This window comes from Abramis brama (genome assembly GCF_963993115.1).
Source record: "Abramis brama genome assembly, chromosome: 23".
NCBI lineage: Eukaryota > Metazoa > Chordata > Actinopteri > Cypriniformes > Leuciscidae > Abramis > Abramis brama.
Window position 1 is genome coordinate 14,077,034 of NC_139985.1, and position 127,443 is coordinate 14,204,476.

The 127,443-nt window shown below is 37.5% G+C and overlaps 7 protein-coding genes across 9 annotated transcripts; 3 read left to right on the plus strand and 4 right to left on the minus strand.

The window, feature by feature from the left end:
- Positions 1-15,016: 15,016 nt before the first annotated feature.
- il10 (interleukin 10) lies at positions 15,017-17,056 on the minus strand. Its single transcript, XM_084101474.1, has 5 exons — positions 16,793-17,056; positions 16,606-16,662; positions 16,218-16,373; positions 15,691-15,753; positions 15,017-15,562 (listed from the first exon to the last, which is right to left on the minus strand). Exons 1-5 carry the CDS (start codon positions 16,958-16,960, stop codon positions 15,464-15,466), a joined length of 543 nt encoding a protein of 180 aa, XP_083957600.1. The 5' UTR covers positions 16,961-17,056; the 3' UTR covers positions 15,017-15,463.
- A 2,464-nt stretch (positions 17,057-19,520) lies between these two features.
- On the plus strand, positions 19,521-68,001 carry fmoda (fibromodulin a). 2 transcript variants are annotated; one of them, XM_084101101.1, is made up of 4 exons: positions 19,521-19,651; positions 20,664-20,744; positions 64,661-65,569; positions 66,984-68,001. In XM_084101101.1, the coding sequence occupies exons 2-4, from the start codon at positions 20,720-20,722 to the stop codon at positions 67,133-67,135; spliced, it is 1,086 nt and encodes a 361-aa protein (XP_083957227.1). In that variant the 5' UTR covers positions 19,521-19,651; positions 20,664-20,719; the 3' UTR covers positions 67,136-68,001. The 2 variants fall into 2 exon arrangements, with proteins under 2 accessions (XP_083957227.1, XP_083957228.1); XM_084101102.1 differs by lacking the exons at positions 19,521-19,651; positions 20,664-20,744 and adding an exon at positions 63,391-63,461.
- il19l (interleukin 19 like) lies at positions 29,492-31,907 on the minus strand. Its single transcript, XM_084101709.1, has 6 exons — positions 31,850-31,907; positions 31,550-31,728; positions 30,937-30,999; positions 30,651-30,803; positions 30,095-30,169; positions 29,492-29,895 (listed from the first exon to the last, which is right to left on the minus strand). The coding sequence occupies exons 1-6, from the start codon at positions 31,899-31,901 to the stop codon at positions 29,812-29,814; spliced, it is 606 nt and encodes a 201-aa protein (XP_083957835.1). The 5' UTR covers positions 31,902-31,907; the 3' UTR covers positions 29,492-29,811.
- Positions 35,648-42,356, minus strand: prelp (proline/arginine-rich end leucine-rich repeat protein). Its single transcript, XM_084101352.1, has 3 exons — positions 41,961-42,356; positions 37,972-38,954; positions 35,648-37,894 (listed from the first exon to the last, which is right to left on the minus strand). The coding sequence occupies exons 2-3, from the start codon at positions 38,948-38,950 to the stop codon at positions 37,731-37,733; spliced, it is 1,143 nt and encodes a 380-aa protein (XP_083957478.1). The 5' UTR covers positions 38,951-38,954; positions 41,961-42,356; the 3' UTR covers positions 35,648-37,730.
- LOC311074391 (lumican) lies at positions 48,880-55,553 on the minus strand. Its single transcript, XM_084100957.1, has 4 exons — positions 55,426-55,553; positions 54,421-55,054; positions 51,804-52,121; positions 48,880-49,074 (listed from the first exon to the last, which is right to left on the minus strand). The coding sequence occupies exons 2-4, from the start codon at positions 55,040-55,042 to the stop codon at positions 48,923-48,925; spliced, it is 1,092 nt and encodes a 363-aa protein (XP_083957083.1). The 5' UTR covers positions 55,043-55,054; positions 55,426-55,553; the 3' UTR covers positions 48,880-48,922.
- A 2,157-nt stretch (positions 68,002-70,158) lies between the features above and the next one.
- slc6a14 (solute carrier family 6 member 14) lies at positions 70,159-79,958 on the plus strand. The gene is made up of 14 exons (XM_084100309.1): positions 70,159-70,321; positions 70,454-70,616; positions 70,909-71,040; positions 75,093-75,230; positions 75,584-75,662; positions 76,728-76,860; positions 76,965-77,105; positions 77,195-77,423; positions 77,918-78,043; positions 78,128-78,246; positions 78,358-78,457; positions 78,538-78,647; positions 78,752-78,919; positions 79,046-79,958. Exons 1-14 carry the CDS (start codon positions 70,256-70,258, stop codon positions 79,181-79,183), a joined length of 1,842 nt encoding a protein of 613 aa, XP_083956435.1. The 5' UTR covers positions 70,159-70,255; the 3' UTR covers positions 79,184-79,958.
- A 7,649-nt stretch (positions 79,959-87,607) lies between these two features.
- Positions 87,608-107,094, plus strand: taf4a (TAF4A RNA polymerase II, TATA box binding protein (TBP)-associated factor). 2 transcript variants are annotated; one of them, XM_084101098.1, is made up of 15 exons: positions 87,608-89,149; positions 91,059-91,198; positions 96,983-97,096; positions 97,240-97,335; positions 97,673-97,795; positions 98,746-98,835; positions 99,288-99,467; positions 101,207-101,351; positions 101,431-101,539; positions 102,449-102,618; positions 102,709-102,839; positions 103,103-103,228; positions 105,298-105,354; positions 105,457-105,576; positions 106,483-107,094. In XM_084101098.1, exons 1-15 carry the CDS (start codon positions 88,474-88,476, stop codon positions 106,648-106,650), a joined length of 2,445 nt encoding a protein of 814 aa, XP_083957224.1. In that variant the 5' UTR covers positions 87,608-88,473; the 3' UTR covers positions 106,651-107,094. The 2 variants fall into 2 exon arrangements, with proteins under 2 accessions (XP_083957224.1, XP_083957223.1); XM_084101097.1 differs by having other exon boundaries at positions 87,951-89,149; positions 97,243-97,335.
- Positions 107,095-127,443: the final 20,349 nt, after the last annotated feature.

Here is a 127,443-nt window from a genome sequence, read left to right on the forward strand (position 1 = left end):
CATCTTAGAGAGAGTTCTATCGTGTTGACTGTCGTAACTGAACGCGACACACAGTTTGAATGCTGAATGGAGAATGACTGACAGTCGCATCAGAGGGAAGCATTTACGTGAACTTGAATTTAACAACTCAAATATTCATCTGTACCTCACATTAAACTCTGGAATGGCTTCAGAACGCTTGGAATATAGTGCATCAAAGCTTTATGGTGCTTTATAATGTTTTAGTGCTTTTTGTGGGGCTTAACAGTAACACAGAATAGTATCGGATTTGGATCGGTCTCGTCTGACCGATACAGTATGGCAGTATCGTAGCCGATACCGAGAATCGGATCGTCGCATCCCTAGTTTTAATACATGGTACAGCCTTAGAAAACGGTCTAAAATGCGGTTAATGGATTCTCATTCGTGGAATGAAACCTAGTTTATAGTAGTTAATGTTAAATCTGTGGTAAAATCTTAATTTGCACATTTGGCAGATGCTTTTCTCCAAATGAACATGCAGTACTTACATATTGCCAGTATGTTCATTCTTTGGGAATTGAACCCACAACCTTTTGTTAGCTCAACACTCTACCAGTGAGTAACAGGTAGGGCTGGGTGATATGGCCAAAAAAATCATATCTCTGTATATTTTGGTTAAATGGCGATATACGATATATATCTCTGTACTTTCTACATTTTTCTATTTGGATAAAGAAAATCTGTAGCTATTTATTTAAAAAAACTTTATTTCACATCCTGCCCAATGATATCCTACAAACAATGTTGATATTGAAGGATATGGAAACAAATATGGTGAATGTAATGTAGGCTATGCAATATATTATGTATAATATAATAATATATTATTATATAATATATATATTGCACACTGTACAGTTTGTAACACTGACTTCAGCATTGCCCATGGTGGGTTAAATTATTGTAAAAGACATGCTGAGGTGAGTTCAACAAGTTTCATTTCATTCATGTGCATATTATTCAGGCCGGCAAGTTCCCAAGGCTACATGAAAACAACAAACTCCTTAGACCTGTTTAAAGCTGCAATGGAAAATAAATAAAAACAGTTTACATAAATAGTATTTGCAGCTTATATAAATAGTAAAAGTAATCTACATATTTTAACATAATTAACAAATAATTGCATAGGCCTATAGCCTAAATGTCATATCCTTGTGGGATATCCTTGTGTTCGGGATACCTCCCTGAAATGACTTTTTGCAGGTTGGGATGTCTTTTGGGAGAGCATGACTGCATCTAAACCTGAGAAATTCTTGACTTTGCAGGCAGTATACAGAAATAAAAAGGGATCAAGGCATGTCAAAGGAAGCTAAATGCCTATGACATCCCACAATCCTGTGTGTGCACTGTGCATTTAAAAAACAAGACTTATTCAGTTTGCAATTCCAGAATTGAGAAATAAGCATTGCATTTGCAGTCACTACATATTTGCTTTGTTATCACTAAATCTCACTGAATATGTTCTAAATTCGAAGACCTGATGTTTTGGGGTTTTGGAAGATTTTGCAATCAGTTTCCTTAGGAGGTACCTTCACTCAAAAACCCTGCAAGGTTTCATACACAGACTATGATAGTTTGGTGTTGGTAAATGCACAAGTGTATCAGTGTACTCTATTGTTTCAATTTCAAATGCAACACCACCCAGGCTAACCACCCCAAGCGTTGCTTAGCGCTCTGATTTGCCCATCAGCCTGGGCAAACTGCATTTTAAACCATTGTGTCTTAAATGTAGTTTCATTGTTGGTAAACTAACTCAAAATGTTTTTTTCATGTGCGTCAAACATTCTTACAGAGAGCAGGCATACGGCCAATTGAGAGGAAATGACTGCCAGCCTACCAAACAGAAACTTGAACAAGATCAAGCTGCTGTTTTAGAATATTATTTAAGTCTCACACGTTTGTGATTTCCATCATGATTTCTCTGTGTTCGGTACTTGCACTAAATTGTCCAAGGCAAGGCAAGGCAAGGCAAGTTTATTTATATAGCACATTTCATACACAATGGCAATTCAAAGTGCTTTACATAAAAGAAATTAAAATAATAAAAAGAAATAAGAATAATTAAAACAGTTAAGAAAAAATAAAAAAAATAAAATACAGTACAGTACAAACAGTCGGACGAACATTGGCACAGTGCTCATTCAGTAAATGCATAGCTAAAAAGATGTGTTTTGAGTCTAGATTTGAATGTGACTACAGTAGGAGCACATCTGATCTCCTCTGGAAGCTGGTTCCAGCTGCGGCTGGCATAATAGCTAAAAGCAGACTCGCCATGCTTTGAGTGAACCCTTGGTATTTCTAGCTGATATGATCCTAGTGATCTGAGTGATCTGTTGGGTTTATATTCAGTGAGCATATCTGCAATGTATTGAGGTCCTAGGCCATTGAATGATTTATATACCAGTAATAATACTTTAAAATCAATCCTAAATTTAACTGGGAGCCAGTGTAAAGACCTGAGGACTGGTGTGATATGTTCATATTTTCTGGCTCTGCTCAGAATCCTGGCGGCAGCGTTCTGTATGAGCTGCAACTGTCTTATGGTCTTTTTGGGAAGGCCAGTGAGGAGTCCATTACAATAATCCACCCTGCTGGTGATGAAAGCATGCACAAGTTTCTCTAAGTCTTGTCTGGAAACAAAGCATCTAATTCTTGCAATATTTTTCAGATGATAGTATGCTGATTTAGTTATTGCTTTGACATGACTACTGAAACTAAGGTCTGACTCTAGTGTCACACCAAGATTCCTGACTTGATTTTTAGTTGTTTGACCCCTAGAGTGAAGGTATGCGTTCACCTTGAGAACTTCATCTTTGTTTCCAAATGCAATGACTTCAGTTTTGTCTATGTTTAACTGAAGAAAGTTTTGACACATCCAACTTTTGACTTCATCAATGCATTGGCACAGGGAGTCAATGGGGCTGTAATCGTTAGGCGATAGGGCTAAGTAGAGCTGTGTGTCGTCTGCATAGCTGTGGTAAGCAATTTGGTTCTTTCTCATTATTTGGCTCATTGGGAGCATATACAGGTTGAACAGGAGTGGCGCAAGAATTGAGCCTTGAGGGACTCCGCATGTCATGGATGTCCACTCAGACTTATGGTCTCCTATACTCACATAATAACCTCTCCCATCTAAGTATGACCTGAACCATTTTAGGACTATCCCAGAAAGCCCCACCCAGTTTTCCAGCCTGTCAAGAAGTATGTTATGATCGACAGTGTCAAATGCAGCACTGAGGTCGAGTAGCACCAGCACTGATAGTTTGCCTGAATCAGTATTTAAGCGAATATCGTTTATTATCTTTATGAGCGCTGTCTCTGTGCTGTGGTGCGGTCGGAAACCAGATTGAAAATTGTCAAAGGATCCATTCGAGCTTAAGAATTTGTTCAGCTGATTGAAGACAACTTTTTCAATGATCTTGCCTATGAAAGGAAGATTTGAAATCGGCCTATAGTTGCTTAATATGGTCTTATCCAGATTGCTCTTTTTCAGGAGGGGCTTGACAACTGCAGTTTTCAGGGAGTTTGGAAAACTCCCAGAGAGAACTGAGACATTTACCACTTCTAGAAGATCTGCTTCTAAACTGTTTAACACACTTTTGAAAAATGATGTGGGAAGTGTGTCAAGAGCACAGGTTGATGTTTTAAGGTGCTGTACGGTTTCTTCCAAAATTTTGCCATCAATTTCTTTGAAGTCAGACATAGTAACAACTTTCTCAGGTGGTCTGATCTGTCTGACCTCAGTGCAACTCAAGGATGTGCTGATCACCTTTCTGATATTATTGATTTTCTCAGAGAAGAAAGAAGCAAACTCACTGCACTTGTTCTCTGACAGCATTTCACTGGGAATCTGGCTTGGGGGGTTTGTCAGTCTCTCTACAGTAGCAAAAAGAGTGCGTGTGTTGTTTAAATTACTGTTTATAATATTTGAGAAGAAAGTCTGTCTAGCTTTGCCTAGTTCCATATTGAAAGCATGAAGGCTGTCTTTGTAGATGTTATAATGGACTACAAGTTTTGTCTTCCGCCACATGCGCTCTGCTTTTCTGCATTGTCTTTTCATATTTTGCACTGCTGTTGAGTTTCTCCAAGGTGCTTTTTGTCTGCCACTCTTCTTCCTGACTTTAACAGGAGCAATATCATCAATTACACCTTTAACTTTTGAGTTAAAAGAATCAAGGAGAAAATCAACAGAGTCTGCAGATATGCTTGGTGTTAAGGATATAGCCTTCATAAATAGTACACTAGTGTTCTCATTTAAGCATCTCTTCTTGACAGACACAGATCTAGCTTCAGTGGCAGGAGAGATCAATATATCAAAGAAAATACAGAAATGATCAGACAGTGCTACATCCTTAATAACAATCGATGAAATGTTTAGACCCTTACTGATAAGTAAATCTAGAGTGTGTCCACGATTGTGTGTGGGTCCATGAACATGCTGAGTCAGATCAAAAGTTTTTAAAACACTTTTGATTTCTTTTGCCATATTGTTTTCTGCACTATGTGGATGTTAAAATCTCCAGCAATGGCAAAACAGTCAAACTCTGAGGTAATTGCTGATAACATTTCTGTAAAGTCCTCAGCAAAGGCTGGAGAGTATTTTGGAGGCCTGTAAATAATGATAAGTAAAATGCGTGGAGCACCTTTTAACACAATACCCAGATATTCGAAAGAAGGGTAATTCCCAAATGATATTTGCTTACATTGATAGATATCTTTAAAAAGAGCAGCTAGACCCCCACCTCTCTTAACAGCTCTGCAGACACTCATAAAAGTAAAGTTAGGAGGGACTGCTTCATTGAGGATTGTTGCACTAAAGCTGTCTTCTAGCCAGGTTTCATTTAGAAGCATAAAATCCAGGTTGTTTGTGGTTATTAAATCGTTGACTAGAAGTGATTTATTTTTAAGTGAACGAATGTTTAAAAGTGCTAACTTAACAGTCTTACTTTTTGTCCCCACATCAATCTTACTTTGACGTGTAATAGGCACCAGATTAGTTAGGTTTGCTGCACGGCTATTGAAGGCCTTAGATTTTCTATCTTGTAATAAAACAGCAATAGAGAAAGATACCGGCTGTTACGAACTGCTCCGAGACACGAAGGTTGAGGATCCAAATGCAGTTTATTTAAAGTGTTATTCAGAATCGCAGTCAAAATCCAGGCAAAGGTCATACACAGGCAGGCAATCCAACAAACAGACAAATCCAGAGGGTGAGGCAAAAACAGGAAAACCAAGACACGGGCAGAGATCAAGAACCAGGAATAGCGACAACAAAGGAAATGCTCAGAAATGCAGAGGAATAACGTACAAGACTTCGCAGGGAATAATGATGTGAACCAGGCTTATATAGGGTGAACTAAACAATATAATGAGACACAGGTGAATGTGATAATCAGGGATGATGAGTCCGGGCAGTGAATTATGGGAAATGTAGTTGTGAGTGAATCATGATAGTCTGGTGTGGAGTGCCCTCTTGTGGCTCTCAAGGGCACTCCAGCTGGTGACCGTTACATAGCCCCCCCTTTAAGGAGCGGATTCCAGACGCTCCTAAAACTGTCCAGGAGGGAGGTGAAGCAGAGTCGGACCCGGGGGCGGGATGGAGGGCCAGGCCCGTGCAGCGGAAGAGGACCTGAAGACTCCGGCAGAGCGGAAGGCCAGGGCGGAGCAGGCTGTGCAGGCGACCAGGGCGGAGCAGGCTGTGCCTGCGACCAGGGCGGATCAGGCTGTGCAGGCGACCAGGGCGGATCAGGCTGTGCAGGCGACCAGGGATGAGACGACCCTTCAGGCGGCCAGGGAGGAGACGACCCTTCAGGCGGCCAGGGCGGAGACGACCCTTCAGGCGGCCAGGGAGGCGACCATGGCACAGGAACAGACACCGGTTCAGGAACAGGAACAGACACCGGCTCAGGGACAGGAACAGACACCGGCTCAGGGACAGGAACAGACACCGGCTCAGGGACAGGAACAGACACCGGCTCAGGGACAGGAACAGACACCGGCTCAGGGACAGGAACAGACACCGGCTCAGGGACAGGAACGGGCTCAGGGACAGGAACGGGCTCAGAGGATGCGGCGGCCATCTTGTCCGAAGACACAGGCGTGGAGTCGGCCATCTTGTCCGAAGACACAGGCGTGGAGTCGGCCATCTTGTCCGAAGACACAGGCGTGGAGTCGGCCATCTTGTCCGAAGACACAGGCGTGGAGTCGGCCATCTTGTCCGAAGACACAGGCGTGGAGTCGGCCATCTTGTCCGAAGACACAGGCGTGGAGTCGGCCATCTTGTCCGAAGACACAGGCGTGGAGTCGGCCATCTTGTCCGAAGACACAGGCGTGGAGTCGGCCATCTTGTCCGAAGACACAGGCGTGGAGTCGGCCATCTTGTCCGAAGACACAGGCGTGGAGTCGGCCATCTTGTCCGAAGACACAGGCGTGGAGTCGGCCATCTTGTCCGAAGACACAGGCGTGGAGTTGGCCATCTTGTCCGAAGACACAGGCGTGGAGTCGGCCATCTTGTCCGAAGACACAGGCGTGGAGAGAGGAACAGATTCAGGCTCAGTATCAGGATCAGATTCAGGCTCAGGAACAGATTCAGTCTCGGCGGGATGAGACTCTTGACGGGCGGACATGACGTGAAGCTCAGTCTCTGGATCGGCTGACGTGACGTGAAGCTCAGTCTCTGGATCAGGATCAGGGCACTCTGAGCTTGACGGGACCAGCGGCGGCGAGGGCTTTGGGCTGGGTAGGACCAGCGGCGAAGAGGACTCTGAGCTGGTTAGGACCAGCGATGAAGAGGGCTCTGAACTGGACGGAACCAGCAGCGAAGAGGGCTCTGAGCTGGGCGGGACCAGCTGCGAAGAGGGCTCTGAGCTGGACGGGACCAGCGGTGAAGAGGGCTCTGTGCTGGACGGGACCAGCGGTGAAGGCTCTAGCTTGGCGGGCATGTCGCTTGCTGTCTCAGGCGCGGCGGGCATGACGCTCTCACTCTCAGGGGCGGCGGGCATGACGCATACTGCCTTGGCTTCGGCAGATTTGGCGTGAAGTGCAGGCTCGGCTGGACTGGCGTGAAGTGCAGGCTCGGCTGGACTGGCGTGAAGTGCAGGCTCGGCTGGACTGGCGTGAAGTGCAGGCTCGGCTGGACTGGCGTGAAGTGCAGGCTCGGCTGGACTGGCGTGAAGTGCAGGCTCGGCTGGACTGGCGTGAAGTGCAGGCTCGGCTGGACTGGCGTGAAGTGCAGGCTCGGCTGGACTGGCGTGAAGTGCAGGCTCGGCTGGACTGGCGTGAAGTGCAGGCTCGGCTGGACTGGCGTGAAGTGCATTCTTGGCAGACGTGACGTGATGTGTAGTCTCGGCAGGACGAAACCCTAGAACGATGGCCCTCTTGGCAGCGCGTGCAGACATAAGCGGGGGATCGGCCACGCTGGAAACCGGTCCTGTACGTCCATAGACCGATCCAGTGGCTGGCAAGACGTGATGATTCCCAGGTCGGGCGGGCAAGACGTGAACTGACTCTGGCTGGGCAGACTGGACGTGGAGCTGTGAAGACCCTGGACTGGACGCGGCCAGCGGTGAGGGCTCTTGGGGTACTGTGAACTTGCAGGGTGTTTCATCAGCCAAGCCCACAGTAAATGTCGTACCGCTCAAGGAGAGGGCCAGGTCGACATACCCTTCTAGGGTCCAGCCGGTATAGTCCTCCGGCATCAATTGAGCAACATCATCATCCAGCCCGCTCAAAAACAGGTCCATGAGCTGGGTGTCATTTAACGTTCCCAGATGACAGCAAGACAAAAAGTCCCTCGCATACCTCTCAATAGGCTGGCCATCTTGGAACACAGAACAAAGGAACTTCCTCAGGGCCTGGTTGCTGACAACTGCTGGATCCATATGTGGCGAAGTCTTCTGTTACGAACTGCTCCGAGACACGAAGGTTGAGGATCCAAATGCAGTTTATTTAAAGTGTTATTCAGAATCGCAGTCAAAATCCAGGCAAAGGTCATACACAGGCAGGCAATCCAACAAACAGACAAATCCAGAGGGTGAGGCAAAAACAGGAAAACCAAGACACGGGCAGAGATCAAGAACCAGGAATAGCGACAACAAAGGAAATGCTCAGAAATGCAGAGGAATAACGTACAAGACTTCGCAGGGAATAATGATGTGAACCAGGCTTATATAGGGTGAACTAAACAATATAATGAGACACAGGTGAATGTGATAATCAGGGATGATGAGTCCGGGCAGTGAATTATGGGAAATGTAGTTGTGAGTGAATCATGATAGTCTGGTGTGGAGTGCCCTCTTGTGGCTCTCAAGGGCACTCCAGCTGGTGACCGTTACACCGGCACACTGGGTTCCTGCTTGTTCTGTAAACATTTGAGAAAGTTACTGTTATCAGAGCGGGGACCCAAAACACATCACTGAGAGCTGGTATCAGTTGTTTTAATAAATATAGTTACACATTTTCTTAGACTTTTTACTTTCTTCTGTTTAGTGTGAAGCATTCAATTTCTCTGAATATACAGTGTGTGGACAATGATTTGACATAAAGAAAATCTGTAGCTATTTATTTAAAAAAAACTTTTTCACATCCTGCCCAATGATATCCTACAAACAATGTTGATATTGAAGGATATGGAAACAAATATGGTGAATGTAATGTAGGCTATGCAATATATTATGTATAATATAATAATATATTATTATATAATATATATATTGCACACTGTACAGTTTGTAACACTGACTTCAGCATTGCCCATGGTGGGTTAAATTATTGTAAAAGACATGCTGAGGTGAGTTCAACAAGTTTCATTTCATTCATGTGCATATTATTCAGGCCGGCAAGTTCCCAAGGCTACATGAAAACAACAAACTCCTTAGACCTGTTTAAAGCTGCAATGGAAAATAAATAAAAGCAGTTTACATAAATAGTATTTGCAGCTTATATAAATAGTAAAAGTAATCTACATATTTTAACATAATTAACAAATAATTGCATAGGCCTATAGCCTAAATGTCATATCCTTGTGGGATATCCTTGTGTTCGGGATACCTCCCTGAAATGACTTTTTGCAGGTTGGGATGTCTTTTGGGAGAGCATGACTGCATCTAAACCTGAGAAATTCTTGACTTTGCAGGCAGTATACAGAAATAAAAAGGGATCAAGGCATGTCAAAGGAAGCTAAATGCCTATGACATCCCACAATCCTGTGTGTGCACTGTGCATTTAAAAAACAAGACTTATTCAGTTTGCAATTCCAGAATTGAGAAATAAGCATTGCATTTGCAGTCACTACATATTTGCTTTGTTATCACTAAATCTCACTGAATATGTTCTAAATTCGAAGACCTGATGTTTTGGGGTTTTGGAAGATTTTGCAATCAGTTTCCTTAGGAGGTACCTTCACTCAAAAACCCTGCAAGGTTTCATACACAGACTATGATAGTTTGGTGTTGGTAAATGCACAAGTGTATCAGTGTACTCTATTGTTTCAATTTCAAATGCAACACCACCCAGGCTAACCACCCCAAGCGTTGCTTAGCGCTCTGATTTGCCCATCAGCCTGGGCAAACTGCATTTTAAACCATTGTGTCTTAAATGTAGTTTCATTGTTGGTAAACTAACTCAAAATGTTTTTTTCATGTGCGTCAAACATTCTTACAGAGAGCAGGCATACGGCCAATTGAGAGGAAATGACTGCCAGCCTACCAAACAGAAACTTGAACAAGATCAAGCTGCTGTTTTAGAATATTATTTAAGTCTCACACGTTTGTGATTTCCATCATGATTTCTCTGTGTTCGGTACTTGCACTAAATTGTCCAGATAAATATAGTTACACATTTTCTTAGACTTTTTACTTTCTTCTGTTTAGTGTGAAGCATTCAATTTCTCTGAATATACAGTGTGTGGACAATGATTTGACATAAAGAAAATCTGTAGCTATTTATTTAAAAAAAACTTTTTCACATCCTGCCCAATGATATCCTACAAACAATGTTGATATTGAAGGATATGGAAACAAATATGGTGAATGTAATGTAAGCTATGCAATATATTATGTGCAAAAAAGTAGTTAAAATCACATTACATTCTAACATTGTAACATTACAATCTAAAAACAAAAATAATGCTTTTGTTTTTAAATTGACTAAAGGCTAAACTAAAAAAAAAAAAAAAACTATATTATATTAGCCTGCATTTGATTACCCCATTATAATGGTCACTTTCATAAAAATATACTGTAGGTTTAAAATTCCACATATGGCACATTTATTGTCTCTAACAACAAAGCTTGAATTTTAGCGGAGATTTACTTTCAGAAGGCTCGTCCTCTCCTGACAGTGAAATGGACATATTTGTTTGACTTTCTAACATTTACAGATGGAGAATATTCCTGTGAAATGTAAGTTAAGCACTAAGAAAAGCACCACATGTCAAACGCATTAAACAGCGTGGCGGTTCTAGAGGGGGGCCAGGGGGGGCCAGTGCCCCTGTGACAACAAGCTTGGACCCCCTTGTGGCCCCCCAAAATGTGGAGTGTGAAATAATTTTTACAAAACTATTTTTTTGCTATCGTTGTTTTTCACATCCGTTATTAGACAGTGGCAACACGGAACACAAATGTAACCCTAGAGGGACTGCTTAAATCGGATCTGCAGGTTTTTTTCTATTCAGAAGTTGGTGGACGTTATGCGCGAATATTATAGTTAAAGCAAAGAAGGAAATATAGAGGTGAGTAAAGTTGTTAATATGTTGTATTTGTATTAAATGCATTACAGAAGTGTAACGTTAGATCAGCTAATCTTAAACTGGCCGTTTGTTAGTTTGTGGCAGTTTGAAAAAGGATAAAAATGATCAACAAACTCATGGTGCTGAGTATTTTTACTTAAACAGGGATGCAAACAGCGCGCTTTTCTGCGCCTCTTTTTCACGTCAGTTTGGGTGACGAGGGTCTGATTATAATTTCACAAAGTCATCTGAAGCCATTCCATAGCTTAATGTGAGGGACAGAAGTCTATTTACATCATTAAATTAAAGTTTATGGAAACTCGTTTTCCCTCATCTGTCAATCATTCTCCATTCAGTATTCAAACAGCGCGCGCGCCTCGTCCGGTTACAGCAGGATGCACGGTAAAACTCTCAGTCTCCAATATGATATAATCACATTATAATGCTTGATCTGTAGATAAAAGGCTGTGGATTTGCATAAAATGACTTTATTTTGTGTATTTGTATTTTATGTTTGTTGCTGTTTTAAAACGACTCGCTACCGTGTGCCTGTTCACACCACAAGGACTAATCGGCATCAAACGCACAATAACTGGAATTTAAAACTTCACTATGTGAAGAAACAAATTATCAATAAACTGTTGGACAGATAGCCTATAGGCTACACTAGGATTTGTGCGCTCGACATTTCTTCGCTTTGTGCCGTGAACTTTTAAATGCGCACTTGTGCAGCGCAGAACACTGTGACTCCACGTTGCTTTGAGCACATCATGCTGCACCCGCGATGCGCATACGCGCTTTGTGCGCTCTGTTTTGAAGCGTTTCATATTATCATGGTTTTTCCTATATTTTTTATACCTAGCCTGCACAATACATTTAAAATAAGCATAATTTAATTGTATATTATATTGTATGCACTAAAGCTGGTGAAAACCTATCTCAGGTCCACAATGTCAGATGACAGATTAAGCAATTTAGGCGTTCTAAGTATTGAGTCAAGGAGGGCAAAGGCCTTAAATCTAGATGAATTTGCTGAATTTTTTTGCAAAAAAACACAAAAATCGTAGAATACAGTTGTGACTGATTCTGAATATGTAATGCAAATCTAAAAAATATAATGGAAATGCAAATACATTGTTGAATGATTGTAAACATGGTATTTTGCCTGTTAATGCCTACAGTGCAGTGCAGAAAATGATATGACAACAATAAGGTCTAAATGTAACTGGCCCCTCTAACAGTACAACTGGCCCCAGCTTGGCCCCCCCAGTTGAAATGGTCTAGAACCGCCACTGGTATTTATCTGTCAGTCAGCAACAGTATCTTTCAGAGCATCTGACAGGGCATTACTTCCCAATTCAGAGAGTGCACCTGCTTTCAGTAGAACGGTTTAAGATGTGGGTGATAGTGTCGATCGTTATCAGCCTGGGCAAACTGCATTTGAAACCATTGTGTCTTAAATGTAGTTTCATTGTTGGTAAACTAACTCAAAATGTTTTTTTCATGTGCGTCAAACATTCTTACAGAGAGCAGGCATACGGCCAATTGAGAGGAAATGACTGCCAGCCTACCAAACAGAAACTTGAACAAGATCAAGCTGCTGTTTCATAATATTATTTAAGTCTCACACGTTTGTGATTTCCATCATGATTTCTCTGTGTTCGGTACTTGCACTAAATTGTCCAGATCAATATAGTTACACATTTTCTTAGACTTTTTACTTTCTTCTGTTTAGTGTGAAGCATTCAATTTCTCTGAATATACAGTGTGTGGACAATGATTTGACACTTTAAGCGCTCTATCCTCAAGTAGCATTTCTAAGGATTTGAAATGTGTAATGCTGCTTCAAGACTGTTTCCGAATGGTTTAACTGTCAAACAGAAAAATTGGGTGTACTGCACAAAAGGGACTTACTCTCCTTTATGAATCAATGGTAACATGACCATCCCTCCCTATCCTCAATAACTTGGTAAGATCACACTGTGGTTTGGTGGCTGATTGTTGCGGAAACAGCAGTTTTGGTTCTCCCATGTTACGGATAGAAACAATGTGGTGCAGAATGAAAAGCAAAATCTCTCATTACGGCATTCGCCCATTTCATCATGAGTATGTGGGAAAATTTCAAAGGCATCAGTTTGAAGATAGCAAGACTTAACTTAGTCACACAGATTTTTTTTGTTGCGCTTCCTGCTACAAGTGTTTCCGAGACAATGATAGTATAGTGTGTGTACGATGTTGCAAGAACTGACCCGTTAAGATTATTCCTTTGGTTGTTAACCCTGTTTCCATTTGCATCTTAACTTGAGTATGCACGTTTTACTGTGCATATATTGGCTGTCTAATGTCAGTGGAGACTTTTTGCCATATCAGCTTTTTCTTGGGCTGAAAATGACTTCAGTAGTTAAAATTCAGTAGAACATTGGTCAACTAACTTTAATTGTGTTTTTTTTAAATGTAGGCAATCAATACAGTGTTGTATTTGTCTAAATGCCTGTTTTATTTTCTGCACAGTGGCTCCTGGACAAACTGCATTTAATCACCTAACATGTAGCAATGTTGTGCATGTTATTGGGACAGACATCCCAAGTCTCCCGGAAGTTCCGGGAGTCTCCCGCATATCGATAGCGGCTCCCTGATACCCGCAAATGAGTTAAAATCTCCCGGAATCTAGAGCGAGCGCGCATGTGAGACAGAGACTGTGCTCCAAACCGTGTAGCGCGCGCACGGCAGTGAGGGAGAGGGAGCGAGATACCTTGCGTGTGTGCCTCATGAAGCTTAAGACAGAGAGCATCCTGATTGGCCTGTTTCGGTAAGTCAACCAATCAATTGTCAGCGTGGGCGGGCTTTTATCTCTTCTCTAGAACCGAATTAATTAGTTCAGTGTATCTAAAAAACAGGAGCGCCATGGCAGAGGGAGAGTGACACAAAAAACTAAAGTATAAGACACATTTTACGCCAGACTACACGAAAGTGTACCCCTGTCTTCTAAGAGTAAAACATAATGACAGTCTTGCACACTGTACAGTTTGTAACACTGACTTCAGCATTGCCCATGGTGGGTTAAATTATTGTAAAAGACATGTTGAGGTGAGTTCAACAAGTTTCATTTCATTCATGTGCATATTATTCAGGCCGGCAAGTTCCCAAGGCTACATGAAAACAACAAACTCCTTAGACCTGTTTAAAGCTGCAATGGAAAATAAATAAAAGCATTTTACATAAATAGTATATGCAGCTTATATAAATAGTAAAAGTAATCTACATATTTTATCATAATTAACAAATAATTGCATAGGCCTATAGCCTAAATGTCATATCCTTGTGGGGGAGGGGGTTCGGGATACCTCCCTGAAATGACTTTTTGCAGGTTGGGATGTCTTTTGGGAGAGCATGACTGCATCTAAACCTGAGAAATTCTTGACTTTGCAGGCAGTATAAAGAAATAAAAAGGGATCAAGGCATGTCAAAGTAAGCTAAATGCCTATGACATCCCACAATCCTGTGTGTGCACTGTGCATTTAAAAAACAAGACTTATTCAGTTTGCAATTCCAGAATTGAGAAATAAGCATTGCATTTGCAGTCACTACATATTTGCTTTGTTATCACTAAATCTCACTGAATATGTTCTAGATTCGAAGACCTGATGTTTTGGGGTTTTGGAAGATTTTGCAACCAGTTTCCTTAGGAGGTACCTTCACTCAAAAACCCTGCAAGGTTTCATACACAGACTATGATAGTTTGGTGTTGGTAAATGCATAAGTGTATCAATGTACTTTGTTGTTTCAATTTCAAATGCAACACCACCCAGGCTAACCACCCCAAGCGTTGCTTAGCGCTCTGTCACAACCGAAACTCTCGTCTTGTTCCCATACTGTTTTGCTTACTCAGTAGCTCACAGCACGGCTAGTTTAAAGCTTCATGTTAGCTGTTACATAGTTAATCTCATTAGGGTGAGACATGCATCACTGCAATTACAGTAAAGGGCTGATGCTGTGCTGCTGGTAACTGCTCTATTTAGGTCAGTTCTGAGGTTAGCACAGTCATGTTTTAAGCCTTACTCGCTCATTTTGACACACCCTGTATATGATAGTGTTAAATGGTAAGGAGCACTATTTTAATGCTTTGTCATTTTAGAACGTAGATACTGCTTGTCCCCCCCCCCCCAAAAAAAATTACATATAGTCTTGGAAGTAAACAGATCAGTATGAACTCATTTCAGTGTGAGGAAGACAACTAAACCACATTAACCAGAAAAGGAAATGTTTGCATTATTCAGTTGCAATAATTTATTGACAACACATTTTTAACAAATTAAATATAGGCATTAGAAATATGAACAATACAGTTAACTTATATGCTCATAAATTATAAAATAATAAATAAACAAAAAGACATAAATATCAGTATATATATACTTTCAAGATACTTCAGCAAGTTGGCAAAATTCAACTAATTTCATTTTAATTACATTCAAAAAACCCTGGTCAATGTGACTTAAACGTCAGAACTTAAGAACTTCAGAGACTGAAGGTAAAGAGGCTGGCATTGCAGTGCATCAGAAAGTAGTGTGATGGAATGGTGATGTGCAAGCGATAAGTTAAAGTCCATTTGTGCCATATCCTACAGTATGGTTGATCTGTCCATTGTCCTTTCTTTGTTTTCAGAGAATTCTTGACTCAGTTCATCATGGCCACCATCCAATCCACAGTGACATCCTATATGTGCTTGTCTTTCTTTGATGCCAGATACTGTTCTATGTACTTAAAGAGAATATCAAGCTCTCCCATTGCTTTATAAACGCCTTTTTCCTTCATCTAAAGTGAAAAAGATGTTGTCATTTAAAAACATAATTTGATCATTTCGAGCAATTTTAGAGTAGAAGTTAGTTTTGATCATTTAACATGTTACTCTTATTAGCATTAAATTGCAGTATAAGACTTACCTTTTCATATGAGTTCTTTATGCTGGCAAACTCAAAGGGATTTTGGCAAGATAAGTAGTTCCTCTGTAAAAGAGACATGTGTGTTATTTCATGTAGTTTGCAATGTTAAAGACACCTTGTTTGCCTCACCATAACATTTCGCAACAAGCTTTAAAAAAACGCCAATAAAAATGCTTTCATCATATGTGCACTATTACGACATCCTGAATATGCCTAAACTGCGTTGTTCAAAAAACAATGGTCACCATCCTAATATTCACCTCAGCTCACATCCTAACTTTAGCAACATAATTTTAATGAGGTATTGACCATCATTAGCAGAGTTCCATGCCTAAAAACAACTTCAAATCAGCCTAATATGATTTTCTGGTCAACCAGTTGGTTTTAGGGGTTGTGGTTGGTTTTAGCTGTGTTTGTCACCAGGATGGACAGATTTACTCTGAATGTACAAGTAATTACATCAATAAGATCAAATCTATCATCCTTTAAACTAATTAAATATGTTAATGACCAAAAGATGGACTTACACATTTCACCATATCCCGCTTGAGATTTTCAAATATACTTCCAATGGAGTCTATGGGCGTTTTGGAGTGCAAGTGGTTCTTCTGGATAGCCTTTGGCAGAATGGTGTCCAAGTAGAAGCGCAGGATCTCGTTCATGACGTGACATCCATAAGGACTCTATGAACAAAATATATGAGGTTTATCCTTTATGAGCTGTTTCAGACACCCACAGTTATCACACTTTGTTACTGCCGTAGCAAAGTGCAGATGCAAGATTTTACATTGGTTTGCACACATCTTGCACATAACCTTCAGTTTCAGTATGATTCTGCTGTTGCTAATTCTAAGTTTGAATAATTGCTAGTATGGTGCTGTGGGAGTATATGTATGGAGCTTGGTTGGCACTTACATTGATGTTCTGTTGCACGTTCTCGGTTAATAATGGTTCTAAGTCGTCATTGGACTCCTAAGCAGAACAAATGTAAACAAATGAATTAGAGAGAACCTCAAATCTCAGTATAGCACAAAGCAGAAATGCCTTGCAGATTGGTATTTGTAAAGCTCAGACTTAATGCAATGAGTCTAAATATACTTACATAAAACCTCTGTATTTCTCTGTATGCAGAACGGAGCTCCTTTAGCCTCACAGGAAAGCCCTCCACGAATGAGCAACACTCAGACTTGCAGTCGACTCTTCTGCACTGAGCACTTTCAGAAAGCAGAAGCATGACCAGAGCAGAAAAGATGACTCCAGAGAAAATCATTCTTCAGTTCTCTTTCTTTGTTTTTGCCACTTTCTTGATATTCAGCCAACAAAAGAGGAGATGTAAAGATGTGCTTTGGGGTGCCGTTATTTTATACCAGAAATTCCTACCTAGCTTCCTGTGGGGTGGGGGGGGGGGGGGTGGAGTTGACTTACTGGCAATCATATTTCTCTTTGTCATCACCTTGTACACACAGCAGCTTTTTCTGTTTTTGGATTGCAGAAGTTATAAAGGAAATTGAACTTTGATGGAAGTCATAAATGTTTGTTTTCTAGAAACTTGTTTTCTCATTATCATGAGTTTTCTATCCACAATTTAGATCTATCTATCTATCTATCTATCTATCTATCTATCTATCTATCTATCTATCTATCGTTCTATCTATCTATCTATCTATCGTTCTATCTATCTATCTATCTATCGTTCTATCTATCTATCTATCTATCGTTCTATCTATCTATCTATCTATCTATCTATCTATCTATCTATCTATCTATCTATCGTTCTATCTATCGTTCTATCTATCTATCGTTCTATCCATCTATCGTTATATCTATCTATCGTTCTATTGTTCTAACGTTCTATCGTTCTGTCTATTGATCTGTCATTCTATCATTCTCTCTATCGTTCTATCATTCTATCTACCTAAATATATAAAACGATGGATACAAATCATTGTTTTCTAACCACAATTTAGATCTATCTATCGTTCGTCCATTAGTTTTTTCGTTCTGTCTGTCTTATTGTTCAATCTGTCTATTGTTTGATCTATTTCTATCTACCTAAATATATAAAACAATGGATACATTTCTAGTTAATCTGTAAATGAATTAAAAAAAAAAAAAAAAAAAAAAGTAATTACATTTTTAATTGGCCTTATATGTTTTAACCTTATCCTTTTTTCCCCCAGCAGTTGCGGGAATCTTCTGTAAGCTTCTCAGATAAAAGCAGTGAACTGAATAGACGTCTCATCTCTGACATTTCTTTTTACGCAGATGGTGGAATCGCTATATGTGCATTGAGCCAACTCTCACAGGTGAGCGTAAACTCACACATACAGAGATGACTGTAAGGGGTCCTGTGTGGTTTTTAGGTGGCAATTAACTACTTTATGTTCTAAACCGCAGACGTCTTTCACATTTACCAATGGCTCCATTAATTCTAAAATAATGCATGCAAGCCTTTCTCCTGAAATAATAATAATAATAATATAATAATAATAATAATAATTTGTTACATTTATATAGCGCTTTTCAGGGTCCTCAAAGCGCTTCACATATGGAAGGGGGGAATCTCCTCAACCACCACCAATGTGCAGCATCCACCTGGATGATGCGACGGTAGCCATATTGCGCCATATTCACTACACTGGGCAATAGGACCCACAGAGACCACAGGGTGAGCACCCCCTACTGGCCTCACTAACATTTGACTCTTTCTTAGAATGGTTTAACTTGAAGTGCTGTAAAAAAAAGAAAATTGGACAAAATATTATTTTAAGGTACTTTATGATATGTTGCCATCCGGCAACAACGTACAATAGTGGACAAAAAAACCCCAAAAAGCCATTTAAATTAGATTTTTTTTCCATAATACAAATGCCTTGGCAGTCCTTAACATATGACTAATCAACATTATATCACTAGCATTAATGTTGTTATTGTTAATTTTGTTACAGCCTAAGAGATTGCAGCTGACCTTTCTAGCTAGCTAAAGTATTGCAGTAATGTCATTCCACTATTGCACAGACATTTGATCGATTTACCAAAAACTAATTTCATAAAAACTTTTTTGAGTGGTGAATATGTCATCTTAACTTACCTGAGGTGATGTTTCTGATTTTTTTGTGGATGTGATATGGGCTGGTCCTTGTTTGTTACTGATGTTTTAGTTTGCTTTCAGCAACTACTGACAATAGACGGCAGTCTGTCAGAAATCATGTCATGTGACTTAACCAAAGCACATCATTGGCTAAACTAAGGTCTTCTCATTCCAACAAAAAACACGAGAATGTTTTCTTCAGAGACAGTGGCAAGGAAATTAACACAAAGAGTATGTTGCCATATGGCCACACCATGCAGTAGAGGGTTAAATTTGAATAATAAATATAAACTATTGTTGCAATTATCATCTTACCTGTATATTATCTTAAACTTTCACTAAGAAATCAGCCTATCAACAAGACAAACACTGCAGCAGTGTAAAAAGTCCTTTCAAAATGCGATTTTAACCGAAGGGGACCCCCCAAAACATAGGATGTAGCCATGTAACACATTCCAGCACTCTTTAAATATGATGATATGATGTGCACAATTTGTAAAAGCCAAGTGTGAAAGTCAATATTTGCTGCAATATTATATATTTACAATCAAAATCAAGCTGACTAAGCAAGTACTTGACCATTAAACTGGGCACATGGGGCCCATTTTCCATATGCTATATTTTTGGCGTATAAATGCTATATTAGGTCACGCTGCTTCCTCCCTGAAATAGATCTCATGAAATTAAGTGTCACTTAAAAGTTATTTCACCAAAATACTTTTTTTCTGCTTCTTTCACAGCTGACCACAGGCTGGCCACATTAAGATGAAAATGTCGCAAACACCCACAATCAGTGAAACTACATTTTGAGCTTGTTGTTTCATAGACATTGCACAATCAATTCTTTCCCATTGAGATATACAATATGAGGTAAGCAATGGCTTAAACAATGGCTGCTTCTTATTTTGCTAATGCAATACAACAGTAATTGATGAAATTGTTGATGAAAAATGATGAAAAATGCTTCTTTACATTGACTTCCTTTGTTGAATTTTACCTCAGTGCTGGTTATTACAAGAAACAAGTGAGCACTATGGAATTTCATTAGTTAGGTCATTAACTGAGTAATGTAAGCATGATTAAGCTAACCTGTTCCATGACTTGCTATTATACCGTCTGTGCAAGCATTTCTGGATGTACCTCACATGATGCTTTAGAGTGAAGACTAGTGGGGTAAACCAAACCCGTGATGCAAAACTGGTGGTTTTTTTCTCTCTGCGTCTAACAGATAGGCACAGATTACTGAACGTTAGTGAACGTAATGGAGGGCCTTTGCCTAAAAATACAAAGGAACTTATAATGTGCTGCTTGTACACATTTGAGCAGTAAAGCTTGTGGAAATCTTGTGGAAAGCCTGAAACCCTGAGATATTTGACCATCATGACCTCAGATCACCTATCCTTATAGATTTTGTGTGTGTTTGTGTACTGGTTTTGACCTACATTATGAGGAACCAAGAACTGTATTTTTAATTAGGCTAAATGCAGCTATATTGCATAAAGGAAAAAAAAGAAAACATTATTAAAGGGATAGTTCAATGAAAATGTTGTCATTTACTTTCTTTTTTTTCTGTGGAACAAAAATAGTTTTTTTGTCAATGGTCACCAAAAATGTTAGGTTACCAACATTCTTCTTTTGTGTTCATATGTTCTTCAAAATATAATCTTTTGTGTTCTGCAGAAAAGAAAAATAATTACAGTTATGGAATTTTTAGGTGAACTATCCTTTCAAGAATTAACAGCTGAATGAATCCTGTTTTAGTAGACTGATAACAATCACAGCTTATGATGTTTGTTATGGATGTTTCAAGGTAGATATTTTTCAAATATTTCCCAATTTTTTTTATATTTATTGATGGGCTTTTTAAAAAAATGTTTTACAGGAAAGTCAAGAGAAACAAGGAGTTGAAGATCTAGCTGCAGTCATTATTACTTTCCCATGAGCACGACTGCGCTTACGTGTTGTGAGTACACATACTACCCATCGCCCCAGAACTATTACAGTTCTACATGTTTGAATTGGTGATGAATTGGGAGCTGAGGTTATAAGCTAAAAAAGCTAAAAAGGGACTTGTGAGGTAAACATCCCAAAATGCCCCTCATTGAGAACATATATTATTCATACAGGTGTTATTTCTTCTTTTCCTTTTTCACAGTTGAAAATATTTGCATATGGAAAGATTAATTTTTTTTTTTTAAATCTGAAGGTTATTAAGACATGCATCGCCTTACATATTATTGAACCTTTTCTTTCATTTCCGTATATATTTTACATTAGTTACATAAGTTTTAGGTAAATGTAGCATTTCCTTTTGAAGTCCCAAATTGCAAAGAGAGTTTCTGTCAGTTTCTGTTAAGCAATTGGCAGTTTCGGTGGTCATTGCTGTCTGAGCCCAATTCAGCTAAAATCACACACCACATATCGACTCATTGACCATTTCATGGACTTGTAATATTGGGAAGTTATGAAGACTGTTCATTTAAGGGATGTCATTTATATTTATTCACATGATTTTATTGATCATACGATTGTGTTAATGTACTGATTCCATACTTCCTTATTAATCAGCCATCTTGCATCATGAAAACATGAATAATTTCTCTTTCTGGCCTTTTCGTTACTACAAATATCTGTTTTAGACCAAGTTTTAATCTGTTTTTGAACAGATCAGAATGGTTGCAAATAAAACTTGTGTGAAGTAGCCTACTGTAGTTCTTTGTTCGCAGGGGGTCACTGCCAAACCCTTGCCCCACTAAGACCGAACGCAGCGTCTTGTCTTTAGAGGAAATCCTTTTCTCAAACAGTAAGGGCTCACCACAAAATCCTGCAGCAGTTTCAGTTTCACAATTTTTTCTTTAGTTTAACTGTTTAAGTTAAGGTGTCAAAGCCGCTGTTCTCATGGGCGTTCTGAAGTGACGCATATGAGAGCGCGGCGACAGCGTGCTGGATGGAGATGTATGGCTCGTGCCTTGCGGGCTCTGGTACCCACATGACAGGCTTGGTTTCAAAACAAAACAGTATGCATCTGCTGAAGCGTACCTATGGATGTTTTGCTGCATAAAAGCTCCTCCCTTCCTGTCGCTGGAACACTGCGAGCATAAGTTGTTTTCAAGGGCCAACATCTATTATCTAGTATGAAATCTTAGTATGCTTGGTCGCATGTTTGTTCTGATTTCTGGTTCAAAATGGAAAAGGGTGTTAAATGCAAATAACCACATAAATCACCGGTTAAGTTTGGTAAGATCTTTTCAAATGTTTTTGAAAGAAGTCTCTTATGATCAATATGGCTTTATTGGATAAAAAAATACATAAAAAACAAATGTTGAGAAATAAGTACCCTTTCCAAAAAATTTGAATATCATGGAAAGTTTATTTATTTCCATAATTCCATTCAAAACGTTAAACTTCCATCGATTATAGATTCAGGGCCTACAACTAAAGCTATTTCAAGTATTTAGTTGTTTATTTGTACATAATTTGGGCTTCCAGCTCATAAAACCCACGAAAACAGGATTTCAAAAAATTAGAATACTGTGAAGAAATCAGCCCAAATTTTACAGGGCATGAATGTTTTAAACTGAGTGTCACACACTACTCATCTACTAAACTCAAAGCACCTGCACAGGTTTTCCCAGGTGTCATTAAATTGCTTCACTTTGGTTCAATTGTCTCAGTTAGGATCAATATGTGGAAGACTGCAGACTTGACAACTGGCCAGAAGACCATCATTGATACCCTCCATAGGATGGGTAAGCCACAAAAGTTCATAGCTAAGGAGGCTGGCTGTTCACAGAGTGCTGTGTCCAAGCATATCAATGGAAAGTCTAGTGGAAGGGCAAAATGTGGCAGGAGAAGATGCACCAGCAGAAGAGCTGACCGTGGGCTTCAGCGGATTATCAAACAGAGAAGATTCATGAATCTGGCAGAGATCCAGAAAGAGTGAAATGAGGCGTGAGTCACAGCTTCAAAAACCACCACATTAAAGGCGGGTATACACTGTGCGATTTTCGTCCGATTTTGAGCCGAATTCTGACTCGTGCGACTCTTTTTCGGGTCGGGTCGATTTTCAGCTTTGTCGTGCGTCGTTTGTCGTGCAGTGTTCGTACAGTGTACAGGGGGAAAAGAGAGGCGATTAACCTCTCACGACCGGCAATCGTATGGTCGGATGAATTTCTGGCATGTTAGAAATTTTGGTCGCTCCTCGTGACTATATCGCACAGTTGAAGCAGTGATAAGAACCGATTGCTCTAAACTCTGTGTTTTTCCCTCACTGCGCCTGCGCGAAAACATTTCATTGCAGCAAAAAAAAAAAAAAAACGAAAAAAACGAAAAAAGGGAGATCTTTAAGTTCTGTAGTTCAAAGCTACAAATTACTGTTGCTTACCTCCAGTTCGTGTTGCAAAATGGATTAACCATTACCCACTTCTTCCAAGCCACTTGCCTCTTTTATTGTTAAAAAATGTTTTTGAAATAAAGCTGTTTTTAATTTTCATTGATGAATTATTGCAGTGTTCGGACATATTATAGACTGTTAATAATTAATTATATGTATATAATTAATTGTAATCGACCTAAATGTTTTAGACAATTTTTAATGATTAGTAAGCTTCTAGCCTATGTAATATTTTATTATCCTCACAGCGCGTTGGTTATGCGGTGATGCGCTATGAAATTGTTGCGTGGCAATTTAATTATAGCCTAGCACTTTAATAGCCTAGGCCTTCCCTAATAATAATAATAATAATAATACAACAATACTAGCCTACTAATAATTTAATATATAAATTGGAAATGCTAAATCTTCTTGATATTGATAGCTGATGCTTGTTTCGACAATATCTCTGGATAGGCTACATATGATATCATCCATAGGCACAACCCGGCACGAGGATTTATCGCGCTGATTCGCGCATATTTCACACGCATAGTGTGAGCAGTCAAGTCGCAGCTCGACGTTCGGACCGTACAGTGTGAGTACATAAATCCTGAGCTTTGGCTTTACATCGCATGCGATCTACTCGTTCAGTGTGAGTAGGTTCCTTGCTGAAATCGCACAGACATCGCACAGTGTATGCCCGCCTTAAGACGCATCCGGGAGATGGGCTACAACTGTCGGGTTCCTCGGGTCAAACCGCTTCTGAGCCTGAGCCAACGTAGGAAGTGTCTCAACTGGGCCAAGGAGAAGAAGGACTGGACTGTTGGCCAGTGGTCCAAGGTCCTCTTTTCCGATGAAAGTAAAGTGTGCCTTTCATTCGTGAATCAAGGTCCAAGGGTTTGGAGGAAGACAGGTGAGGAACAGAACCCAAGCTACTTGAGGTCCAGTGTGAAATATCCACAGTCAGTCATGATTTGGGGTGCAATGTCCAGTGCAGGTGTTGGTAAACTCCGCTTTCTTAAATCCCAGGTCTGAGAAGTAAATGGTGATTTCTTCACATTATTCTATTTTTTTGAAATCCTGTTTTCGTGGGTTTTATGAGCTGGAAGCCCAAATTATGTACAAATAAACAACTAAACCCTTTTGGAAAGGGTCTGTATTAATTTCTTTCCAAAGAAAGAAAAAGCGTACTGACCCCAAACTTTTCAACACTAGTGGAATTTAGTTATGTGGTGGCTTCACATAACTTTGTTGTCGAAGTCAAATACTGTGTAGTCAAGCTGATATTTTGGCCCAAATTCAACAGTTGTGATAAAAAGGCAATTGTGATGGGTAGGGAAAAAATTATAACCCAGAATACATTAAATACACTCCCAATGAGGACAAATATATGTGGATGGGTTTGTCCACAAAGAGCTTTGTGAGGCATTTGTTGGCTGTGGAACACAGGAAACCATTAAAATAGAGGTCTTTAGAAACTAAATTCTCAATAATTTTACATATTGTGGGGTTCTAGGTGTAGCTTGACATTTGAGCTGGGGGGCATATAACTCATATAATCTATACCAGAAGACAGTAACAGAGACATCATTTCTTTTTAAAGAAATATAAAGTAAGTAACATGTGGGAATATATAATTTCTCCAAATCTCACAAATAAACATCAGGCGACGTGATTGAATATGTGCGTGTCATTATTTCATTATAAATATGAATAACCGGTTTTATTAATTTGTGGGTGGGATGGCACTTTTTGAAAGCCACTGAAAATTAGCTTGTGCTATGCTTATAACGCACAGAAAAGCATGCAGCGCCAACACACTCTGGACCTCTTATACTGTGTGATCGAAGAGATGAAAACGGATAAAAACACAGCATCAAGCTGTGTATATGTATGCATAAATATGTATGCATCACATAGTAAATATACATATACAAATATACGGTAACAAAACAGCAGAACACTAAACAGTAGGGTTATAAATGCTGTGAAAGAGTTGATGGTATTGTTTAATTTTATGTTTTATTTCAAGGATATTTTTGTTCAATAAACAATTTTGGAACTGTTGGGTTGCAGTTTGAAGTCTTATGTAAAATATGGGTCCTGAAGAACCGCTGCTATAACAGACCATGTATTAAAATAATCACACAGTTGTGCACCCTGTGCATTTCATTATGTAAATATGTATAAATTAATATGTAAAACAGTGAATGGCTCAACAGCTGCTCTGCTAGTTTCATGAGCTTGATTTTAAGGAAGTGGTATAATCAAGCATCAGAGACGTTTACCATATAATGTGTACAGTTGCTGGTATAACAGCATGACATAAGTCTCATTGACAAATAGTATAGCAGAGTGTGTACTATTCTGGGTTTGAAAGGTCGTTAGATTTAGTGCTGCAGTGCAATCGTGAGCTACCACAAGTGCTTAGCATACAACTTTGCTCATAGTCTTGGGAAGTTTTAGAGGAAGTGTACTGTGTATGTTCTTTCCCATTTGGTTAAGAGTGACCTACTGTATTGAACATTTAGTTTTGACCATGCAAATCAGAAGGTTTTGAAACTGTAGAAATTTTAAACCATGTTGAGTATTTTTACATTGTGTGTTTTGGATGACCCTGGCTGTGTTTTTAATCCTGTAAATGACATGCTGGTCATACTGTCTGCAGTGCTTTTCCCGTGCTTTGCATGCCTTCTTTCTTTTTTTTTTTTGTATAATTTTAAGTGTTAATTGATCAGCAAGAACTAAAACGCAAGAAATTTCCTGTTATGCTGAGGTGGTTTCAGTAAATTCACTAATTTTTTTTTAGCTGTTATGAAAGTGAATCATGAAATTCAAGCCAAGTCAGCTATGTATCGCACGTTTCTAGTACCGTCATCAGAATGGAATCATTTATCTGTTTCACTGTCACTGGAAGACTTTGAAATATTTGAATGTTGTGCATGTATTAATGTTTCTCCATGACGTTAAGATGCCTCCTCTACTACAAAGCACATCTCTTAATTTGGCAAGACTTTATATCATTTACTCTAACATTGTATAATTTACTTACCTTAGCACAGGAGATTACAGTATCAACATTAACAGGTTATGAATGAGGTATTTTTTAATGTTGCTCTATGAATAGTAAATCTACCAAATCATATTACAATGCAAAGTTGTTGACTTTATAGCAACTAAACTACTTTTGGTTTGTTGTTTTGTTTTAGTGTTTGTTACACAGATAGACTATTCTAACAATTACATTTCATATCTGAAGGTCACAAAGAAGTCTACAGACCTTATTGGCACTTCCTGTTAGATTAATCAAAGATTTATTTAAATATTTAATTTATTCAGTATTGTTGTATTTAAGTTGTAACGCCCTTTTTAAAGCAGAATTTTGACTTGTGATTGATCACTTCACATTTTGGTGGAATATTGTATTATCATCATTAGTACTCAGTTTGCACAAGTAAATATAGAAGTGCTATATTAAATTGGCTTTTCTCCATCCTCATCCTCTCATGTAAAGATATTCATTAATCTAAATATCTCATATCCTATACCAGCAAAACTGCTCCGGTTTTGGAAACTTTAACACCATCATTGGCCAATAGAGGTCACTAATGAGGCTTGTTGAAAGTATTTAAAATGCTAGACTGAATTAGGAATAGCATAGTAAGGGGTGTGCAGCAGAGTAAATATCTGTAACAATCTCAAAATTATTCATATCTGTATTTGTATTCGGATAAAAATGGAAGTGCGCCCTGGAAGTTTAATACAATTAATTGGAAGTTCATAAAATTACATGAGAAGCCAGTTTTAAATGTAATTTTTTCCCCTTCATAGTTTAACATGCCTTGTATAACTCAAAATAATTATTTATTATAATTGTAACATTTCTTTAAATATTTTATTTATTTTAATTTTATTCATTTAATCAGGGACAATACACATTAATAATACATAATGTCAAATGCGGCAGATTTAGCCAACACTGTCTAATTTTCATTCGTAGTCACTTACCTTCTAATTGTTGGAGCCGATAGCCTCCTATGCAGTGCTCCAACATAGCGTGCTTTGAGGATGTTAAAGTTTGTAATGTGTGCCCTCATGTTGCTCATGTCAGGTGTATGTGACCTGCTATCCATAAATGGAGATATGCTAAGAGGTTCCGGTCCAGTGATGTCTGTGTTTTTCCTCCGTATAGTTTATTAAAATAACCGGTTATAATTCACGAAAATGGCTGCGCCAACAGAGGACCTTTCCCGATCCTGATCAATAAATATTTAAACTTCTAATTAATACAATAATATTAAATGTTAATAAAAAGGGGGGAATGTTTTCATAGAGAAACAGTTATGCCTGGACAATCATCCACAACCTCAAATAAGAGGGGACAGAGAAACACATACTGTAGGCCTATCACGTACCCTATCACATCGTACAAGTTTTAAAACATTTAAATTTAAATATCAGGTAGTAGAAAATGTGTATGATTTTGTATCTTATTAGTTGATTTTAGCACTCAGGAAATTTCTGGGATTTGGTAATATTTCAGTCCCCTAGACTTTCTGAAGTGGTGGTTCACTAAAATGTGTATGTTGTTGATATTACTCTTGGCAAGATCTGATTTCTGAGATGCGTGCAGAGACGGCACGCTATTTGCGATTGCACTGCTCTCATTTTATTCATAGTTTACACTCATTTATGGCTGTCAGTAGTTAACGATCATTTTGGTAATCAAGTAATTGGTTGATTATTTTGATGTTTAATCGAGTAATCTGACATTTTTTGGGGGTGATAAAAAATAAACCTAAGCAAAGACCTAAGCCTTTAAAATGGCTTATAATACATATAGCCTATATAATAACAATGAGGCAATAATATTTGGTTGAGGCAATAATATTTGGTTCAAATCAAAAGCAAATAATATGGTTTTATAGAACAACACTATTAAAATACATAATATACATAATATCATAATAACAATTATCTTATGTATATTATGTACTATAAATGCCTGCAAAGGGTGCCAATAGCCTGTTCTTGTTACACTTTAAAGCAGATCAAATCCTTGTTTAATATTGGCCAAATTACATTTAATTCCAATGTTTACTTAATCTTTTATAGGCCACTTCTTTGTGACAGAAATACTATAGCCACTGTATTTTCTTAAACAAGAATATGTGGACATCAAAACATGTAACCAGAGCTAGGTTTAAACTTTTATTTTGAAATTGCGATGAACAGTTTGCATATTTAGAAACATGTTGATGTATTCTGCTGTGTTGGTGTAGGTATTACCTTACAAATCTGATGAACTTTATGAGCAACCCAAACCCAAAGCGTATGTAGAGGTGGAATTTGAGAGAAACACATAACCAACATGCATGCAAATAATTAAAGCACATATATATTAAACCCACAGCCAGGGCATATATAAATTTGATTGAATTGCAGCAATACAGCACAATAGCACTATGTCATAGTATGTTTTTAAATGGTTTTAATACATCGTTCAGCCTTAGAAAATTGTCTAATAAAGTGATTCATGGATTTAATTTTGTCCATGGAATGTCCCACTTCTGGTATTTTGCCAGTAATTTGAGACGGGTCAAATGCAAGGAATCATGACAGCCCTAGACTCATACCCATCACACACTCATTATAGCATTATTGATTTTAGAGGTTTATGTAGGTTATAATATTGTTCTATGCTATCCCCTGGCTCACCTGTTATCCAGCAAACATGAGGAGTGACTGTGTCTGCCGAATATTTTTCCTATTATTTGGTAGAATTCGTTATTTGTTTATTCACGCTTTTTTATTATTTAGCCATGCATATCCCTAATAGTAAGCACACTAGCATAATAGCCGTACCCTACTATTTTCTTCTGCTACTTCTTATTATGGTCGAATGCTATTCTGAATTCAGCCATACGGCAACATTTAATAGAAGTGTTGTGTGATTCACTTTTTCCCCCTTTCTTGCACTGTTTGTGCTGTGAGGTCTCTCTATTAAGAATTATGTCAGAATTTGACGTGGTATGACATTAATATCTTCTTGTCTGATATGAGTAGTTGTGAACTTGGTAGCTAAATTGAAAGTCAGTGATAAATGCTGTTTGTGTTTTGTAGACACTTGCTAAAGAGGTCTGTCTGAAAACACTGAGTGATGACGTGCTAAAACTTTTGACTGCAGCGTTTTAGCATAAACATGACAAGATTATGGTTACTTATGTTTACTCTGACATGGGGAAACTCCACATATGAAACAAGTTTTAGAGCGATTTCTTATAATGTGTCTCAGTTAATCTGAATAGATTTTGTGGTATAACAGGAGATGCACAATAGTTTAAATATATCTTTATTTTATACATTATTTTTATAAGACATAAATACAATAAAAACAAATATATTCAAAATGCAGATCACAAACGGACCTTAAAGGTCTACTTTGCAGCATGACATTTATGCATCATGCAAATATGCTTAGAAATATGGCCCATAAACAAATACTGAAAAGGCATATATTTTCCAGAATGGAATTCCATGTTTTTAAAATCAAGTACAGTAGTAAAGATTCTTTATTCTTGAATCTATGCAGCTGTTTATGCTTTAGAAATATAATAAATATTGAGCTTCACTTAAGTTTGGTCTTGGTCTATCATCATTGGTGTTGGAAACTTTCTAGCCATTCAAGTAGCGAATCCAGCTCTCCGATAGCCTTCATGGCTCCTGCTGCCTGATCAAGCTGAGAGACAAAAATAAAGTTTAATTTTCTGTGCTGATTGTGGGGGGAAAGTTAGTAGAATTATTGTCAGATTAAAAAAATATATTTTAGAATCATAATTAAAGAGTGTTAAAAGTCTGAAGAAATCTGTGAAGCTTTTTATTGTCTGTGTTTGCAGGCCTAGTTATTATGTCTCCTGTTGGTGAATAATGTCTCTTACCTTGTCATACGTGGTTTGAATGCCTGTGAATTTTAGTCTGGCATCTACACTGCACTCACAGTGTGCATTAGCATGCTTTTGGATAGACAGAAAAACATGGTCAAGTTAATCTGCTAAAAGCTTTCTAAGAACATCTCTATCTGTATTCTTGTGCTTACAGTTGCCCCACCAATATTCTACAGTACACTTGTATTCATTTTAAATTGCTTATTTATTTGTTTATTTATTTGTAACCAACCCCTGCACTTTCGATTTTCGCAGACAGGTATGTAGGTCACAGTCGGTACAAGGGAAAAATAGGAAAAGTCTCACAAAATATTGTAGTTTACAAGTTTTTAATACAAAACAATGTTTTAGTCAAAGACCTTATTTTGGAATTTCCGATGCCATTCAAATGCCCAAAAAAGGTCTTTGGCCTTGACCTTTGTAAAAATATTTGCAAGTTACGACAGTTATGCGGGACTTTTCCCATTTTTTTCCATTCTTACAATTTGCTTCAGTTTGAAAAACATATTTTAACTTTAAGTAGTGTCTCTGTCTAGTATCTTGTACTTACACACACTCGCAGGTCCTTGGTGATACTGAGGAAGGAGTTGGCCAGGACGCTGGTGGTTCTGCGATGTAGGGAATGACTGCTAGTGTAGCTGATAAAGACCTTATCCATGTAAAAGTCTAAGAGCTGCCTGAGGAAACAGCAGCTTTCTGTAGCCTTATAACGGGGAAGACACATAAATCACAGATTTTTTGACAGTCTTAGTAATATATGGCACATTTTAATTGATCAATTGATTCTACAAAGGTTATGATGCTACAGGCGCTGCAAAAAAACTTCAAAATGTTACCTGTACACTGTTCATTACGTCTTTTCTAAGTAATCTGATTCCCTTGTGATCATCTCCAGAAATCTGTCAAAACAAAAGATATTATCAGATTGCATTTCCATTGTAATCACTACATAACCTCTAACCACAGACGCAATAAAAATGAGGCCACTTTAAAAACAGCTTTGTTTGATGTTGCTTGCATGTCAATTTTTTTGCTCTGTTTGTGCCAGGGATATGATTCGTCACCCTGACAAAGTGCTGAACACATTGCCAGGAGTTTCCACTTAGGTATTCCTTTTGTTAATTTTCCTTTGTCATGCTAAAGTCATTGGCATGTTAAACTCAGAACCGGAACAAAAAAGCATGTCTTGCCACGTGCTGTTCTTTTGATTTAGACATGCAGAGTCAAGAAGAATGAAATAGCTCAAATAAATCAATAACCTGTTGGTTGACATGCCAAACCTGTCGAGAAAGCCCATTGACATCACCAGTGACGTCATTGTTATGGTGGGAAATTGACATGGCGCTATTTATACATGTTTAGATTGCATCAAACCACTACCAGCTATTTTAACAGAAGGACATGCTGAAACTAACACATGACTAAGCTTAAGACTGTAAGTGTGCTTACCATGCCTTGACGGATGTGCTGGAAGTGGTGCCTGAGTTCGTGGGTGTGAATGTTCACTTTACAACTGCCCAAGTGAAGCCTCCGACCCTGGGCCGAGTCCCATAGACCACACAGCATGATGCATACAAACATACTATATATTATAAACAAGTCCTTCATTATGCTTCTGACAATTCTGCCTGGGAAATGAAGAAAAGACAGTCAAACACAACCTTGTATGTGTTACATAAAATTATACTTGTATTAGTTTTATCAGTCTGTTCTAGGATAAAATATATGCTATATGTTATGTTTTGTTACCTAGTGATGTCCGAGGAGTGTTTTCTTCATAGAATGATGTGCACCTCTTCATGGTGATGGCAAGTGCTCTTATAGTGGGACGAGAGGGGAATTTCGACAGGTGTTCCTTGATTATCTTCTACCTCCCATTACAGTAAGAGGAAGTGAATGTCTTTGCAACATTTTTTATTTCATCACTATGGGAATTGACATGAAAGGATGAAGGACTTCCGTTCAAACAATTACTCACATACGTAATGTTACAATACCTGTAGTAGCATGTTATACTATGTAGTTTAGCAATTATGTATCTTGGTAATATTGGGGTTGGTAAGATTTTTTAATGTTTTTGAAAGAAGTTTACTAATGCTCACCAAGGCTGTATTTATTTTTGATCAAAAATACAGTAATGTGATGGCAAAGCTTACAGTTTGTGATGGCAAAGCTGAATATTTAGCCAGTTTTCAGCGTCACATGATCCTCCATTTATATTTATTATAAACTATTTGATTACTAATGAGGAAGAAAGATCAAACTACTTTTATCCCATCATTTGGTTATTCTTTTTTACCAGATCTTTTAAGGCAGCTGAGCTTACTGTACACTTGCCACTGTGACAGTCCCTCTGCAGCCGCCTTAGGGGCTAACATAATTGTCACTTTACCATCATGTCTACATCCTTGCATGTGTACATTTCATCTGATAAGAGCTGACAGAAACGTCAGAGTTTCATTTCCAATCAACTGTCATATTTTTTTTTTTTACACCTTCAAGTGCATCTTACTTTAAACCACATTTTCTCTTGTGACCAAAAATGAATTACGGTAGTATTCTTTTTTTTTTTTTGGAACGTGACAGCAAATTTCTTCCCGACATTGTTGTGTTATATGACAATGTTTTTTTTTTCCAGATAATTTCATAATCAAGTGACCAGCATTGCTTGCCTTTTGAAAGTATGCAACCCATGGCCTAGAAGAAAACTTTTCTTTAATCATTTCTGGCACTGTTAGACGGCATTGGTAGGAAATAAGTTCAGATCTTCCTTGCTCTGTTTCCTGATGCTGCAAGCAGTTTGTTTTATTTTTGTCCTTTTCTTTAAGGGTTTGTTTGCTTATCAAACCTGTCTGTGAAATACGGGGAACTGTCAGTCGTATGAGTTCTTTGCACAGCAAGGAAATGAATACGTGAAATACTTGTTTAATTCATTGTTTAAAATATGAAGATGTTGTAACATTTGCAACCAGTGAGCAGGAAGAGAACTAAAATATTTGTAATAATTTATTGTTACTGGATGAAACAATACAACCAAGAACTTTTTTTTATGTCACTCATCACTAACATGTGGGGACCTGAAACATGATTTCAGTGGTTCACTTTGTGATATATCTCCCTGGGGTTGGCAAAGTCACGGTGCCTTCACTTGCGTCCTGATAACTGCAAAAGAGACTCAAAATACTCTGTCAATTTTGGTCATACAGATAAGTGTTATACATCGAAACTGTTAAGTGTGTACTTTTATTTGTGTTATTATCTCAAAAATAAATATGTACATACAGTGCTGGTCAGAATTATTTGCCCCCTTGGTAAATATGATCAAAGATGGCTGTAAAAAATAAATCTGCATTGTTAATCCTTTTGATATTTGATTAAAAAAAATAGCAAAAATCTAACCTTTATTTGAAATAAATTAATTGAAAGTGGGGGGGAAATCACTTGCCCCATTTTATTAAATACTTTTTGCAAACTCCTTTTTCCAAGATAACAGCTCTGAGTCTTCTCCTATAATGCTTGATGAGTTTGGAGAACACCTGACAAAAGATCAGAGACCATTCCTCCATACATAATCTTTCCAGATCCTTCCGATTCCCAGATCTATGTTGGCACTTCTTCTCTTCAGTTCAGCCCACTCATTTTCTATTGGGTTCAGGTCTGGGGACTGGGATGGCCATTGCAGATGCTTGGTTTTGTGATCAGTGACCCATTTTTGTTTTAATTTTGATGTTTGTTTTTGGATCACTGTCCTGTTGGAAGATCCAAACATGGCCCGTTATAAGATTTCTAGCAGAGGCTTTCAGGTTTTGATTTTTTATCTGTTGGTATTTGATCAAATCCATGATGCCATGTATCTGAACAAGATGTCCAGGACCTCTGGCAGAAAATTAGGCCCACAGCATTAAAGATAAAGCAGAGTATTTAATTTTACACATAGGGTACTTTTTTATCCCTGTGTGCACCAAACCCATCTTAAGTGTTTGCTGCCAAAAAAGCTAATTTTATTGTTTCATCTGACCATAGAACCCGTCCCGTTTGAAGTTCCAGTAGTGTCAGTTACTTTTCAAATGTTCTATGGACAGACGAAACAAAAAAAAAGAGCTTTTTGGCAGCAAACACTTAATATGGGTTTGGTTCATACAGGGATAAAAAAGTGCCGCATGTGTAAAATGAAAAACTCTGCTGTATCTTTAATGCTAATATAGGCCTAATTTTCTGCCAGAGGTCCTGGACATCTTGTTCACATACATGGCATCATGGATTCGATCAAATACCAACAGATAAAAAAATCTAAACCTGACAGCCTGTGCTAGAAATCTTATAATGGTTTGGATCTTCCAACAGGACAGTGATCCAAAAACAAATCTGGAATCTGAATCTGAAGGATCTGGAGAGATTCTGTATGGAGGAATGGTCTCTGATCTCTTGTCAGGTGTTCTCCAAACTCATCAGCCATTATAGGAAAAGACTCAGAGCTGTTATCTTGCAAAAAGTATTTAATAAAAGGGGGCAAATAATTGTTCCCAATGTGTTTTGGAGAAAAACATTTATTTCATAATGTGATCTTTTTATGTGTCAATTCTTTTACTTCAATGAAAATTAGATTTTTGCATTTTTAAAAATAAAATAAAATATCTAAAGGATAAACAATGCATATTTATTTTTACAGCCATCTTTGATCCTATTTACCAAGGGGGCAAATAATTCTGACAAGCACTGTACATGTTGCTCACATATTATGGTAGCCCAGTTCGTGCTGAATACAGTGTAATGACACTTTTGCCATTAATATATTTATAAGCAACTGAAAAAACCCCCACAAATGTCAGGGCATGTCAAAACCTCTCCAGGTCCTCAAAAACACCTCAGTAGAGTTCTCAACGGGCCTGAAAATTACAACCCGACCCGACCCGGCCCGTGGCTTTTAAAGCCCGGACCCGATCTAACCCGACACATCAACATAATTATCTGCCCGAACCCGGCCCGCGGCCCGACGCGCGTCGGATTTTTTTTTTCTCATACACGTATTATCATGACCAGCAGACGGGAATTCAAACCAACCTTTAATGTTCACGCCTTTTAATAATACAAACAATACAAACAACTAAAACAATAAACTTTAAAATATCTAAATAGGCTGTAGTAGCGACGGTGAATTCACCTGCGGCAAATTTACTTTTCACCAACTCCATCTTCTTCTCTCCAGGCTAAAGGCGTGCACGCAGCGGCGTCAGGTCTGCCCCCGCCCCTCTCCATAATGCACGTTGCAGGCAGCAGCCAGACTTTCTTTACGGTGAACAGCAGCGATGATTAATAAATGTTTTTTTTTTTCACTGAGCGGAAAAGATTAAGCCCGAGGTCCGACCCGACCCGAGTCATTTGATTATATTTTCGACCCGAACCCGGCCCGAACCCGCGGGTCCCGTCGGGTTTGTCGGGCCGACCCGAACCGTTGAGAACTCTACACCTCAGGCCCCAGAGGGATATTTTGAGTTCCACATGTTTCCACTTTGTTGCTGTACTTAAATACATTTTTCAAGTATCTGTACTTTATATGAGTATTTTTATTTTGGGAAACTTTTACTTTTCACTTCACTCCAAAGCATAATATCATACAGTTTACTCCTACATTTCATAAAAACATGTCATTCCTTGTTACCTGAAAAAAAAATCGAGACGTGGATAGCGGTGTCCGATTCGAACAAGCTGATTCTTTTTAATGAACCTGCTACATTGGTTCGCAAATCACACTGAACAATTCATTCGTGAATTGGATCTATCCAATTGCATCTGTTCTCGAGTCAACATTTCACTTATTCAATCTTTGATCAGGTCAGAGAGAGTCTCCAGTTATCAATTCACAAGTTTGATTAAAAATGAGCAAAGAACGGGATCCTCTGAGTTTGAGTTTGTGCGTCTGACTGGTAAGTTACTAATGCCGAATTTTAGGATTCATTATTGTAAATGAAAATCATATTCAGGTTGCAACTAGTTGTTCTTGTAATAAATATGCTGTAAAAGGGCAATTGACATAATTCATAATAATGCTTTTTCCTATGAGCTTTTTGATTTTCTATGGATTTTCTTTGCATAGTAAAATAAATCCTGTAGCTGTATTTTTAGTCCCCCTGTAGTCAATAATTGTATCCTTTAAAACTCATCTTTGATCACAAAAATTACATATTTAAAAGTTTTTTTTTTTCAGTGACAAATATTTCTTCATGCCTTAAAATAACTTGAATGTAACTCTACACCCTTGCTTCATTTATACGTGGATGATGAAAATGCAAATTAGCCCCGCCTCCACTCTCTCATATACATTTACTATATTCACTCACTATATTTTGATGGTTTAAACAAACTTACAGGGTCATTAAAAACAAAAATCCCCTTTCAGACATCACTTTTGGCCAATATTGTATAACATGATTAAACAATAAAACATTAGTACAGTCTGAAAACATTCCATATCATATTTGTAAACAGTTAGCAAGTATTCTTAATGTTGTGAAAATGAAAAAGTTCATTTCTAGAGATGCAATATGATTTATGCAATATGTGTTTTCTTGATCTAAATGAAAGTGTTTGAATCTTGAATCTTATCACAAAAGCATTTAGAGATGAATTTACTACTGTACATGACAATAGATCCCACAAGATGTCGCTATAGACACAATTTTCTTTTGTGCTTGGTACATTTGGCTTTGGAAAAGTTTGTGAATTTGTACTAAATTATTCACTAAATCTGTCTTCTTCTCTGGTTTTATTAGGGCCCAAGCACAGATGGTGCATTCCTATTGGAATTGCTCCATTTATTATTGTTATATTGTATTTTTATGTTATGTGAAGTGTGGAACATAGAAGGTGCATTATTCCTTTGCAGTGACAGAGTCTACTTTCAGATAGCATATGTCAAACTACAATGTGCATATGACTGATATAAAAACCATATAAATGGAATGATTAAATTAGCCTATTATTAATTTTTGAAAAATCCTTTGAGAAATCCTTTTAGGTCTACAATATTATGTTGTTGTTTCTTTTCTTTATTTTAAAACAAGTTTTTAAACAAAAAATGTATACATATTTATTTATACAGAGATATTGACAAGATGAAGGCAAGACTACACACAGTACTCTAAAAACACAGGCACATTAAGGACATTTTCAACTACACAGTAGTTACATTATTCCCCTGTTTATCATTCTTTTCATCGTATCTCTAGTCTACCCCTATAGACAATATACTTCTTCCAGTTTATTCATTGTAACTACACTTGTTGTCTGTAGCACAGTACGTCAGTTAATGTACCTTTATTTTTAGGGTTTAATTAATTCCACTCACAGACATTGCGGCTGCTTCTGCTCTGTATAATCACATAGAAACGTTTAATGCAGAATACTCATGCTTGGTTGTATTCAAGACAGAAAGTTCAATAAATATGATGCATTGAAGGTTTTTAGGTTACACACTGAAACATTCCTGAACATTAAAAAAATGCATTGCCATTTGTTCTTAATTACTTACTTGTTTTGTCTGGTACTGTTTGATTCAATCAGTACTGTCAAGTAGACAGGAAGGCCTGTTTGTGCGCAGGCATGCATAAATCGGTTCATCATTCATGACATCTTATATTACTATAGCATGGAGGTGTGTGAAGCACATTATGACATCAAAGGGCACAGGGGGACTCAAGTGATTGCCATCCAGACGCAGGTATCTCAGTTTGGGTGCTCCGTTTTCATCGTGCATGTTGTGAAAGTTAGCGGGGCAGATCTCGGTGCCATTTATACCTGCAAAGACAAGTAAATGTGTTATTTTGTTGAAAGTTTTCTGTGGCACAATACAAAATTTTTAATTAAGTACATACTCTCAATGACATTGTTGTTGAGGTGAAGTTGCTCCAGTTCGGAGTTGAACAGGGGAACAGTGCTCAGCTTGTTATGGGCCAAATGCAAATCCAACAGTGAGCTCACGTTGAACACCATCTTTGGAAGACCTTTGTCACTAAGCTGGTTGTAGTTAAGTCTCACAAAGGCCAGGTGTGCAAAATCCTTGAAGTAGTCCTGTGGAATCTCCTCGATGTTATTTCTGTCCAAGAACAGTTGGAGGAGGCTGTTGGGTATATTCGCAGGCATCTTCCGTAGGATGTTGTGGGCCAAATTCAGCTGAATCAAGTTCTTCAGATCTTTGAAGATGTTCTTACCCAAGCTGCTGTCACTGATCCTATTGTGATGCAGATCTAGAAGCGCAAGATGTTCCATCTTTCTGAACGCTCCAGGAGGGATCTTTGAGATCTGGTTGCGGCTGAGTCGAAGCTGCTCCAAGCCGACCGGCAGGTCCTCAGGCACCTCCTTTAGCTCGTTCCTCTGCATATAAAGGTAAAGGAGGTTTGGCAGCTTCTCAAACACTTGTTTCTCCACCGAACGGATGCGGTTGTTTCCCAGATTGATCCACTTAAGCTCAGTGCAGTTGTTAAAGGAGTCCGCGTTTACTTGATTAATGTAGTTGTTCTGTAGGTACAGGTAGTGGGTTCGGAATGGGATGATCGGGACCTTTCGGAGATTGCGGTTTTCACAGTACAGGGCATTTGGGTAAGATGGTGGGCAAAAACACTCTCTGGGGCAGTCTGAGAATTCAGAGGGAGGGCCTAGGATCGGAGGGGGAAAATCTGTGGGTTCCTGGGGTTCGGGCTCCGATTTTGGGGCAGGAGAGGATGGTTTCTTGGGGGCAGGAGGTTTCTTGGTGGTAGGTGGGCGGACAGGCTTTGGTTTTGGTTTTCGTTGCCCACAGACATCCGTGATTAGAAGAAGGACAAGAAGAGAGCAGTATGCAAGCCCAGCTTTCATGGTCCTGAACAGAGAAGCAGCAAGTTATTGAATTTTTTTTGTCATATTGACTTTACTTGATTGCATACTTTGCTATCTTAGAAAATCAAGAGCACAGTTTGAAACGCTGAGGTTAAAAGAGACTTGTGTGAGGTTTCTGGGATCTTTGGGGTCTTTTTGGGGTAAAGAAACATAAGAAGATGAGAAGAAACAACTGAAATATTAAAGGTACATCTTCTGTGTTTTGTTTCTTGATACCTTGATCAGGGTCTGGCATGACTCAGCCACAGACTGTAAAGTGTTTTTTTTTTTTTTTTTTTTTTGCTGTCGTCTTTGACAAAGCATCCAGTCATGTAACCTTCCAGTTTGGCTGGATTATTATGACTTCTACAGACTCTGGAGAAAAAAAAAACGCTCTGGATTTACAGGTTTTCTGCACAGGGCTGCGATAAAGACTCTATTGTGCAATGCAAGGCCTAGGAAAGAGTGAGTCTTAATGAGGGAAACAGGCTAAACACCCCAGGGAGCTTGGAGGAAACCAATGCTAGAGCAGTCATAGTGTTGCTATGCTATCTTCACCACTTAGAGTTGAATTGTTGATTGATGGAACACCAAAAAACATGACATCATTTCTTGGAGGATTAAATAAATCTAGATCTAACAGAGTAGCCAACCCGCTCTACTCCGCCAAAAGGTTTTTTTTTAAAGATGTTTGTCTTTAGTTTATAATTCACTTGGAGTTCACAAACAAAAGAGTATAGAGATGATGAGCAATGTTACAAAAATGTTTTTCACATAATATGAAAGACAATTTTTTTTAATGGAAGATAATAAAACGGTATTAATATAAATATTATTATATTTCTGTCCAATTGGATGCCAAAATTCAAAATTAGGTCAAGAGAACCAACATTTTATGCTTATTACATTAAATCAATATTACATTTTAAAATGTTTAGCAAAATTATATATTATGTTATATAATTTATTAATAAAGCACCTTCATCAGGCCAAACTCTCTCTTTTGGGGTTATGTCTGAACTTTGACAACATCAAAATATGTTAATTTAGCTTTTTTGGCCTTTCTACTGTGAAGTGCTGTGTCTTTTAGATCACTATCTTGCTGTGTTACCTAACTGTGCTTCAGCTTCCATTTTCTCATCAAGTGTCCAGATGTTCTCTTTAGGAATGTTCTGATACAAAGTAGAAAGTTGTAGCTGCAGTTCAGCCATTTGGATGTTTTTCAGGGTCCTTGTGATTTCATAAATGATTTGAAACCACTCATAGAAATATTTTGGCCGGTTGGCTGCTGGGAAGTGATCTCAAGTTGAAGATTATTTTTCCTACTACGGTTCAGTGGAAAAAAATTGCTTTACAAAATAAACAGACTGATAAATTTCAACATCTTATTTCTACTTTGAGCTCCCTTCAGGGATTTTCTTTGATTAGCTTTGATTATTTTCTTTATACTGCTCTTGGGAAAAACTTTGTGCTGGAAACTTAATGGTAAAAATGTGTGAAATTATATTGAGCAGTGTTGATAATTGGGTTAATAAACCTATTAAAATAGATAAACATTATAATATTTGTTTACACTTGGTTACTATTATCTAATTTTACATTTGAGTTGATCCGATCGGTCAAGCCCTAAAAACTTGTCAGTTCAACTCCATTTTTTTAGCCTAGAGGAATCGTTTCACTAGAGAAATTAATGTTTTGTGAATCCTATGCAGAGACTCACACCCATACAGGCACAAAACAAGGAGCAGTGCAGCGGGTCTGATGGATGATCGCAATCAGATGTTTGGCTTAAAGTGTCTGGCTGGGTGTCAGCTGCATGGTCATGGAGGCCAGGCAGCAGGACTCGGGCCTTGGTAGAAAGGAAACCTGGGAAAATGTTGATTTGTTTAGTTCTCTTCTGCATGCCTGCTTTAAGTGGGGGTGCAAATGTGATTGTCCTTCTATCTGGCCTTTGAGGGAAACTTAGAAAAGCAAAATACTATTTGTGACCATATAAGGAGATTTGGGTCATTACTAGGCTTAACACAAACTCATAATAACAAAAACATGTTATGAGTCAGTGCTGGCTGGACTCAAAATGGGAGGGAACTGATGTGTTTTAAATTTGGTTAGAAGTCAAAAAAGACAAAAGAGGTCTCTAGGATATATAATTTCTGAATCAAGAGAATAATAGTTTTGCCTAGAAATGGATTAAACTAAAAGCATTACAGGGTCTGCATCCCAAGCAGTTAATATGATTGATGAAAATGTAGGAATAAATCAATGAAAAAGCTTCCCCAGACATATCATGTGTAGGATGGTTCAGTTTGATGGATGTAACATATGCTAATGGGATCACTAGCCAGAATCTGCTTTATACTGTTGGGTATTTTTATCAATTTGACTTGTTTCTGACATCTTAAAAAAAAACACAGTAACAAGAGTTTGATAGATCAGGTGAAGAATAGACCTGGACAGGTCAAAAGACAGCTGAACCATGTATATTTGGTAGAATGTTTTTTTTTTTTTTTTTTTTTTTAAATGGGTAAATATTTTCTTAATTATATTTCTATGTTTTATTATCTTGTTTTATATGTAATATCTTGTCTTATATTTTACTATTTTTATTATATTATTTATATAGCCTACTATACATTTTACAGTCAAGGAAACTTTAACATTTAAAGAAGTATTAACATTGAGAACAAAAAGCTTGCAAGGAAACATCTACCTGTTTTAGCACTGTGCTCAGAGGTGTTCATGTAAAAAATCTGGACATTAAATAAGCCCTAAGAAATATTTGCAAGAGTACTGAAAGGTAATGAATGAACAGCCAAAGTAATCATGCCATTATTTCATAAACTTTAAAGAAAAAAATTATATTTGGCTAAATACTTTAGGACTAATTTAATGGCTACATTTAATGTTCCATTTCTTGCCAATATTCACAGATTTTCTGCTCAGTATATATGTTGCTTGTCTCCTTTGAGAATGATTTATGGCTATTTTGAAGAAACAAAGCATTTCTTACCTGTTGCTGGTTCCTGCCCTCGTTTGATGAATCCTCGAGCTGTCACTTCACTCTCACAGAGTTTTGCTCTCCCACCTAGCTTTCTCCCCCTCTCTCACTTAGTTTCTTCCTCCCTCTTTCCTCCGTACTTCCCCTGTTCTCCTCTGCTAAGCAGGCTGCCTATTGGATCGTTCCCTCTTTTCCTTCTGAAGGTCAACAATTCTGTCTCCCTGCCCCGCCTTCAGGGAAAGTGCCTCAAATTAAATCAAAACGTCCATCCCTTAACACCAGGATCTGCATACCCTGCTGTATGAGTGTGAATGAGAATGAGTGTTTATCAAGGACTACAGGGCTGGGGGGACAGGGTGGAGATCGATGCAGAGAGCGTGTGGTCAACATTCTTTCCCATGCTTGGGATACTTCATCAAAATCATGTTCTTTTTATTTAGTTTAGAACTACAGAGTACTTGACAGCTTATTAATCTTTTTTTTTTTTTTAAGTAAAGAAAAATATTGTGTAAGCTCACTTATTTGGGATTGTCTGACTTTAAGTGCTTTAGGTTTTTAGCCAATTTCTCTCACACTTTCTTTTTCTCTCTTTCCTGTGCTTTTAGGCCCATGAGTGTGTGTGCCTTATGCAGTGAGCTGCAGCTGCAAAGCAGTGGTGACGAGATGTGCAATACATAGTTCTTAATCCCAGAGAAACCTGTTTCTTCCTCTATCGTCACACACATTTGCTCATTCCATTAAGTCAGACCCACCCTTATATTATAAACCTAGAGAGAACTTCAACATCTGGAGGAACAACATCTGTGATATATGGCGTTTCGGAATTGTAAGTCTGAAGAGATCCAACATTTAGCCAGTTACATATTTTAAAGGGACTGTTCAGTGTTGTCTTCCTCTGAGATCTCTGCCGATGTCCTAGATTTGCACGTGTGCTAAATGAGAATCATGCAATTGTGGGATGTAATTGTGGTCAGCCTCATTCAGGAAAATATTGGAGTTCTAAATCAGCCTAGGACATATACTGGCTCATCACAACCCACCAGAAATACCTTGCTTAATTTATCCATGAATATGCAAATTAGCCCCACCTCTACTCACACCAGGTCAGAACTTTACTGTAGTAAATGCTGCACAATGGCAAGTGGAAATACTGGTTTAATTCAGCCATACATGTTTGAACCAGAAACTGATTCAGAAGAAGTAGCAGAGGCTCGTCTGCAAGTCGATGTATCAGAATGGTAATGCGTTTTATGTATCGCTCTTTACAACGTCGGACACATAACGGTAATTAATATGATTAGCCTTTTGCTTGTCTCTGTTATCCAACCACTAAAAATGTGTTGCTAATCTTACACAAACCATGTTCCTGTTCGCCACCCTTTCTCAGTCAGACAGCTGCCTTCTAAAAATCAGTATCCTTAGAAACACTTTGAACCGCCTAGAACGTCAGTGGAGAAAGGCATATACTGTAGTTTATCATAACTTAGTAATATACATCATATACATAATTCACCTGCTATATTGCTAAATGCACATGATTTTTCATATCAACAGAAAAATATGCCGCGATAAAGTCTCCCCGGCTTCACAGCAGTAATGAAATGCTGAAGCCCACCCGCACTTTGATGTGATTGGTTACAAGGTAGTTTGTGATGTAAGAAACACTGGCAGTTTCAAACAGCGTTTTTGAGATGGTATTTGGTTAACTGCAGTTTTAAGGAGAAAATACTCAGCAATGGTGTTGACTTATGAATTTGCACATGGTTTGTCTTTGCATTGGCTTGCTTTGATTTTGCTTTGATTTTGTGGTTTTCTTTGTCCACATTGTTGATAATCTGTGACGTGAAGAAGTGTTTTTGGTGCTGGTCCAGTTCTGTTTTTAGGAAGATCACTTTTGTATGCAGTGAGATCCTTTGTAAGAGACTCCACTTTTCATTTCAATCTTGAAACTCGCTCACTCAAAGTGAGTCCTTGAAATTATGAATACTGTTTAGATTGATCTCACTATTCAGGTGCAGGCAGGCTGGTCTCTGGAGTTATAGTGGGTGTGATTTTGGATGTGTGTTGTAATGGGTCTTGCTCTGTACTATACGCGAGTCATTGTGACATTTACTCTAATACCTTGTGAGATCATTTAGGTCAAATATTCTTTTTGGCACGACAATGCATCTTTGCCAAGACTATCATTGTCATCTGAGACACATCTAAATTTTGTTTTAATTAAAAGTAAAAGGCTGGAAAGTATGTAACTGGAGTGCCCTTCTGGCAAGGAAATGTCTTTCCTTCCTCTTACAACTTACATTTATTTGCATATCAAGCTTAATTACATGCTTTAAGATTTATTGTCAAGAGCTTAATGGTTTGGCACAGAGTGAAAACAACCAAGGTTAGTCATATGTATGATACAGGGTTGAACTGACCCTGAGCATCTGAAGGCAGATTTACTTTATTGTTCTTCTAGTATTGCTAAGGTGTGATGGATTTATTTCGGCATGTGCTTAACAGATGATTATGTGTCTGATGTGTGCAGTCTTGCCATATGGGTTGATTTTATTGTTTGCTTACACACATCCACAGACAGACACAAATGATTGACAGATGTGCATTTTCAGACGCACATGTGTGAACATCACAATCATTGGCGTGCAGTTTATGCTCCTGTATTGACATTAAATTTGCATAGAATTAATAATTCTATTTCATCATGCTCAACAAACCATCAAGCCTTGCAACTTGTAATTCTGGCACCTAGAACAAAATTGTGAGTTTTGGATCAGAAGCAGATGTGTCAGAAGTAATGTGTCATTTTCACCACACAGCTTTCCCTCTGTGTTTGAATTAATGAAGCGCCAGACATGTGATGCAGTTGTGGTTACCATAAGCATTTTGATGAAGTCTATGGTGGAGGTCTGGTTGATGTACTGTAATCAGACTGAGATTCATTAAGATCTTTGCTTACCAAGCTGTTTCTCCCACCCAGAGGATCTAACACCGATACCACAACTTGCCAAACCCTAAGGGTAGAGTATGTGAACTCAGCAAAATATCAGAGAAATTTTTCTGGGAAGTGGTCCAAGTAAATAAAGCTAGAGCTCACTACCTGCTTCATTTATAGCAGAGTGTGTGAAAACGCAGCAGGGTCAATGCATGTAGATTTGGTGTATGCTATAACAGGGAAATTGAATGTATGCTATTATGCAGTAATTGTTCGTCAAAGCAGTTTGTAATGAGAAGCAGCTTTTTTTGTAAGTCTTCCTAACATGTATAATACATAATATTGATCTGCCAATGTAAGGCAGAAAATCTGGCTCTTTTATAATAATAATAATATTATTATATATTTTTTTTAAGATTATCTATGTTTGTTCTGTATCTCAGTGACTCTTTCTGTAGGTTATATCATTGCATCAGTAGGTGGCACTAAAACACTTTATGAGTGAGTTACTGAATCATTCATTTAACTGATTCGTTCAGACACATTGGATGCTTCTCAAACGGAAGGCTGTGTCCTTCCTAGTCCAGTCCTTCAGAGGCTTGTAGGCTGGAGTCCTCCTCAGCATTAAAAGCAAGAAAGAAACGCTCTAGTAAGTGCGCATAGCTACATCATAAACGTTTCCACCCCCATGGTCACAATGTAAAAATAATATTAAAATAATATTTTGAAAAAAACGTAATGCTACAAACCTTCTTTTCTATTAATGCAGTACAGGTAATGACAACCATCTGTGGTCTCCCAGTGGTTTACATTACGCACAGTTTAGCATTATGTGACAAAAAAAAAGAAAACATAATGAAAGAAAAAGAAAACCTTTATCTCCAAAATCTTTTTTTTTTCTGCAAATTCTTTTTTTGTGATTTGGAATGTGTGCAAAGGATTGTGAGGGATTTATGCGTCCTTCAAAACAAGGATGTGAAACAAATGATGCCTTCAAAGGATCCTTTAAAATGAGACATCCTTTGATGGAGCTCAATGACATGGCAGTCAAGAAATGCAGCCTTATAAGACACAGCCTTCTGATTGAGAATAAGCCATTAATTCATACAGGAATGAAATGATGATGAGCGAGCCAATGAATAATGCACTTAATTGATTTTTTTTTTTTCAAACACTGATGTATTCAGGAACAAAACATGTGACTGTCTTAATGAGAGAGTCATTTAGTAATTCACTCAACCGATTCGTAAAAAAAAAAAAAAAAAAGATTCATTCAGGAATATCACTACCATGTCTTGCTTGGAGAAACATCCAGCGTTTGAGTCTACTGTGGCTTTGTTTGGAACTATTATCTTTGCGGAGCAAATACAGACAAAATAGTGTGTCTTAAATGTAAGTTACTCTATTTACTTGTTTATTGAACTGTTGCATAAAATAGAAAAACACTTGTAATTGTCAAACAAAATGAATCTAGGTGGAGAACAATGAGCAAACAAAGCTAAAATATCTAGGGGTATCTTGAGGAGTGGCTTTTTGTTTTGTTATACGTTTGGTCCTGGGACTTTTCTGGGGCTTATTTCCATTGAATATTGAAGGACACTTCAATATCTCTAAGTGTTGTGAATGCATTGCCTACAACTGTCTTTGTCTCAACTCCCTAACAATCAAACAAACACATCCAAACATTATGAATAGTTCATTTGAAACTCTGGTCTGTGTTTGTTTGTTGGGGTAATTGAATATTGACTTTGGACTGGTTTTGTTGATGTATCCTTTTCTTGATATTCTTTGGGCCAGATGAACTTTAGAATCGACTTAATGGATATTTATGCCAAATCTTTTAGACTCTTTTGTGCTTGCATTTATTTTAATACATTGTGAGTGACATTTATACATGTTTGAAGTATATTTGCTATATTAATGCCTTGTTTAGTAAGTGGATTTCTTGTTTATTGGCTAACTAAAGAAAGCATTTTTAACAGGTCTGTATAGCACCCAGTACAATTTAATTGCTATCAAAGTTCTATACAACCACTGCCACAATATGCACCAGTAGGACCCCTGTTTCTGAGGTCTGTTATGGGACCACCTCTTCCCTCAGAGGTGATATCAATCTGTCTTTTACCTCACTAATGACTTTACCACAACACAGCTATATATTATTACATTATTCTCTAAAGAAAACTGTCTCACTTTGTTTAGGCTGGTTTATGTATTTTCTCAACCATCCAGCTATTTGAAAAAATGCTGTACATTTTATAATTATGTGTTATTTACCTCAAACCAAACTTGGTAATGGCTTTAGTTTGAGGTTAATAAACATTATCTGACTGTAGTCCTCCTGGTTCATCCATCTTTTATTCAAGAAATAAAATTGTCAGGTTCTTTCTGTTGTTATGGCTCTGCTAATGGGAAATGTGAAGTCCAAACCAGTCTGCTCTGCAGTTGCGGAAAAAAAAGAAAGAAGAAAAGTGAAATCCCAGAGAGAGTTATGGTATCTTGAACACATGGTCCATTAACTCACATCTATATGGAATATGGTGGAGTCATTTCTTTGGACTTATTGATTAAACATTATTTTTTTGGGGAAATGTTTTTTGATCCAACAGGACTGGGCTTTTGTGCTAAATGAGAGTTCAGGTTGAGCATGATGTGTTATTTACTCTTCATTCAATTGGACTGGTGAGAATGAGCTCTTCTCTTGTATTTGCTGTGATTGACTTCACTCTCTTATATGTCTACTGTGTCTTTAGTCTTTGGTCTGTCCACACTGAAAGCAAAAATGCTGCCTCGAATATACCCAAACATAAAAGTGGATTTGTTTGCACTCTCTTGAACTTGCAACACATCGAAAAACCCTTAACTTGTATAGCAGCTGTGCTTCTACAGATAGCATGCTTTTTTGTGGTTTTCCTTGTTGAAGTTGAGTGATTTGTCATCATATATCAGTCTCTTAGGTTTTAACAGGTTTTTAGTTTAGTGAGTTTACAGTGAGCAACTTAAAAATATAGTAGGACAGAAAGTAGGATTAACATGGAAGAGATTTATTGCTTGTCACCATGTGTTTACAAGTGTTTAAAGGGAAATGCATTGTAATCTTACAGAGAGGAATGGAATATTAATTTTCCAGACTATAGGTAACAAAAAGCCTTCAAAAGTTTGGGGTTGGTAAGATTTTCTCTTAAGAAGTCTCTTATGCTCATAAGGCTGCATTTATTTAAAAAAACAAAAACAAAAACCTGTAAAACAATAATATTGTGAAATATTGTTACAATTTAAAATTAAAGTGTTCTATTAACATATTTAAAAAATGTTATTTATTCCTTTGATGGAAAAGCAGACTTTTCAGCATTATTACTCCAGTCTTCAATGTCACATTCTTCAGAAATCATTCTAATACGTATACTGATTTCAAGCTGAAGAATCATTTCTTATTATTATCAGTGTTGAACAGTTGTGCTGCTTAATATTTTTGAGGAAACCAATAAACATTTTTTCAGGATTATGTGATGAATAAAACGTTAAAAAGAACAGTGTATATATTTTAAATAGTTTTTTTTTTCTGTAACATCGTGAAAACCTTCATTGTCACTTTTGATCAATGTAATGCGTCCTATTCCTTGCTAAATAAAAGTATTGAAAAAACTTCCTGACCCCAAACTTTTGCACGCAAGTGTATTTTCACATGTTTAACAGTTAGACTAGTTCTCATTATGTCCTTAAAACATTTGAAGTGAAGACTAGGACAAGGCACAAGACTTGCACTGTACATCAAAACAAAGTATGGCTGCCCATATACAGTAAATCCAGAGTAAAATCATATTAAAACATTATAAGATCATTTACAACATGCTTATTCAAAACAGTAGCACCTTGAATACTGAGCAGTTCATTCTGCTGTCATGCTTTCTAATGCAGATTAAATATACATATTATGTTATAATATAATATAATATAATATATTATTGCATGCTATTTTAAAGCCTATTAAAAGCATGAAAATGTAGAGCTACTCGAGGCAATGCCTGTTTTTATTAGATCAAATATAAATGTTATGGAGGACTCGTAGGCAGAACACCCAATCAGGAGGCAGCTTGTGGTACTCCAGTTTATTACCGTCCAGCCTCAGGATCTTCATACGTGAATATGATGTGGGTCCTACTGTCCTGCAGAGACTGCTCACGTTGAACGCTGGACAACACAACAGGAAATATATAGCAGAACAGATTGATTGTTGTAATTTAGCCAAGTAGTCTTTTTTAATGTTCATGTCACATGATTAAACATAAATAGGTTTGTTTGATATTATCTTATGGTTAACCAGTATGGAAGTAGTAGTGTTGTCATTAGTAGCATTATCATCACTGCCAGAAGGGTATTTATTGATTTATTGATTTGTACATATTTTCACATTTGTCTTAACTTTCACACTCAACTTTCATAGTAAGCTACTTTATCTAGCAGGCTGTTTTGCAAAAAAATGGTACTGTTGCCTCTTCCACTGTTTACTGTTGACCGAAATAGCAAGACAATGAGGTCAACATATTTGGCGATTAATGTGACGTGCCGTTTCAGAGAATTGCCAGCAGACATCAATCCTTCTTTAGGTCACACACAACAGTCAAACTACAGCCCTCGTAAACAGGAGCTGCTTCTCAATACCGTGTAAATAATTTAGGTGTGTAAACAGGTGCGTTGGCATTGGCACATCTACAGTGATCTGTTTCATCCTGGTTTTAGATACTCATTGTGATGGTAGAATAATAGTTATGTATCTAAGCTCTAGCTGCTAATGCTAAGGGAGAATCCAAGAACTGAAAGACCATGAGGTATGTCTGGTGGCATTGAGACTATTCTCAGAACAGAGAATTGATATGCATTTATAAAGCACTTAAGGTGTGTAACTATTTTTTTTATCTGTTTTTCCAGTCCTCTAGCCTGCAATCCAGCAATAATAATGTTATCATATTTTCTGGAAATCTATGTGCAAAACCTGTCCATCCTCAGACTGGAGCCTTTTGAATAGGGCTTGTCAATGCATTTTCTATTACATTCTTTCCATTTGTTTTCTAAAGGATAAATCTGACAGGTTGACAGGTTGTTTAACCTTTTCCTAACCTCCACTTCTAGGTTTTAATATAGCAATTGGCTATTATCTACAGTGGTTTGTTAATAATTTGAATATTATACTTTACTTTGAGCTGGTAAACCACTGCTAATGGCATGAGATTTCGTTATATGGTTCAAAACAGTAAATATGACCACTGCCTGAAAAAAAAGAATGTCTGCTTAAGTCTTTGCAGTTGAACAGTGGCACAGCCCTTGTAACTGAGCTCGGCGTGCTGCTGAGGAGGAGGGGAGAGAACAGAGCGTGCTTTTAGCACATGTGGATTCCTTTTGGAGTATTCACAGATGTTCCCAGACAAACCTTCCTTCTTTCCTTTCTCCCTCCTTCTCTTTCAGCTAACCTACTTTTTCTAGTCACCTTGTGTCTCTCCAGGATGTTTCTGTCTGCAAACACGTTGTGACAAACACATTAGAGAATGAGAAAGGGGGAAAAGGAAACCAAGAGAGGAGGGAAAGTTTGTTATTTCTCTTCTAAAATCCTCATCACATTTTCCGTCATTTTCCCAAGACAAGTCTGATTCTGAATGTTGATTCTCTTGTGCCAGAGATTATTTCATCGGGCCTGAGAACATAGCCTCATACCGTAAGACAGGACAAACATTTGAGCAGTTCTCAGTCAAGCTTACAGATTTGTGTTTAGAATAATTTCTGCACTTGGCTGATATTTAACTCTTTCCCTGCTATTGACTGAGTTGTCTCGTCTTTCATGAGAATATGCTTCCCCATCCCAAGACCAGTTTTTTACAGCTTTTCGTATTTTTCACTGTTATAAGGTTATTACACCTCTTCTGAAAGAGTACTGAATCCCCTGATCAAAACACAGGTGAAGAAGATGCAGAAACAAGCGATAACATGTAATCATATGCATATGTAAAACAATGCGATCATCAACATTAAACAGCATATAAATCAAAACTGCCTAATGTTACTGAATGAAATGTTGACCCAGGACGAGCTATAGGACTGTGAAGCTTTGGGGGTGTTGATGGACTTGATCTACTCCATCTGTTTTTATCATCATTCTGAATCCGATCTGGATGTAGTCTTTGACAAAACCGCAATTTTTCTCAGCTTTGCAATCCATTGTTTCCTGAAGTCTGTGTCACGTTAACTAAAGAAAACTAAGAGAGGACTCAAGTGCAAAGGAAAATAATATTTATTGGAAAAAGAAACACTTAAACACAAAACAAAACCCACGAGGGGGAAAACATTACTAAATACCAAAACAACAACAACTTCAAAAGTGAACATACCAAACGGGTCACGGGGAAACGGGAGACGTGTACAAGACAACGAACCAGCACAAGACTACAAACACAAGGAGGCTAAATAGGGGAACAAACAAAGGAGGGTAACGAACACAACAGGTGGGGCAAATTAACCAATAACTGGATAACAAGATGGGAGGGGCTAAACGGCAGACATGAGCACATGGCTCAAAACAATAAAACACCCATGTGCATGACAAGACAGGACAGGCATGTGACAGTCTGTCAGCACTGCTTTATTTCCACTATTAACATCTTGTCTCTTGAAAATGTGCAGTAAGATTTAAGTGTCATGCTCTCTCTTCTTTTGGTGCAATTTATTGAATCTTTTTTTAATGTAACATTAGCTTAGAAAATAAGGTTCTCTGTTTTGTGTCTTGACACAATTATTCTGTCGATGAACTTGGCATGAACATTTCCTCTGTCACATTGAAATTAAACAGTGCTGATTTTTCTCAGTGCAGTGCTAAAGAATAAACCTCAGTGTTTTTGTTTGTGTAAAACGAGAGCCTTACATCAACTCACCTTGGATTTGGTTAACCTCAAGGTAGAGGTACTGAAGAGTGGTGGGAACGGTTGGGATTTCTGTCAGCTGGTTATATGAAAGGTCCAGCTCTACAAGAGATGTGAGGTTAAAGGCTCCAGGGTCAAGCCCTTCATTCCTCAATTTGTTGTGTCCGAGCCGTAGGTAACGGAGTCCATTAAAACCATGAAGGCTGTTCTCGGTCAGGCCTGTAAGAGAGTTGTTGGAGAGGTAAAGCTGCTGGACAGATGAAGGCAGATGTTTGGGGAAAGTATCCAGGAGGTTGTGACTGAGATCCAAGAGGTTGAGGCCTCCAAGACCTGGTAAAGTACAGGAAAGATAGTTAACGCTGAGTTTACAGAATGATCAACTTTAATATCAAAGTTTCCTGATGATTTATGTAGGGATGCACAATATATTGGTCTCATATCAGTTATTAGATATTAGAGATTTATTTTTTAATTAATACATTGTGATCAATATCTGTTGTTAGATATTTAATAAATTAGTATTTTTTACATTTAGATTACATTTGCCATCATCAAACATTTAGGGCCCTATGTGAAATAAACCAATCAGAGCGTCATCTCACATTCCCTTTAAAAGCAGGCACGCTTGTTCCATGGCGGATTGCTATTATAACGGCGGATTTGCCAGGCACACGCCAGGAGCGGTTCACAGCCGAGGAGACCGACCTTCTCGTCAAGGCCGTAAAAGACATATAATAAAGACGTATAATAATTTGGGTAAATGTGGAAGCTAGATTTATGCCTATTTTTTCACATCTTCATGGACACCACAATGATTTCCCTCGTGTGGAATATTTTTCCTTGTAATTATGTATGGTTTGCAAAAATGGCAACTGCTGCGTCTGTGTAGATGAGAGAAGCAAAGTGTATGCGCTAGGGCTGGGTATCGTTCAAAAAATGTCGATACCAATACCGATACCTTGATTTCGATACCGGTTCCTGAACGATACTTTTTTCTATACCAATTTTATGAAATCCATTTTAACAATATTACATAACACATTACCTCAGAAAAACTTTGGTTTTATTTTTTCAGTTTGACTCATGCTCCTTAGCCAGTGCACAAAGGAACAACATTTTTTTATAAAGAGCTCATGCTCACCAAAGCTGAATTTGTTTGATCAAAATTACAGTAGAACTTGTAACATTGTGAAATAGTATAAATCTTATTTGAATATATTTCAGAATGTAATTTATTTCTGTGACGTCAAAGCTGAATTTTCAAAATCATTACTTCAGTGTCAAATGATCCTTCAGAAATATGAAAACAGTTTGCTGCTTAATATTTTGGAAACTATGATACAGTTTTTCATGATTCTTTGATGAATACAAATTTCAAAAGAACAGCATTTATTTGAAACAGAAATCTTTTGTAACATTACACATGTTTTAAGGTAATTTTTTATCACTTTAATGCATCATTACTGAAAAAAAATTCTGACTAACCAACACATTTTTGAACGGCAGTGTACATTAAGTAGGTCATTATTGCAATATAAACACAGTCAGAGTGATCAACAAGGTATCTCTTCATTTACCAGTCGAAGACGGAGCAACTTTCTGCTATTATGTTTACTCCGTGCACTGTCAAGGTCTTCATCATATCTGTCGTGGTACCGGTCTTTGCAGCAATTATTTTACCACAAATACTGCATCGCGCACTGTTGGCATCGAGCCTGGAGAAATGTAGCCACATGATCGACTTATCCACATCTTTAGGGTATTGTGTGTGTGTGTGTGTGTGTTCGCGTCTCATATGAGTATGTGCGTGGACGGTTTGTGCGCGCACGCGTCATATGAGTAGGTTATGTGCGCGGAGAGTTCCACGCGTCTCATGTGTGTAGAGTTTGCGTGTATGTGCGTAAGCGACTTTAGATGTGTCGTTCTGCATTTCATATGTATTTGTTTGAGCACTGACGTTGACGAGTTAACCCCTTAGGTATCGAAATCTGGTACCGAAAAACAAGTAATTTTTCGATACTCGATAGTATCGAGGCAATTCGGTTGGTACCTAAAAAGTATCGAACTCGGTACCCAGCCCTAGTATGCGCGTTGTGCACACGCTACATTATGGCCAAGCATGCGCCCTTAAAATAGCATCTGAATAACGCGCCACTGACTTTAGACTAGGTTTTTCCTGGTCATTCCGTAATTTACCGACGTGCGTTTGTGGAGGGAAAAGTCTGCTGTGCGTCGGGTGCAAAATAGGAATGATATATGCGTTGGTGTACAAAGTCAATTGCGCTGGGTGCAAGATAGGGCCCTTAAAGTTAATCTTTAAAACTAATAATTTATTAACGCTCTTAAATATAATTTTTAGCAAATCTCAAAATGAATATCCATTTTTATAATGTACATTTATGTTGTGATGCCTACATTCACTTGTAGCATTTATAATAATTGATTTTAGCGGTTAATAAAAATGTTTTAGACAAATTGGATATCATTTTAATATATCGGCCATATATCAGTTATCAGCCATAACATTACAATAAATTGTATATTACTTATTTGTACCAGCTTATTTAAACAGTGCATCTCTACATTAAGCATTTGAAAGATGTGTTCAAATATAAATACCAATAAATACCTTTTAAGTCGCTCCCTTCAATAATCTTCAGACGGTTGCCTTGTAACAGAAGTACCGTTAAATTGGCCAGATTTTGGAATGCGCCTGCAGAAATCTTTTCGATGTGATTATATGCGAGTCGCAGTTGCTTGAGTCCGCTAGGCAGTCTGGCTGGCACCTTTGTCAGGTTATTATTGTTTATGAAAAGATTTACTAAGCGGGTCAGATTGGAGAACAACACATTATCGAGTTGCTCACTCAGTAGTTGATTGTGATCCAAGATCAACCAACGCAAGTTGGTGGCATTGGCAAACGCCCCGGATCCAAGGAAAGTAATATCATTCCCTTGGAGGAACAGGTACTGTATGCGGGATGGAAGGCTAGAGGGAAGCTGGTTAAGGCCCCTGTGGTCACAATAAAGGGCTGTTGGCCACTGGATCGGGCAGTCACACTCCAAGGGACAACTTTGTGCGTTCACAGCACGAAACCAGCCCGGATCCATCCGATCTTTCAAAGTCAAAACACTCGGCTCTCCCAAAAAACGGTTGATCCAGAGTGGTACACCTCCATAGTCCAAGTCCAATGTGAAGGCCCAAGTCGGCCCACACACAGAGAGTAACAAAAAAATTGATCTGATATCCATTTGTCCGCCTGCCTAAATGAAACACAAACAGCCTATAAAAACCCTTAATGGAGTTTATTATTCAAACTAATCAGGAAGCTTCTTCTTGCAGCAATAAATAAAACCTTACACACATACTGTTTAGAGAAAATAGCTTTTTGTGTAAGTTATAGCAGCAATTCCCAGCAAAGCTTTTGCATTCTTGCTTAATAATAATATGTTGAATATAACTTAACATCTATATAATCTCTATTTCATTATCAGCTACAGTTAATAAACTACTTTCATGAACGTCAATGAATATGCAAGTGACTAAACTGGTTAAAAATGCTACTTCCCAATAAATTTCTTCCATTCTCTTTCGTCACATGCATCATCTACATATGTGAGAGGAATGTGCATACCTTTCGCCTCTCTTCCGCGGCCAATTTTAGTCAGGAAAGCCTCTGAAAAGGTAGATTTGTCGAGACTATCCCTGTAGATGTTTACGCTGGACACTGAATGGCAACCTGGAGAATTTTTCCCAGCTACTGAAACATTCTTCCATACAGCGTATTCTCACTCCTTTTTTTCCCTAACCTGTTTCGGAAGCCTATGGTTGGAGTCTAACCACTGCACAACATTTGTTAGAAACATGTGTGCTGGCAGTGTAGAAAGGGCAATCTTTACAGACAATGCTGTTGTGATTTAAGATCTTTTGGAATTAATACACATCACATAATGTGTGGATATAAATCCTGTTTTTGATTTATTGTGACTTGTTTCTTCAAAGCTTGATTGAAAGCTTGAACAACTGATGTTGAACCATATGTCAATGCTTATGCAAACCATATACTGTTACATAAACAGCCTGCAGCCCGCTGACTGATGAACTGTAATATCACGTCATTGAGCCTGTGAGAAAGAGGAGTATGTTTGAAGGCAGTATATTTTCTCTTTGCAGCTCTGGAACATCTAGCGCAGAGAGCAATGGTTACTGTCAGACAGCTGGAGGGGGCCTGGGGAGCCAAACAGACCCTGTTCGTCTATGAGAGAGCAGGAGAAAAGAAAAGAGGGAGAGAGAGAGTGTGGTTTAGTTGAGATAGCTTTAGTCCAACACTTCAAAGCCCTTCCATAGGGATGAGACAATGTTTTGGTCTATGAACGTCTGAAAAGTCAGAGTGCCCCCTAGCACTCAAATCAACCATAACAATCACAAAAGAAGGGTTCCTGCATGAAGCAATGTTCTTGCAAAGCATGACCTCCTGTCCTATAGAAATATTGTTATGAATATAGTGGAAGATTTTTAGATGATACTATTATGAAATATTACTATTTTATATTTATATGTATTAATATAATTTATTTACTTATTGCATATATTTAAATTACATCATATTATTGTTCTGTATGGTTTTGAAATATAAATTTTACTGCAACCCCCCCACCCTCCCCATATGTTACAGTTTTTCTCGATTGCTTAAACACATTTCTTGAAACTATGCCTCGTATTCTCAAAACTATAAACACAAATCCATAACGTCTCACCCAATTCCCCAAACATCCTATTTTCAGGTCAAAATGAAGCTCTACACTCAAAACCATTCACTCTTGCTGAAAAACCAAACTTTGCCCTCAGACAGGACACACAAGCCCTCAAAATCACACACACTACAACATAGTCTAAGACACCGGTGCAATAAATTCAAAACAACATTTCCAAAACTGGTAAGTTATGTTGCTTGTGGTTCCCCCCTCACAAACCTTTTCACATGATGAACACAAGACACAACCAGTGGATACATTGGCACATTTTTATTCATACACAGAAAACACACACACACAAAAATAATTTTTTTTTCCTGTTTTACTCTTTTTTTTATTTTTTTTTACTCTTTTTTTTTTTTACTCTCTCCTCTAATTTTTTTATATATTTACTTACAGTAAGATGTGTGTGACCAACATATGACAGTAAAAGAGCACACACAAACCATATTCTAATATGGAATTTGAATTGTATTGGAATGGTAAAGAGTGTTGGGACGTGACAGGAGGGTCTCCACTCAAGGATACAATATGATGGATACGTCTAAGAATGTTCCACATATGGTTGAAATACCATCATTTGCCTAGAAAGATAACATTCTGGGAGTCAAGACTATAAAGGAGAAAGGATGCCCTCCCTTCACTGTCACTGCAGCCACACTGTGTGACTGTTCGACATGCTGGTCTTTTCTTGCAAGAAAATAAACCTCATCAAAGACTATTGGAAATGTTTGTCTCTTATTCAGTAATAGAATTTTGTTTGCCACCACCACACCTCCCTGAAGGTTCTCAAGGCGAAGGTAAAGTGACTCAAATTTGGCCTTACTCATAGCCCAGCCTCCCTCATAGTCACACCATTGACAAAGACATGGGCAACTAGAGTGGCTTGAATTTCATCTGAGACTGCTTGTTTTCTTGTCCTTGCCCTTCCTCCTCATTCTTATCCCTCTTCCTTCATGTCTTTCTGGATCCATTGTTCCAAAACGCAATAAACTGATTTTGGGCCCTTTTATATATCTATTGAAGGTTCTGATTGATGTGTGTTAAATTTTGACTCTTAGTGTTTCCACTTGGGTAATTGTGTGCTAACTGAGCTGAAGCTGTGCTGACTTGAGTGAACAATTTTGAATGCTAGTGCTTTCTAAATGACAACATGGTCTAAGCAATGAGAAATGAAGGGATTTGTGTGTAGAGTTTTGTAGTGACAGTTCATCAAATCTGACTCATGTGTCAAAACAGGGAATAGTGTTTATAGTTTAGTGAAATAGGTGTGCTTTTTGATAAATGGCGTTATGGTTTTGAAATTTTAGTTCAAAAGCCTGGTTATAGTGTTTAAGCAATCGAGAAAAACTGTAACATTTAACATTGTTTAATATATTTTTAAAAGCCCTCTTTTTATTGAAAGATCAAAAACATAAACATTAAAAGCACAATATAACAAATACAAATTACATTCTGTGGAATATTTTAAAATGTGTAAAAAAATAAAATTAAATTAAATCACTTATGATTTATTTAACATAGTCACCAAAAATGTACTGACAACAGTAATAGTTTCTTTTGTTCTGAAAATTCACTAAATGTTTATTCGTTTAATATTTTAATTAGATTATATTATTATTAATCTGTATTATTTTCAAATATAAAGCTCATTTTTTATATTGAAAGAGCAAAAAAAAAACTTATTTTGCCCTCTGTAAAATGTCATACGGAGAACAGTAACAGTTAAGATTATTCTGCAATTTCACAAAAAGTACCTTAGCAAACTTGGCTGATTTGTTACAAAACTGAAAAGTTTATGTTGGCCTATGAATTGTAATTTCTCAAGAAAAATGTTTGAATTATTAAGCATAACTCTTATTCGATTTTATACTTTAAGTTTGTTTAGGACACCAAGATGAACATGACGTGCACTGACACATTTGAAGTCTTGAACTCTCTTTTAAAAGCTAGACAGGTAGTTTTTGAAAACACTTACTTAACTGTGTAAGTATTGCTCTGAGCTTGAGTGTTTTTGAAGGGGGCCTTTATGTTATTCTGTTCATTCACTGTAGTCCGCCAGTGGCTGCCAAATTTCTTTTCCATTTAAACAGAAGGAAATGAAGAACCTTCCAGTGCTTTTTGGAATTGTACTTTGTTACCCAGCAGGCAGTGCAGCCTGACCACAAAAATAAATAAATAAATAAATATTTGCATTCATGATACTGTCACGATCTCACACACAGGAAATAGGGCGAAGATCCAATCGCAGTAATTTTGTTTATTATAAGGGTAATCCGTTACTCAGAAACAGTCCAGGCAAGGGTCAAAACCAAGGTAGCAATCAAACATAAACAGGAACAAGACAACGGGCAATAACAGAACTCAGAAGAGGCGTGAATATACAAGGACTCCGTGACACATACTAAAACAGACAGGGTTATATACACAGGGAAATGACAATGCTAATGGGGAATTGACTGAGTGCAATGATTAGTGATAAAGAACAACTGAGTGCAATAATGAGACAAGGATCGTGGGGAATGTAGTTTCAAAATGTGACTGACACCGTGGGGAAGGAGGACATCTAGTGGACACCTGGAGAACACAAACCTGACACCGTGACAGATACAGCAAAACATTTTTCCTATCACATTTCTTATGGTAGAGGGACATACTTTATTAGCATAACTGCAGTGTTTGGAAAGAAGCAAAAACTTTTGCTAAATTATGTAGGGTTAAATTCATCAATGTCTTGATCTCATTCAGTATATTTATGGTATACATCCATAATTCCTAACACTCATGTTCTCCATCATCTCTATGTTTAATTACAACTTCCAGTCAGCAGAATTCTGTGTATATATACATCCAGTCAAAACACTGCTAACATGTGCACATTGCGGTCTGTGTTAGCATTTTCATGAGCTTGCTCCAGTCGTGTGTGCTGTTTTTCTCTTGGCTCGTGAAGACTGAGGTCTTTGTAACTGTTGTGTGGTTAGCAGACTGCTGTGGCAAAGTCATGCCAAACCAGGGGCACAAGACAGGCAAGCTGGAGATGTTACAGAGAGGGTATGACGAACAGTTCACAGGACAAGATATTTCTATTGCCAAATGCATTCAAGCAGAAATGCCTTACAAGTGATTTACAGGCCTGTGGTAAAGAAGCCTGTGTTTTTCATTTCTCTCAAAGCCTTGTTTCATGGATCTATACTTCATATGTTACATTGAAAGCTTTGATCAAGCCTGTTGATTAATTCCAGTCTATATGAATGAATATGAACAGTTATTTCCTATTGAGATCATCTGCCTGTGAATATGACTCATGTGTTGGCTCCAGAATCGCATGCTTTTCCCTAAACTGATGCCTAGAGGGTGCTATATCTCAAATTACACATCATCACTACACAAAGGACATCAGAATATTTTTTTTTAAATTGTTAGAAATTAATAATGAATTGTGAGTTCTGATAATGGTTTGACCAATGCCAGAGTACGCTTAAGGTTTACTAAAGTGTACTTTGACATGTTCATTTTATTATCTGCTAAATTCTAGCTACTAGAATAATACATTTATCAAAATATGAAACACAAATGAAGGAACTTTTATGTCCCAGGGGTTGATTTGTATTGAAAGTAACAGATTTCAATTATTTCCTTTTTGTGTGACATTGAAACTGTTTACTATTTACTATTAATTACGACTTTTGCCTCAATAAACTCCTAATTACTGCTAATTAATAGTTAGTGAGAATATGGTCATGCAGAATTAAGCATTTATATATGTTTTATAATTACTAATAAACAGCCAATATCCTAGTAATATGCATGTTGATAAACAACTAGTTAATATTGAGACCCTAAACTAAAGAGTTGCCATAGAGTGTACTGTTTTTCTTTTTGTATTGTAGTAGATTATTATTTTTTAACTATAATAATCTAAACAGAGAGTGAAATAATACTTGAGTATTTATTCATGTCAATATTTATTGTTTAAAAACAAATGCTGTAAAAATATAATTTTTTACACTAATTACGTGATGCAATTTGTTTGCAATTCATACAGGTTTGGAACAACATGAGGGTGAGCATATCCCTTTAACTCTGGACAAAAAACAAAAAAACATGCACATTGAGACATTTTCATCAAATACTTACGTTCTAACATCTTTATGTTCCACGGAAGGTATGTCATACAGTTTTTGGACTACAAATGCGTGAGTAAATGATGACACAATATTCATTTTTGGACTAGACATTGGAATCAGACATCTATACAGTATATGATCAAAATTCTAGCGGAATAACTTGCTATACTTGATGATCACTAATAGTTTTGGTAACACTTCAGTTTGAGGAACAATTCTCACTAGTTGCTTATTACTAGCATATTGACTGTTTATTAGTACTTATACAGCACATTATTGCCTTATTCTGCATGAGCATATTCTACATCCCTTAATTCTACCCAATACCTAAACTTAACAACTACCTCACTAACTATTAATAAGCAGTAAATTTGGAGTTTATTGAGGCAAAAGTCATAGTTAATAGTGAATATGTGTTTCCCAAACTAAAGTGTGACCATAGTTTAAGTCTTCATTTACACACAGAGGTCATCACTCTAGATAATGTAAGAAAGCACGTCTCAGAGAGATTCAGGTCACCTCTGTAGTCTGACCTCTGTGTGCTGAAACACAAATCACATATCAGCCTAAAGTTCAAAGAGGCTAAGTCACGGCTGGAGAGAGATCAGCAGGAGCAGGGACAGGGATGGCAGGAATGTAAAGTGTTTCCTGATGCTGAGTTCATCTCCCTCTGGGATCAGACTCTGTGCATTCTGGTTTCTGGACCTGAGGCTTTTTAGAGACAGGCTACGTGCAGCTAAAGTATGAATAATTTACAGGGCTACAGTGATCGAATCATCTGTACATGCATCCGAATAATGTTTAGACTGAAGGGATACTGGGGGGTGAAGAATCCTATGCTGTTTCATTGTATAGATCTTCAATTTTCTGTCACAATTCATACTAAAACTGGCTAGCTAAAGTTGTTTTTATAGGTGATTAGCTTGCTGATCTACTTACTAAACAAACCTAAGCTAAGCAATTTACTGAAGTAGAATTGATGTCCTTGTAAAAAAGAAGAACACTTTATTATACTTTTAAAAAGAGTACTTATTAAACAAATAATAGTCAAGTCACCTTTATTTATGTAGCCCTTTTTACAATACAAATTTGTTGCAAAGCAGCTTTACTCTGATAACAGGAAATTAATGCAACAGAGTTTGTTTTGGCTGTACAGCAGAAGAAAGTCATTATCCAGTTCAAGTAAGTTCAGTGTTGATTCATTTCCATTGTAAAGATCATTAGTTATTAATTTAGTTCATTTATCTATACAGCAGCTCTGGAGAAAACAGTGATGTCATCGTCCAGCTCAGTTCAGTATTCATACAATGGTGTCAATGCAGGCAGATAATAACAATAATACTGTTCTCAATAACATAATTAGACAAATACTACTTAAGTGCGAACTGAATGTAATGTTTTCAGGCATGCATGTTAATTGCAATTAAATAAAAATATTTGTATTACTTCTATAGCCTTTGAAAAATTCCACTGCTGATTGAATTTGACAAGCAGTGTGGACACTTAGATGTACTTTAATGTCATAATAATTGGATCTTGTATGTCATGTATACAAATATATGTAATGCAATGATGAATTTAGTAATAATCACTGGTTAGACTTTATTTTAAGGTGCCCTTGTTACAGTATAATTATACAAATAAGTACTGAGTAATTTTAATTAACAACATGTACTTATTATATACTTAGGGTTAGGGTTTGATTTAGGCCTGTAATTATGCATAGATTACAGTACTATAGTACTTTTAGTACATGTAAGATGTGTAACAGGGAAACTGTAAAATAAAGTGTTAATATCATCCCTTATTAGTATTACACAAAATGAAGTTACAACTACTTTTAACTGCATTTGGAAGGTTGACAATGATTTTGAAAATGTTTTGACTCATTGGTACATTAAACCAAACTAGTTATACTAGAACTACCCAAAACATTTACAATTCTCACTACCTTTCCACACCTATGGTTTTTCACGTTCTCCATCCCTTCAAACAGTAAATAAAAATGGAGAATCCCTCAAGACCTGTGGTTGTGATGGTATATTCAGGACTGAAGCTGTCTGGCTTGTTTTGCATTGAGTCCAAAGCACAGCACCTCTAGCACGCCACAGATCTACTTACTTACCAAAAACCAGCTGGCTGTAACCAGCCATCAAAGACCACAAAAAGAGAGGCCTCTCAAGAGATGGAGGACCTGACATTCCTCAGGATGAGTGCCTGAAGATATGAAACACGAAAAGATATGAAACACACAAGAGATTGAATGGCAGATGAATGTTTTTGGCCGCAATGTTAACATGGCCACTTCTTTTCTGCTAAATAACTTGAGTAAGTAAGTCTGCATCTGAGGAAAATGTGATGAATATGTTTCTTTTTTGAATCTGAAGTGATAATGTCTGTTGTGCCTCTTGGGCGGCTCAGATGTAGAAAGAGTCTGCATAGTTGTATACAGCTCCCTCGTGCACTGTTGATAGTTTGGTCAGTCTCGCCGTGAGGGCCGCATTCTCCTTAATGAGAAAAGCTTGATGTATGCAGAAGCAGATGTCCCTACATGTTCCACAGCTGGGAGCGATCGAGACCAGCCACTCAAAACTGGTGAAAAAAAATGGACTTGGGATGGAAAAGGCAAGTCTTCTGTAATTGGACAGGGTTTGAGAGGGGGCTTCGGAGGGTGGAGGCAAAAAAGCTTGTAGGGGAGAAGGGGTATTTGCAATCTTTGCCAAACTCGCTCCATATTGCTACAGGGACTCAAAGTAAGACAAAGAGAAGGCAGTGCCTTTGTTGATCAGGTAGGTGTGATGCTGTTTGCTACTGCCAACTTGTTAGTGCAAGATTTATTTATTTAGTTTTTTATTTATTTTATTTTTTACTCGTCTTATTTTGCATCTCTGCATCAATGGAGACTTGTTGAAATGATCCTCTTTGGATTTGGTACTGAGTGGAATAAGCTCACAGTAGCTGAATTCAGGTTGTGTGTTACTGTTTGTTCTTGAGCGTGTTCTTTGCGGAATAGGTTTGAATGTTTGTTGTTGTTCTCATGGTTTTCATTTTTTCCCCTTCACTACTGACTGCACTATTTTGTCACATTTTGGATAGTATAGCCACTATTCTTCAGGTTTATCATGCACAATTAATTTTATCTACATTTTCGGTAACACTTTAATTAAGGTTTCAATTCTCACTATTAACTAGTTGCTTATTAGCATGCATGTTACAATGATATTGGCTGTTTATTATCACTTATAAAGCACATATTATTGCTTTATTCTGCACGACCATATTCTACATCCCTTAATCCTACCCAATACCTAAATAACAACTACCTTACTAACTATTAATAAACAGTAATTAAGTTTATTAAGGCAAAAGTCGTAGTTAATAGTGATCACTGTTCCCTAATCTAAAGTGTGACCACATTTTCTTTTTTGATCTTAACATTTTTCCCTGCTGCAAAACTGTTTTAAAGAAGCCTAAACTAATTTTCTGCTTTTATAGGGTTTTGGTCATTAATCCTAATCTGTTTTTTTTTTAGTTTTAGATGGATTTTCGGCACTTGTCAGCTAGACAATCCGGAAGCCAAGCTAGTCACCCAGCTGAAAAAAAACCTGTTAAATCAGTTAACTTTAAATCAGTCTAAGATGGTCTTAGCTGTTTTAAACTTGTCTCTAATCCTGCCCAAACTGGTATTCAGCTGTTTATGGCCAATCTGGTCTATTTGCTGGTTAAGATGGTCAGACAATGCCCAAAACTCCTTTTAAACTAGCCAGATATATGCTGGAAGACCAGCTATAACTGTTTTTTCAGCAGAGCACCCAGCTAAACCAGCTGACTATCAGTTTATCTGGGCTGGGAGGCCAGCTGGACCAGCTTAAACCAGCAAAGACCAGCAATCCATCTGAGGCTGGTTTCACAACGGGGTTGCCAACAATTAAGTATGTAATCATTTTATTGAATCCTACAAATATTAAAATGTTCTTTCTCTCTGCAGCTGTCGAGTCTCTTGTTTCTTTGACAATGCGGCTAGTCGCTCTCTTGCTGTTGGGACTCCTGAAGTTCACGTTGGCTCAGGACAGAGATCCCTTCCAATGGCTTTCTTCTCTGCACAGCCGTGGTTACGCCTCTCTGCAGGCCGACAACACCGGGGGAGAATGTCCCGAGGAGTGCGACTGTCCTCCAACCTTCCCAATTGCCATGTACTGCGACAACCGCAACATTAAACAAATGCCCTACATCCCATCCCGTATGAAGTATTTGTACCTACAGCACAATCAGATCACCTCTGTCCCAGATAATGCTTTTGGAAATGCCACCAACCTTGTATGGGTTATGTTGCATGAGAACCATATTAACTCAGTGGGCAAGCAAGCGTTTGCTAAACTGGCAAACTTGGATCGCCTGTACCTGAACAGCAACAACCTAACCGAGGTGCCGTCCAACTTACCTCGCTCAATACGTGACCTTCGCCTTAATCACAATAAAATTGGCAAGTTGGCCCCCAACGCTTTTGAGGGCATGGAGAATTTGACCATACTTTTGCTCCATAACAATGGCCTCCAGGATATTGGTGGTGGCCTGAAAGGTCTGAAGTCGTTAACTCTGCTGGATGTGAGCAGTAACCAGCTCAAGAAGGTTCCAAATGGTCTTCCTGAGATGCTCCACCAGCTCTACCTAGAGTCCAACTCTATCGAAGCAGTTCCAGCGAACTTCCTCAGCCAGTTCACCAACCTGCAGTATTTCCGTATTTCTCACAATGAGCTCACAAACAAAGGCATCCCCCAAAACACCTTTAACAACAGCGGTCTGGTGGAGCTGGATTTGTCCTTCAACAAGTTGGAGAGCATTCCGGTTGTTAGTACCAGTCTGCAACATCTCTATCTTCAGGCCAATCAGATCAAAGGTCAGATCAAAGCCTTATTTGTTAGAATTACTGTTGTTTTATTTTTTTAATGAAATATAATTGGATAATATTTCATGACTGGACTAACCTTTTGTCAGGAGTGGCTTGTATAGATAATCCAAAGACGATGTGTGAGATATAACTTTTTAATAAACTCTGGGAACTAAAACACTACAATCCATGTAACATTAACAAGACATTAACATCTTGACAAGAACTGAGGAAGACAGAAATCTTAGGGTGCGTCTCAATAAGCTTGTGAATAAAATCCGGGCACTGGTAAGGACCCTTGTTCACTACATATTGGGACAGTGATTACTCAATTTCCGGCGACATAACTACATACAACGTTGTAGACCGTTACCGCTGGTATTAATCAACAACAGGCAGGACCTATATATTCTTTTATATTATTTTTTTATGCCATTTAAACACATTGTTCTGTTACATATCCTTGCAACATTTCAGCTGAATATTAATTAAAAATATTAACTAGATGTGTTCACTACCTAACGTGCGTTTTATGTTTCGCACTTCAGAAATGTGATGTAATTTCTGGTCTCTGCGGTGCATTGTGGGTTTTTTTAGGGAACGAACATTCCAATGCACTGAAAGGATTTTGTGATTGAGACAGCCCTTATAATAGCCGACTCCCTGATTAGTGCCCTGACTACTTAACTGATGGAGCTGATTGAAACACTCCCTTAAAAACACAGAGGATGATGATTAACAGAACAGGGAACAGGTGAGGACTAATTAGAAACCATGACAATAGATGACTAGAACTCAGGCAAAACAGACAATGAAAACTATATGAAACGCATGAAAACTATGACTGAGGGGCTGTTTACACGACACCGTTTTTAACTAAAAGCATAAAACTTTTTAAGCGTTTTGGCTGTTCGTTTACACGACAACGACATTTTGGGTGCCTGAAAACGAAAAGTTTTATTGCAATTTTTAAAAAAGTGCAATTTTTTGTAAACGGTCTGAAGACGATGACGTCATGCACATGCGTATTACGTGTTCAGTCTATAGTGTTTCATCGCCATCTAATGGGCTGGCAGCAGAATACAGTGGTTTTAGTCGTTTTTACGACTTTTTTAACGATTTTTTATTAAAAAATTTAGGGAAATTTTATGAATAAAAAAATACAATAAATAAATAAGTAGTGATTTAAAATTAGATTCTCTGAAATTAGTTATTTTTCTTGTGCAGATTTATCTTAGGCTATTTAAGGATGTTAGATATTTTTAAGGCTAGACTTTGATTTAATAAAAAAAATACTGATTAAGAAAATTATTCCTTGCCATGTAACAGTGTAACAGTCTTATCTATTTTCATCCAATGACTGTTCCCATGACAGAAATGTTGAAATTGTATTTAAAACTTGAGCGTTTTTCTTTCGTTTCAGAGTTCTCATTGGGCAGTTTCTGCAGTGTGGTGGATGTTATGAACTTCTCCAAGCTGAAAGTCTTAAGGCTGGAAGGAAATGAGATCAGTCCTGGAGAAATGCCCTCTGAAGCTGCCCTGTGCCTTCGTCTGGCCTCTGATATCGCCGTGTAATGGCACTGACCAATCAGCAGGGGGCTCTTTTGTTTCCCCTCAAACATTATTAACTCAAAGTGGCATAACATAACATTGATGTACATTTTTATAGTAGGGAAAGTTAGAGTGCCTTGGGATTTTGTATGAGAGGAATCTAATTTCCTGTGGACTTTAGAGAGAGGTACAAAAACAGAAATGGGGGGAAAAAGGGAAATTGAGAGATTTAGATAGGAAATGGAGATCCTTTGTAAAGGTATGTGAAGCCAATCAAAAGCCACATTGCCATTCTAATATGATTTTATGTTGGTTAGATGACACTATTGGCAACGCTAAAATCAACATTACAGTTTGCTATTTTGCTTGATGCACATTTGATTTACATTAGGTTTGTGCAACCTGGATTCATGTCTCTTCAGGAAAGGAGTTTGAACAATGCTGTGAGTATTTATTCTACACGTGAGACAGAAGAACAGATCTGAGAACAGAAACATCTTACTTGACTACATCTATCTGACTTGTTCTATAATGTGTTATCTGATATGATATCATCATAATAAAAGTAAAGAAAAACCTTTTAAATCAGTAATCTCTCCACTATTCACATCTGAAAGAGGGGAAAGAAAAAAACTTTTAATTGTTGTTTTAAGAGCAAATATATTGCATGTGAAATTTAAAAAATGACTGAGGTCCTGGTGTTTAAACATGCTTTCAGACCTTTCGTGTGGCTCAATAAAGCATATTATGATGTTTTAAATGTTTTGATGTGAGTTTAATACACATGCAAACAAATCGTATTTCACTAGTTCTCTGTACCAACTTGTCTTAATATCTAAATTGGCCTAATATTTCTGTTGAATAAATTGCAGCTCACAAACTGCTAATTTACTTTGTCTGATACTGAGACTATAACACACGTTACCCATAAGACACCATTCAAGTTCAACATTCATTAGAGATTTTTTTTTCTTATTCATTTCTAAATATCAATTTATTGCTATTAATCTTAATTATATTGACACATCTTTGAAATGGTGATGGAGTATTCCTGCTTGCAAAACATTTAGACAAATTTAGGCCCAAATCAAGGAAGTAACCTTCAGACAAAACTGACAGGAGAATGTGGCTTTTGTGCTTTATGCCATGAATTAGTCACATATTAATGTAATTCAATTTGCAAGTCATGTGTTACTAGCCTGCAGGTCATTGGGAATTATTGTCACATTACACATATTTGAGAATGTAGTGAGCTTAATGATGTTGTTTTGTTTGAGTCACCATGTGTTTGTGACAATAGGACAATGACATCATATTGTCTAGTGTGTAATAGGGAGTATGCAATCCCACACCAGTTCGGATGTAATGTATTCAGATGACTCACAGTCTTCATTTGTACCGTTATATATATACTCCCATACTCCCAAAACCCTAGAAAACACCCTATTTTTAGATTATAGCTTTCTTTCTTTTTATCAAAGTCACTGCAAAGTCACTGCACACTGGAAACTCAGTAAGATACTGTCTAACTTTGACAACCAATGACTTGTTAGAGATAGTAAACAAAACAACAAAAAAAAAGTTTCAAAGACATAACATGAGATTACCTTGCACAGCTCCCCGAACACTTGAAATTACAGCACATTTGTCAAATGAACTGATTTGTAATACTAATATATATTAATGCCCTACTGACCACAAGCACTATTTTAGGTGCTCACTCTCATTCCAGTGACTTTATTTTAACTCTTAGAATATGATAACATGTTTCCTCTGAAACAGGCACAGTCTTTAAGGGGGGTGTTTGTTTCTTTTAACTGTAACTACCTGATAAGCACTTTAATGACAGTCAAAATACTTCTGGGCAATAACATCATGCTGCGGCAGACAACGCATGACCTATCTCACAAGTGGCTCACAAATCAGCAAACCATACTATAATCTGACGCTTAACAAAATTACAGTGATTTATAAGGCTTAAGTACAGGTGGTGAGATGTTGAAACCTGTAGAAATGTTGAGGGTGTTGAGTTAATAAGTTGCCTGATTATTTCAGGGTTGTGCTCTCTTTTCAGGCTTGATACAAAGATCTTATGTTTGCTCTCCATCCCTCAGTGTCCAGCCATTGAGGGTTTGTGGAATGTCAATAATGATTTTGGCATCTGCACCGCAATTTCCGGAATCTTTTCTTGTGCTTTATGATACATTTTCTTCTATATGTAAGGATTGGCACACAAAACATAACCATCAAACACAAAGTTTACTTCTATGGAATAAAAGTTGCTGTCTTAAATTTTTAAGTGCAATCAAATTGGATATTTAAGTAATTTCAACTTAAATCACATTGAACTGACTTTGTTGAATTGTTGAATCTTATATAACATAACATTTTTGACAAACTTATTTTGATGAGTTAAAGCAATATAAAAACATATAACTTATTGATTTTTTTACATTGTATTGCTCTGTAAAACCACACCAAAACATGTTTTATATTAATAAAGCCAATCTTGCTTCCCTGACATTCCCTATAGCTCAGCCTTGCCTAAATGTTCACTGACAAAATTTCATGGAAGTGATCTCGCTAAATATATATGAATATGTCATACATATCTAAACCTCATGCTTTTTTTCTTGTTGAATCATGAACAGTTGACGTTCATGCTGTTATGACAAGACGACTGTGAAGTCTCCTTTCTGATGGAGTAAGTGTAGTTTATCAGGGGCCTTGGTTTACAGTCATTAGTAGCTTATTCTGACTCTTACTTGACACTATGTGACTAAATTAGCCCAGTTCTTCCCATGTAAAAAAGAGAAAACAATCTGTACTGTATAATATTCTACATATACTATATATTTACACACTCAAGAATATTTAACTCTTCAAAACAACTTTATTAATAAATCCTGATAAAATGTAAAATATTGATTTAAAGTTCAATATTCCCGTCAGACGAGATTATAATCAGTAATGTGTGCTGAACTGTGATGAACACACCACGTGTGATGTTTTGTCATGTTAAAAGGAAGTGGGGAGGGGTGTATGTCACCCATATAAGACTACCATGTAGGTACAGCTTTTCCTCAAGTTCACTCGGTCAGGTGTATCTATCACTTTAGCTGCCGCTCTTGAGACTGATGAAGAATGAGGAAATACGACTTGAACAACATTACAGGAGTGTTTTTCAAAAACTCAGTTGCAGTCGAGAAGGTATGAATTTATTGGAATGTTTTGATAATAACGATAGCAAATGTGAAAATTGTAAAGCAAGACCAACTGAAGATTTTTTTGTGATGTGATTTGTTATAAATTTATGTTATAAATATATGGGTTTTTTTGCAGGATAAAGATGGGACTAACAACCCTCATGTTGGACAGGAAGATGAGAACACTGACAGGGGAAACTGGAGTAGCAAACGAGAGTACATGCTCTCTATGATCGGCTATGCAGTTGGTCTTGGAAATGTGTGGAGATTTCCCTATTTGGCTTACAAACATGGGGGAGGTAAGTAACTTTTGAAAAGATTTTCCACAATCAATGCATGATAAATGAAACTAGATGAGTAAAGTTCGTAAACAAACTTTGAAGTTGGCTTGAGAAAGCTAAACCAGAAAATTTAAGGTAGTTTTAACAGCTTTAAGTTTTAATGTTTAAAGTTTACGGGTTTTAAGTTTTAAATAGTTTTATGTTTTAGTTTAGTTAGTTTAAAAGATAGATTTTTCAATAGATAGATAGACACAAATGTCTCTTATATTTCTCTCTGTTTTTGAATACTGCATCTCCTTTACATTTCTAGGGGCTTTCCTCATCCCCTACACTATCATGTTAGCTGTTGCTGGCCTTCCCTTGTTCTTTATGGAGAGCTCTTTTGGACAATTCTGCAGCCAAGGCCCAATCAATGTGTGGAAAGCTGTGCCCATACTGCAAGGTAACATATGAGCACTTAAAGTGCCCCTTAAGCTACTTTAAAGGTTCCTAATTTTGTTTTGGAGGTCTCCTACAACAGGTTTACATGCATCAAAGGTAAAAAAACACTTTTATTTTCTCATAATATACATTGCACATCACCACATTTTTCAATGATTCTCAAATGACTTGTCAGTCTCTCTAAATCCCTCCTTTCCGAGAGCCTATTCTGCTCTGATTGGCCAGATGGCCCAGTCTGTTGTGATTGGTCTGCTGCGTACAGCACATGTCCAAAACAAAACACACATTACTGTAACTGAACTTTAGCTCCGGAGGCTTCCTCAATCCTTAGCGATTGTATACACTGTAAAGACAGTAACGATAGCGTTGATTTGACCATACTGAATAAATCTGAGCGTGAGTCCGATGTGAAACATTGGAAGAACTAGTTATTCAACTCAAACCTCCATCGCAAGGACGACTTGAGCAGGACATTTCTCAGTGATACGCCGTTTAGGTACAGATGTTGCAACAATTCCTCACCATCAGCATTAATGTTACTAACGTAAATGATTAATGTAACATTAAAGTTTGTAAAACAAATCTTGCTCCATCCTTTATCTTTACTCAAAGTAGTAAGAACAACAGACAATCTGCATTAAAAGACACCATTTTAGGTAACAGTGGCCCACAGCTGCTTAGCAGAACTATTTCAGTAAGACAGTTAAAACGTGAGTTAGCCGGTTAGCTGAAGACCTACACAATATAAAACACAAAACTACAGTCAATAATTAAATGGGGTGGAACGGTTCATGAAAAAATCCAAACCATTCAATTCACTTGTCACGGTTCAAGACACGGTGTGTATTGTTCGGGTCCGCGAAGCATAAGGTTTTTTTAAAATAATTTGGCATGTAGGCAAATGTTAGGAGTGTCCGACAGTATCGTTTCGGTCTAATGTGTGGGATCATTTTGGATTTAGTGCTACATATGATGACAACGGCGGTAAGAAAGTGGTGGATAAAACCACGACAGTTTGTAAGCACTGTGCAAAGACGTGTTGATTATGCTAATGGAAACACTTCCACACTACCAAGTGAGAGAATTTTCTTTACAGCAGGGGATATTGTCACTGCAAGCTGGTCTCGTCTCTCAGCAGAAAACGTGGACATACTAATCTTCTTGCAAAAGAACATGAATGTAGAATTAACAGAGCAATGTTGTTTTTTATTTATGCAGTATTTCATATTTAAGGGCAGCTAATTTGTTATTTAATTTATTTACATTACATAACACAGTGGCACATTGACTTGTGATACAAAATCCATACTATTTATTTGTTTGGTTTTCTTTCAAATACTGCACTTTCATTTCAAGTGGTTGAGTTTATTTTAAAGAAATTACATTATTATGCTGGTTGATCTTATGTTTATTTTTATGTTGGTGGCCTTTGCCTAAATGTCACCATAAAAAACTACAGCCTTAAGTTATTTTTCTTCATTTAAAGATTAATTTTTTTGTAAGAGCCACCACAAACAACACTGTAATAATTGTAGGCACTGACAGTGACAAGAAAGCCTATTCTTCCAATTCTTTTTGTTCTCAGCTACAATTTGTTTAAGACCAACAGTTGAAAACGTTTACAAATTAATGAAAAGCCTGTTGAAATGAACAACGTCTCCCTTCTTGCTGTATCAGAATCTCACAGATTTAATTTATGATTGTCAGTGCCACAATAATGTATCTATACATAAGATCAAAACTGTGACCACAGAGCCGTGATACAAACCGCCGTGATTTTGTTAACTGTTCCACCCCTAATAATTAATCATACTTACAGGTTGTGATTCTGAGGAGCAAGATGGTCCAAATTAAACTGGGTACTGACTAGAGGTCTGCTACCCAACCCGAGTCCGACGGGTCCCAAAAAAATCAAGGTCAGGTTCGGGTTAATATTTAATGAATAGCCTCGGGTTCGGGTCGGTTTCGGGCTTAAAATGTAACCATAATGGTCGGGTCAGATCGAGTCGGGTTAAATGATTTCGGGTACGGGCCGGGTTCGGGCTTCAGTTTAAACCCCGTGCAGACCTCTAGTACTGACCCATCTTTCAAGAACAAGCATTTTGCGAATCTTGCCTTGAAGGGGCGGGTCAAGTTGTTCGCAACGGCATTATGCAAATGTCTTTTCTAGTGATGTGTAGCCGTAACTGATTGGGATTCGAATTCCTGATGACTGATTTAGGCGGTGCAGAGTCGATTCTTTCTTTTGAGAGACAACTTTATTTATCGTGTCCTTTCAACTTAACAACTTTGCAGACCATTTACATTCACAGACAGCTATATTAAACACGGCATGAAAGGGAATATTCGAAAAACCATAATAGGGGCACTTTAAATTCAACCTTAAAGGGATAGTTCACCCAAAAAGGAAAATACCATCGTCATTTACTCACGCTCATGTTGTTCCAAATCTGTATGAATTTCTCTCTTCTGCTGAACACAAAAGAAGATATTTTGAAGAATGTTTGTAACCAAACAATTGATGGGACTCCCATCAACTGTTTTTTCCCCTCCATGCTATAGGCTAGTTGCACGTGGCCGCCATTTTGGATTTCGGATCAGCGAGTGTGTGGGTAGATACTTCCGGTTTCGCATTACGCCCGGTGCAGGGAGCCGGAGAAAGCCGAAAATTATCTTTTATAATTGTTTATAGAATCAATTATCACTTAAAATACTACTAAGATCCATATTACGATTACACGAGCCAATGGCAATTAAATGCACGGACGCATAGTCAGATTAATGAATGAAATACAACTGTTCACGAACAGAAGATTGTATTTGACTAATGCTGCATACGCAATGACAATTATGCCTACTGTAAATATAGACAAACAGCTACGATTAGAGTTGTTTGCATAAAATACACAGTGAGCATTCACATGTTTGCCCTGTGATAGGCTACAATTTATCTCCATAAATACTATTTTCTCAATTCTGCGCATATATTTTCACTTACTTGCATCAATTGCTCGATCAATATTATCATCACATATTTTACATTTACGTTTTTAACTGTAGGTACCACAAACAATTTAATATAGGTAAGTTTGTGTATATTTTACACGTAGTACAATACTGTGTGCTGCTTAAACACCAGACAGATAATGATTTATGATCTTTACTCATCTCACTTGCACAAAATAAATGCAGTAATAGAAAGCATAGAAACGCACAGGTGAAATACACTGAAAATTATGTGCATTTAAAAATTTGGTCGGGTTGAAGTTATCCCTCCGGATCTTCTGCATCCATACTACAGTACTGCAGTCCGTACCGCAGCGTCAACAGGGAATGCATGAAAGCTGACTTCTCTGTTGTAACGTGACGAACTGGTACATAACGGCACACAACGATGAAGTGCTGAGGCTGTCACCCTCTGAAAGGCAAGTCACCTCTCTTGAATGCTAAAAACACTCATTGTGAAAAAATATCTCTGTGGTAATGGAACTCGGTCGCTGTTGTCTCTCGCTCTCGCGGTCTCCCGCTCTCGCTGTCAGATCACCGGAAGTTTTCACCGGAAGTACTGGCCCACACACTCAAGTTCGAACGTCAACGGTCGCCATATTGTGAACGGAGCGAATTGAGGTCAATGGGGCCCATCAACTGTTTGGTTACAAACATTCTTCAAAATATCTTCTAAATGATGACAGAATTAACATTGGTAGATCTAGAAGCTGGAGAGGTGGTTTCTTAGATATGCACCAAAGATTTAGGTGGACTTTTACCATATTTTGAGGTCCACTAATCTGGTAACGTTAAATGCCTCAGGGCTAATTTGTACATGTATTAAACCAACCTTGAGACATACTAAGGACAAATACTCTGCTGACACAGTTAAAATGAAGATTGCATACTTACATATGCCCTCAGGACTTCTACATTAATGTTTAAGGAGGTTTGCAGACACTTAAAAACCCAAAAGGTGCAAATCAAGTTCATGCTTATTTAAACAAATGGATTCAAATGTGTCATTTATACCTTAAACGTATCTTTTCATGTGATCTTTTGTAGGTGTTGGCATCACAATGATGCTGGTTAGCACTTTTGTGGCAATCTACTATAATGTGATCATTGCATACAGTATCTACTACCTGTTTGCATCTTTTCAATATCCTCTCCCCTGGAGTGTCAAGAACTGCAGCTCAACAGGTTTGTTATACTGCTTCTCCTCTAAAGAGGCCAATGTTGCTGTGTCAGACATACCATGACTTTCTGCTTACAGTAGATAATGGAAGTATTTAGATTTTTCCAGATGAACTGGCTTTTTAAGTGATATGGGCTTTTCACACTTAACCCTGTGACAAATTTCTCTGATGGGAACTTCCCTACAGCTCTGTGCTTAAAGATAAGAGTTTATAACCATAACTAGTTTAGATCTAACTACCGTCTCGCATGTTCAAAGTATTTATTTATCAAGATACTGTACAATCAAATAATAGTGCAGTAAATTGTTGTTTATACCTTATGTTGTATTTCAACTGCCTACCACGTTTCTGCTGCAGCACTGAATGTGACTGCTGAGAATCAAACCTGCCAGGATGATTTCTCAGCAGGCCAGAGCCTCAGCGAGAAATACTGGGAGTAAGTTGACATTTGTTTTTATACAATACCTGCTTGTCAGTGAAACCAGAGTTTGTTGGCATGGTTTTTATTTCTTCCCATGTTCTTGGATAAAACACAGACATGTTTTATATCTCAAAATATATCCTACATTTGTGACTAACCCTGTTTTGGGTTGTGTCAGTTCGGTTGGCACAGTACTAAAGACTTGCGGTGTGTAGTCTGTCCTGTTCTGAATTATTTCCTGTTGAAACAGGAAGTTTAGGTGGTTTATCTTGCCTTTTGATGTTTACAAGGAAGTAAGATGGAAGCCACAAACACAAAAGTGTAAGTGTAAAATGTGTCAAATGGTTTGGTTTGGTTTAAACATAACACCACTCAACACATTTATCTGATTTTAGAATCATTTATAATATTTTAATAATTGTATAATGTTAATGGTAACGGTAACTATACAATACTGTTCAAAAGTTAAAGATAGTAATACTTTCATTCAGCAAGGACAAGTGACAGTAAAGACATTTATAATTTTACGAAAGATTTGATAAATTTATTTTCTTTAAAGAAGCCTGAAAAAAATATATACCATGGTTTCCACAAAAACATCAAGCAGCACAACTGGTTTGATAACATTGATAATAATAAAAAGAAATGTTTCCTGTGCACCAAATCAGAATGATTTCTGAAGGATCATGTGATCACTGGAGTAACAGCTGCTGAAAACATTTTTGAAATATATTTCACAATACTACTGTTTTTACTGTATTTTTATCAAATAAATGCATTCTTGGTGAGCATGAGACTTAAAAAAGTCTCTCTTTTTTTTTTTAAAATGATCTAAACCTCAGCATGTTTTAATCATTAGTCTTGATTGATTGAGTCAATGGGTCCATGTCACGAGTGCAAACTTGCAGATGTTACATGTTTGATACCCTGTTATAATCTAGAAATTAACCCTGTTCCAAACAGCACAGTACTGTACATTCATTCGTGCGTTGTATGCAACTGGTATCTCTGCATTCTTTTTTGTTATGTTTATGTGTTTTCCTTTCTTGTCTCTGCATTGAACATTTTATTTGTCCTCAGTGAGGTGGCTCTTCAGCGCACTAGCAGTATGAATGAGACGGGGCCAGTGGTGTGGCATCTGGCCCTCTGCCTGCTGCTCTCCTGGATACTAGTCGGAGCAGCTCTCTTCAAAGGCATCAAGTCCTCTGGGAAGGTTAGTGTTTCACCCCAGAAACATTAAGTTGTATCTGTACAATAAATTGTATTAAGACGGCAAGAGCATTTTGGATTCAATTGAACATAAATGGTATGTTTCAGGTGGTGTATTTCACAGCTACTTTCCCTTACCTCGTCCTTTTAATCTTGTTAATTCGTGGTGCAACTCTGGAGGGAGCGAAAGACGGCATCGAGTTCTACATCGGTTCAAAGTCCAACCTCACCAAACTGGCTGATGCTGAGGTGTGTAAAGATCGAAACACAATGGTCTAACCGCACCGGAATACACACACTATAAATCGTACAGTTAACATAGGCTGTTTTTATCGTAGGTTTGGAAGGATGCAGCTACTCAGATCTTCTTTTCTCTCTCCATTGCTTGGGGTGGTTTGATGGCTCTGTCCTCTTACAATAAGTTTTACAACAACTGCTACCAAGACTCCATTATTGTGTGTGTTACAAACTGTGGCACCAGCATCTTTGCTGGTTTCGCCATCTTTTCTATCCTTGGGCACATGGCGCATGTCTATCAGAAACCAGTGTCAGAAGTTGCAAATGCAGGTAAGATCAGAAATGTAAATGCAGTGTTGTTTTTAATTTTAAGTCGAAAACAAGTAATCAAAAGTGTGTATTTGCAGAACAATTTTTAATACAAAGCAAATAATAAAATGAGTAATTTGTAATGAAAGCAATAGTTAAAAATAAATAAATAACAGTATACACTCTTAAAAATGAAAAAGGTTCTTTAGCTTATAAAATGTTCTTCACACTAACTGTTGACTGAAAGGTATGGTATTCGCCACGGAATAAAAAAATACAAAATGTAATTGCGACTTTTTATCTCACAATTCTGACTTTTTTTTCTCACAACTGCAAGCGTATATCTTGCAATTCTGACTTTTTTCAGAATTGCGAGTTATAAAGTTATAATTACAAGATATAAACTTCAATTCGATTTTTTTTTTTTTATTCAGTGGCGGAAACAATCTTTATCATCTTTGGATGAACAATTAAAACAGTTTTAGCAAGAAGCTAAGTTGCAGTTTGTGTTTTAGGTTTTGGATTGGCCTTCATTGCGTACCCTGATGCCCTCTCTAAGCTGCCCATATCACCCCTGTGGTCAATCTTGTTCTTCGTCATGCTTATCACCCTTGGCTTGGACTCCCAGTTCGCAGGAATAGGTAAAGAATAGATTTGTAATAAATTATTATTATTTTTTTTAATCAGCACTCAAATATTTGATTAGAATCATGATCTGTCTACAGAGGTTATCACCACTTGCTTTCAAGATGCCTATCCCAAAGTTCTGAAGTCCAAACGGGGACTTGTTACGACAACGGTCTGCATTGTTCTCTTTCTGCTTGGCTTACCGTGCGTCACTGGGGTAGGCAAACTGTTCTGAACAGCACTGATTAGGTTGAAGGTTCAGAGAGTCTTTCCAACTCACCATTACAAAATGAACTCAATTGTACTTTTAAAATCTATGTTTTGAAAGGCAGGAATATACTGGGTGAATTTAATTGACACATTTTGTGCTGGATGGATTCTCCTGGTTGCTGGATTACTGGAGGTCATGGGTTTATCCATCCTTTACGGTAAGTATATCAGTAATATGTTATATTATTCTTCAATTATTGTTCTGCCCTTTTCTAAAATTCATGAGGTACATTTTCAGGTGGTAATCGTTTCATCAAGGACATTGAGATGATGATTGGGGCCAAGAGCTCCCTCTTCTGGTTATGGTGGAGAGCTTGCTGGTTCTTTATCACCCCAGTGGTTCTTTCTGTATGTACATGATTTTTAAACATATATATACACATATACACAAACCTATATATAAATTGTAATCAATAATGATGTGAAATAACGTTTTATTGTTTTTAATGCAGATTATTCTTGTATGGTCCTTGTATACTTTAACGTCCCCCACATATGGCCCAGTTGCATACCCAGATTGGGGCATTTCCCTGGGCTGGTGTATGACTGCATTTTGCCTCATTTGGATCCCTATTCTTGCAACCTGGAATGTGTACAAAGCTAGCGGAGGCCCCTGGCAGGTAAAGCAGAATGTTCACATTTTTATCTGTTGGCATTAAGACATTAACATGCATAGTATATCAGTGGTGCATTGTATTCTTTAGTCATGCACTATTCATTTTGATCTCTTGTATTTTGTCGTACAGCGTATCAAAGCAGCCTGTTCACCCAGAGAGGACTGGGGTCCTTACTTGGAGTGTCACAGAGGAGAACGTTACGGTACGAGAGGCGTGGCTGATGCAGATATATTTGTAATCTCAAATAAATTCACTACTAGGTTGTGAAAAATGTTAAACATAATCATAACAGTATGTAGCACTATTCTCTGTAGTTTATAACTTAACATAGTAAGTAAGATAACTTAACGTTAATGTATATACTTTGAATCCCTTTGTATGAATTAATTGCATTCTAGTTTAGTTTTTTGTGGATTTTATTTTTAATGAGAAGTTTTTTCTTTTATGAGAAGTTTGTATGTTTACATTTATCTTTTTAGGTGCTCTAAATGGAACATGTAACATTTATGTTTTTAATGTCCAAATTGAAATGTAATATTCATATTTAATGAATATCAATACTATATAACTATCATATAAATACTAATCAATATGGGTATAATTACCAGACAATCTGGAAGATCTTGCATCTTATATTGCAAACATTTTTATCACAAAAAGGGGGTAACATTTTTTTTAGCTGCGTATGATTCATATTGTTAATCAGTGGTGTAACGTATTTGAGTAAATGTAATTATTGGTTACTTTGTAGGTTTACTGAGTATCAAAGATACTACATTTTTGAATTTAGTTTTTTTAAGTATTATACATACTCTTTACTTCAATTCATTTCTAATGATAAGTAATACAATTACTTGTTACATTTTGTGCCCAATTAGCTTTTTCTGCAGCAGTTTATTTTTGCTACAAAAGAAATTATATTGCCATCTACAGGTCATTGAAGGTACTATATCTTGTGCTTTTTGGTTTTATTCACCCAAACTTGTCAACAAGGCTACTTTTAGTGCAGGGCCATATGTAGCAAAATAAAGTGTTTGGAACATTTCATATAGATTTTTGCAAATTATGTTTTTTGACTTCTTCAGACCCTATAGTTTGCAAAATTACCTGTTTTCCCGGGCTGCACAGGCCCAAAATCCAAGATGGCGGATATATCAACAAAAATTGCAAATAATCGCCTTTTTAAACATTTCAAATGGATATATGTTCGGTATATCATTATATACATACATTTTCTAATTAATTGAATGACTTAGGTAATAAATATGACCATGGGTAACATGAATTATCATGATTATCAACCAATGATGGGTGTAACCACCATTATGCTATTTATTGGCATACCCGGAAAAACACATTGACTGATTAAAAGTTTCCTTCATATAACCTAATAATCATTTTAATTAAAATAATGTTCTGCACTCACCACAATAATTCTGTTAACAATCAGATGACATGGAAAATTATTGGGGAGAATGGATTACATGAAGCCAATGGGAAAGATAGCCAGCCCTTGTTACTAGGAAACGATAAACAAAATGAAACTTTTGAGCTTTTGCAGGAAGAGGGAAATTATTTTTCCAGCCTGGAGATGAACAGCACATGTCAAATGTGCAATGAAATGTAAGTTCACATTTCCCCCCTCTACACCCAATGTTAGAAATTAATAGGGCTGGGTACCGAGTTCGATACTTCGATACAGAGCAAATGCTTAATATAACCGGTCCCACGAGAAACAAACATCATCAACATTCTTTATCCAGAAATACACTTCAGGAAAAAGCTGTAAAACATGTGAAACATGCGTTGAGCATCACAAACCCTTTCAGCCCACCAGAGAATGATGATGCATCTGAAATGAAATTGGTTAACTTTGTCACCAAGCAAATAATGCCAACAGCAGTGCAGCATGATATTTTGGACACAGAGTTACGAGGTGCAAAAGCACTTGGAACTTATGTTAATGAAAGGGTCAGAGGAGAAAAGAATATGTGGGACAAAATGTCAAAGCTGAAGTATTTGACATGGAAAGATGGATGCAAAACTATCAAGCTTAAGTCATCTTCTGAGGTTGTTCAGATGAAAGCAACCAACTCCCTGTTTGTTCGCTTGCTCCTCATTGCAAAGTCCTCAAGAGAACTGGACTTGCAGGACATTGTGGGAACATATGAATTTGCTGATTATAACGCAAGCCTAATGGTGCCTGATGGTTCTTTGCTGCCCACTACAGCTAAGTCTGCCCTCATCCATGAACTGAGGAACTGGTTTCAGAAACAGCATCCTCTGAACAATCTACAGAGAGTAGCTCAGTGCAATCAACACAGACATTGGATAGCATCTTAATAGATGGCATGGCTGTTTGGAGATGGATGAGGACCTACACCAAGCCTACAAAGTGCATTAATGACATCATCATCTGTCTCCATGAATGACTTGAAACAAGAAACCTTTCCTTTCCCACGGATATGGCCTGTGGTATCTTAACCTGTGAGTGCATGGAACCCTGGTAATGCTGCTGCACGGCCTGGGCCAAGAGCCACGTAAATAGGTTGGAGTTGTATCTTTCGTCGACGATCTCCAGTGCCCATGATAATGAGACTGTCTTTGTTGAGGTCTGGTACCCTGCGTAGGGCAAGCACCAAGACATCTGTGTCACATGTGTAGATATGTGGGGTTTTGCCAAAATGACTTACTGCTACTGCGTACATGATCAGTAGAGTGTCCGCCTCTTCTTGTGAGCTCCTCATGCTCACCATGTTAACTTTTGAGGCCAACACCTTTGTGTGTGTGAACTGTGATTGGCAGTTTACATAGTTCAACAGCTTTATGAGCAAGGTAGAGAACGAGGTTGGCTTTGGTTTCCTTAGATCCCAGAAAAGCTTTAAAGTCTTTGATTGGTGTAGAATCTTGTATTTTGTATCCCTTATCCTGTGCTTTTCCCGCTATACGCACCTGTCTTGTTCTGTCTTTCATGGAGTTTGTGATGGTATTGTCAAATAAGTATATGTCATTGTAGCCTTGTGCCTTCAACACTTTGAATGAAGCATTCTGCCAAATCTTGGCAACAGTTTATGTCACTTTTCCTGACAACCATCTCCTGCACACGTGTTAGCTGGATGTGAGAAATTCATGTGTCAGCTCTTCAAACCTGGTTATGAAACAGCTAAAGCCCTTCGGTGGAACATGTTTAAAACTCTAAAACTCTTTGATGGACTAATATGCACTCTTTAGGTACAAAAGTGTACCTTTTGAAAAGGTACCGCCACAGTGACAGCTTTTGTACCTTTTTTTCTGAGAGTGTTGCCAGCCAATGCAGTAGTAGAAGGTGTTCTTGCAAGAGCAACAACTTACCATGCACGCAACTTTGCAGGTGTGAGGGCTCTGAGGAGACATGCACCAATATTGAAAAGTCAGACAGTGACAGTGACAGTGAGAGTGATGAGGATAAATACTTAAGTGACAATGACTGACTGTTTTGTTGAACTCTTCAATAATGAAACAAAATGCAGACTTTTGGCAAATGATCCAATAAATATTTTGAAAATAGTCTGTGTCTCACTTGTCTGCCTTATTAGGAATACATTCATCAATAAGTTTACCATTTTAAAGCCTTTATAGAAGTGAAAAGATTATATATTTTATTTTCTGTGATTTTTCTGCATATATTGTCTGCCATCTTGAATTTTGGCAATAAAAATGAAGACAAAATTTGGAAAAAGGTTGTTTTGTATTCAGTGGGGTCCTAGCAAGTAAAAAAACACCAGTTGCAAAAATCTATATGAACCGTTCCTAAAATAACACAATTCCCCACACTATTTATGTGAATGCAAGTGCATTAGCAGGAAGTTGTAAATCGCATATGTTTCTTATATGAGATGAGGACACGACTGCAGCCGGGGATGAGGCTGAAACCAGTCCAGAGTAGGCTTTGACTATTTCATTTTTCTTAACATTATTTTATTTATCCGTTATATCGAAGAGACCTTTTTGAAGTTATTGGTTTAACTTTTGAAGTTACTTTTTGATATCGGTTTACTTATGCCCTTTTTGAGCACTTGAGCTTAACTGAGACTTGAGTGCTTGTAGACGTTTAAAAGGCTGTTGTGTCGACCTTGATTTATTTAAATAAGTTCAGTTTTATTTCAATTTTAGAAATAAACATGTAATTGCTCTCCTCACAAATCAACTGTGTCTTGTTTTTCATTGGCATGTCTCTTGGGTGTTGAGGACTAATGCATCTTTCATTCAGTACGGGTAAAATACTTAAAGGGTTAGTTCACATAAAATTCTGTCAGTAATTACTCACCCTAATGTTGTTCCAACACCGTAAGACTTTTGTTCATCTTCGGAACACAAATTAAGATATTTTTGATTAAATCTGAGAGCTGGCTCACTCCTACATAGGCTGCAAGGTAATCGATATCTGCCATCCCAGAAAAGTTAGTAAAGACATTGTTAAAATAGTCCAAGTGACTACAGTGGCTCAGCCTTAAGTTTATCACGCGCCGAGAATACTTTTTGTGCGCAAAAAAACCCCAAAATAACGACTTTATTCAACTTTTCATTTTCTTCCGTGTGGGTCTCTGAGTGAGTTCAAGAGAGCGCCACGTGAGAACTGAGAAGATGACGCTCATGATCATTTGATGGGAACGTGTGAAAGGTAAGCCATTTATTTTGCGGCATTGGTAAGGCACTTAAGGCACAGTTTTGAGTATTTTTAAGTACTGGTAAGTTTTCTCGTTGGTTTCTCACGATTCGAACATCCAGGAAATGCACACTTTAGAATCATTTTAAACACTACATCAAGACCCATCTCATCATCTCAGTCCTCTCGTGAACTCACATCAGAGACCCACATGGAAGAAAATGAATAGATGAATAAAGTCGTTATTTTTAAAGTAGTTTTTTTGCGTACAAAAAGTATTCTCGTCACGTGATTAACTTAAGGTTGAGTCACTGTCGTCACTTGGACTATTTTAACGATGTCTTTACTAACTATGGGCTGGCAAGTTTCAATTACCTTGCAGCCTATGAAGAGGTGAGCCAGCTCTCAGATTTCATCCAAAAATATCTTACTTTGTGTTCCGAAGATTAACGAAAGTCTTACGGGGTTGGAACAACATGAGGATGAGTAATTACTGACATAATTTTCATTTTTGGGTGAACTAACCCTTTAAATACTTTTAATATATATATATATATATATATATATATATATATAATTATTATTATTTTTTTCAGGAAATGAATCTGTAAAGTTTCCAGAAAAACAGATTTACCTCTATGTGCAAGATTTAAGGAAAGAGCCTAACCTCACATACCTACTGATATGTTTGTACACAGCAAGTACCAACAGCAGGAAAACTGATATAGTACCTCTGAAAGCAGCATTTACTGACATTTTATTATCTAAAGGAAAGTATATAATGGAAACTATTAGAGTGATGGTAAAATAATGCTTTACATGCCCTGGAAGGTCTTGATGTTGTCAAACCCAAACACTGGCTGTTGTTTGCACAGGGACAGGGAACCATCTGTGGAGAATCCCATGCCTGAGTCGCTCCGATTGTCAGGAAGCAACAGATATGAAGTAGCCTGACCTAAAGTACATTGCCATAAAAACATTTTTCATTTATTTTTAATTTGCTCCATAAGACGACAACCAGAGAGCAAAAGTGTCATTTGTTTTCTAGTCATCTCATAGTATAAAGTACAATATAATCCATCAAATGCTAGGCTTCAGATGGCTTTTTATGTTAAAAAAATCATATATGTAAAGAGTATACAGTATGACAGTATGACATTTTTTTTTTTCAACATTGAGCCCTTCCTTGTAGGGTACATAAAATGATAGTGTAATTATTAACACTGACAGTGCATTAAAAAGCAGTGATAGAGGAACAATAATGAAGTTATGCATGTTTGAAATTTGAATCTGGAACTCATGGAGCTACACCTGTGATGCAAATACAATCATTTAAATCTCTTTTAGAAACAACTTGTCAAAGCACAACTGTGATTTAATGAGTAGAGGGGAAAACGAGGGCAATATATCCAGCTTATATCCAAGCTATTTTCCGTAATTGTGCAAGACTTCCAATACATTAGCCGCTATATACAAGAATAACAATTAACTGCAGTAAAAGTGCAGTAAACAGTAAAACTATTTGCGCTATAACCAGTGTATAATTATGACAATGCTTTAAAACTTTTGAATTTGTTGTTTTTCTGCTTTCTAAAGCTGTCCCAACATCGGATGCACCAATGTATCGGCCAATAAAAGCAATTATTTAGCTGATATAAGCTGATTATATCCTGTCAATCGGAAAATGTGTCAGACTGCAACTCTGTGTGTGAAGAAAATGTCTTGTGTTGAATTTAGGGCTGTCTAAGTTAATGTGGCAATAATACATTAACAGTTAGCAGTTAACAGAAAATAGAAACGTTAAAGTAGGTTCTATTTGATTTTATAAATCACCCATAGTTCAAGCCAGGGTAGCCATGTCTGCGTTTTTCCATACACCAAACATTGGTAGTGCTCTTCCCATCCAATAATCGCAAAGGGCTTTGTGCTTTGTTACGTCTTATAAGAATCAAAGTATTAGCTTTCAAATTCTGTTTATTTTATCACAAAATTCAAACAATAAATGGTGTTAAATGTGATGCTACAGATCGTTGTATATTGCGATTAGTGCCTCAGTTGAAGTAGCAGCCTGGAGCGCAAGTCTTTTTCCTCTTTAATACAAGTTATATTAGAAATGAAGAAACATGCATACGCGCCTTCAAGCTGAAACCTCAGTGCCTGTTGCCACCAAGTCTTGATGCAGGTCTTTTGCAGCCACTCGAGGGTGTTTCTGATCCTGCCCTGTCCAGGTAGTGTAACCACTGTTCCTTTAACTTTTAACACTAGAACTGCCATGGCGGTCATTTTGACCATTTTGAATTTTATATCTGCAATAACTTTGTTGAAAAAATAAATAAAATCCTGCTGATACCTGACTTTTCCTAAAAGTGTCTGTATTTTCATTTAAAATGTTTTTCATATAAATTACACATAAGGCAAAAAAACAAATGAACATATTTACCTATTTCGGCCATAGACGGTCATATTGACCGCACTGAATTTCGCGGTATATACCAATATACACAACAATAAAATGTGGTAAAAAATACACAAAACATATTCCACAACAAATCATTTAAATGTAATGATATTCAGAACAGAACAAGAATGAAAAAATAACTATAAACAAGCCAAAATGAAATAGGCTACTTTCAAGCGAAAGTGAAAGTAAGCGGCGTTGGGCTCACGTAACTCTCTAATTAGAATCAAAATGTTTCAACATTTGCGATGTATTTGGATGGTAAACTATTCTTTATTATAGGCTTTGTACTTCACTCACGTTCCAATATCGACAGAAAAAATCATCCTCTTCACATGCGCAAAATGGTACGAATTGTAGCCTACTACTGACTATATAAACAGAGCAGTGGAATTTTTATATGTTAGGTTGACTATTTTATTATTATATTTTATTATGGCTATAATGAACAGGCTGCGATGTCAAGATTGCAATGCTGGAATATGATGTGTGTGTGTCGTGTAAGGCGCGGGCGCGATCTAACAGTGTAAACATGAAAACATAGGCTGCTCCGTCATTTTGTTCAGGACATCTACGGATATTATTATTTATAGATGTATAATTAAACTTGTTTAAATGTACAGTTTGGTGTTGTTTTGTTTTTAAAAGATATCCTAATACAATAAATGCATTAATCTCTCAATTTGGTATTTATCATTAAAGATATAGAGTTTGGAATCTAGCGGTCAAAATGACCGCTTGCGGCAGTTCTAGTAGTTATAGAATTCTGGCACTTCTAGTGTTAACTAGCAAACTATGCTTCCAAAGTTGTCATAGGAAAATTTGATGCCTTAGCTATCTTTTTGTCCTGTTCCTTGTTTGTGAAGGGAAATTATGCAGTCAAATGTGACACTCAACAAACCTAGCTAGTTCAGATTTCATGTGTTCTAGCTCAAGCACGTCTGGTGCAACTAATGAAGCCCTTGATTAGTTGCATCAGGTGTGCTTGAGATAACACCTGTTTTCTTTATCTTTGTATTTTTATATCAATATGGTGATTATCCTATTCAAATCAATGTGATAAACGATTTAGGCCAAAAGTAATCACACCACTTTTATTTTGTACAAGTAAATTATATATGACATTACACAAATTTCATCACTAACTAATTTTTATGTTTTTTTTTTACAAATTGATAAAAACAACTTTTGAGGACAAATCCTTGGTTGTTGATATCATAACAACTTTTATGCCAGAAGAAAAAAATACCACACTATACTATAATGACCACTGAGACATGGTCTCCAAGAAAGAAAACAACAACAATTGATTCATTGGTTCAAAGTCATCCCTTCATTAACTATTTTATTGACATTGTATGCATAATGTGTATGGAGTTTCATTTGTGTCTTTTTTGTTCAATCAAACATACTGTGCTTGCAAATAGATTTTAGATAAACATTAAAGAATTAAGTTCGATATCAGAAGAACTATATCATGTAACTGAACGACGTAAACGTGAGGATACAGACTGTAGGAGGATAATGTAAGTCAATGGGATGCAGTAGCAAGCGTGCCCTCTATGGTCAGTCACGCTGGCAGAGGTGTGGCGCCTTTTCACGCTTTCAACCAAACACAGACGCTTCAAAACACGGGGCCATCTTGGGGGAAGACAGCCCGCTGTGAAGTTCACAGAATAGCTGCTTCACGCTTTATAATCAACACATAACAGCTAAGAGTGCCTCTAGATTTACCCAAGAGCAATGAGCGTATAAATCAACGGTTGTTTTTCAACTTCACAAGGCCCTTTTCTCGATGACAGACCGACTCTGACCGCGCTCCGCCAGAATCAACTGACGTTTATCATGTCCCGCCTCCACGTAGAGAGACAACCAATGAGGATTCCGCAAAACTCTAGCGTAATGACGTTTCCGCTTCTGCGCGCATGCGCAATGTCATTTTGTCCAAAGCTCCTCACTGTTCACATCGAAGATGGCGGCAGTCTTTGACCTGCTATATAAGGATTTCTGTATTAAAAGAGTGGGAAAGAAACTTTTTTACCGATACTTCAGGTTGTATTAGATTAGAAGTTTCCACATCTTGTCACAATAAGTTTGAGGTAAGCGCCCAGGCAGCCGGAAAATCACCCCGCTGACTCCGGGAAAAGAGGCAATTCAACTAGCTAATGTTGACATTCCGCGAGCTCTTGTACATATGAACATAGTGAAAGCAGCTGCTCTTTAAGTGTGTTAGATGATTATTTCTCCCAAGAGCATTGTTATTAGTGGACTTGAGGTGACACGGGCACTTGTCAAATCCTTATTGACATTGTGACACGAGACTCCCCTTCACTCACGCTTGTTCCTTCGAAAAGCAACTGGAGGGAAAAGCGGATGAAAACCCAAACTTCCTGAACTGATGTGCACGAGGCACAGATGGAAGACAGCTAAGGCGATCCGGTGTTTCTTAATGCTATGGTAACTACTTTGATCGGGACGTCCACAGTGCAAACTTTGAACGGAGGCAATGCAATGGATTCGCACACTGAAAGCGGCACTCCAGTGTCCAGTGGCCCATCATCATCATCACCATCAGACGAGGCTTCAACTTCTGTACCAGTTGTTAATAACGGGCCCGGGGTGGCGAAAGGACACGGAAACATCACTGTCGCCCCAAGCCCAAACACAGTGATACAGTCTTCTTACGGGAATCCTCCAGCATCCGCAGCATCCAGTGCAGGACCCTCGGTGACGGTTGTCAGGCCATCTATGCAAACTGCTGGAACAGGTTTAACTATTAACGGGAGTAATAATAATACGACTGTAGCCAATGTAGCGACCCCGGGAATAACTACTACTTCTACAACTTCTACTACTACAACGACACCTCTTTTAATGAACCAGACTCCTGCCTCTGTCTCTGCGAGCAAGTCCGAGTCCCCTAAAACTATTATCCAGTCCGCCGGCGGCATGACTCTCGGTCCTGGAGTGGTCAAGGGGGCTGTTTTGCAGGGGGTTGCGAGAACAGCAGCTCCGGCAACGGTCGCAGCATCCAGCCCTGCCATTAGGGCTATCGCGCCACAGGTGTTAGCGCCCCGACTCCCTCAGAGCAACCCGGGCCAGAACATCCAGAACATTCAGCTACCTCCAGGTACCGTCACTCACATTAACTCTTAAATGTGTGTCTAGTTATGTGAATCTGTGTAATATAGGAATTTGAAGAGATTGTTTTAACACCCATCTGTGATCTCGTGCGAAGTTTGCGCGCGCGTGTTGTGATGCGCTCCCTAAGTAAGTGCCTACAACAGCAGCAAAGCAATTATAGTTTCTGAAGATTATGTTAAGTGTAGTTCACCCTAGAATTTAACATCGGCATTATTTATACGTCCTTCAAATCGGCATAACTTTCATTCTTGTGCGTAATATAAAAGGAGATGTCAAGGCAGAATGACTGCTTCAGTCAACATTCACTTTCATTGTATGGGAAAAAAGAGAAGCTTTCTGCTTTACATCTCCTTTTGTGTTCAGAAGAAAGTCTTACAGGTTTGGACCAACATGAGGATGAGTATATTGATGGCAGAATTGTATTTATTCATTATAAAGTTTAACCTTGCATGTTGATGTCAAATGCATCTTCTAATTGAGTTTTCCTTTCCTTTCAGTTTGAGGTTGAACTTTAGATTCTACCATTCACTTTCAGTGCTAAAAGTTTTGAAATAGAACTGATCTCTGTAACACTTTACAATGAGGTTCATTAGTTAACATTAGTTAATGTATTAACTAACATGAACTAACAATGAGGAACACATTTGTTACAGTATTTATTCATCTTTGTTAATAATAATTAATAAAAATACAGCTGATCATGTTAGTTCACAATGCATTAACTAATGTTAACAAATACAACATTTGCTTTTAATAATGTATTAGTAAATGTTGAAATTAATATTAACTAAGATTAGCCTAATAAATGCTGAAGAAATAATGTTCATTCTTCGTTCATGTTAACTAAGGTTGTTAACCAATGTTAACTAATTAACCTTATTGTAAAGTGTTAAGTTACCCTGATTTCATACTAATGTTAATGTGGTAGGCTAATATATAGCCTACTGGTCTCTCATTCCTCTACCTTGTCTTTTAAGAGGTGGTTACACTTGACTTTTATATATATATATATATATATATATATATATTTTTTTTTTTTTTCCAGGAAATGTTACCATATGTGAAATCTAGAACAATAATTGTTTGTTGATACTACACATGTTGCACACAACATTTTTTTGGACACGGCAACGATCATAATGTGATGTCATGCTCTGCAGCATCTTTTTAAAAATATAAATTAAACATGTAAAAAATCCAAAATGTACAAAAACACAAATCTACTCCACCTTCCTGCAATGCTGCAAACCCGCAGTTTTAAAGTTTGTGTACTTTTAATTCAAGAGCTCACGCTGTGATGAAGCTATTGGTCACAATGTCTTCACGTGATACGAATTCACTGGTCAGAGTTCACCAAACTAGCAAAATGCAAAACTTCATTGTATGAGCTTGCGTTACAGGTCTTAAGCATTCGCATGCATATGAATGGAAGTCAAAGTGTACAAAGTGTAGTGTGACCATCCCTTTTCACACTTTTCTTTTACTTCCTCGCAAGCACTGGCATTTCCTTCAGAAAATGCAAATCTGGTTATTCTCTTTCTAATGATTTTTCCTTTTGACTGTATGCTCTGGTCATTCTGACAAGCCTGTTGTCTAGCTGGATGGAATACTTGACAGGTTTTTCTACAAGAGGCCATCTGGATTCTCTGACCAACAGTTTCTGTTCAGAACACATCCGTTGGTTCACACGGTAACAGGAGATGGAGTGTGTAGGGTTCTCAGTGTGCTGTGCAAATATAGGCCACCAACTGTGCTCTTTATTCTTCATGCCTCTAAGCAGGGCACGGTTACCAGACTTGACTCCAGTTAGATCAATACGAAAAGATCACTAATGAATAACAATTTACATGGGAAGTGATGTCAGCCTTTCTATATGTGTCTGTTTGTGTTTCCAGGTATGGTGTTGGTGCGTAGTGACAGTGGTCAGTTGCTGATGATCCCTCAGCAGATGTTGGCACAGATGCAGGCCCAGTCTCAGGCCGCCCGCCCTGCTGCCCCCACCAGCACCACCCCTGGGCAGATCACCTCTGCACAGGTAATGCCATCTGAGTCTGACCACCCTCAACTAATTTAACACCAACAGTACACATTCCTTAATGAATGCGGCTATGACTGCAGAATAATAACTGTTTAGATTTATTTATAATATGTAGGGATTAGGGTTGCACCGATATGAACATTTTGGCCAATCCCGATAATTATATGTATCGGAAAGCCGATAACTAATATACAGGGTGGGCCATTTATATGGATACACCGTAATAACATGGGAATGGTTGGTGATATTAAAGTCCTGTTTGTGGCACATTAGTATATATTAGTACACACCACCCATCTTGAGGAGTTTGCCCCCTCACATATACTAATGTGCCACAAACAGGACTTTAATATCACCAACCATTCCCATGTTATTACGGTGTATCCATATAAATGGCCCACCCTGTATATTGGCCGATAAATCTAAATCTACATTTTTCCTATTCTAATCCAAATTTTTATAGAATTTTTGAGAGCCTGATTACAAAAACAAAAGTCTCACCATTAAAATCCATGTCCCACGCACTTACACATAATTCAAACATATACAGTACAGTAGCCTAGATTAAACTAGTGTAAGTTTTAAAATTAATTTTACACTTCTATGGCCAGCTTTCTTAATCAAAAAAAAAAAAAAAAATCTATTGCAAACAAGTCAGAGGACAACATTACTTGCGTACAAAGAATCAAAATGCATGTGCATTTAATTTAATTAATTTAATTAAACATTGATTTTAATTAAACCATAATGTTGATGAAAATTAAACAAAAGTGCTCATATAGGATGTGTTATTAATTAATAACTAGTTATTATTAATAATGCATCAGTGTTTTTGAAAATGAAACATCTAAAATTAATATTACTGTTTCACATAACAGCATTGCTGTTTGAGCTGCGTGCGCTGAAGCTGAAGAGTTAATGAACTCTGAGTAAATGAGTAATGAGTAAACTGAAGTGCTTTGTTAGCGGGTTAATTAACTCAACCTATATGGATGCGCTCTTCCTGTAACAACGTGCTGAAACACGACAGCTAAACCCAAAGAATTCACAGCGTTTTATTACAATAGTGTTCTCATTCTAATATGTTATGTAATATGTCCCAATCATAGTTATTAATGTTGTACAATGCTGTTTGAGCTGTATGCGCTGAAGCTAAAGATGATCACTGGTAAGCTCTTTACTACCACGTTAATTCTTAACCAAACACATCCTATATGTGATAAATCATATATATATATATATATATATATATATATATATATAATATGTATATATGATTGATCTCATATAGGATATGTTTGGTTAAGAATTAACAACGCTCAAAAACACGGACGTACAATGAATTCACAGCATTCTTTTACAGTAGTGTTTTCTTTATAATTTTATGTAGCCTATATGACACACATGCATACATGTTGCACTCAACTGTATTTAAATTTTTGAAGTGATTCCAATCATATTTCAAGGAATTCAAAACCACCACGGCGAACAGTGCGCATCTGAAGTGTCTCAGCTGAAGGAAATAATCCAATTATTTATTGGCTTTAATATATCAGCCAAATTTTCTTATCGGGTCAATAACGATATCATTAAAAATGAACATATATCGGCCGATACCGATATGGTGGCCGATATATATCATGCTTCCCTAGTAGGGATGCACCGATGTGTCGGCCAATAATTAGTTTTGGCCGATAAAAGCAATTATTTATCGTACAACAGCTGATTTTTTAAAAACAGCCGATTATTAGGGCCAATTATATTCTGTCAATCAAAAGGGGGCAGAAAAACCTGTCAGACTGCCTCTCATACTGTGTGTGAATAAAATGTCTCTAGTGATGAATTTAATGCTGTTAAAGGTGAACTAAGTAACTTTTTTATCTTAACCGAACAGCTTCGGAGTCATTGGAATGGTTATATGACTGTTTTCGGGTTGAATGGTGGTCTTCTCGCACCCCTCGAGCCCCTGTGAGACGAAAAACCACCCTTGCAACTTTGGGCCGGCGTACATCAGGAAGTATCGCGTGATATCAGGTCTCGCGATATAACAAACTGCTTTACGGCACTGCACACATATACTATCTAAACATTTATATGCTAGCCTTCTGTGTATTATACATACCTCAGTGGACATGGCTCCGTGCGTTCGCCGGGTTCTTTGAAAACAAATGCACATGACCAGCGGGAGAAGATGGGACGAGCCAACGAGTTAACGACAGTGTTGTCAAATATCTATTCCGAAGCTGTAGGGGGAGCTCTATAGAGAAACCCGCGAGCAAAAAGCGAGAAAACAGCGAAGAAGTCAGCAAAGCTGCATAATGCAGCTTTAACATGACAATAACTCATTAACAGTAAAGAAAATAGCGATGTTAAAGTCATAGTTCACCCAAAAAATGAAAATTGTCACCATTTACTCACCCTACTGAGTAAATTAAGACAGAATTTTCATTTTTGGGTTAACTATCCTTTTAAAGCAGTCTCTGAATCACCCTGTGAATCACTCGTAGTTCAAGCCAGGGTTGCCAGGTCTGCGTTTTTTCCCAACAGCAAACATTATTTGTAGCGCACATAGCCACCCAATGATCACAGAGCATTGTACTCTGGTACTTCTGATAATAATAAAAGTCTTAGCTTTCAAATTCTGTCCATTTTATCACAAAATCAAAGCATCAAGCTTCGTCAGGTTACTCTACTTTTCATCATTTTTGGAAGAAGACGCACTATGAGAATTAAGCCTTGAATTTACCTCAGAAGAAGCGGAGGATATCATTCACTGACAAGTAAGTCATTCATTATTTTACATTAGTTAACGTGTTTTCCATAAACTTGTACACATTTTACTATTTGGACTATATTGACCTGTTGAAATATGAAATACATAGGCAACATTTCATTGCATATAAATGTTTTATGACACAAGGATGTTTTTATGCTTTATAATATAATATAAAAGCATAAAGCAATATAAAATTAATATGAGTGTTTATACTGTAACATGATGAATGTCATTCGGATGAGACGTTAAACCGAGGTCCTGACTCTCTGTGGTCATTAAAAATCCCAGGATGTCCTTAGAAAGAGTAGGGGTTTAACCCCGTCATCCTTGCTAAATTTGCATCCCTAATCATCCCCATATATACTCATTGGCATAATCACTCTGTCTCCTCTCCACCAATAAGCTGGCTGCCGTCGCATCATCCAGGTGGATGCTGCACATTGGTGGTGGTTGAGGAGATTCCCCTTCTATGTAAAGCGCTTTGAGTGCCGAGAAAAGCGCTATATAAATGTAATGAATTATTATTATAAGAATATTTAGACCAGTGTTTACTGTTAAATACTCTGTTCAGGAATATCTGCTCAAACCTGGATGCTTATAATGTGCTAAACAATAGTAATTTAGTTTCTAAAATATAAAATGTCGTTGTTGTACTGTATAATGATGCAAACAGATCATATGTGTGCCAAGACTACAAAAATTACTGTCTATGTCTGTTTTTTTTTTTTTTTTTTTTTTTTTTTGTTGTTATTTGTGGGAAATATTAGGAGGCTATTAGTGATTTCTAATGTAATAATACAGTTGCTCCTGATATTATGCTGACAGTTGTTTGCCTTTTTCTTTTTTTTTTTTTTACTACAGTGATCTACAATATCTACCTGCACCACAAACTTTCAAGAGTGTCTTCAGACTGTTTTTCTCTGAGATTGCTGTACCATCAGCAAGCATTTCAACTACATTGGACTGATATTCTACATGATCATGGTAAAATAAGTTCCATCACTGACTACTGATGTTGGGGTAGTTTTTTTCTTCTTCAGTGAATGGCAAAAGAAACAGCAGACACATTGGAAATGCCAGGTAGGGTTCACTTGTTTCTACAGATGAACAGGAACTGTTTTCTGGAATGGCACAAATGTGAGTAACTGTTCAAGTATCTTTGTTTTGGTCAATGTGATCAATAATGTACCTTTGACCATTATGTATATTTTGATTATGGTGTGCACTATGTTGAAATAAACTACAAAAAACGAATTCTTCTCCCATCATCATTCTCCTATCTGAAATAAATACAAATGTCAGGGCATGTCAAAACATCTCCAGGGCCAAACCCCACCCCCTCAGACATCCAGGGCTGCCAACTTTTGAGTTTAGCTTGGAGTGAGATTTGTATTTTTTTTGGCGAGGGGGGGTGGGGGGGTGGGTATGTAAAAACAAATATTGCATCACAATAAGTGTAATTGTCAAAACATTTGGTAACTAAATAGAATTTTATGAAGTTTAGTGACAACATGTTACAATGTTTACATTGTACAATGACTGGTATAGGATACAGTTTTTATTATTGCTTGACAAATTGACCATTCTTGTGATTTGATTCCGATTTTGATTCAATATTGATTAATTTGGATACATGTTTATTTTAAATTTTATTTAAAAAAATAATCTCACCTAATGCTGTAAACATAGAGGGCCCAATCTGCTGGTATTATTAAAAATAACATTAAATTAAATATAATGCAGTTTTTGTTATAATAACAATTATTTAATGACATAAGTAAAAATATAATAAATATATAATAGTGCTCAGCAAAATCTCCTCTCTAGCTATTTTTTCTATTCAATTAACATGCTATGGTCGTTAAATGGCTTTCCTGAGGTAAATGTAACGTTATGTGACATAATTGTTCTCCTGCTGTTATATTGACCTCTTTCCGTGGTTGAAAAACACTAATTGGTCGATATTATGTATACTTTCGGTAAGTTGTACTGCATCTTTAAAAAAAAAAGTAACAGGTGATCGGTTCACGTGCACTTGAACTGAGGCGCTCAGCGATCTGTCACGTCACATATACAAGCGCCAAACGTATTTTTGTCTGAATTTCGTAATAAAATTGATGGAATCTAAGAGCTGAGAATTAGTTTAATATTAAAAGTACCTCTTTGCTCCACAATTTTTCTGTGCGTGAGAAAATGGATGTGTGGCGTGAGAGCGTGTGAAAAGTGTCAATTGCGTGAGTCTCACGCTCAATGCGTGAGAGTTGGCAGCCCTGAGACATCACCATAGAGGGGTAATAATTACATATGCATGTTTGTCATGAAGACAAGTTTTTATGAAATTTACCGGATGTGAAACTGAGTTGTATACAAACATTAAAGTTTTTATTTGTGTAATTATTATATCTGAAAATATATAGCAGTTGAATATAATAGTTTGTGATCTTTTGTTAATTTTAACCTCTAATATTATAGCAGTGTACCAAATGAGAGGGTTCTCTGTATAGTTTATAGCATTAGTTGGGAGAGATCTAGAAAGACAATATTGGCAGATATCATTCTGAATAATCGGCGGACAATTTAGTATCTCTTATAATGTATATCAGATGCATGATTTTAACAATACTGATTTTTTTCTGCTGGGATGAATAGTTGTTTATCATATTTAATAATAATAAGAAGAAATGTTTCTTGAGCAGCAGATCAGCATATTAGAATGATTTCTGAAGGATCACGTGACACTGAAGACTGGAGTAATGATGCTGAAAATGCAGCTTTGCCATCACAGGAATCAATTGCATTTTTGAAATATATTAAAACAAAACTGCTATTTTAAACTGTAATAATATTTAACAGTATTATATCTTTGGCCAAATATATGCAGTCTTGGTGAGCATAAGATAAACTTCTTTCATAACCATTAAAAAAATATACAGGACCCAAACTTTTGAACAGTAGTGTATTGATTTCTTCTCATTGCTGTCTGTCTGATTTGTGCATGCCTGCAGGCACCTGGAACTCCTCTAATGGCCCGACAGGTGACCCCTACCACCATCATAAAGCAGGGCTCTCCTACACCCAGCAGCACGGCCACTACCACACTCCAGAGACCACCTGTACAGGTACCTACAAAAGGCACATCACGAAGAAACCGCCCCTTAGAAATGAGGGGAATTGTATGTGAAATTGCAATTGTGCTGTGAATTGTATTTCTTAAGTTGGCTGTTACCTTCTCTCTTCATACTCATGCTCTCTCATGTGTCAGCAGGCCTCCTCTGTGGGTGCAGTTTTGTCAGTGCAGGCGGGAACTGCCCAGAGGACTGTGACTGCTGCCACGGGGACCACCGTCTCCTCAGCAACGGTGAGAGGCTGCGCTAACTTAGCAGTCACACAAAGACTGAAGAGACGGTGCTGAACATTTAGCTTCATGCTTTTCTTGAAGGGTCTGTAAATATATAAATATAACCTCATCATATATGTTTTGAGAGCTTTAGAAAAATGAGTTGTTAACCTAAATGAAAAACTGTTTTCTCAGAGTGGGAATCCCCTGGAATCCCCATTTGATGCAAGGCTCATGCTGTTAAATCTTAACCTGAACATTTATATGCGTCCAAGAGACTGTCGCAAGATAACCTTAAGCTACTGCAGGAGGAGTAAAACGGCTTTGTGCTAATGCAATCACTTTTCTTTTCTTATAGGAGACAATGGAGAATGTAAAGAAATGTAGGAACTTCTTATCCACGCTGATAAAGCTGGCCACTAGCGGTAAGCAGTCATCAGAGACTGTCGCCAACGTTAAAGAGCTGGTCAAGAACCTGCTGGTGAGTCTCAGAGGTTGAGTATGTTTGTATGTTTCTGACTTTGTGGGAAAAAAGGTCGTAATTGAAGACTTTTTATTTTATTTTAAAATGATAATACAAAAAGGCTGAATTGAACCGAATCACTTTTAGTGACCATTAGTGAAAATAGTTTTATTTTATTCACTTGTTCAAAAAGTTTGAGGACAATAATATTTTTAATGTTTTTTTAAAAACTTGTTTTAATGTATATATATTTGAAATGTAATTTATTCATGTGATGGTAAAGCTGAATTTATTCCAGCCTTCAGTGTCACATGATCCTTCAGAAATCATAATAATATGCTGATTTGGTGCTCAAGAAACATTTCGTATTATAATACATTTTGAAAACGGTTAATTATTATTATTATTATTATTATTATTCAGGATTCTTTGATTAATAGAAAGTTTAAAAGAACACCATTTATTTTAAATATTTTTTTTCATAACCATGTAATTTGTTTTTACTTTCACTTTTGATCAATATAATGTATCATATAATACTTGCTGAATAAAAGTATTAATTTCTTTATATAATTGTAAGAATTTAATGTATGTATATATTAGTGCTGCTGGGCAACGATTAATCACATCCAAAATAAAAGTTTGTATTATGTAAATATATTTACATAATATATGTGTGTACTGTGTATAATTATTTTGTGTATATTAATACACACATACAGTATGCAGTATGTAGTTTTGCCAAATAATTTTTCAGATGAATATCTTATCCAAATTTAGTGTTTTGTTCTTCCCTCATATTTAAAATATAAAATATTTCCCTCATATTTTAGTTTAACATTTAAATAATCCTAAAATTTCAGTTTATTTTAAATAAACTCTATTTTTATGTGCTCTTTAAAGTGTGCTTTTATGACCTTCTAAATATATTAAAATGTGTGAGTTGTTTTTGCTGTTTTTCCCCTCAGGAAGGGGCGATTGAAGCAGAGGAGTTCACCAGCAGGCTCTACAAAGAGCTCAACTCGTCTCCTCAGCCTTATCTAGTGCCTTTCCTTAAGGTAAAGGTCTTTTTCTTAAAATTTAAAAAAAATGTAGCTCGATTCATGTAATTCAGTTTTATTGTATAGTCGTATTTCAGGTACATGAACCATGTAATTACCTTTTATTAGATAGACAATTATCGTAAGTGGTTTAAAGTCTAATTGGAGGGAAAATCATTTTGGATCAAACTGGGATTAAGTTTATAAGCAGTGTTTATAGAGCAGGATTGTTATCTTAGTGAGGCCTGTTTCACAATGCACACATAAACAGCATGTTTATTTGGGAGATGGTGTTAGCACGTTGCAGCATTCACACTGCCTGCATAAGCCACATAGTGCTGCTTAGATGAAGCGTAGGAGGAAATGGAGTTACATTACATCCTTATTTGCAATTGCTTGTATGATAACTTCATAATTGGGACCATCCTATTGCCCACAATTAACCTCTCCTCTTCTATGCATTTCCTCAGAGGAGTCTTCCAGCTCTGCGACAGCTCACTCCTGACTCCACAGCCTTTATCCAGCAGAGCCAGGCCCTCCAGGCGTCTGCTGTGGTGCTGACCAGCCCCAACACTGCTGGAGCCACTGCTACAGCTCCTCGCACGCTCATCCAGCCTGCCCTCAGCAACTCCAGCCAGACCGCCTCTCTGGTAAAGACATATCTACATGCATCATTTACCTCATGTGTTTTTAGTGAGGGCAAGGACACTATGGGGATAATTAATACTAACAGCATATTGCAGGTAAAATGTGGTGTTCAGTCTTAATTTACAATGTTTGGATTTTAATTGCTTTTGTACATGGTTTAAATGATGTTGAATGTTATTGCCTGTATTTGCCTTGTGGCAAAGTATAAAATTACTCTGAGCTGTGTCATTTAATACAAAGGTAAACATCATATGCATATCATTATAACTAGTTGGTGTTTCTTACACATTGGTTCAGAATATTGACTGTTGGCAACATAGAGTAAATGTTTGTGCCTGATACTACTGACAATGGGTTGAAATTGTCAGTTCAACCCTTCAACCCTCTACAGACACACTGAAGCTAGAGTCGCCATTGGCTAGTAAATTTTTTTAATTACTTGCCAGACTTTTTACATGGTATGCAAGAACAATGCAAATGAAAAAATTCTATATAAATATAATATGAAATATAAATATAAAATATAATTTTCAAACATTATTAAAGTCAAGTAAACAGTCTGTAATAAAATGTAACAAACTACAAGAAATAGCACAAATAAACACAATAGAACAAAGTTTATAAATGAAATATAGATTAACATTAAAAACACACAGCATCAGGAATATTAGGCTGCTGTCACTTTAAGACATAATGCACAGATCCAATATACTGATACTGTACACGCGTTGTCTTTCTCAACTGTTTACGTTCACTATAACCGACTATGTTTACTAGGATCCTCGCCAAGACAGGCATTTTTTTGTGACATAATTTTGCGTGAAATTGTCTGTTCAAGCGCAAGAAGACTTGAAAGAGCTTGATTCATTATTCATGTCCTGTCAGACCCGGCTTTCTGTCAGACGCGCATGAGTTTTCTTTCGCTTCTTCATGTGCTTGATTTTTTAAATTGGCAAGGCTTAAAAACACGTACAAATGATACATTTTCATGATGATGCAGCACTGGCCCGATCGGGACACATTTCCGTCAACTCTTGGCCATCGGGCAGTTCTGTCAAGCCCTGCATTTAGATCTAGCGTGTCAATTCTCTTTACATGGCATGTGTAAAATCCTCTCTATTTCACTCACGTGAGAAAGCAACAGAGGGCACTCCCAGCCAAGCGACGGTGCGTGAAGCTCAACAGGCAATGAAATTATATCTGCGCTAAACTTTTTTTTGCCTTTAGTCAAACTCAATTTCAAGCGGGTGAAATGATAGTTTACTAGCCATTGGCTAATTAAAGACATTTTTTAGTCACCTAGCATGAAATTTGGTCACATATGCAAGTGATTTACTTGCATTGTAGATGGTTGAATGCATTTATAAAAACATTAAAATATTTAATGAAAAGTAGTATTAGTAAAATAGTTTAAATTCATTTTGAGTCCCTTTCTCTGGGTAATTATTATTATTATTATTATTATTATATATCAAATTAAACAGCTTAATAATAATAATATTTATTATTATTATTATTGATGTATAAACAAATAGTTAAAACTATGCATGATCAATAATGATAAATAAATAATTATTTAGATATAAAAAAGTATTTAAAAACAAATATATTATGCAGCATTGCCCCAACAGGACAGTGACCAATAGTCTGCTGGCCCAAAACTCTTTATTGTTGAGCCTCTACTGTAAAATGTTCTCCATATGGTTGTAATTATAGAATTACATTCAATGTCGTTGTTCAGGTGTTGCAGCCTCCACAGCAGGGGGCAATAGTGAAGCCCCCTCAGGTTACCCTGACAACCACTCCCATGGTAACGCTCAGGGGTCAGCCCCACAGCCACATAGTGGTGGGTCAGCCTCAGGTGCAGCTCAAACAGATCCAGACAGGTGAGGGTGTCTGTCAGATCCATTACAGTATGATTCTTTTTTCATAATATAAAAACCATAAAATCTCTCTCTCTTTCAGTGGCAGTGAAGCAGGGTATGGTGAGTAGCACTAAACTGGCTCACGGCTCTGTGTCTGTAGCGATAGCTCAAAAGAATAAAGCCAAGGATGGGGCTGGAGGAACTTTCAGGTTTGTATTCTTGTGTTTGTTTAGCTTTTGAATGATTCCATTTGAAATACAGTGTATGTTCCAAGTTCCAGCAGCTCAATAGTGGTTTTCACAGGGTCATGGCCACCTTAAGTGATCAATAAAGTGTGGCTAAACTGATTTCATTCGGCTTAATTCATCTCAGGCAGTAGTTTCCGCATGAAATATGACTGTCACAGTGCCATGATTGTCATGACCACAGTTCACATAACAGTGTACTATTCATTTTTATACTGTATTTTATACAATATTTTCACTGAGCTTTTATTATTGTATTTTCAGTATTCATTTCAAGTTTTAGTAATTTTAGTACTTCATTTTGCCTTGAAAAATTGTGTTTTGTCAGTTAGTTTTCAAGGCAATATTTTATTTCAGCTTTATTTTCATTTAACAAAAATATTGTTTAATAGTTTTAGTTAATAACAACGCTGTACTGAATATTGCATATACATACACAGTATATATAGTGTATATGTATTTTTTATTATATATATATATATATATATATATATATATATATATATATAATATACACACACAGATGTATTATATACATTTATATACTTGAAATGTAAATTTGTATTTGTTTTTACAAGTATCAACATGCATATGCCTGAAGTATTCTCTGTGTTTGAAGTTATAATAATTGAATTTTGTCAAGTGAACTTTTACAGAAATCTTCTTAGTGTGTAGGGTCTTCATGAATTAGAGTTAATCTTTGGCATCAGAGCAGTTATGTGATGTCAGATTTTTGCAAGGACATGTTAATAACGGGCATTTTGAAGTCATCGTTTTGCAGCATTTGTACAATTGGAGAAAAAAAACTCAACCCTCAAACTTGATGCTAAGGACTCTTTCTGACATATATGCTTTGTGTCTAAATCTGTACAGGGATGATGACGACATTAATGACGTGGCCTCAATGGCTGGCGTTAATCTTTCGGAGGAGAGTGCCCGTATCCTGGCCACCAACTCTGAGCTGGTTGGCGCGGTCACGCGGTCTTGTAAGGATGAAGCGTTCCTCTCCGCCAGTATGCTACAGCACAAGATACTAGAGATAGGTGAGACTTCTAGTCAAAATCTTGGATTCGATTTAGCTAAAAATGTACTGCTTTACCATAGCTGATAGTTGTTGCCCTGTATGTTGTCAGGCCAAAGGTTTGGAGTGACAGAGCTTGGTCCTGAGGTTGTGAACATCGTCTCTCACGCCACTCAACAGAGACTGCAAAACCTTCTAGAGAAAGTCTCATTGATCGCCCAGCAAAAGAACATGACTTACAAGGCAAGTCTGCAGACCCAGTTGTGCTAGTAGTTGGGATCGTACTTGCTTTAGCAATATTTTAGCTTGTATTTTTAGTAACATATTTTTATGTTTCTTTACCGAAAACACTTTTTTGAACCCTGGATAAATCTCTTTTATGTCAGGCTTTGAATCCAGAGGTCGTTGTGGGTTTTGGTCTCAAAAGCGAGACACTCCATCCTTTAGGTGTCAGATTGTTTTGAGCCTGTAAGGCTGTGTGTAATGGTAATGATGTGTGTGTGCAGGAGGACAGTCGGTATGAGCAGGTGGAGGATGTTCGCTCTCAGTTGAAGTTCTTTGAGCAACTTGACCAGTTGGAGAAACAAAAGAAAGAGGAACAGGAGAGAGAAATTTTAATGAAGGCAGCTAAGGTTAGTAAAACACCTTTTGCCACACACACACACACACACACACACACACCTGATAAAAAAACCTGATACCTGACGCAGTATAGACAAGTAAACAGAAGTAACTGTTTTCATTATAAATTTAAATATCACACAGTAAATATCACCCACAAGTGAAACACCACCATTAAAGGGCGCCTATTATGCCCCTTTTTACAAGATGTAATATTGGTCTTGGGTGTCCCCAGAATGTATTTGTGAAGTTTCAGCACAAAATACCCCACAGTTAATTTATTATAACCATTTGAAAATGTCATTTTTGGGGTCTGTTTTAAAAAGAGCTGTTTTGGTGTGTACCACCTTAAATGTAAATGAGCTGCATATCCCCGCCCTGCTGGACCCAGATGATGAAGAGAGTCCAGCAGAATAAACACGAATGAGAATGGACCAAGACGTCTCGGAATGGTTATTTGATACATTTATGTACTTACAAAGTTTTAATCGCGTCCCCTTTGCAATTATGGATGTGCAACACACACACACACACACACACACACACACACAAATTGTGATAACGTTCGCGCAATTTTTTGAAACTACACACACACAAATACTGTGATAACGTTTGCTAAGTACTAACGTTTGCTAAATTATATTTATGCGAGGGGTGCTGTTGCGTCATGTTGACATTACTTGTCGTAGGCTACAGGTGCTTATGTGGCAAATGTGAGAAGATGGCTATACAGAACCAGAAAACAAATGCTGCAGGGAGATAGACGTTTATATACTTGTTATGGAGATAGAGCAGGTATTAATTTATTTAAATTTGTAATTGCTGCAAAAAATGATACGTGACATAAAACTGTCTGACGTTGTTTGTTGAAAAATCCTATGACGACGACAATAAATAGCTTTAGACGCATTTGTTGTTGAACTGGCTGACATCGATTGAAATGACTACCGGTATTTGCTCAAAAATCATAAAATACACTTACTTCTTCTGGAGGTGATGTTGGATCGCGAACAGTAGGCAACGATCCACACTTGAGGATTAACTTTGACCCTCGTTCACTAAACAGTCAGTCAGAAAATGATTCTCGCAAACGTATTTAGGAAGTTTAAGTGGCGCCTTTTCTTCATAAATAAAATCCATCCGCTGTGTTTTCAGTGGCTCTGAAAGTGAAGACTACTATGTCCATTCTTACATCCCACAACAGAACACCTACATTTCTTAGGAGACATTACCGGCTGTCGTTGAAACAATAGCGATGGTGTACAGATCACCGAGGGCGGGGTAACCACAGTGTCAATCAAACCACGTCGGTGGGGCTTGCGCAATTCTACGTCACAGTGAGAGCAATCTTAGAACAGCTCGTTCTGAGACAGTGCTTATGATTTATTGAGATTGTAAAAAAAACCACTGGGTGAATTTTTATCATTCTAGGGTGGTTTTGCTCACACACTGCCAACACACATTTATGTTCAAACACCATGTAAAAGTGAATTTTGCATAATAGGTGCCCTTTAATAAAAATATTAATATGAACATCAACATGTTAATGTGGAGGAATGCAGGCTAGATGCAAAACATCTTTATACATGAACACTACCGTTCAAAAGTTTGTGGTCAGTAAGATTTTTTCTAAGATTCTTACAAAAGATTTCTATGGTTTAAAGTTTCTATTCATCAAAGAAAAAAAAAGAAGAAAAATCTGTTTTCACAAAATATTAAACAGCACAACCTTGATAATAATAAGAAATATTTATTGAGCTCCAAATCAGCATATTAGAATTAATTCTGAAGGAAAGAGCACAGTTGCATAACTTTTGCTTTTGTCCACTGTATTTATGTAGACATGCGGTTATTTATATATTTTTTCCACACAAATTGTAGGACCCCATAATTACTCTTTTTATTCCATACACAAGGAACTGCATGCATTAATGCATGAACAGTGAAATATTAGGAGATTAATCACAATTACATATTTGAATTGATTGACAGCCTTAATTTTTACATATTCATTTGATCTCAGCAGATGTCTCTGTGTGTTTTGACTGTTGATCCTCTAATTGCTATTTATATTTTGCAGTCACGCTCGCGACAAGAGGACCCCGAGCAGCTGCGGCTGAAACAGAAGGCCAAAGAGGTAAGATGGCACACTTGAGATGTTTATCTTGTCAGAGGACCATTGTGTTTGATTATAGGTCAGAGCTGATGTGTATATGTGTGTGTGTGTGTGTGGCTACAGATGCAGCAGCAGGAATTGGCTCAGATTCGACAGAGAGACGCCAACTTGACGGCGTTAGCGGCTATCGGACCCAGAAAGAAAAGAAAACTGGATTCTCCTTCGTTTGGGAATGACGCAGAGGTACGAAATATCTATCCTTCACCACGGCAGTTTGCTGCCCTCCACCTCTTCTCCTTCTGTCCCCCTCTGTGCCCTCTTTAAATCATTTAGCAGCTGTTGGGCAGGTTTGAGATGTCAGGTTGTGCTTCAAGGGTCTCAGATTGTCACAAGAGGCAGATGGGACAGTCTAAAGGCATAGTAACACAGTCATTTTCAGCAACTTTTTACACAATTTTAAAAATATATTCCTGTATCATGCTATTTATTTTCATATATTATATTATATTATATTATATTATATTATATTATATTATATTATATTATATTATATTATATTATCATTTAAATTTTTCATAGAAAAAAATAAGAATGTAAAAAATATATTTACGAAAAAATAATTCTGTATCATGCTATTTTTATTTTGTATTAGTTTATATATATAGGTTAGTTTAGACTGTGTGTGTGTGTATATATATATACATTATATTATATTATATTATCTCATTCACCTTTTTCAGAGAAATTTTAAACATTTAAAAATATTTATATTAAGGTGGATATATTAATATTTAAAATGTATCACCTAAAGTTCCTTTCTTCCTCAGAACTTACACTATTAGATTACTCTTATATTATATTATACTGTAATATATTATATTATATTTTGATATATTTTCATTCCCCTTTTAAAATTCACAAATTTTATTTTGTTATTTTTATTTTATATTTGTTTATTTATGCTTATTTTATATTATATTGAAATTATATTGAAATATATTATAATTCACAGAAATATTTTTTGAACAACTGTCACTATTGTATCACTCTATTTTTTTATATTTTTTTTTATATCTACCAATATCAGTATAAAAGATGTTGGTTCAAACAGTTTAGCACCGGTGTCAAAGTTTGTGTGTATGTTGACAGGGCTCAGGTTTGTGCGCAAGTGCATCCGGGGGCTTAAATGCAGGAGCGTCGAGGCAGTTCACTCGCCAGCGCATCACGCGTGTAAACCTCAGGGATCTGCTCTTCTGTCTAGAGAACGAGAGAAGCACCAGCCACTCACAACTGCTCTACCGAGCTCTTCTCAAATAGCAGATAGCCCATGCCCTTCCCTCATTTCAGTCTTTAGGGCTCACTCCCTCATTCTTTCTGTCTTTTTTACTGTTATTATCATTCTCTTTGTCATTCCCTTTTCATCTTTCTTTATCGCTCTTTCTCACTTTCTGTCACTGTCTCACATACAAATACAGTGATACATTTTCCTTTTTCTTTCACGAGCTGACTTGTTTTTGTTTTCTTTTAAGTCTTTTATTTTGCCTTGTTTTTAGCTCCCTGCCCCTTGTGAATTTTACTCTTTAAATTGTGTTAAAAGAAAATTGCAATTATATATCATATGTTTTTCATAGAAGGTGGCTTTGTAATGTGCAAATTACCTATGTAAAAAAAAGAATTCACAGTGGAACTACCCATTCATTTTATATTTGTGTTTTTATAAAGATGTTTTAAGAAATAAAAGTGGACAAAGTTTCTATAAAATACTTGGTGGTGTGGTTTTATAATATAACAAGTAATGCTATATGAATTCCTAATTGCTATATTCGTTTAAAGCAAATAGGTTAGTTTAGACTGTTCACTAATATTCAAATACATGACTCCTGATTCATTTACATCATCGCTCATACATGTTCCCTTGCTTACCATTTTAGGTTGTTTTAGTGAAAGTGTTATTTAGATAAAACGTTTTATGCTTGATTTTATATATATATACATATATATATATATATATATATATATCGTGGTCACCCTACCTCAAAGTTTTACTTCCCTCAAACGTGTTGAGAATCAGTTCAAAAGAACCATTCGTTAGTGAATAGGACATCACATTGTTGTTCTCCTGTTGTACACTAGATGGCACTGTAGACCTGCGTTCAATATGACGTTGCTTCTGGGTTGATTAAGACAGAAGCATGCTGCTAGAAATAAATGATAGTTTGTTGCAGAAAATCAAATATAATTACCCATAAATTGCAATTGCAAGTTCCTGCATTTAAAGGGACGTTTTCTTACTTTTTTAAATATGACTCCAGCCAGTGACTGGCTTTTCAGTCACTGTTTTTGAGCTGTTTGGAGGAACTACGATTTGGACTCATTTTCTTTCCTGTCGATCTGAGCAGTAGGGATAGATTAAACACTTCAGTGTTAGGCTTAGGTTTTCAAACTCAGCCAGTTACAGCCACAGTTATCCCTCCTGGATATACATAGGTTTAAGAGTTAAACTCATGACAGTTGGCAAGGCAAGATGGCATCGGTTGAGTATAACGCTTCTAGGCTACAAGTAGCTCATTCTGTCTCCTAGCACCTTCCAAAGAGAAAGAAAAGTGATCACATAATAAGACAGAAAAATGTTGGAAACCTAAAGATATTCACGTTCAAGCAAAGGTCAAAAGTCTCCCCTGATGCCTCACTTACATATAACAAACAACTCTGTACTTTATCCTGTAGATTTAGCGACGCATGACAGAATTGACTTCGAGTAATGATGCCGGTCTATCCCGCACTGCAGAATCACTCTCCCATGTCAGCCTCCCTCTTTTGCCCTTTGTGTGCGGGCGCAATCCAGTGTTTTCCATGGTAATTCCCTTCTTCGCTGCAAAGGGTCACTGTTCCTCTAGAGCTAAGCCCACATAAGCTCCCTCTCAAGAGAAAGAAAGAGAGATGGCAGAGGCTGACTGGTTGCCTAGCTACATCTCACAGAATGTTCTGTGTAAACACAGTGGCTGGCGGAGGAAAAATCACAGACTTTGGGTTTGATAGGGTGGAGCAGTTGTAACCCGACTATTATCCCGAAGCTGTTAGGAAGCCAAAATCTTACTGTTACAAAGTCCCCTGCTGTGACATTTCATCCGACATATGATCGTATGCGCTACAGACATCTCTGCCATAAAAATCGAAGTTGTCAATTAATTGGTACACAAACCGAGGTCAGCACAGCATCGATTCCTCGTGTCAGGGGCCCGGCCTTGTGTTTCGTATGAGTGTTGTAGTCATGTGGCTCTGTGATGTCAAATTGCTTGTGTCAGCAGCTTGCTTTGGAATCGCTGTTAGATGCGCTGAGCTCGATTATATTCCATTCTCTTTGTGCTACGTCAATTTCAATTTATGAGACCCACCTCAACAGCTGCTCTCTCTCACCCGTATTTGCTTTCACCTGTATTTGCTCAATTAAAGAGGAAATGCTCCAATTATTTTAGAGAGGAGTGATGGCATATAGACGCTAATGCTATTCCTTTTGATACTGGACTAAATACTTGTCAGCAACATGGATAATTGAATAAGCTATGGACCATAATACAGTTTTGGGGGTTTTAAATCAAACTATATGTTGATGTTTTCTGAAGGTGTGAGTAAGAAAGTTGCCTCCACAATGTTCAACGCTGCTGTGTGTGGTTGCAAGGGTGCTGGGTTGCAAATTAGCTCCGCCAATATGGCCAATGTAACGTGCATAAACTTAGCAACAAGTTAAAGGAGTAGTTCACTTAAAAATGAAAACTGTCATCATTTACTCACCCTCAAGTTGTTTCAAACCTCTGTGAATTTCTTTCTTCTGCTGAACACAAAGGAAGATATTTTGAAGAATGTCGGTAACTAGACAGTTCATGGACCCCATTGACTTCCATAGTAGGAAAAAAATACTATGGAAGTCAATGGGGTCCATCAAAATGTTTGGTTACTGACATTCTTCAAAATATCATCTTTTGTGTTCAGCAGAAGAAAGAGGTTTGAAACAACTTGAGGGTGAGTAAATGATGACAGTTTTCATTTTTAAGTGAACCATTCCTTTAAGTCTGCATCTTAAGAACTAGTTTGACCAACTAGCAGGCAACCAAAAGGTAACCGGCCTTACTTTCCCAAGTCAAATTATTCCGATCTATCTTTTTAGGTAACTGACATTAAAAAGTTATGAGCAGTCTTGAAGAAATAAAATGAGATGACTAACTTTTAAGACTATTCTAAGCAGTTTATGCAAGTGGCCACTGGTTTACATTAAGCCAGAATTAAGCCTTAGTTCAATTAGGACATGAAGTAGTTTATATAAACGTGTCTTAAAAAAACAAACAAAAAAAAACATTACTGATGTGCATCTTGAGACAAAACAATGGCACTGACATATTTTAAGACCGTTGCTTTCAGTTAAATCAGCTCAAACATTTTAGTCTGGGACTAGGCTTAAGCCTTGTCTGTGAAACCATGTGCAAGAACGATAACTATAAAGATAACTATATTAGTGTACACATATGGATGATAACATTGTTTATTATAAAGACACCGTGCTTAAGTTGTCTACTTAAAATGCTCGAGTTATGGACCACGCTTTTTGGGTATTAAATCAAGCTATACGTCCAAGTGTGAAAGTTGCCGCGTCAGTATTCAAAATGTTTTTTAACACGTTACTATTTGGTTGCAAGGGTGGTCACTAGGACCCCCATTGTCCTCAACAATATTTGAAATTTGTATATTTGAAATTCTCACAATTTATACCCAATAAAACATTTTAGAGCTTGTCATAACTACAAAGACGTATAATCAGTATAAAATTAACCAAATAAGAAATATCTTGATTTTTAGTTGTTTTAGCTTATTTTAATGCTTGTTTTAGCTTATTTTTAAGTCATCTTGAGGCCTCCTTGAAAAGGAAGTTTGTTGCCTCGGCCCCCATGTTGAGAACCACTGAACTAGGGCATTGCCTGGTGGGTTGTATGTTGGCTGTTTATTGGCAAAACAAAAGATGACCTGTGTTAAGGCCAGCTTACACCAAGAACGATAACTATAACAATAACCATATTAATGTACACACAAACAGACGATAACATTCTGTCTATTATAAGTCATCTGCTTAAAATGCTTGAGCTCTTTAAAGTCAGGTGGATTCTGATTGGATGTTTTTATCATTCATACAGTAGCTGTGGTGTGGACTTCCCTTTCTCATCGAATTTTACGATTATTAAAATTGTATAGTTATAGTTATCGTCCTTGGTGTGAATGGGCCTTAAGGCTGTGGGATCTGGTCTTCTAAATATTGAAGCTGCTGTCTCTACCTGTTTGTTTTCCTCATAAAAAACTCTGTGTTTAGTTTGAGGCTATGATGGGTGGTTATTTGGTTTAGTTTTAGAGAGAAAAAATTGGCATCTGATTGTAGTTTAGACTATTTAAAGTTTTTTTTCTTGTAAAATTCAAGCATCTGAATGTTTTTTCCTATCCTCAGAACGATTACTTTGATTTTATCTATAAACATCAGTATAAGTAATTTCAAACAGTTCAGCATTAGTGTCAGAGTGCCTTAAGTCTGTGATTTCCTGTCTCTAACTGTTTGTGTTCTGCAGTTCAGTCTGAGGTCATGATGGATGGTTAGTTTTGGGCTATGGGCAATACTCTGTTTAAGCGAGATTCATTTCTTTCATCTCAAACCTACTAAAAATCTGTGATTTTGTGTTTTCAGTGTTTACTAGTAGAAACAGTTAATTGACTGCAGTGAATGTGTATTTGGCACAACATAACCTTTGAAGTGTTAGTACACTTTTTAAGAGTGTTTTTAAGGTCAATGTAAGAGCAGACAAGGACATTTTAACTTGAATGTGCAAAGCTTCTGGAGTCAGCCGCTTCCATGTATGCTGCCTGATAAAGCAAACTGATATTATCATATTATTTTAATTTATTGTCATAATCAAAATCACACTGCTTGTACCGAAAATAGTTAGTTTACCGCACTTTGTTATTCTTCTATTTATTTACCTTTAGCCAATGAATTGGAAGTCCACAGGGAACAGCTTGCTTCTGCATTGAAAAATAAGGTGGATAGTCACACCACAAGGCTACATATAAATAATATAATAATATCTTCTGCTAATAATACAGTAATATTAAAGGTGCATTCAGTAGTTTGGCGCTAATTTAAAAACTCTTATTAAGAAATAAATTGTGTTTTATGAAGAGTTATGTTAAGAGTTCAATTATATGTGCGAGTTTAATTACGCCCCTCATTTTGTCATGTCACGTGACACGCGGTGTTTCACTAAACGTTACGTTGCTAGTACCGTAGTTGTTTGGTGATGTGAAAAGCAAAAATTAGACAATGGAACACGTTTATTATCGTGCTTTAACAGTGGGGGCAATGAGAGAATTAGTATCTGTACGGAAGAAGACAGAAAGACAAAAGACGAGCGTTAACGTACGGCATAAACAAGGTGGAATGACTGAGAAAGTCCTGAGTTGTGGTGCCCAAGTTACTTCTTTCTGCTGAACAGGTAAGATACTTAATTATTGTGTGTAACGGTTAGACCGCTCTCTAAAACAGTAGTATCACTGTATTTTACTCAAAATGTTGGCTATAGATGATCGTAACGTTAAAGTTACTGTCGTACGTCGATAGATGGCAAGTGCAGCGTCTAAGACCACCTATACGCTAACTAAATGACGATTGAATTGAACTGTTTATTGTATTTTTTTTATTTTTTTTATCGAATGCAAAGTACTAGAGTCATTTTCACTCACTGCATGAACGAACTCATTTTCACTTTTGAGACGCAAGGTGGCGCCAGTTGACGAGAGCGCGAGCTCGGCCCTGTCCCAAATGGCGCACTTCATGCGGACTTTCGGTCTCGTGGACTTGAATTGCGCGTGCTCGCTGAGTCTACGAGTCCGTAGGCCGTCCCATTCAGCATTTTACCGCTCTGAAGTGTGCTCAGCAGCGCCCCCTTTGTACCCTTGAAGCGGTCTTCCGCGAAGCCCGCATAGAAGCAGGCTCCACGCACTTTAACTACCCAGGAATCCTTGCGAAAGGCCAATCAGACAACAGATGGGAGGAGATTTCACTCACGGATAATTGTTGACATGGCTGAGAAGAAAATATTACGGGTTTTATGACCTAAATGTACATTTTACCAGTTGTTACCTACAGTTTATACAAACATTATGGTCATCGACCAGTGGTTGATGTCTCAAACATAATAATAGCGTGTTTAATAATACGATCGTGTTATGATTCATTAAATAAATAGTACCGAATGTCAGGGCTTTACTGAGTCATATGTAAACATAGTATGAATATTGAAACCTGTAAATTGAAAAAATTATGTTTAAATTATGTTTTAAAATTGTAATCTTAGTTCAAATGGAACATTATGTAGCCTATTATTATGTACAACTGTAAACATCATTTAAATAAGCATGATATATCTATTGTCTAATGCCCAGGTGATATGCACAATATCAAAATATAGAACTGTAAAATTAGGATGTGTAGTTGACATGCAAATAAGACATCGGAGCGCAAAAATGTGATTTCTCCTGTCCAACAACAACCAGGCAGTTATTTCTGGAGTGCCGATCGAGTCTGTCCCAAAAATACCTCTCAATGCGCCCTCGTGGACTCGCGCCAAGGGCCCTATAGGTCTGCACTACATGACGTCACCAAAGTGTGGACTCTGAGGAAGTCCACAAGTCCGGAGTGTGCCATTTGGGACAGGGCCCTCGTCGTGTGATTCGAGAGACGTGAAAGCGCCGGTTGCCATTGACGACGGCGTAATCATACCACAACTTTCCTGCGAGTTTTAAAGGGACACCAGGCAAGTCTGAGTGTTTTTTCTCTACGAAGCTCCCCCTAGTGTTTGGTAGTAAATGCTTTCAAACACTCTGTCGTAAAAACGAACTGTTGTCCCTCCCCCCCTCGCCACGAGCAACCCAGCTGAGCAGAGGAACAGGCTATTTCAAAACCAGTTAGGTCTACCGAGGCAAGTAAAGCAATATTTTCTTTCCAACAGATTTTTTTATTTTTTATTTTTATTGTGTTGTCATGCATACTATTATTTTTACCGGGAACGAACGATATGAACGAGGCGAACTACTGCTTTGGTGTTTGTTTGTTTTTGGGAGAATGGACATGAGCATAAATATATATATCGGAGGCTAATATTTGTTTAAAGTTATATTAGTAAGGTCTATAAGTTAATCTGGTAGAATGACGGTTTACCTTTGCTTGTCTAAGAAAACATCAGAACGTTTTTTCTAGCTCAATCATGATATGTGCAACATGTTTATTGCCTATTATCAGACGCCTTGACTTAGTGACATAAAATAAAAGTGTAAAAGTGTACACAAATAAAACCGACAGAGGAACGGCCAAAAAACTACAGAAATCAAACGTGTTTGCTAATGACAATGCTAACATCAAAATTATAGTATCTAGCGTACTAGTAAGCCCGTAACAGACAGCGATCATAATAAAAACCTTTACAGACAATAGCAAACATCCTGAGGTCGCAATTACTTGAAATTTAAATATTAAACACAGTTTATTCCAAAGATACTTACAAGTGCAACAGCAGGATCAGCATCCGTTTTGCAGGCTTCTGTTTCTCTCAGTTCTCCCCATTCTGAAAAAGCCGGTCCGATATTTACTCGAGTCTGACTTCTTGCTCGGTCAGTCTCCCGTTTCCTCTTTCATTGGTCCTCCGACAAAGATTTCCTAGCTTTCTGCATCTTTTTTACAGCCTCAGCCATAACTCAATCTATCGTTGCCCTTTGCTTATAGCTAGCCGGTGCTTGAATGGGGACGTGTACGTGTGCAGTGCCGTCAAGCAATTCGTTACATCGCGAGACCTGATATCACGCGATACTTCCTGACGCCGACCCGCCGGTGTGGTGAAGTATCCGGTAACTCTATAGTGATGGGTCCGGGCTGAGGACCCAATTAGTATGCCAGTAGTATGCCTGATCTAAATCTGTTCTCGCGATACGTTAAGGCAGTATCAGTGCAGTAATATCAGGTAAAGCTCATAGCACGATCTTCGGATAACGTTAGCTGTATGCTATGCTACTATCTAAGCTAACTAAAAAACACACTAACAATGAGAAATGTTTAAATTTACAATCTATAGCTTCGGTTAAATACTAGTATATGAAACGTATAATTTAAAATACATTAAATACATTAATGACTCGTTATAACGTAGTACAAACGTCTTCTATAATAAAGTGATTTTGTATGATTTGTAACCAGGCACTAAAGGGATTAGCCATAAAACGTGCTTTGAACCAATCGGATTGCTTGGGTCCTCAGCCCGGACCCATCACTATAGAGTTACCGGATACTTCACCACACCGGCCCAAAGTTGCAAGTGAGTTTTTTCCGCTCTCGGGCACCAGGGGGGTGCGAAACCACCACCATTCAACTCGGAATAAGTAATATAACCATTCCACTGACTCCAAAGCTGTTCAGTTGAAAAGTTACCTAGAGCACCTTTAATGGGCGTCGCCATGACACTCGATACTTCCTGTTGCCGGTATCTCAGTTCCGGTTTAGCGTAACGCTTAATGAAGCTTGCACACAAGGGATACTCGCGTCGCGGTACAAACGGGTGAAACTGATTACTGACAAGTAGTAATGCTGACAGATGAGCAATGGCTCCTTGTGGCTAAACGTGTACCGTTGTTAGGTGCACAAACAACACGTGAAAACTTAAGGATTTTATGAATGGGAGTTGTTTCCAACATAAACGGACCCTCTACGCAGAAAGAGTGTTTCTTGTAACGCTACTTAGAAAAAACTGCAGTACAACTGTATATATATATTTTTAAGTGGTATGTTTATTGTTTTCAATAATTTGAAAATTAATTCGAGAATTAACTTGAATGTGCAGCAATTTGTACAAATAGAGAGTATGTTGGCCTACTATATTTGTTGTAGCCATTAAATAAGAGCATTTAGTTTCATATTTGTTCAAATATTATAATGTAATTTTTTCCATCTATGTTGATTATGAAAAGTGAACACCATGATCATCTTCATCTTTGCAGCAGACACTGACAGAAAACACTAGTTTATTAATAAAAATCAATGCACGCGTGTCACTGGATTTACAAATGCACATCTTGCTTATTGCACGCACACTCGGCACACATATGATGTCGAAATAACGAGGTATTGTGTTGAAATAACATGATTAATAATAATAAATCTTTAATAATATTTGATTGAATGCCGAATGTTGTGCTTGTTCAATTTAATAAAATTAATACTTTAATTGTGATCATTAAAATAATTGAATATTAAATATTAAGTGGCCAATTTTTGCTCATTTATTAAAAGTATTTATATATATAATATATATAGCACCCCCTCAGAACACGTTAAAAAATTATCTGCCGGCGTCTAAATTGGGCTCGGGCTCATAATTACAGTTAATGTGTCGGGCCGGGCTCGGACACAACGGGCTCAGGTAGGGTCGGGCTTGATTTTTTGGGCCCGATCTAAGCTCTACTCCTCATTATCCAAGCAAATTGTTTGGGCTTGTTGAGGCTCTCTGATAGCGGTATCTTCAGGCTAACGTAAAACGGAGGTTTGTTACCGGCTTGTTCTACGTTGCCATAGCGATCACGGGAAAGGTCAGAGTTCGGGAAAGTCGTGGATAAAACGGTTAGTTCCAATCCTTGATTCTGATTGGTCAATAGCTGTGCCACGATAAAACACGGCTATGGCCGCTTCACCCAACTGTTCTATGTATCACTACCAAGCGGCAACATTCTAATCTGAAAAATGAAGCCTACCCGGAAGTGCGAAAAACAGCAATACATCGAAAATCCGCTAGAGGGAGGTCCCAAAAGGGAGCAAATGTCCATAGACCACCATGTTAAAATGTCCGTTTTCACAGCATAAATTCATGTTTTTACAGGTTGGTCCCATGGACTTTTATTGTATTTTTCGATAGGTTCCGAGTGCCTGACAACTGTGAGGGGGGTGAATTTTTTTCTAACTCGTTAGTTTAGATCGTATTTAGATATAAAATGTATGACAAATAAGGGCGTGGTTAACTTTGATTGACAGCTTGATTGACAGCTGATAACGAGCATAGGCTGCGCCAAGGAGAATGACAACATAGAAAGCGCCATTTTTTAACACAGTTGAAATATAATACTACTGTTTTTGAATCATGAAATGTAGTTTTAAGAGTTTTTCAGGCGAGAATGTAGTTGTGTAAAGCTCAAATCTGTTCATTTATAAAGATTTATGAAAATTTTATCCAGGTTGTAAGATCCAGCGATGACCGGGCGCTCGGCGCTCATGTACCCCGCCTGGAACAGCCTTTCCTCGGCTAGTCGTTCTGATGTTTGCCGCTGACTCTGGCGTCTCTGTAGTGGTTAAATATGAGATATAATTCGTCTTGTGTATATCTAACGGGTGATTTTTGGTCTCGTGAATCTATAATTTGTTCCCTGGCCAATCGTTTTGGCTGAGGGGAAGTTTCATAACTTTATAAGCTATTTAACTTTATCGTTGTATGGTTAGACTAGAGCGCTGACTTTTGTATGTTTGACTGAATTGTTTGCTTTATTTGTATAGCTTCTTGTACCTTTTACTTATACTTTTATAATAGCTAATATTGATAAAACTGAAATTTAACAAAAAGAGACTGGGTTGAGTTTTGTCATTTTAAATTTTAATACAACGAAGATGATCTGTAATGTTGTTTACTGCAACATCTGTTGTTTAGTACAAATGCACATATTGCCTGGACCATATTAAAATGTTTAATATTTTTATATTATATTTAAAATGAAAAGAGGCAGGTTTGTGTTTTATATTTCGTTTTGTTATAAATAGGCAAACGTTATATGCAGTGAATATAATCAATACGCGTTGCCTGAACCACATTTGTGTGGCTATAATGTTTAAGATTTCTTTAAATGAAAACGAAAAGAGTTAGTATGGTGTTTTATAACATATTTCGTTGCCTAAAATATACAGAGATAACCGGAGTAGCAGAGCGAGCTGAGTGACGCGCACTGCGTCCTTTACCCATAGGCCAGAAGGTGGGTGGGGTTAGGATTTCCCAAGATTTTCCAAGATGGCGCCGCCCATACCCCCCATAAACAGGGGGGCAGCGTTTCATATTATATTGAAGCTTCCCCGGGCGCCGCCATTGGCTAGCGGACCCCCACCTGCTGGTAGCATCCCATTGACTCCCATTCATTTTGGCGTCACTTTGACAGCGAATAACTTTACATCTGAGGCGTTTAAAGACGCCATTTGTCCATTATTTATTTCTAAAGAAACACGACAATGTATAAAAGGCTCCATTACCTTGTAGCTTACGTTATGGCCCCATAGAAGAAATTTTTTGTAAAAATAGGCTAATGATTGCGTCATAACCACGCAACTCTCTGTCGCACAGTAGGAAATTACCGTATGGACAGGAGGAGAAGCTCGCGGGCAATCGGGGGGAAGTGGAGGCAAAATGACAAAATAATTAATCAGAATACCTACTAAAAGTTTCTCCTGCTCCTAGCTCAGGGACATCTCCTACTCACACTCTCCGTCTCTGCAAGTTTCGGAAGGGAATGATTCAGATTTCTCTTGGCACAGCTACTAGAAGACAGACGGGTTGCTCACGTCACATCTACGTCGTCAAGTTCAGTTTGAGTCTGCGCAGTACGCTCAGCCATCAGGAAGTGAAAGCTTCTAATTGACTTCACTTGTCTCCGTTGAATCCAATGGGGTCGCTGTGTCCAGTTTATATACTGTCTATGCCCATAAACGGCTTCAAAACCGTTCTTCAGAAAGTCTATGGGTGACGTCACAGACGCTTTGTCCATATTTTTTACAGTCTATGATCACTACACAACAACACCCCTAGCTAGTAACTTAATAGTAATTACTTAGTAACTTAGTAACTTAAACACATGTTTGATCTCATTGATATTGTTCATTGAAGCTATAGCAGAGTATTGTGAGAGATCGCGCGAGTGTACCTGCATTTGTAGATACAGCATTTTCCTTCACGTCAGTCATATTCATAATAAAAAAAAAAATCCGTTTGAAAGTCCGCTGCGATATCTTGTCCTTTTAACAGTTAAGGGTTTTTTCCGTGCCCATAGTCATCTGTCAGTTGCGTCTTCCTTCTCCGTGTTCACAAGTTTGATTCCTTTCAATGTAAAAGTCTTCTCTACTGACGGACTCACTCATAAAGACGATCTTTGCCGCCATCTATTGGCGAAATAATGTATGTAACTTTTGTTGCTATTTTTTCCAGCGGAAGGAAGGCTTTTAGTGATTTTACTTCATAAAAGTTGCATAGATACATGTTTTTCGGCTTTAATAGTTGTATTGTGTGGTAACCGTTTTATAAAAGCAATAAGGTACTCGAGACAAGTGCTGTATCGTGAATAAGTAACGGCTGAAGGGGTTGCAGGCACTCCGCTTCGCGTCGTGCCTAACAACGCCCTTCAGCCGTTACTTATTCACGATACAGCACAGCCTCTTGTACCTTATTGCTTACATCAGAATAAATAATTCCATAGACCTTATTCAGAGCAGTGCAATGAAAGCGAGGCTATGAGGGATATACTTACCATGTTTTCAATGGCAACAGATGTAAAAAGCTGTATGCTTTTTTTTTTCTTGGAAAGATATTTTTGCAGTTTCGTCAGCATTACAATTTAAAAAACACATAAAATAACAGCACAAAATACTGAAGAGATGTATATCTATCCCTCACAGCCTCATTTTCATTCCTGTTCAAAATCAAAGATGGCGGTGCTGTGAATAAGGTCTATAGAGCCACATAAAAATGATAATATAAACACTAATAACTTAAATCCAGTCTTAACATGTGCTGTAATTTTAATAAAGCAAAATCTCCAAACAAAGATGAAACACTTTCTGAAATAAAGAGGAATCAAGAATATTTTGCCTTTCTGCATGAAAGCATGTTGAGCGAACCACCTCAGCAGTCCTGCAGTCAGGCAATGACCCAAAGGAGAAATTGCATTTACTGAACCGGAGAATGTTTCCACCCCGGTGAGCCGGTGTGAGTCTACAACCACTACAGTTTCATCAGCAAGAATCCAGCGCCTTGGGCCTCCCTCAGCAAGGATCTCAACGGATCAAAACTAGCTCGCTGTTGCAACATCGAAAGGCTTTGAGAAAAGAAGTTCACATTTATATACTTCTTTAAATTCTGTCCTGATTCGTCAGCTCAGTGACCATCATTGTGTGTTCTGATGTTCTGATCCTTATATTATTGATGAGACACTGAAAATTGTTCTTTCAAATACTGCAGTTCCTGCTAGAGCCAAATACTTTTTTTCACACATCATATTTAGTGTGCACTCATCAAAATCCATACTTGCAATTTTGACAAACTTTTCAAGTTTAGATTCAACCGTGTAAAGCCTGTGATTACAACAAAACACCATCCATCAACCATTTACGCTAATGTCTCTATTAATTGACAGTTTGAGTCAGTAATTATAGTTTGAATTGATATTTTGAAGACACAACGCATCAAAACATGTTGATTTGTGACTATTCCTCCAGACAGGTTCAACAAATCATCACAAACAAGTTGAAAGCATTTAAATGTCTTGTTTGCCGTCTTTATTCTCCTTCAAAACACTGACCTGCAGGAAGGGCTCTGTCATCAACAATGTGCAGGAAAGAAAATACGGTGCCTTTCCACTGTTATTTTTGGTCCTATTTAATGGATCCCACTGTTCTCAGATAAAAAAGGAGCCATTAACAGAGATGCCATGTACACAAACAAGCCAAGCACGCAGACAATCAATCGTTATCCACTCTCAAAGTTGCTGGTGAATTTATTCTTCAAATGATGAAAATTCTCTCAGGATGGTGCTTTCAGGACACGCATGCAACCGCAAATGAGCACCTGTTGAGTACTCGATGTTTCTGTCTGTAATGGATGGAAACTTGAAGATTTGGCGTTGAATACAAACAGCGGATCTGTACATTTGCTGATTTCTATCTGTCTGATGAGCTGCATCTCAGCTGGAAGGATAAACAAGAAATGAGCATGTGAGCATGTCACGTGCCTCTGCAGTCTGCAGCCACAGCTCTACCTAATGGTAATTCTTTGTCTGCCCATGGAAATTGTCAGCTTTAGCTGTGTTGATAATGTCCAACAGCTGCTGTTCAGTAGTGATCAAAAAAAGAAGAGAAGAGCAAAATGTTCCAGACATGACGGGTCACGTACTGTATTTGTTTGTTTTTTTATTGAATATTGCAGTATTTATTATAAATGATCTGTGCACATTATTTTTTTTCTAAATTCATGTGCCCTAATAATCTTTAATCAAAATAGCATCCCATCCCTCTTGCAGAGACATCTCTTCTCTAATGGCATGTTTACTGGCGTGAGGGCGGGACAACCTGTCACTCACATGACATCACAGCAATAGCAAACCACAACCATCCAATCAATTCCCTCCCTACATTTTTTTTCTTGTTCTAGCCGATTTTAAGCATTATGATTATGTTGAAGTTGCTAGTTGGTTTATCTTATTTATTAGAATTAGGAATAAGAGTTTGAATCCAGAATCTTTAGATATCACCTATAGAAAAAACTGTGAGTTTGTGGTAGGGTTAAGCTTCATGACGGTTATGATGCATGTAAAAACAATACATACATTTTCACATAAATTAAGCTATACATAATGTGTATTTTTTGCTAATGCAAATGTACACCACTGAGAGTAAATGCATTAGAATTGTCACATGTATAATCACTATACAGCATGTGATGATAGATTTAACAGCATTGAATTGCTTGAATTTCCTGAAATGTTAGTTAAGATGGGATTTTATAATTGCTTGATAATTGAAGTCCTAAAATAGTCTCTTACCCCATAATCCATGAAATTATAAATAATTCCATTCAAACCATTAGGAAAATTGGTATGCGGTTTCAATATCCGTCATTTACAATCTCAACCATTCTACTTCTCTAGACCCACAGTCGCCTGATTCTTCTCACCATGCTAATGTAAATAAGTGGTGTTGATTTATCTGATATCATCACTTCATATTCTCTAACCTAATTAAAACCTAGAGGACAGACATTAACCCTCTATTACAAGGAACTGCACAGAATGTACTTTTAATTTTATGTTACTTGTGTTTGACCCCAGCTAGAACACACAATCAGTTTATGATCCATTCTAGGTACTCATAAAACTCATACAAAAGTAAAAAGTATTACCCTGTACCAATTTTAGGCAGCTCTGTTTTTTTTTTTAGCTAAATGGGACTTAAGGGTCTCTCAGACTCCAAACAGAAAATAAGGGCTATAGAAGATTTGTTAACGTATCGTTCTGAAGTGATTATTCTTGTTCCCTTGTTGTCCATTCCAAAACTATGAACCAGAAGCCTCTGTGTTCCTCTTAACATGCCTATTACTTCAAAGTACAGTTCCCATCTCAAATAAGTGTTAATTATAGAATGCATTTAAACTGTAGAAGAAGAAAGGTGGTCACAAAGGGATACAATTTATCAATATTGTTCCAATATTAAACGCTGAGATTTTCCATTTTTCCCCTCAGTGACAAACTTTCTCCTCAATCTAAAGGTTTTAAAGTCAACACAAGACGTTTCACATTAGCAACTTGTTTTACTAACAAAATGTGATATATTTCTGAGTGAAAAAAGGTCATTCAGTCAGAAGCAAAGTATAGGGCAAGACTTCATTTTATCCATTGGGAAAAGATTGGATTGTGAAAAATGAGCTTAGTGATTTGATGCCAGCTGATTCAGCAATGGAGTAAGTTATTTTTTTAAGTTACGTAAAGTGTCAGTATAAGTGTGATTTCAGTATATTTGTAGCCACCTTGCCAACATGCTTCAGATTTTGCTCTAGAACTTGCTCTAAATCAGGGATGGGCAACTTCAGTCCTGGAGGGCCTCTGACTTGCAGAGTTTAGCTCCAACCTTAATCAAACACACCTTAACCAGCTAATCAAGGTCAAGAAAGCAGGTAGCTGAAGCTCTGCAGGACAGTGGCCCTTCAGGACAGAAGTTTCCCCATCCCTGCCCTAAATCATATGAATATTGGATATGCAGGGAGTAAACTGATTTCCCATCGCAGTTCCATGGACAGAAAATGATTGCATCAGTCTCAACTGCAGAACATCCAAAAGGGCCTCACCGGGCCTACTTGAGTCAGCATATCTCCTAAATTCTTGTTTTACTGCTTTAAGACCACTTTTAGATATTCACACAAGTATACATTACATACAACAAAGTATTGGCAATGAAAAGCACTGATTCAGGAGGGTTATCGTAATGATTACTTTTAGGTTTTAAAATATCCATCTTGATCATCCAGACCATTTAGACCAGGGGTCTGCAACCTTATTTCATTTGAGAATTAAAATAATGCATCATAACTCTCATATTAACAACAATCATAACAGATTTTCACCTGAAAGTGTTTTTGTGTACACCGTCATGCCACCCTTTAATATCAGAGAAAAGAACAGAATCAGAGTATACAGTTCTCTATGGAAAACAGTTCTTTGTATATTATACTGTAGTTGTCTACACATAACTATAGTTTTTATAGTGCATTATAACTAGAGACGAAACGGTATAAAAATGTCATATCACGATTATAGTGACCAAGAGGAGCCAAGAGCCTTTTGCTAGCGCCAAAAAATTAGGCACACACACTATTTCTTACTCATCCTGATGCAAAGTTTTCTAGCTAATACTGCCTTGTAGTGTGATGACTTCCCCATAGTTTTTTTCTGATTGGGTGGCCTAGATGGCAACCATGGAAGATGTATATCTTTGAGGTCAGAAAGTTTCTTCTCCAGATTCTCTCCCTTTCTGTTAATTATAATACCGTGATCTAGTAGTAATTCAATCATCTTGTTTACTCCACTTTTGAGTTGTATTTGGTGTCAATACGTTTCATCAGTAAGTTTAAATCACCGTTAATGTGGAAGCTATTTAACATCACTGCAAGATATGGCTGGAAAACGCGAAGACAGGCAAACAGATTTAAGTTTTGGAAGAGCCAGTTGGGCAACTATATGTGGATGTCATATGGTAGAAATCATTCTGCAGGTGTTACAGTTTTGAATGGTAAATTTAGAGGAAAAATTGTTACCGAAGTTGTTTATATTCCTTGGGTGGATAGGTTATTTTGATCGTTGAATTCAACCAGCAATATTTTGTGTTAGGGAATATATATGCAACCAACAGTGTTGTAAGGAGTAAAAGCTTACTTCAAGACTTGGAAGAAAAAATCAGAAACATCTTGAACCGTTTTCCTGATGTAAACTAGTTCTTGGAGGAGATTATAATTCTATTTGGGACTATAATTTAGACAGTATACTACTGTACATTGTTAAAATACATAGATAAAATAATTTCAATTAATTGCATAATTTGTGTTTAGGATTTGATTTAACTGATATTTGAAGGATCAGAAACCCAACTAAATAATTTACATGATGTCCTAGCAACAGGAGTCTAGAATACATTTGGCTCATATCCAACGTACTAGAAAATCAAGTCAGCCAGGCTATTGTGGAAACATCTGTCCTTACTGACCATAAAGTAATTTATTTATTTATTGGCTTATCTGGAATCATTGCTAATAATAATTTAAAGTAAATTAAAATAATAATTTAAAATAATTTAAGTCATTTTCCAATATTTTCCATTTTCCTTCTGTAACCTTTCTACTGCAATCTTGGCCCATTCCTCATTTGAAAAAGCTTCCAGATCACTGATAATCTTTGGCTGTCACGTTACCGCTGCTTTCTTCAAATTCCACCAAATATTTTCAGTGAGATTTAAATCTGAAGACTGTAAAGGCCAAGAACATTCTATGACTGATCCCTGAACCAAGCTTAAAGGGGATGTTTTATACACCTTTTTACAAGATGAAATAAGTCTCAGGTGCTCCTAGAATGTGTCTGTGAAGTTTCAGCTCAAAATACTCCACTGATCATTTATTATACCATGTTGATGTAAATGCCCAGTTTTGAGTAGAAGGAAAAACATGTAGTTTTCGTGCATGTATCTTTAAGTGCAAATGAGCCGCTTTCCAAAAGTGCCTCGGATACTGTGCCAAAAACTAACAAGGCATCTGTTTGGATGGTCATCAGCATCTTTGCCAAAATGGCTTAATACTAAATACAGTTAAGATTTCCACTTCCTGTAACAGCAAAGCATCCCCATAACAAGACTGGTCCTCCTCCATGTTTGACCATAGAGAGTGTTTTTGGTGTCTTTACCTTTTTTGCACCAGACATACCGCTGATCTGTGGGTCCAAAAAGTTCCAGTTTCACTCCATAAAACATTCTTCCAGAACTCCACAGGTCTATCCAAATGAATTTTAGCATATTCAAGTCGGCCTTTTATGTTGTTCTTGTTTTAAGAGTGGCATTCGGCAAGCTGTCCCAACATGAAGGTCATGCTTGTTTTGTTTTCTTCTTATACTCTGCATTGCAAATGTATTTTCCTCCTTTCATCAGGTCATCTTGCAAGTCTTTGGCAGTAAATTGAGGGTTTTTATTGGTGGCTCTGATCAAACATTTTATTCCCCTGAATGATATTGTGCTTTTTCTTCAAAACCATTAAAAGTTTTCTGGTACAACAAATTTTAAACTTATGAATAGGGCTGCCAGCTGTGTCTCTGGGAACTTTGTGTATTTGAAATCTTCTTGCAGCCGTAGACTTTTTAGTGTAATAAAACAATTTATTCTCTAAAGCTTTAGCGAGAGATCCTTTGACTTGACCATATTTTGCTACTAAAATTTAGCACATGCATGGGCTAAATGTATGCGTGTTACAGCACAAGCTAATTCAGTTTTGTTATAGTTTCTAAAGTCTTAATTGTAACACAATTTTGTACCATACCATACAATAAGTGACTTAAAGGGGTCATCGGATGCCCATTTTTCCACAAGTTGGTATGATTCTTTAGGGTCTTCATATAAAGTTTGTAACAGACTGGTTAAAATTCCTCAATGGTTGTGTAAAACAATACCCTTTTTACCTCCTCAAAAACAGCTCTGTTCACAGCAACCCATTTCGGTGCATGTCTCTTTAAATGATAATGAGCCCTCACCCCTCCCCTCTCTTCCATGGGGGGCGTTGACACAAGACTGCCTGAATTTTGCATCCGATGACCCCTTTAAAAACAGCCAAACTCAAAACATTTATATATATAATGCTGTATATTCTCTTCTACAGCTTGTAGTATATATTTACTAAGGCAAGGCAGTCTTACGCCAGCAGCTATATCACCCTGTAGCCCAAGACTGGTTGCCCGCTGAAGCTAAGCAGGGCTGAGCCTGGTTAGTACCTGGATGGGAGACCTCCTGGGAAAACCAGGTTGCTGCTGGAAGAGGTGTTAGTGAGGCCAGCAGGGGGCGCTCACCCTGTGGTCTGTGTGGGTCCTAACACCCCAGTGTAGTGACGGGGACACCATACTGCCAAAAGAGCACCGTCCTTCGGATGAGACGTTAAACCGAGGTCCTGACTCTCTGTGGTCATTAAAAATCCCAGGATGTCCTTCGTAAAAGAGTAGGGGTGTAACCCCGACCCTGGCCAAATTTGCCCCTTGGCCTCTGTCCATCATGGCCTCCTAATCATCCCTATATACTGATTGGCTTCATCACTGTCTCCTCTCCACCAATAAGCTGGTGTGTGGTGGGCGTTCTGGGGCAATATGGCTGCCGTCGCATCATCCAGGTGGATGCTGCACATTGGTGGTGGTTAAGGAGATTCCCCCCTTCTATGTAAAGCGCTTTGAGGTCTCAGAAAAAGCGCTATATAAATGTAACAAATTATTATTATTATTATTATTAGGGGTTCAAGCATGAAATGCTGAAACCCTATTGTAATTGTGAGGATTTGTAAAACGCATCGTGCAGGACAAACCGTAAGGCCTAGAGACTTGAAACCTGGCCAGATGGTAGGCCTCAATTTGGGGACAACCTATCAGAGTATGACCCCGATTGGCCCATAGGTGGCGCTACAGCAACCAAAAGTTCAAAATCGCTCATAACTCTTAGACCGTTTGTCCCAGGATCAAGTGTCTTATATCGTTGGAATCCTTGGCTCAAGGCGGACAAAATGGCTATCTCCGATTTGGATGGAGGCAGGGAAAAATTTCTGCTATGTCGAATTTTGTCCAAAACCTACTTTTGCGAACTAGTCCCTGGTTTTTCGCCCGATCGGAACCAAACCAGTCTAGGACAATTCTCTGGACTCTCTAGATCAATAATTATCGAAAAAAAGTTGAACTTTTGCATTTGGGTGGCTGTAACAGGGTCATTTAGAAAAGGGGCGTGGCAAAATACACTAAAAAGCCTATAAATCCCAAAGGAAAACTCAGAACTTCACCAAAATTGACGAGCATATGTGTCCGAGCATGGGGAGGAAGCATGCAGAGTTTCATGGAGATCGGACCATAGGTGGCGCTATAACTGGCAAAAAGCCTTCATTCTTATTAGGGGTTCAAGCATGAAATGCTGAAACCCTATTGTAATTGTGAGGATTTGTAAAACGCATCGTGCAGGACAAACCGTAAGGCCTAGAGACTTGAAACCTGGCCAGATGGTAGGCCTCAATTTGGGGACAACCTATCAGAGTATGACCCCGATTGGCCCATAGGTGGCGCTACAGCAACCAAAAGTTCAAAATCGCTCATAACTCTTAGACCGTTTGTCCCAGGATCAAGTGTCTTATATCGTTGGAATCCTTGGCTCAAGGCGGACAAAATGGCTATCTCCGATTTGGATGGAGGCAGGGAAAAATTTCTGCTATGTCGAATTTTGTCCAAAACCTACTTTTGCGAACTAGTCCCTGGTTTTTCGCCCGATCGGAACCAAACCAGTCTAGGACAATTCTCTGGACTCTCTAGATCAATAATTATCGAAAAAAAGTTGAACTTTTGCATTTGGGTGGCTGTAACAGGGTCATTTAGAAAAGGGGCGTGGCAAAATACACTAAAAAGCCTATAAATCCCAAAGGAAAACTCAGAACTTCACCAAAATTGACGAGCATATGTGTCCGAGCA

Excerpts from the sequence above, each read along its gene's own strand:
- il10 (XM_084101474.1), bottom strand. The coding sequence starts at position 16,960 with ATGATTTTCTCTGGAGTCATCTTTTCTGCTCTGGTCATGCTTCTGCTT. Across the intron at positions 16,663-16,792 it reads GAGAAATACAGAGGTTTTAT|GAGTCCAATGACGACTTAGA; the intron begins GTAAGTATATTT and ends TGTTCTGCTTAG. Across the intron at positions 16,374-16,605 it reads ACGTGCAACAGAACATCAAT|AGTCCTTATGGATGTCACGT; the intron begins GTAAGTGCCAAC and ends TTTTGTTCATAG.
- fmoda (XM_084101101.1), top strand. The coding sequence starts at position 20,720 with ATGAGCACGACTGCGCTTACGTGTT. Across the intron at positions 20,745-64,660 it reads CACGACTGCGCTTACGTGTT|CTGTCGAGTCTCTTGTTTCT; the intron begins GTGAGTACACAT and ends TTCTCTCTGCAG. Across the intron at positions 65,570-66,983 it reads TCAGGCCAATCAGATCAAAG|AGTTCTCATTGGGCAGTTTC; the intron begins GTCAGATCAAAG and ends CTTTCGTTTCAG.
- il19l (XM_084101709.1), bottom strand. The coding sequence starts at position 31,901 with ATGAAGAGGTGCACATCATTCTATGAAGAAAACACTCCTCGGACATCA. Across the intron at positions 30,804-30,936 it reads ACGTAATGAACAGTGTACAG|GCTACAGAAAGCTGCTGTTT; the intron begins GTAACATTTTGA and ends CCCCGTTATAAG. Across the intron at positions 29,896-30,094 it reads TTCAAACCACGTATGACAAG|CTTGATCAGGCAGCAGGAGC; the intron begins GTAAGAGACATT and ends TTTGTCTCTCAG.
- prelp (XM_084101352.1), bottom strand. The coding sequence starts at position 38,950 with ATGAAAGCTGGGCTTGCATACTGCTCTCTTCTTGTCCTTCTTCTAATC. Across the intron at positions 37,895-37,971 it reads CAACAACAATGTCATTGAGA|GTATAAATGGCACCGAGATC; the intron begins GTATGTACTTAA and ends TTGTCTTTGCAG.
- LOC311074391 (XM_084100957.1), bottom strand. The coding sequence starts at position 55,042 with ATGGATATCAGATCAATTTTTTTGTTACTCTCTGTGTGTGGGCCGACT. Across the intron at positions 52,122-54,420 it reads TGAAGGGAGCGACTTAAAAG|GTCTTGGAGGCCTCAACCTC; the intron begins GTATTTATTGGT and ends GTACTTTACCAG. Across the intron at positions 49,075-51,803 it reads TGAGGTTAACCAAATCCAAG|CGTTCAACGTGAGCAGTCTC; the intron begins GTGAGTTGATGT and ends TGTGTTGTCCAG.
- slc6a14 (XM_084100309.1), top strand. The coding sequence starts at position 70,256 with ATGAGGAAATACGACTTGAACAACATTACAGGAGTGTTTTTCAAAAAC. Across the intron at positions 75,663-76,727 it reads CTCAGCGAGAAATACTGGGA|TGAGGTGGCTCTTCAGCGCA; the intron begins GTAAGTTGACAT and ends ATTTGTCCTCAG. Across the intron at positions 78,648-78,751 it reads TCACCCCAGTGGTTCTTTCT|ATTATTCTTGTATGGTCCTT; the intron begins GTATGTACATGA and ends TTTTTAATGCAG.
- taf4a (XM_084101098.1), top strand. The coding sequence starts at position 88,474 with ATGGTAACTACTTTGATCGGGACGTCCACAGTGCAAACTTTGAACGGA. Across the intron at positions 97,097-97,239 it reads TCCAGAGACCACCTGTACAG|CAGGCCTCCTCTGTGGGTGC; the intron begins GTACCTACAAAA and ends CTCATGTGTCAG. Across the intron at positions 97,336-97,672 it reads CCACCGTCTCCTCAGCAACG|GAGACAATGGAGAATGTAAA; the intron begins GTGAGAGGCTGC and ends CTTTTCTTATAG.